The sequence below is a fragment of the Rhinoderma darwinii genome, chromosome 13, assembly GCF_050947455.1.
Source record: "Rhinoderma darwinii isolate aRhiDar2 chromosome 13, aRhiDar2.hap1, whole genome shotgun sequence".
In the NCBI taxonomy this organism is placed as follows: Eukaryota; Metazoa; Chordata; class Amphibia; order Anura; family Rhinodermatidae; genus Rhinoderma; species Rhinoderma darwinii.
In genome coordinates this window covers 9,444,885-9,584,281 of record NC_134699.1, presented here as the reverse complement: position 1 = coordinate 9,584,281, position 139,397 = coordinate 9,444,885, and the positions used below count along the sequence as shown (strand labels likewise).

The 139,397-nt window shown below is 42.1% G+C and overlaps 1 protein-coding gene across 1 annotated transcript; it reads left to right on the top strand.

Annotated features, from left to right (window-relative positions):
• The first annotated feature begins 40,935 nt into the window (after positions 1 to 40,935).
• NTSR1 (neurotensin receptor 1) lies at positions 40,936 to 131,580 on the top strand. The gene is made up of 4 exons (XM_075845441.1): positions 40,936 to 42,080; positions 98,137 to 98,338; positions 126,368 to 126,458; positions 128,390 to 131,580. Exons 1-4 carry the CDS (start codon positions 41,391 to 41,393, stop codon positions 128,640 to 128,642), a joined length of 1,236 nt encoding a protein of 411 aa, XP_075701556.1. The 5' UTR covers positions 40,936 to 41,390; the 3' UTR covers positions 128,643 to 131,580.
• The last annotated feature ends 7,817 nt before the right edge of the window (positions 131,581 to 139,397 follow it).

Here is a 139,397-nt window from a genome sequence, read left to right as displayed (position 1 = left end):
CTTATTTTCTACAACTGACGGCAGCGCTACATTAGGAGCGATCATTTTCTTCACATCCCTTAACATTGGGAGTTGATGGGATTTCTTACCTAGGATATAAGGTAATAAACAGTAGACGAGCCATCCCTATGATACACTGGATCGGCACTGAACCCGGATTCTGGACTCCGTATAATAAACTCGGAAAGAATGTCGGCAAGACGCAGATGTAGGAGACATTTTAATTTGTTCTGGGAATGGTTGGCTGAGCTGATGTTATAATTTCATTGCAACTTGTATTCTGAGATTTGCCTGTGGGCGTTAACCCTTCACGTTATATACAGTCGTAGCGAACGCTTACAAGGACAGATGGTTATTCGATGGATTTAGTGGGGCCGGAATGAAAGTAAGATCATTTGGGTTACATAATGATGAATTTATAATCCATTATGAGGGAATATGGGGGGGGATTATTATTACCGGCGCCGTCTAAAGGTTTCTTAGCTTTTACATCGACTGTTGTTGGACTATTAGGTGCTGGACTATTGGAATCCTGGATTTTTATTGAGGAGGTTTCTTGTATGCCCTCAGAAACCTCATGTATTCCTGTGGTTGTTATAAATACTGAAATTTCTGTTCTAAAGCCTCTCCACATCATCTTATAAGGAATCAAAGGGTATGTATATTTTTACCAGCAATATTTAATACTTCAATTATCTAAAATAAAAATGGAGCAACCTTACCAATAGTTCGGAAATAAAAAAAAAAAAAAAAAAAAAATGATATCTACCGTTTTGGGTACACAGCTCCTAGGCAGATCTATGTGTCTCCATGGCTACAGACTATGAACAAACCCTGTGTAGTCTGATATTGCAGTCATGTGTCACTCCACCCCCTCTTCTACGGTTTGTAGGTTATCACAAAGAAGGACCAGATGGAGTGGAGTAACACATTAATGTAGGATCAGTACTGTAGGATTTTCGACTTGTAAACCGTAGAAGTCATCTGATCTTAATAATTGGTTTAATGACTGTATCGTATGCCATGAACAGCGGCAACTACTGAGAGCAGGGGCCCCTGAGCAGGAGCAGTATTCGGGCCCCTTGATCTCATTTACCAAGAGTGAGGTGTTTTTAAGAGCTCCTTCTAATGGTACTGTAGCAGAACCCCAATCCTTGGGGAAATGTCACTTTTGTATGTCCAGTACACTCTAGGCCATAGTCCCTGATGTTCCCCAGTTTTGATCTCCAGTCCCTGATGTCCATTGGTTAAGATTTAGTCTCCAGTGTCCATTGCTTTATTTCCCCAGTCTGTTCCAGGAATATGTTACCCCATCCCCTCCTTGGTATTCAGTACTTTAGGCTGCCCATGTGACATTTCCTTTAACTTTATATCCCTGCGATCATCCCAAGATTATAAAAATAGAGCAGCTGTCGTTTCACAGCTGTTCCATTGTCTGTGAACAGAGACACCCATTTCCTACAGTGCCATTGGCAGCAGTTCTGTGTCAGCGACAGAGTCGACCCTATGCTAGGTAATGTTTAGGAATTCATCAATATAAAGAAAAGCATAAAAGAAAAAGCGGCAACTCACCATCCTGTATAAAATTCGATTTACTTCTGCTCATGAAATGTCCATAGACAAGGAGTGAGGGAGGATGATCCCAGCGGGCTTATGTTTAGGAATATAGACCCACCAGAGGATCCTTCAATGGAAAAGTCAGACACATGACTCTCAGTAAACATGGAGGTAGTGGGCCCTCATACCTACAGGGGCCCCATGCAGCTGCATAGCTTGTACACGCAATATATGAACCCCTACCACTAAGGGGGATCTTCAAGCTCATGGGCTAAAGTGTTATACCGGCCCAACCATAACCCATTAATATGACCGCACTAGACTGGATGCCTGGACAGGGGTGAAATGTGGACACCATGGAATAATGGTTAGCCTTCCAGTTGCCCAAAGTAAATCTCCTTTCTTCTGAGCCCGTATATACAGAACGTACGGTACATCAGTCAGAGACGAACAATAGAACAAATGATTCAATTAATGTAACAACCATCACGTCATTCTAATACAATAAAATTATCTAAATATCATCATCATCGTAATATGATACAATGGGTGTACTATTCTATTCCACTGTCATCAGCTTAATGCAATAGATCTGCATGTCCCAGGACTAATAAAATAATGATACAATTTTAATATAATATTCTCATCACACTCATAATATAGTCATTACATATTAATACTAGTCTTAAACAATGACATTACCACATTCACAATGTCTACACATAAAAATGTACAGCACAGTATTTCTCCTACAGCTGCACAACATGTTACAAGACCCAATTAAATGCCATATACAAGAACTGTTTCACCATCAAATAGGTACCCTAATGCTATGTACAAGAATATAACTACTATAATACTGCCCCCTATATACAGGAATATAACTACTATAATACTGCCCCTATATACAAGAATATAACTACTATAATACTGCCCCTATAAACAAGAATATAACTACTATAATACTGACCCTATATACAAGAATATAACTACTATAATACTGCCTCCTATATACAAGAATATAACTACTATAATACTGCTCCTATGTACAAGAATATAACTACTATATTACTGCCCCCTATATACAAGAATATAACTACTAGAATACTGCTCCTATGTACAAGAATATAACTACTATAATACTGCCCCCTATATACAAGAATATAACTACTATTATAATGCCCCCTATATACAAGAATATAACTACTATAATACTGCCCCTATATACAAGAATATAACTACTATAATACTGCCCCCAATGTACAAGAATATAACTACTATAATACTGCCCCCTATATACAAGAATATAACTACTATAATACTGCTCCTATATACAAGAATATAACTACTATAATACTGCTCCTATATACAAGAATATAACTACTATAATACTGCCCCCTATATACAATATAACTACTATAATACTGCCCCTATATACACGAATATAGCTACTATAATACTGCCCCCTATATACAAGAATATAACTACTATAATACTGCCCCTATATACAAGAATATAACTACTATAATACTGCTCCTATATACAAGAATATAACTACTATAATACTGCCCCCTATATACAATATAACTACTATAATACTGCCCCTATATACACGAATATAGCTACTATAATACTGCCCCCTATATACAAGAATATAACTACTATAATACTGCCCCTATATACAAGAATATAACTACTATAATACTGCCTCTATATACAAGAATATAACTACTATAATACTGCCCCTATATACAAGAATATAACTACTATAATACTGCTCCTATATACAAGAATATAACTACTATAATACTGCTCCTATATACAAGAATATAACTACTATAATACTGCTCCTATATACAAGAATATAACTACTATAATACTGCCCCCTATATACAAGAATATATCTACTATAATACTGCCCCTATATACAAGAATATAACTACTATAATACTGCCTCCTATATACAAGAATATAACTACTATAATACTGCCCCCTATATACAAGAATATAACTACTATAATACTGCCCCTATATACAAGAATATAACTACTATAATACTGCCCCTATATACAAGAATATAACTACTATAATACTGCCCCTATATACAAGAATATAACTACTATAATACTGCCCCTATATACAAGAATATAACTACTATAATACTGCCCCTATATACAAGAATATAACTACTATAATACTGCTCCTATATACAAGAATATAACTACTATAATACTGCTCCTATATACAAGAATATAACTACTATAATACTGCTCCTATATACAAGAATATAACTACTATACTACTGCTCCTATATACAAGAATATAACTGCTATACTACTGCCCCTATATACAAGAATATATCTACTATAATACTGCCCCTATATACAAGAATATAACTACTATAATACTGCCCCCTATATACAAGAATATAACTACTATAATACTGCCCCCTATATACAAGAATATAACTACTATAATACTGCTCCTATATACAAGAATATAACTACTATACTACTGCTCCTATATACAAGAATATAACTACTATAATACTGCCCCCTATATACAAGAATATATCTACTATAATACTGCCCCTATATACAAGAATATAACTACTATAATACTGCCCCCTATATACAAGAATATAACTACTATAATACTGCCCCCTATATACAAGAATATAACTACTATAATACTGCCCCTATATACAAGAATATAACTACTATAATACTGCCTCCTATATACAAGAATATAACTACTATAATACTGCCTCCTATATACAAGAATATAACTACTATAATACTGCTATAATTTGTGCAGCAGAAATTTTTCCCACTTCAAGTACCTGATTTGACTCAAATTAAGTTTCAACCCCTTCCATTACAGAAATTTTTTTTTTTAAATAAAATAATAATATTAAAAGGGACTCCCGTTACACTGCCAGATTTCTACAAAAAAAATTACCTTTTTGTTAACTCTTTTCTGGGTTTATTGTCCCTTTCCAAGTAAAATAATTGCACACCTTGGTGTGAATTACAGCAGACATGCGAGTGTGCAGTGTTTTGGGCTGAGTTTATTGGCTTTTATAAATCATTATAATCATTTCTACTCCGAGCCACCAAATAATCCGCTAAGGGAACTGTAGAAACACAATCCAAGATGCCTCCGAGCCAAGTGACAACCCGTGCCAGCCCACCGGAGCCCAGGCCATGGACAGAGCAAAAGACTAAACACTGATGGATGTTCTGCATAACCGTACACATTGTGCTCATCACGTCCCCCAATGCCAAAAACCTGTCCCCCAGGCTGGCGGCTGTTCCCTGCTCACATTCATAAGATGCAGCACATTGTGGCAGGGTGACTGGCAGGAGACAGCAGACAGACGGGCGCACTGAATGATCTCCTTCCGTATTCCTCTTCATCCTGTTTGCCACCTCCGTACAAGGCACCTGCTGCTCGCAGAGGAAATTAAACTTTCATTCAATCTTTATTGAGGGCAGGCGATGAGTTTTGTAATAAAATCCTGCCAGTCTTGGTTTTTATATAAAGTCGCACCACATTTTTGTGTAGCATCGTGCATTAACCCATTGTGATCGTACTTGAAGACCATTTCCACTTAGAATCGAAAAATCACCAGTAAATATAAACAGTAAAATTCCTATTATCTGGAAATGCCAGACTATTGGACTATTAGGTGGTCCGGCGGGTCCTCATAAATAAGACGTGTAGAATTTTAATAAACTTGAGCCAGAACTACTCAAGGCCTTATAGATTGTACAACACATTTCCATTAATCCGGCAACCGATAGTCCAGAAATCCGGTAAAGTGCGCCATAGTCTGTAGTAGTTATTTAGGACCAGTAGAGTTATGGTAAACCATATTGGAATGTTTTTGTCCCATGCCCCATTAACGTGATTTCTGGACCATTGGTTGCCGGATGAATGGAATTTTGTTGTATAATATATAAACCCTTGAGTTTTCGCTCAAGCTTATTAACGGCTTCAACGAGGAATGGGACAATTACTTGACTAATCCACAAGCACTGACTCTTTATTCTGATCTTTTTGGTCTTATTGAGAAGAGAGGTGCCCAAGAAATTATTACATGAGATCAAGTTGACTCGGACTCAGAACTTCACTTGTTAGAGCAGCATTTTGTGCTTCAGAGCTGCTCTTCCTATTGTAACTGGTACAGGTTGCAACTATTGTTAGCCATTTTTAAGGCTATGAAGAGCTGTCTTTGGTCACCCAGTCACTGACCATGCATTCAAGTGTATAGCAAAACTTTCTGCTTTCCCCCCTTGCCTCTTTTAATCTGTCAATCGGTTACATCCTACCCTAATAGACAAATCCTTGTGTCTGCCTGGATTGGCACAAGGGGAAGGAACTACATTGAGATAGGAACAGCCACTAGAGAGCGAACATGCCCCCTAGACCTTCTAAAGTTTCCATTCATTTCAATAAGAGGATTCTCAGGTATAGTGGTGCTTTCAGCCACCACTAGGGGGGGCTTACTGCATACAGTATTATTATTGAATTCAATGTATAAACAGTATTCATTATATAGCTACGCTCCCCCTAGTGGTGGCTGCAGGCAGCAAGACTTAAACATTTTACTATATATCTTTGCACAGATTTGGAGCTCTGTATCAGGAAAATAGAGTTACAAATGCGATAAAGATATATTAAGAAATTAATCAAGACAGAAAATCAAAACTGTGTTCAAAGGTGCACATTCCCTTTAAATTAAATATTTACAACTACATCAGTAGTGCCCCCAAGTCACCGCTCTACAAGAAACCTTGATTACATTGCTGGAAACACACAGTATAGCTCTGTATATAGTGGTATGATGGTGCCTTTGCTGGGTTTACTAACGGTTCTAGAAATCTACAGACTATTGTTCTAAATACCCTTTAACCATTGCAGATTGATCGACAGAACATTAGGGAGCAGTGGATGTTATTCCTAGAAGTGTTTACATCATTCGTCTTGAAAATCGTCCGTTCTTGGGTGAACTTTGTTCCCGTTACAAAGTGCTTCCAGGAACACAGTAATAGTCAAAGCTTTTGGGGATTGAAGACTGCAGTAAGACAGATCTGGCACAGAGGACCAGCCAATATGCTGCACTACAGGTGGTACTACTAGTTGAGTCCCAAGGCAAAAGAGCCTGAAATTATACATTCAGATTATCCCCCTTCAAATGCCACATACGACAAAATCCAGGGACCAACCAAATGTAGACAATGGGGTACAAGATTTAGGAGATATGTGAGGAGCTACTTTTCTAATGTAACTTCGGAGAAGATATTTCAACCATTGTCAGCCATCTTGAAGGCAATGAAGAACTGTGTTTAGTCACCCAGTCACCAACCATGTATCCAAGTATATAAAAACGATTTCTACTCTTTTTGCCCTCCTGATTGTTTTTGTCAATCTTTTATCTGTTTAATGGTCCCATCCTTGTCTACCACTAAAGAAAGATACCCCAAATTTGTGGTCGTTTTTATGGGCATGTGGCTGTCTAAAGGTCTGTTCCTAAGAATGCAGACTTTTTAGATGCAGGGTGGAGAATGGGCTGGTGTGTAAGGAGCCCCAGGGGCCTGACTTTTTGGAGCCCAGATATACCAACCTCTTTGGCACTGGTCAGATGGTTACGTATCAATGGCAGTAACAGAAATCTCTAAGCTGTGCCAAAGGGTTTTCACCACTCGATAAAGACTTTCATTCTGAAACTCAGTGGTGGCCAGAGATCACAGACGTCATTAATGTCATCTTCTCACATGTATTATACAATACTGGATGAGCACTGGTGACCACACCAATACAATAGCTATAACTGTTAAATGGGTATCAACTCCCCCTTCTTGATACACTACTTACAGACGAAGAGGGTGGAAAGGAGCCATTCAGGATCAGACTACACAGGGTTTGTTTGTAGTCTGTAACCATAGAGACACAGATCTGCTTAGGAGTTGTATACACAAAGCAATAGGAGATTTTTCAACAAGATTATTATAGTTATTTTATTTTAGATGAATTCGAGAAATACAAAAATTTGTTACAAAAGTGTGCACACCCTCTAAAGAAAGAGTGGGAAACAATCAAAGACTTATGGAAAACCAGTAAACCTATTACACCTGAGTTGAGTGAATGGAACTTTATAAAATTATATTCACTAGAATGGCAACAAAAAAACGTCACATGAACATGGCATAAGCGTGTAGTATTGTATGACACCTATGGCAGCTCACGATATACTACTGTACATCCCAACATGAAGCCTCATTGAGCACTTTCAGGCTGTCATATCTACTGGAGAGGAATGAGAGACTTTGGCCACCGCTGGGACGTGCCCTCCATGAATACTGAGAATATTAAGGAGAGGGAACGAGTTAGGAGATTAGACAAGCTGGCAGTGTATAGAGCACCTTGGGGAAACGCGTGACTGGACCTTGTCGGACCAGCGCATGGCCTGCACAGGGATAATTGAAGTATAATTTATATTTAACTGCTGTCTAGTCCTGTAAATCTTACAGCATATGTAAAGCGATCTGCGCGACAGGACAAACCGGAATACATGATTATAGCCCTGACATTGTCAAGTAGCTTCCAGGGACAGTGGCTGCTGAGCTGATGTATCTAAGCCTATCATTGGTGATACTAACGGGCGTATGAAAGACTGTCATGTGTGACTCTAACAAGTGTATGAAAGTCTAACATGTTTAATACTAACTAGTGTATCTAAACCCATCATGTGCGATACTAACCGGTGTTTCAAAGCCTATCATCAGTGTCGGATCCCCAAAGGTCCGTTATGGCCGCCTAAAGACAACATCTTAGTTCTGTCACATTTTTGCAGCGAATCGCAGCAAAAACCGCAACAAAACTAAAGACCCCTGGAATCAATTGCATCCGCGTCCTCTGGATGGCACTGAAACGGGGACGGGTAAGTGTGGCACTAACTACAGGGGCTGGCACATTCTTCAAGAGGGGGCTGCGTGTGGCGCTATCTACAGGAGAGGGCTGCGTGTGGCGCTATCTACAGGAGAGGGCTGCGTGTGGCGCTATCTACAGGAGAGGGCTGCGTGTGGCGCTATCTACAGGAGAGGGCTGCGTGTGGCGCTATCTACAGGAGGGGGCTGCGTGTGGCGCTATCTACAAGAGGGGGCTGCGTGTGGCGCTATCTACAGGAGGGGGCTGCGTGTGGCACTATCTACAGGAGGGGGATGCGTGGGGCACTATCTACAGGAGGGGGCTGCGTGGGGCACTATCTACAGGAGGGGGCTGCATGTGGCACTATCTACAGCAGGGGGCTGCGTGTGGCGCTATCTACAGGAGGGGGCTGCGTGTGGCGCTATCTACAGGAGGGGGCTGCGTGTGGCACTATCTACAGGAGGGGGCTGCGTGTGGCACTATCTACAGGAGGGGGCTGTGTGTGTGGCGCTACCTACAGGAGGGGGCTGTGTGTGTGGCGCTACCTACAGGAGGGGGCTGTGTGTGTGGCGCTATCTACAGGGGTAGTTTTGGCACTTTCTACAGGGGGCTCTGTGTGGAGCTATCTACAGGGGACACTGTGTGTGGTGCTTTACTTTAAAGTGTTTGACGCAATTATATTCAGGGGAACATTGTTTGGTACTATTTTATTCAGGGACACCGTATATAATGCGATTATATTTAGGGGCACTGTGTGGCACCATGAGAATTTTATCTTCATTTATAGATGTGGAAATGTTGGAAGAGTGAAAAGCTGAGAACATCGGAGTGTCAAATTCTGCAGAAATGGGGCATGGCCGGGAGAAGTCTTCATGAATTCTGGACCGGATGGAGAAGAAAAGTGTTGAAAGACTACTAGAATCTGAGAAGTCTTCACCTGTGAGTCACTGGATTTATAGAGGAGCCGTCACCATTCCGGACATGTTTATTATAGGAAATCCTTGTATTTCTCAAAAAGTCTTTGTGCAGTTCAGGACTGATAGACAAATGGGTCTTACCATTTCCCTTGTCAGGAGGATGTGTCCCTGCACAGTGTGATACGGTTAGCGATGGTTGGAGACTGTCAGTATGTAGGGACACAGTCCTTTGACAATGGGAATCAAAACACCAATTTGTTAATGTCAGTGCAAAAAGGTAGTGTTACTAAAAGTTACGGCGCGGTAGGGCGGTGGTGGTGAAGATGGGCCAAGTTTGAGTAACAGCCCAGGGCCTATGGTCTACTTAATCTGCGACTGCCTATCATGTCTAATACTAACCAATGTATCTAAACCTACCATGTGTGATACTAACAAGTGTATGTAATTGTAACATCCATGGTCGCTGACCACAAACTCCTTCCATCTAGTCTACGCCCTTCTCTCCAGAGATGTCTGCACATACGGCCGTCCTGTTCCACAGTGACCACCAGGGTGCGCTCGCGAGCTCAGTCCAGACTCAAGAAGGAAGAGTGTACGCATGTGGGAGATGAGATAATTGCTGCCAGAGCACCCTGGGCTATAAGAAGGTCTCAGTCCCTTCCTCCAACGCCTGAGCGTTGTTGTTGTATCCTAGATTGTATTGCAAATGGTCCCCTAGTGTTTCCTTCTCCCAGTGTTCCCTGTTCCTGTAACCTGTATCTTGATCTAGTGCCGTGTTGAGCTGTTGCCGTGCTGTGCTGTATACCACGCCTGTCCTGCTACTCCGCGCCTGACCTCTACCTACTGCCTAGTCCCAGCCAAGCCTGCCTTGCTACTGTCCGTATATAAATACAAGGAAAAAACACGGCGCCACATAGTGTGAGTAAGCCCAGAAATGACAGTCAGTACATGACAGGTGGATGTTTACCACAAGAAGGTAGATCAATCACGTTGAACAGGTGGATAGCAGTGAGTGCTGCTGCCGAAATCCCAAACGGTCAGACCTGCTGGCCACCGTGCAAAGTAATAAGCAATTAGTGAAAAACGGGAATAAGTACGGCGCTGCCACTCAATAATGATACAGTTGCTATAATTTGATGGTTTATTAATCAAGGATTAATAAACATCATCAAATTATAGCAACTTTATCATTATTGAGTAGCAGCGCCGTACTTATTCCAATTTTTCATCAATTGCTTATTGCTACTGTCCGAGCTGCCACAGGTACCCTATATGAACTATAGACTCTGACCTGCGCCCTGTTGGACAGCTGCCATACCGCCAAGGTGGTACGGCCCTGTGGGTCCACGAACCCTACGTGACAGTAATCCTATCATGGGTAATACTAACCAATGTATCAAAGCCTGTCATGTGTGATTCTAACTGGTGTATTGAAACCGATCATGTGTGATACAGTCTGCTGAGCCTGTATATCTAATCCTATCATGTGTAAGACTGTCTGCTGAGCCGTGTCTCTAAGACTGTCGTGTTATACAGTGTGTGGAGCTGTGTATCTAAGCCAATCAAGTGTGATACTGTCTGCTGAGCCGGTGTATCTAATCCTATCATGTGTGATTCTGTCTGCTGAGCCGGTATATAATCATATCATGTGTGATACGGTCTGCTGAGCAGTGTATCTAAGCCTACCATGTGTGATACTATCTGCTGAGCCTGTATCTAATACAAGCATCTGTGATACTGTCTGCTGAGCCTGTATCTAATCCTCTCATGTGTGATACGGTCTGCCGAGCATAGTTCTATATAACTAAGTTGTAGGAAGTCACATGATACCAGAGAAATTTAATTCATTCTCTAAAAACCCTGCTGCTTCTTGTTATTGACATTGTTATCTTGAAGACTCCCAGAAATATTTTTTCCACATATGGTGTGAAACGATTGGTTGGCATCGAAGACATAGACATGTGGGGATCTGTCAATTTGACATTTTAAAGATTCACAGATTTGCTAATATTTTTATATTTAAGATTCTTGCCAGATCTTCCGCACTGATAACAGTACAGGATGTCATGGCTTTTTTTTTTTTGTCTAAGCAATTCCATCTATTGCAGGCTCTCTATAGCATCCATGGGTTTCAATGAATGTTATGTAAGCCCAGTACCAGATGGCTGTAATACAGCCCTTCTTAACTTGCAACTAACCCAGATACTCAAGAAGCATCACAGATGCACTGTAACAAGCCCTGCAGTGGAACAGGATCACTCAGCGCTGGTTTTAAACAGTTATATGTAAACAATGTTTCCTTTCACAGACCGCAAGCAGAGATCTTCCAAATGGTAAGAAGTTAAAACACAAAGTATATTAGAAAGTTTTTAGAACTTTCCATGAGATATATACACACACACTCACACACACTCACACACTCACACTCTTTAACAATATTGCCTGGCCTTCCCAGAATTCCCATGCCCTTCTGTGGAATGGGGTCATGCATGTATTCTCCAAAAACAATGGGGTATATTTTCAAGATTGTGGGGGTTCCACTATCAGGAATCACACTAAGGGGGGATTCACACGAGCGTGTATTCGGTCCGTGCGGGCCGCGTGGTTTTCACGCGGCACGCATGGACCAATACAAGTCTATGGGGCAGTACACACAGTCCGTGCTTTTTGCGCAGCGTTTGTCTGCTGCGCAAAAAGCGCGACAGGTTCAATAACTCTGCGTATTTCGCGCATCACGCACCCATTGAAGTCAATGGGTGCGTGAAAATCACGCGCACCACACGGAAGCACTTCCGTGGGACGAGCGTGATTCGCGCAACAGCAGTGAAAAGGATGAATGAAAACCGAAAAGCACCACGTGCTTTTCTGTTTCCGAACATCCAAACGGAGTGTCTTTGCGATGAGCGAAGCCGGACAAGCGTACCGAACTTCACCGGGTTCGGCCAAACTCGTTTTGGCCGATCCCGGCAAAAAAATTATCGGTACGCGACGTCAGGAGATAGTCACTGTCCATGGTGCTGAAAGAGTTAAACTGTTTCAGCACCATGGACAGTGACTTGCGATCCCAAAATACATTAACCTGTAAAAAAAAAACGAAGTTCTAACTTACCGATTACTCCTGTCTCCTTCCTGCAGTCCGACCTCCCGGGATGACACTTCAGTTCAAGTGACAGCTCCAGCCAATCACAGGCCAAGCACAGGCTGCAGCCAATCACAGGCTGCAGCGGTCACTTGGACTGCTGCGTCATCCAGGGAGGTGGGGCCCGATGTCAAGAGAGGCGCGTCACCAAGGACGCGTCACCAAGGCAACGGCCGGGAAGTTCTCGGTAAGTAGGAACTTTATCTTTTTTTTTTACAGGTTTTTCGCTGTTGTGTTCGGCATTCACTGTCGAGGGTGCTGAAAGATTTAGCTCTTTCAGCACCTTGGACAGTGACGGGCATCGACAAGCCTCATCTCTATGATGCCGGCTGCGCGAAAATCACGCAGCCGCGCATCAGACACGCATGACACACGCAGCTGTCAAATGGTTTTTGCGCTCGCAAAACGCTGCGTTGTTTGCGCGCGCAAAAACGCAACGTTCGTGTGAATCTGCCCTTAAGACCTACCATTCCATACTGTCAATATACTAGTGAATAGTGGCATATCTGCCATATAGACCGGTGACGCCCATGTTATTGGGCACAGAAGGAATAGGGCCTTGTTCCAATCCTGCATTCTGGAATTGAAGCATTGTGGGGTGCTGCAGTTTGGTACCAGGCCTCTGCTCTACACCCTCATTGCAGGGGTGGTGTAACACTACAAATATTCACTGCTGTTATTGAGGGGAGATTAAGGCTTAGTTCACACAGTTTTTTGCAGGCAAAAAATTCTGGCTGGAAAAATCAGCAGCGTTTTGTTTCTTTTTTTTGCACCACCCGAGATTTTTGGCGTGTTTTTTTTTTTAAGCTTCTTTTTTAACCTTCTTCAACAGGCAAAGGAAAAACCGGCGAGTGTTTTTTCCCAAAAACCCGTCAAAAAGCGCAGCGCCATTTTTCGTCTACCATTGATTTCAATGGGGTTTTTTCCGCCTCAAGATAGGGCATGTCTGTTTTTTGCTTGCGGGAAAAAAAAAACAGCTCTGCCTCCCATTGAAGTCAATGGGAGGCATTTTCGGCAGTTTTTTTGGCGCGGTTACAGTGTAAAAAAAACGCGCCAAAAAACTCAGTGTGAACTGGGCCCAAGGGCTTATACCAGTGTCCAGGGTCATGCTCCGCCCCCTCAGGACCTGCACTAGCCCTAACACAATGTATCAGTTTTGCTCGGAGTGTTCCTTTAAGACCTCCAGGCCTTTTGGATTATGAGTCGTCTGTGTATTTTTCTCTATCTTGTCACGCAAAAATGTTACTTTCCCAATGTCTGCTCATAAATATATGGACACTTGGCGGGGTTAATAACGTCTGATATAATGCAGCACATTTGTCTAGGAATTCCAGCTCTTTGATATGAAGGGCCCCGGGAGGGGCATTAGCACGGCCCGTGCTATTAGTAGAGTCATTCTCCGAAGCTGGAAGCACAAAGCTCTCCCTGTACAGTTATTTACTTCAGTAGGAGAAGATAGCCGCCCATCACGGGGCACTAATGCCTCTAAATGAGCAACCTGGCAAGATCTCTCGGTAGAACAGAGACAATTATTAGAGGGTCACATTTACCCAGAGATGCGTTATTACATCGGAGACTGGAAAGACAGGAGCTGAAGTTACATGCGGAGCTCTGCGTGGGCTACAATCACATTGGCATTTCATTTACTAACAATGCTGGGTAACAGAGGGACTGGCGCATATGGTCGGTGTAAAGAATGGGTACTGAGATTTAACAATTGTCAAGGCTGTCGTATCAGTAAAATATATTTAAGCCTTTACACCAAAAGGTCTTTTCTTCATTTTCTATGCAATTGAAAACTATTGTTCTCTGTTATCAGCCATTTCAGGCTGGGAAAAGGCAGACTGTAGTCTTCTAGAATGGGATAAGTGACCGTAAATGCAGGAAAAAATTCTGCCCCCATAATCATATTTCCAGTGCTGAGAAACTCCAGATTTGAACCCCTATTTTGCACGAGTCTTCTTTAGCAGAAGGTCCTACATGGAATGGGCCAAGCCAAACAGAGAGAAGTATCTGGAGAAAGTTGGCTCAGATGGTCCTACATGGACTGGGTAGTACCCAAAAAAAAAAAAGAGACCCCTTTGCTTATCTTGGTTGCTTGGCTTTGAGGTTCAAGAAGGGCAGGACGTCCAAGATGGAATGGGTCAAGCTAAACAGAAAGGAAGTCATGTAGAAAGCGACTCAGAAGGTCCTACATACATGGGTCAAACCGAAAAGAAGACTCTCCCTTTTCTTCACACCTACTGCCAGACTTGATAAATAATCAGACACTGGGGCTTTCTGTATGGATTGGATCAAACCAATCAAAACTAAAGAACTGTAGGGGGTGGTTTAGAAGGTCCTATATGGACTTGGTCAAGCTATAAAGGAGACTCCCTTACGTGTGTTGGTTACTTGGCCTAAATATTTAGTAGGTCCTACATGGACTGGGTCAACCCAAACAGAAAGGAAGACTTAGAGAAGAGTGGTTCAGCTCCTATATGGACTGGTTTAAAAACAAAAAAGGAGACACTCTGACTTCTCTTGGTTACTTGACTTACAGGTTCAGTAGGTCCATCTTGGACTGGGTATAGTCAAATAGAAAGGAAGACATGGAGGAGGGTGGTTCAAAAGGTCCTACATGCACTGGGTAGAACCAAAAAGGAGGCCCCCTTCCTTCTCTTGGTTACTTGACTTACAGGTTCAATAGGTCCTACTTGGACTGGGTCAAACCAAACGAAAAGGAAGACTTGGACAAGAGTGATTCAGGAGGTCCTGCATGGACTGAGTTAAACTAAAAAGGAAAGGCCCTTCATTCTCTTGGTTACTTGCCTTTCTAGCTCCGTAGGTCCTATATAGACTGGGTCAAACAAAACAGGAGACCCGCTTTGTTACTTGACATGGGATGTTCAGTTTTCAGCTAAGGCATTTTACTTTTTGGCTGGAGGTGGACACCTGAACAATATGAAAACATGAACCGTTGTCCACGACATTGATGTTTCTACCACATCTATGAGGGAGTAGTGAATATTGAAAGGCCATCACTGTCAGGAGCTACGGGAATATTATAACACAGGGCCGGTCCACTGTGCTGTTAAACAACGGGCACATCCATCATGATAACAGGTTTGCTGAATTAAGAGGTTTTCTCCAGCTCTCACCGCTGACAGCGTTCCTAATCTCCTCTTTGAAGCCGTCCTGAATAAAATGAGGGACATTTATAAAAGCGCAGGCAGACGGCTAATCAAAACAGCAGTAAAAAATGGATAAAAAAAATACATAAAAATAGACCCCTTCTGCTGGATCATCGGTAATTTTACTGTCACCGTTGATATATTGCCGGCGGCGGTCCTGTACAGTGGGGTGGCTGCCATGGAGCTGAAGGACAAGGGGGCCCAACACGAGCTTGCCTCATTTCTTTGGGTTGTTGCTGAACTCTTCTCAAGTATCGTAAGACCAGGGATAGTAGCTATTGGGGGTCTCAGTCACACACAGGCCCTTGTGTCTTCCACATACGTAGACCCCAGTATTATAAATGGCACATGGTAGGTGGTGGCCCTATTACAGATTTTGCATTATGGCCCAGGAGCTTCAAGTTACACCTCTGCCTAAGGGCTCATCCGCACGAACGTGAATCTCGTCACACGGACACACAGATTTCAATGTGGCCGCTCACACGACCGTTGTTTCAACGGAGCGTGTGAACGGTCCGTGAGAAAATAGGACACATCCTATTTTACTGCGTGTCACGCAACCCTCCATAGACTCTAGTCTGTGGGGGATCCGTGACAACGTGTCCCACACGGGGGCACCTCGGACGGAAAAAACTGCAGTTTTCACTTCCGAGGTGGGCTACGTTCGTGTGGATGTAGCCTTACAACAGATACTTTGTTACCATGTCGGGTCAGTCTCACGTGATCTCATTGACCACTCATTGGCTTGGCCGTCCTATTGTGTCAAGTCTTTTTGGTGGACCATTCCAAGTTTTGCCTTGGGGCCTCGTTATTACTGCTCCGGAACTTAATACCATTTGCCCATTGGTCTATATTTATGGTAGACATTGCAGGAGATATTTCTGTTTGATGATAAGAAAACAGTTAGGGCATTACGGTTTCTTAAAGGGGTGTCCGGGATAAGAAAAACATGGCTGCTTTCTTCCAAAAACAGCGCCACACCTGTCCAAGGGTTCTGTCTGGTATTGCATTTCAGGTGCAAGTGAATAGTTCTGAGATGCAATACCAGACACAACCCATGTACAGGTGTGGTGCTGTTTTTGGAAGAATGCAGCCATGTTTTTCTAATCCTGGACAACCCTTTAAGTATCATATACATTGTAGGGGTGATACATCTTTGCCAGCAATACTGAATACATCCGGCTAGTACTTACCGTGATTGCACATTATACATAAAGAGAGCGGTACAAGGCGGAATGAAGAGGGGGGAAGTAGAGGAAGGGAAGAAAGGAAAAAAGTATGAAGGAGGGAGAAGATGGAATGGACAGAAGATCATGTTGAGACGCTTCGGGGGGAGGATGAAGTTCGGGAAGGAAGAGGATGAGTAGAGGGGAAACTGAGGAAAGTTTTTGTGCCATTCTAGAATGCCTCACAATTAGGACCTCTGGGACTCCCTCATGTCTAATTTGATTGGAGGTGTTAAAGGGTATCTGAACTTCAACTTCTCAATGCCTAAATCCTGCATAGCGGGACTTGCACACTCTCTTATATAACCCCATAACACTTGAAGGGTTTTTCCCATGAAGGACATTTATGACAAAGCCACAGGATCTGTCAGATAGATGCAGGTCCCACCTCTGGGACCCGCACCCATCTCCATAACGGGGCCCCCTAACACCTGTTCAGCCGCTCTTCGTTGCGGCTGAATGAGGGGTTTTCCGACCATGAAAAAAGGTTACATGGTCGCGAGTTACATAAACAGCGCAACTCGCTGAGCTACGCGGTTTCCGTAACTCCAATAGTAGTGAATGGCAGTTACAGAAGCAGCGTAGCATTATCTTTTGTGTATGGGCAGCTTAGAGCCCATGAACTAAAGATCTGCAATATTTAGGTCCAAAACACAAGAGCTGCCTAAGGCCTAACGCACAGGACCGTGTTGAATTTGCGGTCCACAAAACCACAGATCTGTGGTCTGTATTTGCGGTCGATGTGTCCGAAAAAAAAACAACTCCGTTTTGCATCATTAATTACGGATCTGCGAAAAAAAATATGGAAAGCTGGAATTGATGTCACCGGTTTGTCCCAACCCCCCTGAGTAGGTCACATGATTCCCAAATACGGACAGCAATATCACATGTCCTGGGTTTTTGCGGCCCGGACTCTCAGCCCCCACAAGGAGAATGTCAATCTGACACTTGTACTCCCAATAAAAATGACACATTAACCCTTTGGATCCCAAAGTGACACGAATACTAGACGTCCCATTACACCCGTCATTAGGGAAGGTTTCATCGGCTCGTTCCTTTTCTGGAGCTCCTCCAAGTTTTCAGTGAGTCGGGCGAATAGTCATAAAGAGGAACAATAGATTTTCTTAAAAAAAAAATACAATTAAATGAATGCAATGGAGAACAATCCCCGACAGAAGACGGAGCGCAGATTACGGTAATTTGTTTTCAATCATCTGGCAGCGCTGCCGTGTTTCAATTTGCAATGAATCCTGTTTAACAACTGTTGTTTTATTGGAGCTTAAATGAGGTCCTATTTGCCGTTTTAATGATAGAAGACGCTTCCAGGAACGCTCGCAAACGTGTCAAAATTCAGGGGGGGATGTGGCGGCTGGATGTAAAAATCGCTGGATTTACATGAATTCTTCATTAATGGAATCCTTTGACATGTTAAATCCATCTCTGCAAATGCCTAATTATTCCGCTAATCTTCACTTTCAGCCTCCGGAGTGTAAATATTTGTCATTATTTCAAATATGGAGGAATCGCCCTTAAAAGAAACATTGTGTTCCAATCTATTCTGGAATGCTTTGGCCCTGTTCACACAGAAAAAAAATCTGCCTCAGAATGAAAAACAAAATCGCTGTGAAAAATGCTCGGAAACGAGTGCCACAGGTTTTTGTTTTTTTGGGAGGTCAAAGTCAATGGGGGGGGCGATTTCTGACTTTTTTGGCACGGATTCTGACGCGGTTTCATCTTAATACTTCCAGATTTGTCTCTTTTATCGCAACATTTTCCTACCTAGTAAAGCGGATTCCGTGAACAACATAAAGCATTTATTAGCGGTACACGGTCTATGCTATTAGATATAAAGTAGTAACGCAGGACGCAAGACACAGGTGGATTGTGGGGTTCATTTAAACGTAGAATACCCTTCAAAGGGTAAAGGCAATGTCCAGAGATCCAGACCTCAGGAGGACTAAGGGTATGTGCACACACACTATTTACGTCCGTAATTGACGGACGTATTTCGGCCGCAAGTCCCGGACCGAACACAGTGCAAGGAGCCGGGCTCCTAGCATCATACTTATGTACGATGCTAGAAGTCCCTGCCTCGCTGCAGGACAACTGTCCCGTACTGTAAACATGATTACACTACGGGACAGTTGTCCTGCAGCGAGGCAGGGACTCCTAGCATCGTACATAAGTATGATGCTAGGAGCCCGGCTCCCTGCACTGTGTTCGGTCCGGGACTTGCGGCCGAAATACGTCCGTCAATTACGGACGTAAATAGTGTGTGTGCACATACCCTAACCCTACACCCGTCATGTATGGTCCAGGTCATTTGCAGTGAAAAAAAAAATAATGCTTTTCAGCAAGATGTGTTTGTGTTTTTTTATTATGTGTTATTATGGTGTTTTTTTATTGTGTTTATTATTTGTGTTTGTGCTTTTTATTGTGTTTTTTTTATTGTTGATTACATATTTTTATTATTGTTGTTTTTTTTATGGTGTTATTATTTGTTTATTATGTGGTTTTATTACATATTTTTTATTGTTTTTTATTATCTATTTTTATTATGCGTTTATTATTATTTATTATTATTATTAGTGTTTTTTGATGCATTTTTTTTATAATGTGTTTTTAATATAGGTTTTACACCTCAATAGACAGTTTGGAAAATTGTCTAAAAAAGGGGGCACGGCTTAAAATATTCTTGTAAAGTATACCAGCCAAGAGATGGAGTAAAGAGGTGAAAAGTTTCTAACAAGTCCAGCAAAACGCGCCAAATTAGTCATCGTGCACTACTGTGATCAACTTAAGTTTAAAGGAAATCTGTCACCAGGTTTATGCTGCCCTATGCGAGTGGTGCCAGAGACCCCGATTCCAACGCTGTATTACTTACTTCTCTGCGATCGGTAGCTTTTGTAAAAATCACTTTCTCATGCAGCTTGTATTTACGGGCTGCGGCTAGCCCCACCCAACGGACGCTAATTGACAGCATTCTCCCCATATCCATAGGAAGAAAGCTGTCAATCAGAGGCGGGTGGGTGCCCAAAACATCAGGAAATACATCCAATTTGTTGCCTCTTTGTATTGTACCCAGTGGTAACTCCCAGACTACGGGGACATGTGAACGCGGTCATATAATGACTGCACCCATAGGCCAATAGTCATCACTTTACCACTGCTAATTATTAGTACAGTACTAACCAATTGACAGCAGTGATCTAATAGATCCTTAAAGTGAATATTCACCATTGAACACCATTTTTTTTTTCTAAATAGGTTCCAATCTCTGTGCCGAATAATTTCATAATATCTCTTGATGGAGGTCAGAGCGCGGTTTTCCTGAGTTCCAAATCCTCTGCATAGTTACATAATACAATTCTGTCTGCCTGTAGTCAACACTAGGGGGAGCTTAGTGCATACTGTGTGATTATGGAGTTCAATGTACTGTATAACCAGTATGCTCCTCAGCTCCCCCTGGTGGTGCCTGCAGGCAACTACAATTTTATCATTTCACTATGTTTATGCAGAGGATTTGGAGCTCTGTAGCAGAAGAATGGTTAAAAAACCAAACTACCTGGTATCAAGAGCATAAAAAATCACGTAGCTCAGAAGCAATACAGGTTGGGTAAAACAAAGTATTTGCAAAGTTACTTGACCTAAAAAGTTAACCAAAGCGACTTCATTCACACAGAAATAATTTCCGGTGGTTTCGAAGGTTAAGTAACGCAATTTTCTTCACGTCGCTCCTGAATTAAACAACGGACTCCGTTCTAGAACTGTAGAAGTCCTTTATCCCAGATTTGTCCTATTACATAAGCCCCTATTCGGTATTAACAGTCCAGCAGGCGGCTATTAATGAGTTCTAAAGCCTTGCAAGGTAGTAGCCTCAGTCTATAAATATCCCTCACACTACATAATACCCGCACTACACCCAGCCGCAGGGAGGGGGAGGGGAGGCACAATACTTTATACATAAATAGAGAAGAATGCGGCTGACTATTTTCTCACTTCCGTAGCATTCCTGATTTGGGGAAAAAATAAATAAATAATAATTTACCTTCGTTGTTTGTTTAGCGTTGGATAAATGAGACGGAAGCTACGAGTAGGAACCGTGTCTGTGAGACTGACGTAAGGCTTTCTTCTCACCCGCCTGACACTGAGCGCAACATAAAAGAGGTGAAGTAAAAGTCACAACGATCCCTGTTCTCTCCTTTAAATAGCAGAGCTGAATTGCTCATTAAAAGTGGTTGTATGAGATTAGAAACAAAAAGGTCTATTTTTTTTACAGAAACAGCGCCACTCTTGTACATGGCTGTGTCTGGTATTGCAGCTCAGACTTATTTAAGGCAATGCTGCAATTATTTATTTCTGTTACTTATATTGCGCAAATATATTCCGCAGCACTGTACAGAGGTCCTCACTTACTGTTCCCATTGGGGCTCACAATCTAAATTCCATATTGGTATGTTTGTTTGTTTTTTGGGGTGTGGGAGGAAACCGGATTACCCGGAGGAAACCCACGCAAACACGGGGAGAACATACAAACTCCATGCAGATGAGGTCCTTTGATTGGATTTGAACCTAAGCGCTGCAAGGCAATAGTGCTAACCACTGAGCCACCGTGCTGTAATACCAGACACAGCCCATGGACAAGAGTGGCGCTGCTTCTGGGGAAAAAAAAAATGAGATCCCTTTTTCTAATCTTCGACCAACCCCTTTAACTCTTTGGGGGCTTCAACATTGTACATCATGAGAACTCACTGAGTAGAGATAATGCAGTCCCATGTAAAACTACAGAAAGCACACAGGATGTCGCAATGACTTGCATGAAATAACAAACACAGCTCTTCTACAACTGGCTAACTCAGAGAGTCATCATAATGTCCAAATGATGCAAGATGGATCAGAGTATCCATAATGTAGTAGGTTCATCTGAAGTGACAAACTCAGATCTGCTACATTTGACAAACTCTGCTACATTTGATAAGCTCTGCACTCTTCCATCTGCATTTGGGCATCATGAGAACTCCGGATTATCGGTTAATGACGGTCCCGTCACACACGGGCTGCACACGGATGGCCTCCGTGTGCAGCCCGTTGTTTCACGTACCAAATTCAATGCAAAAACGGGCAGGAGTAGGACCTGCACTACTTTTGACGGAACGGCCGCATGGTTCCGTTAAAACAACGGAAGCGTGCATGGCCCGATTGAAATAAATGGGTTCAGGGTGCCATCCGTGACAAAAACGGATAGCACCCTGAAGGAAAAAAGTGGGCATGAGGCCTAAATGAATCAACAAGGATAGGTTTAAAGGGGTAGTCCAGTCATAAATAGTGTCGATCGTTGGAGGTCTGACCTCCTTTATATTTTAGGATGCCTTTGTACACTCATAAATGAGTTTTATGGATTTTTCTATGATGTCCAATAATCCAGAATATTTGATAATCCAGCCGAGATATTTTTTTTTATATGTTGAACTGCAAATGATCTCGTCCTCATACACAAGGAAGCACACACTTAACACCAGGAAGCGGCCCGCACGCAGGTCGGGGAGAACTTCAATAACCTACAGATATGTGACCGGCCACACAAGGCTGATTTAGGAGGTTGAATAGAACTTAAAATAAAGGTGTACTCCGCTTTTGACAATTCAGTTTTGATAGAACGTTCCCACAATCAGGGCATGACCACACATGGCGGAATTCCTCCGCAACTGTCCGCATCCATGCCGCACAGAATCTGCGTTGCAGATTCTGCTGCGGATCTGCACAAAATGTGCAGTACATTGATGCGGACTAGCTGCTGCGGACTGCGGGAAAAGTGCTTCCCTTCTCCCTATCAGTGCAGGATAGAGAGAAGGGACAGCACTTTCCCTAGTGAAAGTAAACGACTTTCATACTTACCGGCCGTTGTCTTGGTGACGCGTCCCTCTTTCGGCATCCAGCCCGACCTCCCTGGATGACGCGCCAGTCCATGTGACCGCTGCAGCCTGTGCTTGGCCTGTGATTGGCTGCAGCCGTCACTTACACTGAATCGTCATCCTGGGAGGCCGGACTGGAGACAGACCCAGGGAGTTCTCGGTAAGTATGAACTTATATATTTTTTTACAGATACATGTATATTGAGATCGGTAGTCACTGTCCCGGGTGCAGAAACAGTTACTGCCGATCGCTTAACTCTTTCAGCACCCTGGACAGTGACTATTTACTGACGTCTCCTAGCAACGCTCCCGTCATTACGGGAGCCCCATTGACTTCCTCAGTCTGGCTGTAGACCTAGAAATACATAGGTCCAGCCAGAATGAAGAAATGTCAAGTTAAAAAAGCAAGACGCATCCGCAGCACACATGACATGTGCATGACAGCTGCGGACTTCATTGCGGAACTTTGAATCTCCATTGAAGTCAATGGAGAAATTCCGCCATGAGTCCGCCACTGCTCCGCAACAGACAGAGCATGCTGCGGACACCAAATTCCGCTCCGCAGCCTATGCTCCGCAGCGGAATTGTACGCATCGTGTAAACGAACACTGCTAAATTAAAGTGAAAGTCAATGGAGAAACGGCTCCGCTGCGGATTAACGCTGCGGAGTGTCCGCAGCGGAATTTAAGTGAAATTCCGCCATGTGTGAACCCGCCCTCATAAGCTGATCACCGGGTGTGATCACTGCAAAAACCTTGCAGCAAGTGTTTGACTTCGCTGCAGCGCCACCACAGGAGAAATGAAGCATTACACATTACTTATTGAAATCAATTGGCTATTCCTGTAATATACAGATGTGCTGGGTCCTCCAGACTGAGAGACGCTCTTTGCAGCTACCCTCCACTCTGGCTGATAGGGGGGTCATGAATAGGGACCACCCTCTATTAATTCTCTATATAAGCAACGTTCTGCCTCTGCCTAGCAAACAGAATGTATGAAAAAAAAAGTAATTAATTAGTCCAAAGACTCCCTAATGAAAATGTCCCCTTAATTACATCTTGTGAGCCAGATGAGCTCCAGGAATATATATATATAGAAATAATTATAATATTATTAGTATAGTCTGACAACTGGTAACCAGGCCATGGGGGCTGTCATGCGGCCGGCCAGCGTCCCCAATAACCTAAAATGTATCTCCAATTTCTTTTCTCATATTTAGCGTTGTTCCTCTCGCTCCCCGAGTATCCGGCTCACTAGAAATACTCAACTTTATAAGAATATTAATTTGAGGTTTCAACAATCTCATGCCTAGAAGGGAAGGGACGCAATTAACCTCAGAAGAGAAGGATGTATATAAAATGTAGAATATCTTACTGCGATTGATACAAAATGTCAAATCATTGAACGGCAAGTAATTATTGTGCTCATTGTCCCCCTGTGTTTCCCAATTCCGCACAAAGGCAAATAGCGTGATTTCATTTGTAGATGTTCCGATTAAACGGCCATGTGCTCATTTTCTTCACCTTCTGGTCTTTCATTTAACACTTCACAACATCTGTTTAAATATTCAAGAAGTCTTGATACAATCTTTACTATCCTGGAAAGAATTGTTCACAGTTGCTTTAAATTCACACATAGTGCTGCAGTGTAAAGCATGGGGGAGATAAAGTGTAGATGCTGATGAAAGAGTAGGAAGATTTACGACTACCTCAGACTCTAATAGACATTGCAGCTAAGCTGGACTCATTGATCATAGATGTGATTTCTGGAGAAGCCAAGTAGCTGCCGCTAAAGAAAGTACATGGCAGGTAAGCATTGCCCACAGATAGTGACTTACATGCCAGTCAGACTGGTTCTGCTGTAAAGCAGGCCCCGAGGGTCAGGAGGCTGGCTCAAACCAACAACATATTAAAGGGGTAGTCTGAAATTATAGAAAAAAAATAATTCTGTAGAAACAGCGCCACTCTTGTACATGGGTTGTGTCTGGTATTGAAGCACAACCCCACTTAAAGAGGAGCGGTTAGCTCTCCTGACATGTCTATATACTTTTCAGAAAACAACAAATACCAATTTGGTTGCATCTTTTCTTACAAGTTAAAGTTGTGCCATTCCTCTATTATTCCTACTGGAAATGTATTCATAATTTGATAACTTGGTGTTACCGTTTCCCCTGTTAAAGAAGGCCGACATGGTCAGCATTGATTGGATAGTGTCTGACTGTGTAGGGACACACCCCTAAATGGTAACATACAGTTAATTTATTCATAAATTTCTAGGAGGAATAACAGAGGAACGGCACATTGCAGAGTTATGAGAAAAGATGCTACAGGATCGTTACATTATCGGGAATACAATAATTGAATAAAACGAACATGTCAGGAGAGTTGACAGATCCCCTAAATTAGGCAGAGCTGCAATACCAGACATGGCCACAGAGAAAGGTGGCGCTGTTTCGGGGGAAAAAAAACAAAAACTGAATTTTTCCTAATCCTGGACAACCCCTCTAAGTAAGGTGAGCTGGAGTGGGACATTTTTGGATGCCTGAACACCTTCTCATCATGGCTGCCAGCTGCTATATCCTTGGTCAGGATACCAGTCTAGCCTTATATTGCAACTGTGATGGACTATGAGAGATGATCATGGATAACGGGTAGTAAGGCAAACCAAAAACAGCCTTAAAATATGGAGCTGTTTTCAAGTGAAAACAGCCCGAGTTTCAGCGGTTTTTTAAGCAACTTGCGTTTTTTGCAGCGTTTTTGGAGCTGTTTTTCTATTCAGTCAATGAAAAACGACTCCAAAAATGTCTCAAGAAGTGACATGCACTTTTTTTTATGAGGCGTTTCTTTACGCAGCCATTTTTTAAAACGGCCGCGTAAAAAACGCTCCGTGGGAACGGAACGCCGTTTTTCCCATTGAAATCAATAGCCAGATGTTTGGAGGCGTTCAGCCCCCGTATTTTTAGCCGTTTTTTTTTTTGGGCATTTTCGTTCTGAAAAACGGCTCAAAATAGTCTGTGTGAACATACCCTTAGAGTGGTCAAGAGTCATATACACGGTATGCTTTGTCCATCTGGCATAACGTAGTATGTAGTGGAATGAATGAAAAGTAAATGCCCCCCGACCCCCACACTTTCATAGTCAGCGGGTAGGCTCCCATAGGAAAAGTCACTCATGCTACATTCTTCCAGCAGAGGCAGAAGAGGGGGGCTATGCTGAAACTTCCCTTCACAAGTGGAAATATAGCTGCCAGTTTAGGGATCGGCAGGTGCAGGGGTGTTAATAGTTATGCAACAGCCCTCCACACCAAGGGTCCTTAAAAAACGGTGTGACTTGCTTCCATGCTGAACATGCCATCGTATCGAATAGCTTTATTGCAATCACTTGCCTCTTCAGACAGCAGAACGGCCACCCCTACAAACATATAATGGATGAGGCCGATGATGTCATCGTAGCTCATATGACAACATTCTCCTCTTTTTCATCTTTTATCTTTATGCTACTTATCCAAAGAAGTTAATTATTTTTTATTTTTTTTTGGGGGGGGGGGGGGGGGGTATTATATTTTTCATGATATCTTTAATGTCACATTTACGTGTTAGGCATTGTAGTTACACTAATCCATTTCAGGAGCCTTTGATCAAAAATGCAGGCAGATGCGCCATTCTGTACGCCGGCCTGGAAAATAATTCTCATCGTGGAAATAACGGACTTTAAATCACCAGATGATTACCAGTAAGAGCAGAGGCAAGATTTAGGAGGATGAAACGTAGCGTATACCGGGAGACAGGTGCTTCTTAAGTTTGAGCATATTGCAAGGCCCCGTGGCAAATTTTATTGGCGGATAACGATGGAGATTAGTAAAACGGTTTCTGGAGGATATTTTATATGTTTTTGAATGATTCTTAGTGGAAGCCTTTAAGTTTAAGGATCATTGATTAAGTCTTCACACCTGCAGATCTTTCCTAGTGAGCGGGATTAGCTCCTGTAAAAAGATCAGAACCATAGGAAAAAGGTCTAAGAAAAAAAAATATCCTTATTGATTGAAAGGGGTTTCACAGGATTAGAAAAAGATGGCTGCTTTCTTAAAAAACAGCGCCACACCGATCCCCAGGTTGTGCGTGGTATTGCAGCCCAGCCCCATTTAGTTTAAAGGGGTTCTCTGGTTTAGACTATCCCGACTTGTTAGAAGGGTAATCGAATCGGTGTGGAAACCTGGTAATAAGTATTTAATTTTCCTGCAGCGCCACAACAGGGGAAATTCTGAATTACACAGCGTCCATTCTTATCAATGGGTTGTCCAGGTAATGCAGGACAGTACAGGTCCTCCAGAGCGAGACGCTCTTTGTAACCGCTCTCCACCAAGAGATAAACAGAGAACCCCCTCTATGAACTCCTCTAATAGGGTGTATGAAAATTGGGTGTTACACATGCCAACCCCTTTAATAGGGCTTAACTGCAATACCAGATACAACCAGAGGACAGGAGAGGCGGTGTTGTTGGAAGAAGCCATCCACGTTTTTCTAATCCTGCACAACTCCTTTAAATTGGCTTTCCCACTTATCAGACATTTACAGAATATCCTGTGTGTCTTCCCACCCCTGAAGCCCCTACCTTTTGGGAAAACCAAGGTGCCCTGAACCCGTTTTGCCTTGTGAGGTGGGCGCAAAAGCATCCATGGAGAAGTCACTGTGCATGTGTGTCACTCTCTCCATTCAAGGTCAAGGGGTGTTACGGAAACTGCCACTCAGAGAGCTGGGCACCTCTCCATTTACTGGCCACCTCACCAGCTGGAATAAGGTCAGGAAATCCCCATTCTCCCAATAGGTAGGGGAACAAAGAGATAGAACCCCATTTAGGTCATATCCAAGCGCAAGACCGCAAGGGGCTGTCACATTGCCTATTCCCAGAGAAGAGTATCAAATGATAAAATTCTGTCTGCCTGCAATCACCACTAGGGGGAGCTTGGGAGATTACTGCAGACTGTTTATGCATTGATCTCAATAATAAACTCAGTAAGCTCATAAGCTTCCTCTAGTGGTGGCTGCAGGGAGCTAGAAGTTTATTATTTACCTTTGTGTCTATGCAGGTGATTTGGAGCTCTGTATCAGAAAAACTAAGCTTGGACCGCTATGAAGATAAATTAAAGTTGGACTTAAAACTAAAATTCTGATAAAAAGGTGCACCTTGACTTTAAAGCAGAACATCTTATAGTAACAATGAAAATCCCAAGCAGGGTCACATGACGAGGATGTCTGTATCAGTCAAAGTGTGAAGCGCCTGGCGTGTGCTCAGAGCATTCAAAAGACTGTTTGGGTTCTGCCTTTCTTCAGTTTCACTGATGAGTTGTCCGTACACTGCGCTGCCTTCTGTAAACAGCCCTCTGGGCTTTGTGATAATGTAATTGTGTATCACCATGTGTGGACGGATTTGCAGAGAAAATTCAGTCTTCATCTCCTGGGTGAAAAATCTTCATTTGGAACAGAAAGCAAGAAAGGAAAAAAATACTTACGAAATCCGCCAGAGCTGTGAAAGAGTCACATAAGACACCAGTGGATTCATGTATGGACAGACTAAGGCTATGTTCACACGGAGTATTTTGGGGGAGGAATATCTGCCTCAAAATTCCGTTTGGAACTTTGAGGCAGATATTCCTCTCCCTGCACGCCGATTTTCGCGGCAATTATCGCGCCGTTTTTCGTCCGCGGCCATTGAGCGCCGCAGGCATAAAACAGCGAGATATACGCTTTCTCCTGCCTCCCATTGAAGTCAATGGGAGGTCGGAGGCGGAAGCGCCCGAAGATAGGGCATGTCGCTTCTTTTTCCCGCGAGGCAGTTTTACTGCTCGCGGGAAAAAGACGCCGACGCCTCCCATTGAAATCAATGGGAGGCGTTCTCGGGCCGTTTCTGCCGAGTTTTGCGACGCGGTTTCCGCGTCAAAAAACTCGGCAAAAGACCCCGTGTGAACATAGCCTAAGGAGGTCATCTCTCCACATCTCACTTTAATTCAAATTACAGTAGCAAGTGAAGTTAGTCACTGCTGGCTATAAGGGGGCAGCATTATAGTAGTTATATTCTTGTATATAGGGGGCAGCATTATAGTAATCATATTCTTGTATATAGGGGGCAGCATTATAGTAATCATATTCTTGTATATAGAGGCAGTATTATAGTAGTTATATTCTTGTATATAGGAGCAGTATTATAGTAGTTATATTCTTGTATATAGGGGGCAGTAGTATAGTAGGTTCACTGAAGTGACAACTGAGTAAAATATACCTTTTAATAGTAACTCGTTTTAAAAACAGGGGTAACACACCACTGTGAAATGAGCCCCACCGTGAAAATTAAAAAACGTATTAAACAGAAAACACTGAGTCATTATGATAGATATATCTCAGTGTTTGTAACAATATTTGTCTGGAACCAGCATATATCCTGGGCACAGCAATAGTACAATCCCCAAAAGAAGCACCAGTGTCCGAAATAAATCACCGGATCTCCTAGTGCTGGGTGTAACACAATGTTACTGTCCCCTATGCAGACATTCCATATACAATAAACGACCCTACGCGTTTCAGATACTCATCCTCAGGGGTCCGTATCTTGGTAACTCTGGCCTCATCACCAGCGATAATAGTGTTCAACAGCAGATATTCTGCTGTGCGTCACGGGAAGATGCACGTATCGATGTCAACGGCATACTCCATTGCAGGCGCTGGGTTACTATAAACACCTAAACTCCACCCCTCGTATTTGGCGGCGATACATGAACTGACCAATCACAACACCCTCTCGATTCGTGACACCTGCCCATGTGACCCCCCGCCGTCAGCTGACAGCCAGGGGTCATCATCGACCGCATCATACCGAACGCGCAGGCGCAGTAGAAGCCAAGGACGTGTCGCCCGGACTGCCAAGCAAGAGGAAGGTAAGCGCAAAACGATAATTTATTTGCTAAGTATGTCTTGCGGGACAGTTACCCACCGCAAGTGGACTACCTTACAACGCAACTCTTAAGTTAATAAACACATATTTGGTGGACAAGTTTACTAAGTCCCTTCCATTTGAATAAATCTGACAAAAAGATCTCTTTATGTTAGCTGGCCAATATGGCCATATCGAACATAGTGCACTATGCAAGTGGAACCCACCCACCCACAGAGGCAACCCAAGGTGAAATTTGGCCACCTTAAGGGGAATGGTATTGCATATTAAATAAAACACGTATAATTAGTCTGCTCATTTAAACCCGCTGGTTGTATGCATGCCAGTCTATGGATCCATTGGGCTTCTTTGCGTAGAATTAAGTTGTCCCAGTCACCTCCTCTTTTTGGGGGTCTAATAAGTTCAATTGCTTGAAACTTTAAACATGCTGCATGGCCTTGATGTTTAGCATGCACATGCTTAGATATTGGGGTGTCCCTAACATGAATAATATCTCCAACATGCTCTCTTATCCGGCGTCGAAATTGTCGTGCTGTTTTGCCCACATAGTTTAGGGGGCATGGGCATGTAATTAGGTAAACCACCCCCGCTGTTTTGCAATTGACAAAATCCCGAATGTTGTATTTTTTTTTTTAGTTATATTCTTGTATATAGAGGCAGTATTATAGTAGTTATATTCTTGTACATAGGGAGCAGTATTATAGTAGTTATATTCTTGTATATAGGGGGCAGTAGTATAGTAGTTATATTCCTGTATATAGGGGGCAGCATTATAGTAGTTATATTCTTGTATATAGGGGGCAGCATTATAGTAATCATATTCTTGTATATAGGGGGCAGCATTATAGTAATCATATTCTTGTATATAGGGGCAGTATTATAGTAATCATATTCTTGTATATAGGAGCAGTATTATAGTAGTCATATTCTTGTATATAGGGAGCAGTATTATAGTAGTTATATTCTTGTATATAGGGGGCAGTATTATAGTAGTTATATTCTTCTATATAGGGGGCAGTATTATAGTAGTCATATTCTTGTATATAGGGGGCAGTATTATAGTAGTTATATTCTTGTATATAGGAGCAGTATTATAGTAGTCATATTCTTGTATATAGGGGGCAGTATTATAGTAGTTATATTCTTGTATATAGGAGCAGTATTATAGTAGTTATATTCTTGTATATAGAGGGCAGTATTATAGTAGTTCTATTCTTCTATATAGGAGCAGTATTATAGTAGTTATATTCTATATAGGAGCAGTATTATAGTAGTTCTATTCTTGTATATAGGGGCAGTATTATAGTAGTTATATTCTTGTATATAGGAACAGTATTATAGTAGTTATATTCTTGTACATAGGGGGCAGTATTATAGTAGTTATATTCTTGTATATAGGGGGCAGTATTATAGTAGTTATATTCTTGTATATAGGGGGCAGTATTATAGTAGTTATATTCTTGTATATAGGGGGCAGTATTATAGTAGTTATATTCTTGTACATAGGGGGCAGTATTATAGTAGTTATATTCCTGCATATAGGGGCAGTATTATAGTAGTTATAATGTATATGCACGAAAGCCTAGTTTCATAAGAGAAGTTTTTCTTTTCTTGGCATTAAAAATAAATGCCTCTGTCTTGGTCTCTCTGCCTTCCAAGATGATACATAATACTAATATTGGGCTTCAGAACACTGCTCCTTCCATAATTCATAGAATGCATTAACGAGATGACCTTTGACTTACCCGGGTTTATTGCCAAGTTTGTATTGGAATCAATGATTCTATTTAATTGGTAGCGATCTAGTGACCCTGAGTCACTCCCACATTCTTCATCCTAACTTGTTTCCATGACACTAACTTTCTACCTGTCATCCTCTCTAACCAGCACGGACCAGCTGTCACTTATAATATATGTCACCAGGATTACTTATATCCTCACATCAATGAACCCTTTTCCCCAAATCGGTCACCTTATCAATGGTCAAGCTTTTTTAATAACTGTGCGTTATAACAAAAATGTATCTGTCCTCCATGATCTGATACATTGTTGCAGACTCAGGACAGGAGGGGGACTATTGCTGCTGAGGTATTTAGATCACAAAGTATTGTCTAGACTGGATACAATTGTATCAAACCCTCTTCTGTACAGGGAACCGTGGGGTCTGTACAGGGTTCTCAACCTCCAGACATAAACATGTTCCCATTCACTGACAGCAAGCAGAAATCTTGAAAATGGTGAGGTATTGAAACACAAAAGCCCACATTTACTAAGACTGCAGTATTTTACATCAGTCTAAGAGGAGGAGGTAGTTCTAGTGGTAGTTTAGGGCAATACTGCTTTTTCCAGCTTGTTTTGCACGTAAAGATGTAGCAGAGCTATGGTAGATCATTTGGCACAACTCATGGTGATATATGCTGTTTTTACATAGGACTGCAGGTAAAACTGACAGTATTATCTTTTTGAAGAACGATATAAAATCACTGAAGCTGGAAGTTATGTGACAATTTCACCTCTGCTACAATTGTGCGCTATTTTGCTAATCAGTCTCCTATCCTACACCCGAAATTTACTCTGCTGACCTTCTCGGCAGCATCAGAACAGTTTTAGATTTATCCGGTGTCTTCTAGAAAGCGAGTGAATAAGATGAGGATTTCAGTGTACGAATTTGCTAATTTATTAGTGACTTTTCGCTCTTAATCACATTGTTATTCTGTATCAATGGAGAAAGCAGCACAGTTGAGCTCAGCGTCTCCTGGCCATCATCCTGATTAGTTACCTGGCACATACCCTTCTGCTTGATCTGGCGTCTGATGCCTCCTTGAATGAGTAATGATTTTTTTATTGGTTTGATTAAGTTTATAATGTCCCAACTTGCTATAACATACAGGAGTTATTGTAAATCGATAGAGTCCGGCTGCTGGGACTTCTAATAATCCTGTAATCAATATTGATGCGGACCATTAAAGTTTCGTATATCAGTAGTTTATGTTCAGAATGCTCCTCAGTCACAAAAAAAATCCATCTAGTGCACAACTAGACTGGAGAACAGGAAGGAGCTGGGAGGAGGGGGATGCAGCTGCCTTATCTCTCCCTCAGTGTGTGGATGAGACTGCATGCTGTGAGAGGGGAGGAAAAGCAGCAAAGGAGAGATATCGGATTGGTGCTGAAACACATCACATCAGTAAAAGCTGGCACTCAGTAAGCATGGAGGGAGAACATTTAATTGCAGTAAAATAGCCGCATTACAATGACTATTGTTAACCGAGAGTTAATATGGGGGGGGGGTTCCCTCATTCCAAACCTTTATAAATTAGCTAGAACATAGGGCAAGTACCTCTGGGGGACCCAGTATTGATGTTAACGGGCACTTTGTAATGCTCCATTTCCCCTGTGAGCACACTGCAGGAAAATTGCACACTTGCTGCCAGGTTCTCCTGCAGATGACAGCTGATTACGGGGGTCCCAATACTCTATTACATTGGGAAGGGAATCTACACTTAAAGCATATGTCCTACTCGGAAAACCATTTACATCTTCGATAATCTTCTACTGATCCGGACTTACATCCTGTATTGTACTCCAGAGCTGCACTCACTATTCTGCTGGTGGAGTCACTGTGTACATACATTACATTACTTATCCTGTACTGATCCTGAGTTACATCCTGTCTTATACTCCAGAGCTTCACTCACTATTCTGCTGGTGGAGTCACTGTGTACATACATTACATTACTTATCCTGTACTGATCCGGAGTTACATCCTGTATTATACTCATTTTCAGTCATTTTTTGGCGCGGTTTCCACGTCACAAAACTCAGTGTGAACCCAGCCTTATACTCCAGAGCTGCACTCACTATTCTGCTGGTGGAGTCACTGTGTACATACATTACATTGCTTATCTTGAGTTAGTCTGTACTATACTCCAGAGCTGCATTAACAATTCTGTAGACTTCAGAGCTGAAATACCAAGTATTCCCTGCTGTTTCAGTGTCTGCACACAACTTGTGCTGGTGATTTTCAAATCTGAGTAGTGCCATCATCGACTCCACTGTTTATGCAGACCATTTATAAACTGGAACCTTTAAAAGTGCCTCTTCTCCCAGTTGCAGACATAGTCCTTGCTCCACCCCCCTCATTTTGGACAAATGACAGCCCATATGCTACAAATGACAACTGAAGGGGCAATGAAGTTGAAAAGCACTAAAAAACACAGCAAAATACAGTAATTTTGAAAAAAAAAGTGCAGGAAATGTGAAAAAAAATTGAAATTTGTTTGGGCTCTAATCTTATTCTCTTCGATTAATTTCTAATAATCCATCCAGTTAGCAGAGGACACGAGAGGTTTTCCATCAGCCCATAGGCCCGCAACATACCACAGCTGTACATGCAGAATTTCTTGGCAGGCACGTGAGACGTGTTTGCCCCATCAATAACACCACTACCCATGCTATGAGCCATGTTGTCATATCTACAGAGGGGGGGGGGGGGACAAGTTGGCAGTGGGATGCCAGCTTTTTATAATTGTTTTCTCTCCTTGACCGTGTCATTCCTGTATTTACTCCACCTGACCGGAGTGGCAGGCAATTTCCCAGCAAGAGTGACCCTTCCCTACACCACACTGCAGAGCAATTCAGGATTATTGCTGCATCACTGCTCCAGCGATCATGTAGTTATAATGGAGCAAACGCACATATAACTCATCTAATGCAGATCTGATAAATATGTCTCTATCCAATATCTCTGCCATATCAATCTAATATCTAGTCCATACCTAAATCTAATATATATCTTACCTATTCCTATTTTTCCAATATATCTAACCATCTATCTATGGATTTATCTTATCTACCTCATGTATCCATCTACCTCTCCATCTATCTCTCCGTCTATCCCTTATATATATCCCTTCTTCCTATCTTTCCATGTATCGGTTAATCGATAGATCTTGTATCGAATATCTATTCATCTCTCCTCTTCCTATCTATCTATCTAATATCTATCTATCTATCTAATATCTATCTATCTATCTATCTATCTATCTATCTATCTATCTATCCCCTTCTTATCTATTCCTCTAATATCTTTCCATCGATCTATTCATTTATCCTTCTATTAAGCTCTATCCCATATCTATCTCATAGCTATTTAAGATCAATCTTCCTTATTCCTGTTTTTACATACATGCTATCTAATCTCATATATATCTACTCTAATTTAATTTATTTAATCTATTCCATTTACATCCCTTTTCTTCTTAGCTTCTTCCTTTCTTTTCATGTATCTGTTCCTCTATCGATCCATCTTGTATCAACATCTATCCACCTATCCCCCTTTTCCGGTCTATTTATCCATCTCTCCCCCTTCTTCCTTTATCCTCTAATATCTTTCCATCTATCCTTCTAATATCCATTTAGTTGGACCTACCTGTTCTTGGTCGCTCGCTCTCCACTTTGTGATACAGGATTATCATTCATGTGAACAGAATTTGATAAAAGGTTGGAGTAAAAATATAATAATAGAATGAACGTTTGACAATTTTATTTGATATTTCAATATAAATAAAAAACAATATGTGGAGTTTTGGTGTTGGATGTTTTTATCTTCTGCAATGCATTTATAGAGTCCCCACAACAACAACATTACTGGAAGGGACCTTGTACTCAGACATGTCTCTCAATCTATCTCTATGTATCCATATCTCCACATACATTGATCTATCCACTGTCTGTCTCCCATATCTATCTATCTATCTATCTATCTATCTATCTATCTATCTATCTATCTATCTATCTATCTGTCTGTCTGTCTGCCACATCTATCTATCTGTCTCCCATATCTATCCATCTATCTGTCTCCCATATCTATCCATCTATCTGTCTCCCATATCTATCTATCTGTCTCCCATATCTATCTATCTGTCTCCCATATCTATCTATCTGTCTCCCATATCTATCTATCTGTCTCCCATATCTATCCATCTATCTGTCTCCCATATCTATCTATCTGTCTCCCATATCTATCTATCTGTCTGCCATATCTATCCATCTATCTGTCTCCCATATCTATCCATCTATCTGTCTCCCATATCTATCTATCTGTCTCCCATATCTATCTATCTGTCTCCCATATCTATCCATCTATCTGTCTCCCATATCTATCCATCTATCTGTCTCCCATATCTATCCATCTATCTGTCTCCCATATCTATCCATCTATCTGTCTGCCATATCTATCTATCTGTCTCCCATATCTATCTGTCTCCCATATCTATCCATCTATCGGTCTCCCATATCTATCCATCTATCTGTCTCCCATATCTATCTATCTATCTGTCTCCCATATCTATCTATCGGTCTCCCATATCTATCCATCTATCGGTCTCCCATATCTATCCATCTATCTGTCTCCCATATCTATCTATCGGTCTCCCATATCTATCCATCTATCTGTCTCCCATATCTATCCATCTATCTGTCTCCCATATCTATCCATCTATCTGTCTCCCATATCTATCCATCTATCTGTCTCCCATATCTATCTATCTGCCTCCCATATCTATCTATCTGTCTCCCATATCTATCCATCTATCTGTCTCCCATATCTATCCATCTAGGTCTCCCATATCTATCCATCTAGGTCTCCCATATCCATCTATCTGTCTCCCATATCTATCTATCTGTCTCCCATATCTATCTATCTGTCTCCCATATCTATCTATCTGTCTCCTATATCTATCTATCTGTCTCCCATATCTATCTATCTGTCTCCCATATCTATCCATCTATCTGTCTCCCATATCTATCTATCTGTCTCCCATATCTATCTATCTATCTATCTGTCTCCCATATCTATCTATCTGTCTCCTATATCTATCTATCTGTCTCCTATATCTATCTATCTGTCTCCTATATCTATCTATCTGTCTCCTATATCCATCTATCTGTCTCCCATATCTATCCATCTATCTGTCTCCCATATCTATCCATCTAGGTCTCCCATATCCATCTATCTGTCTCCCATATCCATCTATCTGTCTCCCATATCTATCCATCTATCTGTCTCCCATATCTATCCATCTATCTGTCTCCCATATCTATCTATCTGTCTCCCATATCTATCTATCTGTCTCCCATATCTATCCATCTGTCTCCCATATCTATCCATCTGTCTCCCATATCTATCCATCTGTCTCCCATATCTATCCATCTGTCTCCCATATCTATCCATCTGTCTCCCATATCTATCCATCTGTCTCCCATATCTATCCATCTGTCTCCCATATCTATCCATCTGTCTCCCATATCTATCCATCTGTCTCCCATATCTATCCATCTATCGGTCTCCCATATCTATCCATCTATCTGTCTCCCATATCTATCCATCTATCTGTCTCCCATATCTATCTATCTGTCTCCCATATCTATCTATCTGTCTCCCATATCTATCTATCTGTCTCCCATATCTATCTGTCTCCTATATCTATCTATCTGTCTCCCATATCTATCTATCTGTCTCCCATATCTATCCATCTATCTGTCTCCCATATCTATCCATCTATCTGTCTCCCATATCTATCTGCCTCCCATATCTATCTATCTCCCATATCTATCTATCTGTCTCCCATATCTATCTATCTGTCTCCCATATCTATCTATCTGTCTCCCATATCTATCCATCTATCTGTCTCCCATATCTATCCATCTATCTGTCTCCCATATCTATCCATCTATCTGTCTCCCATATCTATCCATCTATCTGTCTCCCATATCTATCCATCTATCTGTCTCCCATATCTATCCATCTATCTGTCTCCCATATCTATCCATCTATCTGTCTCCCATATCTATCCATCTATCTGTCTCCCATATCTATCTGTCTCCCATATCTATCTGTCTCCCATATCTATCCATCTGTCTCCCATATCTATCCATCTGTCTCCCATATCTATCCATCTGTCTCCCATATCTATCCATCTGTCTCCCATATCTATCCATCTATCTGTCTCCCATATCTATCCATCTATCTGTCTCCCATATCTATCTGTCTCCCATATCTATCTGTCTCCCATATCTATCCATCTGTCTCCCATATCTATCCATCTGTCTCCCATATCTATCCATCTGTCTCCCATATCTATCCATCTGTCTCCCATATCTATCCATCTGTCTCCCATATCTATCCATCTGTCTCCCATATCTATCCATCTGTCTCCCATATCTATCCATCTGTCTCCCATATCTATCCATCTGTCTCCCATATCTATCCATCTATCGGTCTCCCATATCTATCCATCTATCTGTCTCCCATATCTATCCATCTATCTGTCTCCCATATCTATCTATCTGTCTCCCATATCTATCTATCTGTCTCCCATATCTATCTGTCTCCTATATCTATCTATCTGTCTCCCATATCTATCTATCTGTCTCCCATATCTATCCATCTATCTGTCTCCCATATCTATCCATCTATCTGTCTCCCATATCTATCTGCCTCCCATATCTATCTATCTCCCATATCTATCTATCTGTCTCCCATATCTATCTATCTGTCTCCCATATCTATCTATCTGTCTCCCATATCTATCCATCTATCTGTCTCCCATATCTATCCATCTATCTGTCTCCCATATCTATCCATCTATCTGTCTCCCATATCTATCCATCTATCTGTCTCCCATATCTATCCATCTATCTGTCTCCCATATCTATCCATCTATCTGTCTCCCATATCTATCCATCTATCTGTCTCCCATATCTATCCATCTATCTGTCTCCCATATCTATCTGTCTCCCATATCTATCTGTCTCCCATATCTATCTGCCTCCCATATCTATCTGCCTCCCATATCTATCTGCCTCCCATATCTATCTGCCTCCCATATCTATCTGCCTCCCATATCTATCTGCCTCCCATATCTATCTGCCTCCCATATCTATCTGCCTCCCATATCTATCTGCCTCCCATATCTATCTGCCTCCCATATCTATCTGCCTCCCATATCTATCTGCCTCCCATATCTATCTGCCTCCCATATCTATCTGCCTCCCATATCTATCTGCCTCCCATATCTATCTGCCTCCCATATCTATCTGCCTCCCATATCTATCTGCCTCCCATATCTATCTGCCTCCCATATCTATCTGCCTCCCATATCTATCTGCCTCCCATATCTATCTGCCTCCCATATCTATCTGCCTCCCATATCTATCTGCCTCCCATATCTATCTGCCTCCCATATCTATCTGCCTCCCATATCTATCTGCCTCCCATATCTATCTGCCTCCCATATCTATCTGCCTCCCATATCTATCTGCCTCCCATATCTATCTGCCTCCATAAATCTATCTGCCTCCCATATCTATCTGCCTCCCATATCTATCTGCCTCCCATATCTATCTATCTGCCTCCCATATCTATCTATCTGCCTCCCATATCTATCTATCTGCCTCCCATATCTATCTATCTGCCTCCCATATCTATCTATCTGCCTCCCATATCTATCTATCTGCCTCCCATATCTATCTATCTGCCTCCCATATCTATCTATCTGCCTCCCATATCTATCTATCTGCCTCCCATATCTATCTATCTGCCTCCCATATCTATCTATCTGCCTCCCATATCTATCTATCTGCCTCCCATATCTATCTATCTGCCTCCCATATCTATCTATCTGCCTCCCATATCTATCTATCTGCCTCCCATATCTATCTATCTATCTATCTATCTATCTATCTATCTATCTGCCTCCCATATCTATCTATCTATCTCCCATATCTATCTATCTATCTGCCTCCCATATCTATCTGCCTCCCATATCTATCTATCTGCCTCCCATATCTATCTATCTGCCTCCCATATCTATCTATCTGCCTCCCATATCTATCTATCTGCCTCCCATATCTATCTATCTATCTGCCTCCCATATCTATCTATCTGCCTCCCATATCTATCTATCTGCCTCCCATATCTATCTATCTGCCTCCCATATCTATCTATCTATCTGCCTCCCATATCTATCTATCTGCCTCCCATAGCTATCTATCTATCTATCTATCTGCCTCCCATATCTATCTATCTGCCTCCCATATCTATCTATCTGCCTCCCATATCTATCTATCTGCCTCCCATATCTATCTATCTGCCTCCCATATCTATCTATCTATCTGCCTCCCATATCTATCTATCTGCCTCCCATAGCTATCTATCTGCCTCCCATAGCTATCTATCTGCCTCCCATAGCTATCTATCTGCCTCCCATATCTATCTATCTATCTGCCTCCCATATCTATCTATCTATCTATCTATCTGCCTCCCATATCTATCTGCCTCCCATATCTATCTGCCTCCCATATCTATCTGCCTCCCATATCTATCTGCCTCCCATATCTATCTGCCTCCCATATCTATCTGCCTCCCATATCTATCTGCCTCCCATATCTATCTGCCTCCCATATCTATCTGCCTCCCATATCTATCTATCTATCTATCTATCTGCCTCCCATATCTATCCATCTATCTGCCTCCCATATCTATCCATCTATCTGCCTCCCATATCTATCCATCTATCTGCCTCCCATATCTATCTATCTATCTAATCTCTCTGCCTCCCATATCTATCTATCTATCTATCTATCTATCTGCCTCCCATATCTATCTGCCTCCCATATCTATCTATCTATCTGCCTCCCATATCTATCTATCTATCTGCCTCCCATATCTATCTATCTATCTGCCTCCCATATCTATCTATCTATCTGCCTCCCATATCTATCTATCTATCTGCCTCCCATAGCTATCTATCTGCCTCCCATAGCTATCTATCTGCCTCCCATAGCTATCTATCTGCCTCCCATATCTATCTATCTATCTACTCTATATCCATATCTATTTATGTAAATCTATCCAGCTAGATCTGTATTTCTATCCATCTATTGTCTATGTATCTATATCTATATGTTCGATCGTTCTAGGTCTATACACTATGTAGTAATAACTACAGGATAGTTTCCCTGCACCAGTAACATTGTATTACAATATCTTACCTGCTTTGCATTCCAGCCTTTGAGCAGAAGTACATATAGTGAATAAGAAACGGAGGAGAGAGGGAAAGAGAGAGAAGGAGGGAGAGGGAAAAGAGAGAACAGTTAGAGAAAATCACTGGAGAGAGAGAGCGGGTGGAAGAAGACGACAGTGAGGCACAGACTCTAGAGGGAAACAGACTGAGCACATCAGGAGAGAGCACAAGAAGAGACTGTTCAGTGAGGGGTGGGGAGGAATGGTGAGTGGGCTAAAAGAGGCTGGTTCTGTGAATGAAAAGATTAAGAAGACTGTTATGGAACCAGGGAGGGACAGAGGAGTAAAGGAGAAGGTGAAGAGTCAGGTTCTCCTGATACCAAGTCCTGCCTGATGATCTCCACATATTTGGAGGTGGCTGAAAACCAGTATTCCCTGCCTGCTGATGGTCAACCCTAGTGAAGGTCCCATTTCTGAGTCATCTGGATCTTCTCTCTACACTTTACCAGTCAAGGTGCAGTTGAGTTGAACTCAAGCCCAAGCCCTTGCTCCATCCTACCCTCATAATGCGCTTTAACGCAACTCTAGAGGTTACTCTGGCGGATGGAGTGCAGTCTCTTCAGGCTCAGGACTCTGTTGTGCCCACCATGTTGGTCATGAACATCACAAACATCAGCACCCAGCATATCATGGCTGAGGGTGACCTAGATGTCAACACAGACATCTACTCCAAGATCCTGGTGACCATCATTTACTTGTTCTTATTTGTGGTTGGCTGCACGGGCAACACCATCACTGCCTACACCCTAGTGAGGAAGAAGTCCTTGCAGAACCTACAGAGCACTGTCCACTACCACCTGGCCAGCCTGGCACTCTCAGACCTCCTCATACTTCTCCTCAGCATGCCCATTGAACTGTACAACTTCATCTGGGTCCACCATCCCTGGGCTTTTGGCAATGCAATGTGCAAAGGGTACTACTTCTTACGAGACGCCTGCACCTATGCCACTGCCCTCAACATCGCCAGCCTCAGTGTGGAGAGGTACATGGCCATGTGCCACCCCTTCAAAGCCAAAAGTATCATGTCCAGAAGCCGGACTAAGAAGCTCATTACTTTTATCTGGCTGGCATCTCTTCTGCTGGCCACCCCAATGATCTTCAATATGGGAGAAATCTATGGCTTAGGGGTAGAGGACCCAGACCACCTTGTCTGCACCAGGATTGTGGAAATGTCTACATTCAAGACGGTCATCCAGGTGAGTCCAGTGCTTTATGTACTCCACACTAGATGTAGACTCCTAGATTGTTCTCTGTAGTAGAGGCTGCTCCTAGTTACATCACATAAAACATCATGATGTCATAATATATGTATAATATCAAGCGGACACCTAAATGAGGATTATAAGTGGGGAGCAAATCTGACTGATTAGACCTGCCTCATAGTTATCTATCTATGGCACATCTATCTATCCATCCATCTATGGCACATCTATCTATCCATCCATCTATGGCATATCCATCCATCTATCTATGGCATATCCATCCATCTATCTATGGCATATCCATCCATCTATCTATGGCATATCTATCCATCTATCTATGGCATATCTATCCATCTATCTATGGCATATCTATCCATCTATCTATGGCATATCTATCCATCTATCTATGGCATATCTATCCATCTATCTATGGCATATCCATCCATCTAGGGGGGGGGGGGGAACAGCTAAGTGTCTCATTTTATCCATTTTTATAGTTCTAATACAGTAAACTATGAAATGCATGTTATATTATTGTGGTTTCCAGGATAAGAATTATAGTCTATGACAGAGGTCCTTAAACCTTATGATCCCACAGACCTCTTTGGCAGTCTAGACAAGCCTAAGGAGGGCTCCTCAGAATAAAGTTTCAGCATTTTGGAGAAATATTAAGTGTCATTGACATTTCAAAGTATCTGTAAGATCTGTAGCTTGTATCACTGACATTATGGACCAAATTAAAAACTGTCCACGGATCCTTTGGGGTTCTGTTTATCTCAGTTTAAAATCCCTCGATCTATGATGGTCGTATGCAACTCAGGCTCCACAGCTTTTGCAAAACTACAACTACCAGCATGCGACAGTCAGGTCATGCTGAGAGTTTTGCAACAGCCGGAGAGCCACAGGTTGGAGACCATTGAAATATCCTTTTTATCAGCCCCCTAAATAGTCCCAAATGGCTAATAAGAGTTTCTATTGAACCATATTGGCGCTTTCACTTTAATTTACATCACATTAATCTCATTCCTCTCGCAGCATCGACATCTATGACTGCAGCAGGCTGGTGATAGCAGATATTGGCGCTCTGTGCATTGTGACTTATTGATCGCCTCGGTTAGGAGGATAGATTATAATATTAATCGGACACATGACATATCTACAGTATTTCCATCCTCTGTTTGGAAATTATGTTGCAACAAATCCTGCTTATTCTGTCTACACACAACCAGGATGATTAATAGGGGTGTCTGGCAGGATGCTCGCCTGCAGATACATTGTATCAATTGTTCAACATTCATAAACGCTACAACAAATACCAAATTGGACTCATGTATCAAGATGTTGCAAATATAGCGATCTAAATGACCTATTGCGACACTTCTTACCCGGAATTCATTATTGAGATATAGACTAGATATTGCCCAGTTATTTACAACAGAACAACAACATTTGTGGGGGCCCATACCCCGTAATAGTGGCAGATCTCACCGATCTGTTGGATTTTTATTCTACTAGATTCTTTGTTTAATTGGGTGATCAGCGTCACCAGAGGTATTTGAAAGCTGCTTATCATTCTCTCCCTAAAGGCAATAAACATGTATGCTCAGTCTCCAGGTTCCTTCTTGCTGGCAGTGTCTCGCTCAGAGGCATTGGGGCTCCTGAACTCCAATGCAAACGTGTAACAGCCACCCCACTACCATGTGTCATGCTGTCCTCTTATGTAGCAGAAGCGTCTTTGGCCCCCTCAGTCATCGGGGGCCCCAGTGCGAATGCTTCCTTTCCACCCCCAACAGCTACACTCCTGGTATTGCTGCTGCAGGCGTCTAGGAAAGGCTGGAGGGAACGAGACGGTGGATGGCCCTGGGCAATTGCCCCTTTCACTGTCCCTATAATCTGGCCCTGCATATACGTAGTATCCGATTTATGAAGTGCAGATTCCATGTGTGTTGTACCAGCCGCCGACTCCCAATGGATTGCAGCAATATGTGTATTGTTAATGCAGGAGGGAGATTTATCAATAGATGCATGAATGAAGTTACGTGTAGATGAAAATAGCGCCAACTTCACCAAACGCATTAAAACGGAGAAAGTGGTATAATACATTTGGCACAACTCTATAGAAATACTAGACACACTTCTCGACACTCCTCCTTATGGGAGATATATATATATATACACACACACATATATACATATCCCGTAAGGAGGAGTGGCGAGAAGTGTGTCGTGTGTGTGTGTGTGTGTAGATATATGTATATATCGATCTATATCTCTCAATAGAAAAAAGCAGCACCCAAAGGCAAATTCCAAAATGGGTATGGATGCCCAGCAGGTAATCCCGATCCAAGGACTGTGAGATATATGCAAATAAATTTTTCACACACACACACACCAATATTTTGTGCCACAAAACGGCGTGGTGCAAGTCTGATAAATTTGCCGCATGTGGTGACTTCGTAGCCACGCCCTTTTTTGTTGCTTTTATATTTAGGAAATGTGGGTGACTTGTGGCTCTATGAATCAGATCCGCGGCGGTTACATGTAACAAGCGAATAATATGTGATAAGAAATGTTTAGTAGAGGGCACAGACATACTTTGCAATAGGAAAATTACAGCAATACCCTTTAAGGTTATTCACAATTGATCTCTAAGTGACCATCAAGCACAATGTTATGCCTGTAGCTGCAAAAGTACAACTCCTATCATAGCAGCGGGATCCCAAATTCCACAACTCCGTCAACACACTTTAGATTAGGATATGGGAGTACTCTATATGCTCGGTTATTTGAGCCCTATTGCACTAAAACTTTGGTCTATATGCATATACCCAAAAAGAGATATTAGATGAGATAGAGAGATATTAGATGAGATAGAGAGATATTAGATGAGATAGAGAGATATTAGATGAGATAGAGAGATATTAGATGAGATAGAGAGATATTAGATGAGATAGAGAGATATTAGATGAGATAGAGAGATATTAGATGAGATAGAGAGATATTAGATGAGATAGAGAGATATTAGATGAGATAGAGAGATATTAGATGAGATAGAGAGATATTAGATGAGATAGAGAGATATTAGATGAGATAGAGAGATATTAGATGAGATAGAGAGATATTAGATGAGATAGAGAGATATTAGATGAGATAGAGAGATATTAGATGAGATAGAGAGATATTAGATGAGATAGATAGATAGATAGATGAGATAGATAGATAGATAGATAGATAGATAGATAGATAGATAGATAGATAGATAGATAGATAGATAGATAGATAGATAGATAGATAGATAGATAGATAGATAGATAGATAGATAGATAGATAGATATGAGAGAGAGAGATATGAGATAGATATTAGAGAACATGTATTGAGTAGCGCCATTGTCCGTCCCTCCCGGGGTCCTCGCTCTTTTATTTCTGTTACCTTCATGTGTCTCAGATTCTTTCATATTTGTGATTATATAACTAGTTTTTCTTCCCCATGGCAACACACCACAGTGTCAGCGTGTCATTACGTTACCATATCAGCCATCACTACACATGACGAAGAGCAAGTGTCCGAATCCTACGTATGCTCCTTCCTCCAAGGGTTAATAGGACTGTACGCTCATCTACAGGGGGTCTATTACATTAGAATATGTGATTACTAGTTTTATTACCACGTGTCTGGTCATACTCGTCTAGTTGTGGAAATGGCTTTCAGAGACATTCTGGTACTGTGCGCCCCACCATATTTTCATTTATAAGTCACACCCCTTTCTGCAGGCCACGCCCCTTCACAGGCAGGCTATTCTACTTGTGAATAAGGCCTAAAGTTGAGTGACGTCACTCACATTTAGGAGCAGGACGGACGGAGCCAAGTAGTGTTATTCACGACTAGCGGTCTGAGTGAGGTCGGTGTGTGCCGGCCTGGGAGTGGACCAGTCCAGTAATCTGACCCCACGTCACGTGAGGTCAGGTGACTGGACCGGTCCACACCCGGGCCGGCACCCACTGACCTCCTCACTCAGATCGCGACGCCTGATTCACTAGTAGTGAATGACACTATTTGGCTCCGTCCGCCCTCCTCCTGCTCCTAAAATTTAGAAATTTAGCTGAGGCTTCATGTAGAGTTATAACCTAAATGCATTTGCCGCGAGCCGCGCCCTACGCAGATACGCCTCACCAGAGAAGCAGTTCCAGCCGGTACATTAGGGGGAGTTAATTCAATGTTTAACCAAATATGGCAGGCTCATTTTTAAAGTTGATAATTTTGTATGGCCCGCGAATGAGGTTATAAAAATCCAAAATGTCCCTTGGAAGAAATAAGGTACCCCACCTCTGCTATAAACCGTTCCCAGACACTTCTCTCCGTCCCTGCACTACCGGGCACCACTGTAGACAATGTACTGTGGTTAGGTTTAGCTCAAGGACGTTATTTGCAGCAGTGCCCGGGAGTGCAGGAATGGAGGTATATGAATATTTGCAGCATCCGTGAGATCTCCTTTCTTCTCCGGGAGTCCATGAGATCTCCCCTTCTTTCGCAAGTTGCCCGGATGTTTATTAAACTATTGCTGGCAGATCATTTTCAGCTGGGTACATCGATGATTTAACTTGTGGTAGACTACTTGGGTGGCGTCAAGCACTTGCAAATTCCTTTATTTAGGATTCCTTTTTCCTCCATAGAAATTACAGGGGTTTTCCAGGATTAGAAAAACATGGCTGCTTTCTTAAAGAAACAGCACCACACCTGTCGATTGGTTGTGTCTGGTATTGCAGCTCAGCTCCAATGAAGTGAATAGGGTTGAGTTGCAATGTAGGACAGATGGGGCTGTTTTTGGAAGTAAGCAGCCCTACGTTCTTTAATGCTGGAAACCCATTTAGCAAAGATGGTTGGTCAAGCCACACATTCCTGATTGTCCTTGGATCATGGCGGATCAATCTGAGGATCCCATTCATTTCATATCAACAGTTAAATCCCATATAAACCCCAAAAATGATGTATGAGTGCAGCCCTAATGAAGGTGGTAGTTCTTGTTTTGTACGGGCAGCTTCAGTTGGCGAGTGGGCACGGTTTTTGGCATGATAAAACGTAATATCTGCAGATATCTGTAATTATAATGGTAAAGCATTCACTTGGAAATAGAGTTGCGGACTGTCAGCGACTCGTCTATAAATAGCAGCGTGCATAAATAAATCTATAGACATTCAAAGGGTCCTATCTTTATGCATAAGCGTGCAGCAATCTCCTCTTCACAGATGTGATAGCTTTCGGGAGCGAGCGCACATTAGGCTTTTGACATGTAGCGTAGTCATCACCCAAAATTTCCTTCAGAAATCGCAGGAGGAGGAGACCTATGAGATCTATCAGACAGAGACAGCGGTGCATCTAATAGACGCTGCTGCAGGACACAATAGGCGACCATTAAAGGTGGAATATGTAGACCTGCAGATGCCACTTATTGGGATAAGGTTAACTTAATAGAAAGGGAGTTTTTAGTCAATTGCTAAGAATTTAGTGCCTTGTGACCAGTCCCCGATTTACATATCATAAGCCCACAGGCACAGATTTCCCGGCACCTTAGACATCACCCATCTCGTTCGCCAACTCTGTACAAAATTTAGCAGAACATTGTGACGCGCTTCTCAACATCTAGCGCCCCCTTCAGAGTTATACTTGTATAGATACGGCAGGCCATGGGGTTAAACAGACGGGATCGGAGATAACTCCATTAAAGCGGGATGTCAGGTGTGCATTACAGCCAACTCCCGCTGCATAGCTCCTGTGCCAGCGTCATCACGGCTTCATAAATTTACAGCATGGTGTGGGTAGGGGTTAAAGGGATTGTTTGAAGGAAAAAAAAAATACAAAAAAAATACATGTCTGCTTAAACAGCGCCACTCATGTCCAGGATAATACCAGACAGACCATAGACAAGAGCGGCGCTGTTTTTGAAAGGAAGCCGCCATTTTTTACTTATGTACAGCCACTTTATAGTGGTCATGAGAACTTCCACACTTATATCCAGAGATAAACAACAGTATTCCTTATGTAGTCCCAAATCAAGGACTGTAATGTGTGTTGTACTGGTATGACCAGTTTAGGGCAACAAGAAAATGAGGACCACACTTACTATTTTTAGATAGATTTTCAAAAACTGCATATGTAAAATATTACCACCATATAATGCCTAAATAATACTCCCATACATTTTCCAAATAATACTTACCATATAGTGCCCATGTAACACTGCCATACAATGCCCACACTAAACTACCATTTAGTGTCTAAATAATACTGCTGCTATACAATGCCTAAATAATACGTCCATATAGTATCTGAATAATACTATTACCATATAGTGCCCATATAACACTGCCATATGCCTAAATAGTACTCCCATACAGTATCTTAATACTACCCTATAGTGCCCATATAACACTGCCATACATGTTCAAATAAAACAAATATTTAGTGTTCAAATAATACTGCAATGCCTGAATACCACCACCTAGTATCTAAATACTACTGCCATATAGTGCCCATAGAACACTGCCATGCAATTCCAAAATAAAAACAACCATTTAGTGTCCAAATAATACAAACATACAATGTCCAAATAATACCCCTATACAGTACCCACATAATACCGCCATATAGATTATTGCAGACCAGGAGGTAAAGAACCGTATGGCTATGATTTAATATCTGCCCAGTGCTCTATTGTTGGGCACATCACTGGGTAAGCTGGCGCTCTGAAGGCTGCTGGAACTAACAGTGGAGTAGAACGATTTTCGCTTCACTCTAAGGCTATGTTCACACGCTAAAGTAAAAACGCTGTAAAATACGGAGCGGTTTTCAAGGCAAAACAGCCTTTGATTTTCAGCCGTTTTTAAAGCTCAATAAGTGACGTGCTCCTTTTTACGGGCCGTTTTTTCAAACGGCCGCGTAAAAAAATGCCCCGTCTGAACGAAATGCCGTTTTTTCCATTGAAATCAATGAGCAGATGTTTGGAGGCGTTCAGCTTCCATTTTTTCAGGTGTTTACACCCCGAAATACGCCTGAAAACTCTGCGTGTGAACATACCCCTAGTTTGCTTCTGAGAGTCCTGTTGTCAGGGGAGCTTCTAGGAAATGGGAGCCATTAGGCAATTGCCCAGTTTGCCACCCCCTAAAATCAGACCTGAATATTGAAAGGCTGCCAGGTGAGAATCTAAAATATTTGTAATGATATGAAACAGAGATGGGTCTGGTCAGTACGGAAATGCATGGTTTAGTCAGTATGGAAGTCACATGGCTCTGTATCCACAATGCACTTCAGGCGGATACGTGACGGATATGACAATCATGTATAGGGTCTCCAAGAGCCTTTGATGTGTCATTCATGTATTCAGCAGATCCCCTTCAGTTGATTTGTTATGTGCCGAGTATTTGAGAAGTACATCAGGTGCACTTAGAAAAACTTCAAGAACATGAATGTTTTTGATGTGTGTTCATTTAGTACATTGAGGGCTGTATGGCTGCTTAACAGATAGAGGGCGCACCCCTTAAAAGGCTCCAACGTGTGGTCAAATAGACAACCTTGACCCTTCTGGAATTACAAATAGTTTCGTAGTCACGTTCTTAGCTAAGTGGCCACTTGAGTCTCTGTGGGTCACAGCTTGGTGATAGAAGAGGTGGTCTTTGGGTAACTATGCTGCATCTCTGGCCTTTGTGGGCATCTCTCGCTCAGTAGTGCTGGTAGCGGTTGCCAATATGGCGGCCGAAACACACCGAGTTATGGATTTCTAGGTCAGCAAGAAGTTCTCTTACAGAGGTTTTCCCACCCTATTCAGTTATGGCATGTCTCTATTCCTTCTGGGAATCCTTTAGGAATAGGAAATGCCATTGTTTAAAAAGGAGCAGTGCCACTTCCGAAGGGGCAGAGCATGACCGTTTAAAAAAATAAAAATAAAAAACATTCCCTGTATACAATGTATACATTTTACCCAAAGTATTCCTTGAATAAATCTCTTCAAGCATGACCACAATGCACCACCCCCTCAGGTCATGAACTAGGCATAAACACAATGTATGAATTTTATCCAGAGTGTCCCTTTAATGAATCCCTTTAAGAATGATCATACAATAGGATCAAACAATAAGGGTCAGACTGGCCCACAGACTACCTGAGGATCCTCCAGCGAGCCCCGGCTCTGACACAATAACTGTCTAGCAGAAGACAACACCAAACCACTTGCCACTAGAGTCTATTTTTTATGGGGTGGTTTACAAATACCCTATCAGACCCTATTGATTATATGGCCTTGATGTTCAATGATAACCAAAAAGATTACGATGGATGGGGGACCCAAGTAGCCTTAGCCCGCACCGCATACAATCATGATGGGAGTTGTATTGCACCAAATCCAAGCATTTGAACAGTTTGGGATGGCATAAATGGGGCATTGTGCAACGGTTGGTCCTTCCATCCATCATACAACACAATGTATATACAATGAACACATAAGGGCTGGGTATTTTTACCAGGGAAGACTAAAGCAGGGTACTACTAGGCTAAAATAGACACTAGTGGGTCCAATACTTTTTAATGTATCCTGTTCAGAGGTAGGAAAGCCTGATTCTCGATGCCCTATATATGCCAATCCTATGCAATAAAATAGCCTGACGTAGCTCGTAAACTTTTGACACAGAAACTGTTAATCCCCCAATCAGACAATAACACGAGGGGAGTTGTAGTAATTCCTGCAGAACTCATCTCTAAGCTTCTACACATTGCGATGTGTAATATGGCTCAGTGGAGGGATCCTATATATCTAATAGACATATCTGTGTTAATTGCTTTCGGTTTCCTAAATCCACGATCAAAGAGACAGATTTACATCATGATTAAACGGCGACAGAAGCAATTAACTCATGAGAGGCTTCCGTATCAGACGAGGGATGGAGCTGCCACAACGGAGAGGGTTGAGTTGGGCACGTCGGCGTCTTGTGAGGGTCTTGGAGAGGAGATTTTACGATAGGCAGGACAGTGTTAAAGATGCAAGGATCCGCAAAATTCATGGGGCTAGATCAGGACGCCAGCTGTCACTTATGTGGGTGAATTACATATGTGCCCATATGATGCCTGCTTGTGCCCTCTGGCGTTACACAATTGTAGGTCACATGAAGGCAGAATTATTGGTTACTTCTAAAAGAGATGGAAATAAACTACTAGAGAAGAGAACCTTTGGAGGAGACCAGGTATAGGGGGGGTGAAGACATTGCAATCTCAATTGGGAACTGTCCAGTGCCTAAGGGGGCTCAAAGACCCCTCTATGGCATCATGCACATAGCCGAATTGGTTTTGCGGTCCGCAAATCCACAGCGGTCCATTGGACTGCAAAAAATCTTGTTGTGCATGAGTGTGTCATCCGGACTCGCGGATCCACAAAAATTCACCCGAATTGGTGAAACCAAAATAGCGCACCGTAAAATAACTGGTCCTGAATTTTCGCGGTCCGCAATTGAGGACCCCACACTTATCCGTGTAAATCATAGTCATGTGCATGGGGCCATAGAACAGAATGGGTCCGCAACTTATCCGCAAAAATGTGGATAAATTACGACCACAAAAATAGGGCTCAACAGTAGTGCGTGAAGACCCACGAGGTTTATAAGACGCCTCTGGTGGAGACTCCAAAATAGAATAGTGTACAGTAGTGCGTGAAACGTTAGCCTGCCCACAAAGGATGTTTGAGACGATCGTAGTCTTGCAATGTCTTTGTTGGCATCTTATGACGGTCATCCAAGGGAAAGACTTCTCCATGCGCCAGAGCCGAGGACCCTGTGAGGTCCCTGGATTATCGGCTGCAGAAGAAGCTTAAATGAACCACACGCCTGCAGGAAAAGCTGGCTGGCTCTTTGAACGCTCTTATCTCCGGGCCGTGTGCAGGATCCTTGTGTTCTCCGGGTCTAATCTGAGCAGATACATCCGCCCCCGCTTATCCCAGCCATGTTTGACTCTACACGGATATTAACAATCCCGCGGGATGGATCCTCTTACTTTTCAGACCAGAAAATGATTCCTCCATACATCATTTCTATCCATCTTTAAAGAGCATTTGCCCCCAAGATCAAAAAATCCCGAGTATATATAACCGGCTGTATCGAGGAAAGCTGCGCCATTATAGCCTCTAAGTGTTGTCACCCACCTTTTCCAGACTCCTGAATATCAAATCTGCATAGTTCTACAACACCTTGCCCTACTCCCATATGACTGCGTAAATAATAATGGCCTTCTCATGCCAAGGACCCCAGATATTTTCAGATCCCGAGTCTCTCCTCTGATTTGGGCCGTTTGTTCCAGGCAGTGGGCTCTGCCGATTCTTGCAGCTATTGTAATAGGAATGATATCTAGGTAGAGCCCTGCCAGGACCTTCCTTCTCAAGATCAGCAGCATAAACTGCACTTCTTTGGACAGTGTGGCGAGCACTGCTCGTTTCGCTCTCTTTCTGTATATATCCCAGGCATGCTGAGGGTTGTAGTTCCACAAAAGCTGGCATGCTATAGGTTGCTGACCAAATGGCATACAGGGTATGGTTTACAGACATGGTATTATCTGGCATGTAATAAGAGTGAAGACGCTTCCCCTCCTGAGATCACAGCCGCCCTTCTCGACACATCGTTCTACATGCTCGTAATGGGGTTCTAGGGCTGTGCCAGTGTTTTCATCGCTTCTTTGTGGCATCTGCCCAGCGTCTGCGGGGATTATTACATGAAGCCCTGGGCAGTAGCGTTTGGAAGGCATCTACTATGACTCGATGTGGTCTGTAACAAGAGGTTGAATGTTCCCGAACATGGATTTATTTCCTCTGGTACCATGATTAGTAAATCCTTCTTTGGAATGAAGATCGGTGCCAATCACTTCATGTTGGCGCAGTATTGGACGATGGAAATTAAATTTTTGTGGCGAGATTGGAAACAAACACGTGACAACGTTAAAGGGAATATTGACTTTTATATAGGAGGTTATTGGATTATAAAATGTAGTGCTGTGCGGTTCTCTGGGACAGTATCACATATTAAATACACAGCTCAGCAGGCAGTATCACACAAGATAGGCTTAGATACATGGCTCAGCAGGCAGTATCACACAAGATTGCTGAGCCATGTATCTAAGCCTGACAGTATCACGCATGATAGGCTTAGATACACAGCTCAGCAGGCAGTATCACACATGATAGGCTTAGATACATGGCTCAGCAGACCGTATCACACATGATAGGCTTAGATACACAGCTCAGCATGTAGTATCACGCAAGATAGGCTTAGATACATGGCTCGGCAGACAGTATCATGCAAGATAGGCTTAGATACATGGCTCAGCAGACAGTATTACACATAAGATTAGATACACGGCTCAGAAGAGACTAATCGGAGTTCAGCTTTAAATTTTCGATTACATGCTGAAAAATAAACCCTGACCCATCAAACTTTATCCGTGGTTACACCCTCCCATGAGAAAAGCTTTTGTGCCCCCATGTCAATACTGCCTGCTTCTGTGCTCTGGTGTCTTAGTGTTATCATAGGAACACTGGTCCTCATAACATCCAATCAGATTACTTCATTCACTTTCTGACTTACGGATTGGTAGCGCATTGTTTTGATAAAACCACAGGGCCTAAAAGCAACCAGAGTACAGGGGCAGGAAGTTTTGTCATGGGGACGCAGACACAAAAAGCTCTTCGCACAGGGGATATCATTTTAACCTCTGGTAAGTCGGCACAGGAATAAGATCTTTTAATAATTTTTGCACATTTAATAAACATTGGTTTCTTGCAACGCTCTCACTGGTTGTCAAACAGCTTTTCCAGAGTCCAGAAAGGCAAAACATAGTGGCCAATACCTATTAATGAGCCGGGGAACGTTGGGTGACCATTTGTTTTGGAGAAGCCATAAGGGTTGTCCCCCAGCTTTCAGAGAATCAGACATGGAAACCAATTTATTTTTTTTAGGGGGGCTCTTAAGAGAAGGGGGAGTTCTGTCTGAGTGAACGCGCTCCTGAGCATCCGTGTCTTCCTCGCTTCCTACGAAATGTTCATTAAGCACAAGTTAAAATAGCCGGCTTGCGTCTCCCCCGTCCTCGTATGTGAGCAGCCGGTGGTTTTGCATTTCTAATGAATATGTGCATAGAAAAATCTGCTTGAAAGCTGAAATCATCCTCTGGTAGATTTCCTCCTGCTAATTAATATTTACCGGGCTTGCTCTGAAAACCCTTCCATATGGTTTTTAGTCCGAGCTGCCTTGTTCCTGGGGACTCGGTAGCCCTGAAATGCTCAACGAATAGTGGATGATCCCATCCTTATTTTTTTGCCTCCACTATTTATTGGGCCAATCAGGTCTACTGGGTGTCCAGGTGGTGATGTCATTGAGGTGGAAGGTCCTGGCAGGGCTGTACATCGATGCAGATGACCCGCTGATAACAAACTCCCTTATCTGGAAAGTGAGGTGTGGTTTTTTTTTTACGAGGTCATGGTAGATGCACATTAAAGAGCTTCACCTCCCCCTCCAGACCTGTCAATATCTATCCATTCAAGATCAAGAAGTGTGTGGAGCTACATTCTGGTTTTCTGGTCTCCATTGTCATTCTACAGGCCTGTGTGATGTCAGCACGTGTCATGGACTCTACTTCTTCTTCCTCCTCCCTCTTCACTTCAGTCCCTGTTCGTAAATATTGCCACAGTGATACCCTTTCTGCTTCCTTTTGGGTCTGGCGAGACCAGCAAAGCACATGCTGTACGAGAATGGCCCTGTCCCCTCGCTAAAAAGTGCTGAGAAGTTCTGATGATGTCATTGTGAAGGAAGGTCCTGGCAGGACACTACCTAGATATTTCCAGTTAAAAATTCAGTTTTGGCTTTTTAGACCGACTTAAAAACAAAATTATAATTTCCATACAGACTGAGAATTGTGACGTTCAGGGTGAAGGGAATGGAGATCCTGCGCTCCAGTACACAGGGATATAGAAAATAGAATGAACGGGTGTCACAGCCGAGAGGAGCGGAGACAATCTGGTTATTAGAAGGCAGGATTTACATTTTCTGCTTCCTGCGTTGTCTCCAAAGATCACCAAATAAATCCAAATCCTGAACAGCAGCGCACCCCCCCCATCATAAAACGTCACCGAAGGCTACTGCTGGGGCAGCGTTCTGGGAGCCTGGATATCTAAGCCCATCATGTGAGATACAATCTGCGGACTTGTGTATCTAACCCTATTACAAGTGACACTGTCTGCTTTGATGATGTATCTAAGCCCATCATGTGTGATACTGTCTGCTGAGGTGATGTATCTAAGACCATCTGGGATACAGTCTACTGATCCAATGTATCGAAGACTCTTATGTGTGATGCTGTCTGCCTAACTGAGGTGTGTGATACGGTCTGCTAATCCAGGGTATCTAAGCCAAACATGTGTGATACTGTCTACTAAGCCGCTGTATCTAAGCCTATTATTTGTGAACCGGTTTGCTAAGAATCATGCGTGTGATTCTGTCAGATGATTCGGGGTATCTAAGCCAATCATGTATGATACTGTCTGCTGTCCAGGAGTATCTAAGCCTATTGTGATACTAAATAAACCCCTCTGTATCTGGTTTCCCTTCAGTAAGTGAACGGTGTATTCTTCTATCGGAGCGCGGTGTATCGCCCATCATAGATCTGCTGCTGAGCGCTGACGTCTTCACTTTGTGTTGTGCCCGGAAAGCTCAATGCTGAGCCCCCGTCCAGATACATTGCCAATGGGTGGTTAATAAACGGAATATTCTGCCATTAGTAAAACTTCAGGCAGCAGAAGCAGCGAATATCCCACTGGTTGTCACCACAGAAACTCTAATATTCGTCACTTCTAACTTATGATATGAAGACGTAAACAGAGGAGTATGAACGTGTACTAAATATTATTTACTGTTTGCAATATTGTCATATCTCATATCTATCTATAATCTCTCCCATTACTATCTAGGTCAGACATGGGCAAACTACGGCCCGCGGGCCACATACGGCCCGTTAGGCTTTTTAATCCGGCCCGCCGAACTTGTCCAAATAATAGTAAAAACCTCCTTTTTTTTCCCCTTTCCCTGCAATGCCCACGTTTTCCCAATAGATGGCGCACTCAAAACACATTGACCGTTGTTAACCCCTTAACGCCGAAGGACGGATATATCCGTCCTCAGCAGCTGCTAGTTCGCGCAGGAGGACGGATATATCCGTCCTGTGATCGCGCGGGTACTGACAGTTTACCCACGCGATCAGCGGCAGGAGCACGGCTGTTATACACAGCCTGGCTCCTGCTGCAACTGCCGGAATCGAAGCACGCGCCGATTCCGGCAGTTTAACCCATTAAATGCCGCTGTCAACAGTGACAGCGGCATTTAATGTGTTTGACAGAGGGGGGAACTCCCTCTGTCTCCCGATCGGCGCCCCCGCAAACAAATCGCGGGTCGCCGTCGGGTTTCCATGACAGCCGGGGGTCTAACAAAGACCCCCAGGTCTGTCTTCAGCATCTGTCTGTTAGGCGATGCCGGAGGCATGACCTAACAGGTTGCCTGTCAGTTTTACACTGACAGGCAATAATGCTTTGGTATACGAAGTATACCAAAGCATTATATATGCGATCGGCACATCGCATAGTGAAGTCCCCTGGTGGGACTAAAAAAAAAAAGTAAAACCGTTAAATAAAGTTTGTGAAAAAAAAAATAAAAAAAATTACAGTCAAAGTCAAATAAAACTACTTTTTTGCCCCAAAAAGTGGTTTTATTTAATAAAACGGTCAAAACAAATCACACATACTCATATATGGTATCCCCGCGATCGTAACAACTTGACCAATAAAATGAACACATTAATTAAACCGCCGGATGAACGGCGTCCAAAGAAAACGCAAAAAACAACGGCAAAATTCTCTCTTTTCTCCCATTCCCCCCATAAAAAATAAAATAAAAGTTCATCTATAAGTCCTATGTACCCCAAAATAGTACTAATGAAAACTACGCATTGTCCCGCAAAAATCAAGCCCACATACGGTCACATCGACGGAAAAATAAAAAAATGACGGCTCTTGGAACGCGGCGATGCAAAAACAAGTAATTTTTTTCTAAAAGGGTTTTTATTGTGCAAACGTAGAAAAATCATATAAAACCTCTACATATTTGGTATCCCTGTAATCGTGCCGACCCATAGAATAAAGTTAACATGTTATTTACGCTGCATAGTAAACGGCGTAAATTTATAACGTGAAAATTAATGCTGGAATAGCTGCTTATTTTCAATTCTCTCCTAAAATAAAGTTAATAAAAGTTAATCAATATGTTATAAGCATCTAAAAATGGTACAATTACAAAATACAACTCGTCCCGGAAAAAACAAGCCCTTATACGGCTATGTCGACGGAATAAAAAAAGAGTTACGACTCTTGGAATGCGACCATGAAAAAACAAAAAATAATCCTTGGTCATTAACGTGCAAAATGGCCCGGTCATTAAGGGGTTAATGTGGCGCGTATTTCTCTTTATTTCACTTTAATTTTCACTTCGTTTCACGTCACCATTAAGCCCTTCGGTTTTCAAAGAGTACAATATCAGCCGTCACTTTGCCACGAAGCATGCAAACTATGCTAGCAAGCAGTCAACACAAGAACGGGCGGCTACTGCTCAGAGGTTGGCAGCTCATTTATAGAGTCAACAGAACTTTTTTCTTGATAAATCACAGTGCGTATGTTATTTTAATCTATTTACATTTCCTCCTCCCAGTATCTGCGAAATAGTATGTAAATGCCATATCTTGCATATTCCTTGAGACAAATTTATTAACTGATAAGGGCTATTTTTCACATTTGAAAGACAGTTAATAAATTGGGTTGTAGTGTTCTTACTGTGCTATGAGGTTTGCACACACTACATTTAATGCTTTAGTATATCCGGCCCAAACACTCCCTCCAAATGCTCCTGGCCCGGCCCCTCTGTCAAATTTTAGAACCCATTGTGGCCCGCGAGTCAAAAAGTTTGCCCACCCCTGGTCTAGGTCATACCTACCTCATACCTCTCTATCCATCTCATCATCTATCTCCATCATTATCCAATATTATCCACCATTCTCCATCTCATATCCATCATTCTGCATCTCCTATTCAATATCCATCATTCTCCATCTCATATCCACCTCACATCCAATATCCATCATTCTACACCTCACATCCAATATCCATCATTCTCCATCTCATATCCATCATTCTACACCTCCTATCCAATATCCATCATTCTCCATCTCCTATTCAATATCCATCTCATATCCACCTCATATCCAATATACATCATTCTCCACCTCATATCCAATACCCATCATTCTCCACCTCATATCCAATATCCATCATTATCCATCTCCTATCCAATATCCATCATTATCCATCTCATATCCATCATTCTCCACCTCTTATCCAATATCCATCATTCTCCATCTCCTATCCAATATCCATCATTATCCATCTCATATCCAATATCCATCATTCTCCACCTCATATCCACCTCATATCCAATATCCATCATTCTCCACCTCATATCCAATATCCATCATTCTCCACCTCCTATCCAATACCCATCATTCTCCACCTCCTATCCAATATCCATCATTCTCCACCTCCTATCCAATATCCATCATTATCCATCTCATATCCAATATCCATCATTATCCATCTCATATCCAATATCCATCATTATCCATCTCATATCCAATATCCATCATTATCCATCTCATATCCAATATCCATCTGATATCCAATATCCATCATTCTCCACCTCATATACAATATCCATCATTATCCATCTCATATCCAATATCCACCTCATATCCAATATCCATCATTATCCATCTCATATCCAATATCCATCTGATATCCAATATCCATCATTCTCCACCTCCTATCCAATATCCATCATTATCCATCTCATATCCAATATCCATCATTCTCCATCTCATATCCAATATCCATCATTCTCCATCTCATATCCAATATCCATCATTCTCCATCTCATATCCAATATCAATCTTTCTCCATCTCATATCCAATATCCATCATTCTCCATCTCATATCCAATATCCATCATTATCCATCTCATATCCAATATCCATCATTATCCATCTCATATCCATTATCCATCATTCTCCATCTCATATCCAATATCCATCATTATCCATCTCATATCCAATATCCATCATTCTGCATCTCATATCCAATATCCATCATTCTCCATCTCATATCCAATATCCATCATTATCCATCTCATATCCATTATCCATCTCATATCCATTATCCATCATCATCCTCCTCCATTTTCTCATCCTCCTCCATCTTTCCATCATCATCCTCCATCTTTCCATCATCATCCTCCATCTTTCCATCATCATCCTCCATCTTTCCATCATCATCCTCCATCTTTCCATCATTATAATCATCTATCTTATATCCATCTAAAAGCTCTTAGGTCTTGTTTTTTAGAAAATCCGCTGCAGAAATCCACAGTTGACACAGATTTCTGCAGTGGATTGGTCAGCGGATCCGCACGCGGGTTAGCCCCATTATAATTATTGGAGCTAATTTGCGGCTTTTCAGCGTGAAATCCACGGCAATAATGAACGACCTTTACATTTTAAAATCCACAGCACATTCATTATTCCACGTGGATACTTTCCAGAGCGTATTAATAGGGTATAAAACAATGCCACCAAAATTTGAGCAGTTTCTGTTAGGATTAAGGCACGGAATCTGCACTTAAATCCTGACAGAATACGGAACATGTGAACATAACCTTACTGTTGCCATTATGCTTGTACTGCTGCCATCTGACCTCATGCAGAAAGCATTGCGTTTGTTCATTCTCCAGTTTCCTACATAAAGGATTTTGTATTTTTCAACAAAAAGCTAAAGGGTAACTTTATTTCCAGTGTCAGAAGTCCCCGGAGACGGGAGAAAGCTGCAATACCTGGATAACGATAAGTGTCAGGAACTCTTATGGGGTCATGTGCTTCAATATAAACCCTAACCCGCAGAGGCCGTGATTTGATGAACATAACACATTTCGATGGTTTCAAGAAATCAATATCCGTTTTCAGATACGCAGAGGTGAAATTTGTGGAAGAAAGAAAAACAAAACAAGTTTCCAGTAATGAAGCAGAGCCGAACTGAGTGAAGTAGTGTTTGCAGAAGCCAAATCTTCACTTAGGTGACAGTTATTGGGTGGTGTGAGCACTTACAGGGATAAAGTGTTCTCTAGATCACCTAGGTTTATTTAATGTCCGACAAGAGTCTTCTGAAGTCTCTCCGGGATAAGAAGAGACAAAAATGACTCAAGACTTATCCAAACTTCTAACTTTTAAATAACTTAAGACAGCGGGATATACGAGGAGGAGAAAGGAGTTTACGAGGCACAAATCCCAGTTTTAGAAATGTTTCTATTTGACACAAACTTTAGCTAGATTCAAGGAAGGCAAAATTGTCTCCCCTGCCTTTAAGGGTACGTCCAGATGTGATTTTCAGCCACAGATTTAGTTGTGATCTGCAGATTTTGCCACGGATTTCACCCCTATGTATTGCAAAGTGTGAATATCTGCTACAGTTCCACAACAGGATGGGCATGCTGGGGAATATGAAAACCTGGACTTGAGCCCCAAGAGAGCTTGTCCCACCTCTGATGCCAGGGACAGAAGTACTAAAAGTACTACACACAGACCAAAGCCTTGAAATTAGTGAGCACAGGCAGAGGCATAACTTGCAGCTCGTGGGCCAATGTAAAATCTTTAACAGGGCCCCCCAGGTACCATGCGGCATTTAAAATACTGGAGTCTTATGTGGCAGAGTGGTCTTTGGGCTCCCTCAAGCTACAAGACACAAGCGCCACTGCTAGCGCTGCATCCCTTATAGCTATGCCCCTTAACCAGCGCACACCAGGAACAGGGGCAACAACCCAGCGCACACCAGGAACAGGGGCACCAATACAGCGCACACCAGGAACAGGGGCACCAACCCAGCGCACACCAGGGACAGGGGCACCAACCCAGCGCACACCAGGGACAGGGGCACCAACCCAGCGCACACCAGGGACAGGGGCACCAAACCAGCGCACACCAGGGGCACCAACCCAGCGCACACCAGGGGCACCAACCCAGCGCACACCAGGGGCACCAACCCAGCGCACACCAGGGACAGGGGCACCAACCCAGCGCACACCAGGGGCACCAACCCAGCGCACACCAGGGACATGGGCACCAACCCAGCGTACACCAGGGACAGGGGCACTAAATAACTAGACATGGAACGGAGGCACCGGACATTTGGTAACATGCCTTGTGGTAAATATTTGAGTCCCATGTGAAGGATTGACCCGTACATGATGGTTTATGAGGGGTCCCCAGAGTCGTATGGATTATTTTGGGAACATGATCTTGTATGAACTTCTGCATTGTAATGTGTGACTGTAATTGTAAGACATTCCAGCTGATCTGGTTTGTAAAGTTGTGAACCGCGCTCGTTCCACGGGACATTGTTATTACTGTATCAAGTCGAGTAATAATGATGTTTTTTTAGCCACAAGCTGTAATTATTTCAGGTTTTTTTCTCTATCGCTGAAAAACTGCCTGCTCCATTCTTGTGTCTTTCGCAGCCTTACATAAAAGACGGTAATTACTGCACTCCCATTAACAGTCAATGCGGCAGCACATCAATATAACCACTAATTTATTTCTCCAACTAATTTGGCTAATAAATTAATACATAAAGCTACTTTTTGCCAATAGTGTATATGGATACACACACATGCGATGCAGCACTCTGTTCATTCTGATCTTCCGAGTGCATGAATAGAATGCAAGAACTGCAGTGAAGACTGGAACACATCTGTAGCACGGAAGGAGCGTCTCCATTACAAGGTTTAAATATTATTCATGGTCTGTGGAAAGATGTGTGTTAACCCCTGTATTTGAGACCAAGATAAAACCCATAGCAAAGGACGTATCACTGGACAACTGGGGTCTGGGAAAGCTGGGTTATAAAGGACATCTGGAGAAGGTGGGTAACAACCTGTAGGACCTCCGTGACAACTCCATCCGGCTACCAAGTTCTAAACAACTGTGTTTTGACAATATGGCAGCGTAGGATGTGTCAGTGCAGATTTACCGTTCAGGATTCTGGGAAAGCTGGGTGATACCTCCTGTAAGAGCTGTATGGAGGCCAAGAGGACAACTCAAGGACTTCTATATACCAGCGGAAGAGGAAAAAGCACTTTAATCAAACTGTCAGGTTGACTCAATCACTCTCCAGCACAGAGGACCAACATAAAGTAATTAACGGTGGTCCTGACAGGCCGCTCTGCCGCTCTCCATGTAATATCTTCTATTATGTTTGGTTCCCTATAGTTTTAACCTCAAGAACATCTTCAGAGTTTTCTTAATACTGAACATTCTGTAAAGATGGAGAAGAAACCAAATACCAAGTGTAGGGACGGCCGGTGAGATATCGCTTACATAGCGCGAGACGTACGATATAGGATTAGCGCTGCCTGGAGTTATTGGATATTTAATATCTTTTCTGTAACGATTGAAAATGTATTGTTCTATTAGATACATCGGATACACCCCAAGATAATTAAAAGGAACAATAAGTGGTCCTCGTCTCCAATATACAACCAATATGGCTGCCACGATAGCGCCCACAGAGGTGGTCACCCATCTTTCTCAGACTCTTTTACAGCTAATCTGACCGGCTACGCAGTAATATGAGATCAAATAATGTATCATCGCATAAGTAGACATCGGGGGTCTCTACTTGCAAGGTGCAGTATATGTTCTGTTCGCATTTGAACGTTCGTATGTCCAATGCGGAATGGGGGTCTATGGAGGCCAAAATATTGTTTGGCAGTCCCCCTTCTCTTTTGCTGGTGGCAGAGAAATGGCGCAGAAAAATATATCAAAGCTACCATACAGTGACCAAAGAACAGCGGCATACAGCGTCTTATAATAGTGCCACACAATGCTAAAAGGACAGTGCCATACTAATAGTGCCACACAATGCTAAAAAGGACAGTGCCATACTAATAGTGCCACACAATGCTAAAAGGACTGTGCCATACTAATAGTGCCACACAATGCTAAAAGGACTGTGCCATACTAATAGTGCCACACAATGCTAAAAGGAGAGTGCCATACTAATAGTGCCACACAATGCTAAAAGGAGAGTGCCATACTAATAGTGCCACACAATGCTAAAAGGACAGTGCCATACTAAATAATAGTGCCACACAATGCTAAAAGGAGAGTGCCATACTAATAGTGCCACACAACGCTAAAAGGACTGTGCCATACTAATAGTGCCACACAATGCTAAAAGGACAGTGCCATACTAATAGTGCCACACAATGCTAAAAGGAGAGTGCCATACTAATAGTGCCACACAATGCTAAAAGGACAGTGCCATACTAATAATGCCACACAATGCTAAAAGGACTGTGCCATACTAATAGTGCCACACAATGCTAAAAGGACTGTGCCATACTAATAGTACCACACAATGCTAAAAGGAGAGTGCCATGCTAATAGTGCCACACAATGCTAAAAGGACAGTGCCATGCTAATAGTGCCACACAATGCTAAAAGGACAGTGCCATACTAATAGTGCCACACAATGCTAAAAGGAGAGTGCCATACTAATAGTGCCACACAATGCTAAAAGGACTGTGCCATACTAAATAATAGTGCCACACAATGCTAAAAGGACTGTGCCATACTAATAGTGCCACACAATGCTAAAAGGACTGTGCCATACTAATAGTGCCACACAATGCTAAAAGGACTGTGCCATACTAATAGTGCCACACAATGCTAAAAGGACTGTGCCATACTAATAGTACCATACAATGCTAAAAGGAGAGTGCCATGCTAATAGTGCCACACAATGCTAAAAGGACTGTGCCATACTAATAGTGCCACACAATGCTAAAAGGACTGTGCCATACTAATAGTACCATACAATGCTAAAAGGAGAGTGCCATGCTAATAGTGCCACACAATGCTAAAAGGACAGTGCCATGCTAATAGTGCCACACAATGCTAAAAGGACAGTGCCATACTAATAGTGCCACACAATGCTAAAAGGAGAGTGCCATACTAATAGTGCCACACAATGCTAAAAGGACAGTGCCATACTAAATAATAGTGCCACACAATGCTAAAAGGACAGTGCCATACTAATAGTGCCACACAATGCTAAAAGGAGAGTGCCATACTAATAGTGCCACACAATGCTAAAAGGACAGTGCCATACTAAATAATAGTGCCACACAATGCTAAAAGGACTGTGCCATACTAAATAATAGTGCCACACAATGCTAAAAGGAGAGTGCCATACTAATAGTGCCACACAATGCTAAAAGGACTGTGCCATACTAATAGTGCCACACAATGCTAAAAGGACTGTGCCATACTAAATAATAGTGCCACACAATGCTAAAAGGACTGTGCCATACTAATAGTGCCACACAATGCTAAAAGGACTGTGCCATACTAATAATGCCACACAATGCTAAAAAGGACAGTGCCATACTAATAGTGCCACACAATGCTAAAAGGAGAGTGCCATACTAATAGTGCCACACAATGCTAAAAGGAGAGTGCCATACTAATAGTGCCACACAATGCTAAAAGGACAGTGCCATACTAATAGTGCCACACAATGCTAAAAGGAGAGTGCCATACTAATAGTGCCACACAATGCTAAAAGGACTGTGCCATACTAAATAAGTGCCACACAATGCTAAAAGGACTGTGCCATACTAATAGTGCCACACAATGCTAAAAGGAGAGTGCCATGCTAATAGTGCCACACAATGCTAAAAGGACTGTGCCATACTAATAGTGCCACACAATGCTAAAAGGACTGTGCCATACTAATAGTGCCACACAATGCTAAAAGGACTGTGCCATACTAATAGTGCCACACAATGCTAAAAAGGACAGTGCCATACTAATAGTGCCATACAATGCTAAAAGGAGAGTGCCATACTAATGGTGCCACACAATGCTAAATGGACTGTGCCATACTAATAGTGCCACACAATGCTAAAAGGACTGTGCCATACTAATAGTGCCACACAATGCTAAAAGGACTGTGCCATACTAATAGTGCCACACAATGCTAAAAGGACTGTGCCATACTAATAGTGCCACACAATGCTAAAAGGAGAGTGCCATACTAATAGTGCCACACAATGCTAAAAGGACTGTGCCATACTAATAGTGCCACACAATGCTAAAAAGGACTGTGCCATACTAATAGTGCCACACAATGCTAAAATACCACTGCCATACAATCCCAATATACCAGCACTATACTGTGTTCAAATAACAGGTGCCGAATAATCGTGCCAAAAAAACAACGTAGTCGAATAATAGAGCTATGCGGTGTGTAAATAATACCACCAAACATTGACCTGATACCAATGCAAAACAGTGTCTGGCTATACAGTAGTGCCCAGGTAATACCACAAATAAATGCCCAATTAGAATAGTGCCATGATAGACATTGGGGGTTGAGCGCTGGTGGTTGCCACAGCAGGGGCAAGCTACAAGTGTTGTCCTGGGGAGGAGGGAGCCCTAGGGTAATTGCCACATTTGCCCTCCTATAATCTCCTTCCTGACCTTGACTTTTTACCCTGCGGATTAGGTTTTATCTCGACACATTAAACATTTATAGGTTATATTTCCCGGCTGATGGCGACTGTGAATGACAACTGGGGGGATAAAATCCATTAAATCTTTCGTTGGTAGACAGGCTGCCAAAACTGATTGTGTCTTTTCATATCTAAATGTAATTTTAAATCATAGAATCCATTGATACATTCTGTGCGTCCGGGTGTAAACGCCCATGTGGAGGCGGAGGCTTCAAATATCTGACTTATAATAAAGCAATATACACTTATAACCTATGCAAATAGTGTCAAGCCAGGATGACATTTTTAAGGGGCAACACCCCCTCAACTGCACTATGTACTGTAAAGAGCAATTCCACCCAAATGTGGTTATACATGGATAGTGGATTAAAAAGAACACTGAGCAAAAACGGATACTGTGTAAAGTCTAGGAGTAGAGTAGGCGGGGCATGCCATGAAAGCGAGAAATCCTGTGTCATGCCCCGCCCCTTAGGAACTGCACTAAGCATAAAAGTATAAATTTTGCCCAAAGTGTTCCCTTTAAAAAAAAACAAAAAAACCACAGACTGCCCATGATCAGGAAGCGCTACCCTAATATATAGATGTAGTAGTGCTAAATTTGACTCTGTGGGGCTACAGTTTGATAGCTCACTGATAAATATGGAAAATTACAAAAAACAAATGAGTTATGCCCAATGATAAACCCAACATTTCCCCATCTGATAGATTCTACAGCACCTGACAGTCACCTCTGATACATCACACACAGGAAAACCCTACTACTTCTGACAAAACCCTACTGACAAACTCTGCTCTACTACACCTGACAGTCACCTCTGATACATCACACACAGAAAACCCTACTACTTCTGACAAAACCCTACTGACAAACTCTGCTCTACTACACCTGACAGTCACCTCTGATACATCACACACAGAAAACCCTACTACTTCTGACAAAACCCTACTGACAAACTCTGCTCTACTACACCTGACAGTCACCTCTGATACATCACACACAGAAAACCCTACTACTTCTGACAAAACCCTACTGACAAACTCTGCTCTACTACACCTGACTAGATCACCTCTGACTAACTCTGTCCTTATTCATTGGGCAAACTCTGTCCTATTATATCTGAAAAACTCATCACTGCTACATTTGACAAATTCAGCCTGAAACTTTGTAACAAACTCTGCTGAAAGTATTGTTTCTACGATGAATTAACATTTTTGGTTGAGTCTGTTAATAGATCAGAGTAGAACAAGGGCGGGGGTTCTCTATGCTGTCTGGTTCATGGGGAGCACCTCGACACGTACGTGACATGGCGCTATGCGTCTGAAGAAGCTTCCTAGTGTCAGGCAGACAGCGCTATTCAGTAGGAACGTCAAGTTGTCGGATCTTGCCAAATCATAGTGAAGCAACGTGTCGGCCTCCTGCGGAGATCTCATCTACTCAAAGCTGTCCACACAACATCTGCTGAAACCAACTGAACCAGACACACAGCTCGCTCTATTCACTTAAAGGGGTTGTATGGGATTAGGGAAAGATGGCTGCTTTTTTCCAAAAACAGCGCCACACCTGTCCACAGGTTGTGTGTGGTATTGCAGCTCAGCGTCAACTTCAATAGAGCTAAGCTGCAATACGAGACACAGCCCATGGACAAGTATGGCGTTTTTAAAACTATCATCTAACTCCGGTTATTATATTCATCACAATCCTATTCCATCATTTGTGTTTTGCCAGTCAAATCCATGAAAATATTGTATTAAATAATGTCTTCCACTAGGTGGCGCTTTATAGTATTGTACCACTTGCCTAATTCATAGGTCTCTTTATTCTGTGTTGCTCATGAGCAGGTTTCCTCTTAACAGCACACCATGTGGTCAGGAGCAGTATTGCAAGTAAAAAAAATATATATATTGTTTCCATCTCCCGCAATATCAGGGTTTAAAAAGTTATCATAAATTAAAGTTTAGGACAGAATCTTGATGGGTAAAATCAGCAAAATAGCCAACCCTTATAGCCCACCATGTGCTGTCCATTTTCGCAGCTATTTAACATGGAAGCCAGTTTATTTGGGTGAAGGGGGTGACACGGTATGTTGACCTTTGTGGTCAATGTTCTGGGGCTTGGTCTATTCTGTAGGGTTATATAGCAGATCTAACCTCATATGGGAGGTTGTCATGTGAATTCCCATTGACAGATTCTTTTTAACCCATTCCTGTCGTTCCCATATAAATTATGAGGCTATTGGCTCTTAATTGGCCCCAGGCCACTGTTTGGTTCAGATTTAAAAAAGGTAACATTCACCTTTTAACAAAAATTGTAGGTCCACAATTCTCTGCCGATTCACTTCTATATTTTTTTATAGTAGCCAGAGCACGGTTTTTATGATACAGAGCTCCAAATCCCCTCCATAAAAAGAGTTAAAAGGATAGAACTCTGGATGCTGAAGCCACCACTAGGGGAGCATACTGCTGACTTGGAGTTCAATGTATACTCAGTCTGCAGTGAGCTCCTAAGCTCCCTCTAGTGGTGATGGCAGACAGAATTTTTTCACGTAACTATGTCTATGCAGAGAATTTGGTGCTTTGTATCAGAAAAGCTCTGGACCGCTATAAAAGATATATTAGGTCATTAATTAGAACACAAGTTGGTACTATTTAGATTAAAAAAACAACCATGGTCGTTCAAGGGTGGACTTTCACTTTAAGGGGTGATTTAAAGGGGAAGTGCTGCTTAAATATGACGTCTATCTGATTTTGCGAAGTAAAGCTTGGAACCGTATCATCTTTAGCCTTAGATGAAGAAAAAGGATAGTCATTAGTTTGTGGATTGCTGCTGCCTATTACTGACCGTGTCTCTAATAGATCTTTACAGGTTTAATAAAGGAAGGTCTGGTTGATAGCTTGCCCCCTCATGCGTAATGCGGCTTACGCTTTAAATAAGGCTGTAAAGAAATGAAAGCTCACCGAGTTACCTATCGACTTCCACTTTTATTGGGTCATGCAGAGAATAGAAGAGACAAATCTCATCATTCACCGGCACCCGCTATTACCTGTGTGATGCAAGGACATGCTGACAACCTCAGATCAATACTGTGCTGAACTAGTCAGAGGTCATGATTCTCGCCTATAGAAGCCCTTCTATTAGTTCCATCACTCAACATCACTGCCATTTAACAATGTGGAACCATAGACTTCTAGATAGTAATCATGCTGGTATAACCTGGGTATCTTCTGTATATAATTATATATGTACAGCTGGTATAAGTTATACATCTTCTTGTATATAGTGATATGGAGCATGCTGGTATAACCTGGGTATCTTCTGTATATATTATATATGTACAGCTGGTATAAGTTATACATCTTCCTGTATATAGTGATATGGAGCATGCTGGTATAACCTGGGTATCTTCTGTATATAATTATATATGTACAGCTGGTATAACTGGGTATCTTCTGTATATAATTATATATGTACAGCTGGTATAAGTTATACATCTTCTTGTATATAGGGATATGGGGCATGCTGGTATAACCTGTGTATCTTCTGTATATAATTATGTATGTACAGCTGGTATAAGTTATACATCTTCTTGTATATAGTGATATGGAGCATGCTGGTATAACCTGGGTATCTTCTGTATATAATTATATATGTACAGCTGGTACAAGTTATACATCTTCTTGTATATAGTGATATGGAGCATGCTGGTATAACCTGGGTATCTTCTGTATATAATTATATATGTACAGCTGGTATAAGTTATATATCTTCTTGTATATAGTGATATGGAGCATGCTGGTATAACCTGGGTATCTTCAGTATATAATTATATATGTACACCTGGTATAAGTTATACATCTTCTTGTATATAGTGATATGGAACATGCTGCTATAACCTGGGTATCTTCTGTATATAATTATATATGTACAGCTGGTATAAGTTATACATCTTCTTGTATATAGTGATATGGAGCATGCTGGTATAACCTGGGTATCTTCTGTATATAATTATATATGTACAGCTGGTATAAGTTCTATATCTTCTTGTATATAGTGATATGGAGCATGCTGGTATAACCTGGGTATCTTCTGTATATAATTATATATGTACAGCTGGTATAAGTTATACATCCTCTTGTATACAGTGATATGGAGCATGCTGGTATAACCTGCGTATCTTCTGTATATAATTATATATGTACAGCTGGTATAAGTTCTACATCTTCTTGTATACAGTGATATGGAGCATGCTGGTATAACCCGGGTATCTTCTGTATATAATGATATATGTACAGCTGGTATAACAGCTATTACAGGGAGCGGACTGTGGTAAGTACTCAGCAGACAGATGTAACACGTCTTGAAGGTGTTATCCTCCCTCCGCACTCTCCCATCATTTATATTCATGATACATCTTTATTTTTGGTGTGTAGTAAAAAGCCAAAAGAAAACAAGTTCAGGGAAAGGACGGTGAACATTAAAGGCTGAAAAAGTGGTTTTACTACTGCGTCCAGATTCTTCTTCTTCCTAAAACTCCGGCAGCTGGCACCCCAAACAATATCAAGAACAAGGGGGGCCCATCCTGTTTCCAGCACAGGGGTGGGTCACGCATGCACCACTCATCTTCACTGACATGAATGGACACTTAGGCCCCATGCACACAAACGTGCTTTTGCGGCCGCAATTCCCCCAAAAATCCACGTGAGAATTGCGGCCCCATTCATTCCTATGGGGCCATGCACACAACTGTGGTTTCCACGGTCCGTGCATGACCCCGGAGCCCGGACCGCAGAAAAAACGGACATGCCTTATTACGGCCACGTTCTGAGGTCCGGGCTCATTGAAAATAATGGCCGCGGCCATGTGCACAGCCCGCGATTTGCGGGCGGCTCGCGGTAGTCACTCCGTGGCCGGCCGACCCGGAAATCACAGCCGTGCACATGGCTACGGTAGTGTGCATGAGGCCTTAGTATTCTGCTCCTTGTTTTCAGCGGGGGTCCCAGATCACAAGCTGCCACCAATTGTTTTGAAACCCTATTCAAAGAGAATTTTCTAGAAAAATTAGGTACTATGGCCGCCATTACAAATCCCACTATATTTGTCACCCAGCTTTCCTGGACAACTGAATGGCAAATACATCCAACCTGTTCACATTTCTGCATAACTGGGCAGATCTGCCCATTCAGGAGTCCTTCACAATAGGCATGATTTGGGGGCCATATGGGACCCTATGTCTACATCCCAGCCACCCCCTTCATTAAAAGACTTTGTTAGAATCTGTTACAAGAGTATTTAAAAAAACAAAACAAACTTGCACCATATTAAGTATCAGCCCCTTTTACTACCCTTAAGGGGCCACTAAACTATATAAAATGTATAAGACTTAGTGGCCCCAAAGTTTAATGAAGGTGTAGCTATTAAAATATTACCTTTTCCTTAGCCTGAAAGTGGCTGATAACAGGGAACAATATTGATATTCATTCAATAGCGACACAAATGAAGAGAAGTTAGATTTTAGGTGGAGTGCCCCTTTAATAGCCCTGTGTTGTACACTATGCAGGCAGTTTGCACTTGACACCATAATATATAAACTCTCACACCGTTTTACATCCATTTCATCATCCTAAATGGAGCGAGACAAATCCGGAGGTTATAAATATAGGCCAGTAATGTAGATTTATCTTTAGTGTATACAAGAGATGCACGTTCCATAACTACCGGCTTTGAGAGAAGTTATTTTATTTGTTTTTATCACTGGATACTAAAATTACGCAGCGCGTATCTACATTTCTACTAATGGCTAAATATTTGCTCACACTCTCATAGAATTGTAGTGATCTCACACCCAGGTGGAGTGTTGTAGGTGACTCAGACCCTGGCTTGGTTCTGGTTTTATTTCCCAAACCAGCGCCACTATTGTCCATGGGCCGAGTTTGGTATTGCAGCACAGCCCCATTCAAGTGAATGGGGCTGAGCTGCAGTACCAGAGTCAGCCTAAGAGTGGCACTGTTTAAGGGGAAAAAAAAAAGCAAACCCTTTTTCTAATCTTAGATAACCCCTTTAAGAAAAACAACACGGCTGGAAACAGCGCCACACATGTCCATAAGTGGTGACTGGTACTGCCGCTCAGCTCTATTGAAGTGAATGAAGCGGAGCAGCAATGCCATAAACAACCCGTGGACAGGTGTGGTGCGGTTTTGAAAGAAAGTAACCATGTTGAACTAATTCTGGACAACCCCTTTAAGACTCATTCAGGCTTCTTTGGAGGAAGTGAAGGTATTGGAGGTTAACATTAGTGATCGAATCCTAAATTTAGGATTTAAAGGGTAACTCCATCAAGTCTGAAAATTCACCTGGTCAAGCACTCACCCATATTATATATACCTGGGGTCCTGAATTCAGAAAGTGGGTGGAAGAAAATGATTGAGGGGCAACACCACTGCAATATTTTTCAAAAGAGGTTTCAAAGCAGCAGAAAGAGAAATAGAGTAGTCACCCAGCCGTCCTTAAAGGGACAAATATTTTATTTTTATTTGTTTTTGACTTTTAGTAGGATTTGGATGCTACTGACCCCCAGAAGTATTCTTGAAGTTCCTAAATTTACCCAGAACTACTTGAAACAAGACTATGAATATTTGCCATTTAAAGAGGAATTCTGGCAAGTTATTGTTACAAGCTCATTGGTGCAATATGGAGCCACCACAAACCCTCATTTACCGTTCCTAGCACTGCCGTCCATTGAACCCTATCAGAACTAGGGCCTAGTTTTGTCTGACCTCAGCACACCCTATGGCTACTCTACACTTACACAGTTTACCCCAAAACACTACAGGAAAAGTAGTCCCTGTGCAGTTTAATAATTCTGCATGGATCTATTGAGCCTTGACTCTTACCTACATTGACCTTGTCCTATGCTACTGTGACTATGATTGATTTCGGACCTTGTATATTAGTGATATTTTCCGTGTCACATGAGTGATTTTATATCAGGACCGGGATCAATATCTGTAGTGTGGAACATGATCGGACGTGTCGAAGACGTAAATTCAGTCCTGACATTTATGCCGGGGGTAGCAGAGTGGCCTATCGTCCTAGTTCATGGCTTTGTCTACCATAGAGGGTGTTTAAACACCAGATTCTCTGTACAACCCCTTTAAATAACCCTTAAAGGGTATGTTAAGCAGCTGGAGGGGTTCCCCGAATCCAGGCCCAGCCCTATAAGCCAGAACTGAGAGCTACGCTAGTGGACTGCGGTGTCCATTTAGAACAATCATGGTATGTACCGTGCTTCTGCTACATTATGTCATGGTATGACATCACTAGATTCTAATAGATTGGGTGAATGGTAGCCCCGCCTACAAAATGTCTTCCTCCATGCTATGTGATAGGTCCATTTCAAAAGGGGATTGTACAGGTTTAGAAAAACATGGCTGCCATTAGATCCACTAAGTTCCCATACTGCCATGCAAATTAGGGAAAACAAAAGGCTCGCCCTGCAGACTCCTTGGAAATGGGGATTATCCTGCACGGAGAAGGGCCACAGTATGGTGGGGCATAGATGACAAGTTATTTTCCAGCCCATAATTGGCACTTTAATGCTGGCTATGATTTTAGATAAACATGGCTGCTTCCTTACAGAAACAGCGCCACTCTTGTCCATAGGCTGTGTCTGGTATTGCAGTGTTCAAGTGAAAAGTGCTGAGCTGCAATACGAGGCACAGCCCATAAACAAGAGCGGCGATGTTTCTTGACGGAAGCAGCCATGTTTTTGAAATTTCATACAACCCCTTTAAGGGGTGTCCGTTCGGTGCACTAATAACAGGACAGGTCCTGGTGGCAGGTTCCCTTTAAGGGATGTATTTTTTCAGCGTCTTCATCAGGTTCCAGATTTGCTTTAGGAGTTTTTAGAGTCTTAAGTGGATAAAACGTCTTAATTTCGTGAACACTTCTGATATTTTGCTCGCTTAGGGAAATTTCTAGAACGGCCATGGTAAATAATCCGGACCAATCACCAAAGGGCTGATGCTTCTGGCCTTAAACGGATTTTCCACCCCGTAAAAGTATTTACACATAGACGAGATCTGCCTCTGTATAGAGATACGGGATTAAAAATCAATTATTAAAGCGCACCTGCCATAACAAAACCATTTCTAAGAAATCATCAGCCCTGTGTGAATTGAAGTGTTTTCCTAATATATTTGATCAGGCTACGGGGCTCGGCTTCTGTAATACAAAGCAACGTTCTTCTGTTCCTCTTATATAAAGCTCAACTTCTTGTTGCCACTAGGGGGCGATCTATATAAAGTAGCTTTTTAGGTCAATAAGAGTTATACACAGCACTGTATTCCTCAATATCGCAAAAATCTTACATACTATGTTGCGTTACTCGCGACGATATATATCTCCGTTCTGTGAAATAAAAAAAATGGCGCAATTTAATATGGCGCGAATTAGAAAAGGTGAAGTCTGATTCTTCTTGCAAATAGACTGTACTAAGCACAGGGTATCCTGCAGCTGGGACCTACAGTGATCAGCTGTGGGAGAATCTGCCAGTAAGCGTTCAACTTCCCTGCAGCGCCACCACAGGTGAAGTGAAGCATTGCACAGTTCTTAATTAAATCAGTGGGCTCCCTGTGTAATACATGGACATGCCGGGTCCTCCAGAGAGACGCGCTCTATGGCCGCTCTCCCCCGGAATGATAGATGTGGGTTCCGAACATCAGAGCCCCTCTCTAACACCACATTTTCTAATAGGGCTTATTTTTTGGAAACCAGACCACCTATAAAAATATTTTACATTATTTCCAGCATGGCGATACATTGATGCAAATACTCTTACATTATCTATCTCTTTATGTGTAATCCTCTCGTAATTACAATAGAAACACGTCTGACGTGACTTTCCAGAGCCATCTGAGGTCGGTGGCCCCTGACTTGTCTATTTACATGGAGAACAAAAATGTTTTCATGGATTTGTTAGCCCTAATTTGATCAGTCGCGCAAAGATTTTCCTTTAAACAAAACAAACACGGGGGAAAGCTGTTAATGGAAGTGGATAGGTAGAGAACGTGCTGTAAAAGCCTCTCTTGCCGTAGCACGCTCGTTACTTACATGGCTACATTTTTTTCCAAAAATAGATTTATTTTTTTTAGGCCATTATCTGGATTACTCGCGGTGTTTCCTTCAATAAACCATTTTTTCTTGGGTTCAACTAACTTCCCTTAACCTATTCCTCAATATCATCTCATCTTACATAGTCCTGATCTACCATATAAGCGCTCTATAATGGGCAGTCGAATATTCTTAAAGCATGCCCGTAAAATTTCCAGATCATGACCCTCCAATTTCTCCCCTTTGAATTATCCCTCATTGGTGCCCATGTAGGACTCCATGGTTAACTAGTAGGACAGTCTCAATTTCCTGGTGACCCTATACAAAAGGTCTCCACTACCTGGTGATCCCCCGAGTATAGTGTCTTTTTAAGTCAAACAATGGGATATCTTCTCTCTTTTGCCCTAGTGGGATTGGGTCTATTCCCTAGTGATCCATGATGGTCTTGGATCCACTCCCTGTTCACCTACTAAAACTGCATCTGTCTGTTAGTACCATGTCCTAGTAAGTATCCAAGGACCAAGGGTTAACTATTGCCACAGTGAAATGGAGTCCATTCTCCGAACAACGTCAATGTTCACTGCCTGAGAAAATGATAGGACAGTGTTCACCTTTGCTGAACTAGTAGGACAGTGTCCACTCTTGATACCCTACGTGGACACCATCCATTCTTGCTGATTTGCTAAGACAGTATCCACTTTTAGGGACCTACTGGGGCATTATTCGATTGCGGTTAGGAAGTGGATGATGATCTGGTAGGTCATCAAGAGTAATAATGCCCTAGAAGGTCAACTGGGAGTGGGTCTTCGTGACCTAGTAGGACAGCTTTCACTCTTGGTGACCTACCAGAGAATCATCCAAATGCTGTTCTAGAAGGTCAATAAGAGCAGACGATAGCCTAGAAGATCAACAAAAAAATGTGTCAATGACCTACTAGAACAACCTCTGCTCTTGGTTACCTACTAGAGTGGTATTCCCCAACCAAGCTTCCCAGGAACCTTGGGACTCCTGAGAACAGGGGTCCCCATAAGACCACAGCATGTGCCCACACTTTTTTAGTGGAGATGGCAAAATTATTTCAGCCTGTCTAAAGATGCTTGGCATGGGGAGTAGGCAAAGCCATCAAAAATCGTGGACAGTATATAGAATATTGAATGCTTTACCCACCTCTCCAAGTATCTTTGAGGAGAGAATGGGAATAGGGATTCCCGGTGAGTTGAAAAAAACATATATATAGGGTTTCCATCCAAGAGGGGATCCTGCCCTAGAAGGTCAACGACTATTAGGTTTGATGACCTACTAGAACAGCATCCTAGTTGGTCACTCTCTAATGACCCTGAGTGGGATTGTGCCCACCTTTGATGACCTAATAGATTGCACTCTGAAAATAAGTGGTCGTGTTGGATTCTTGTATTCCATTCACTACATATAATTTTCCTCCTTTAACTCACCGCCAAACCCAATCCCATAATACAGCCGTATTTCTAATCGTACGTTAGGTCAACCTTTGACCCATAGACGTTTCCGCCACCATGTAATTCATTAGAAGACCCTGTCTAGGTACACAATGGGGTCATCCTCGTTGACTGACACACAATTCCTGAAGAGAATCACCACCAGCTAATTGTGCCGCGAGTTTAGTAATTACCCTCCGTGTAATAATTACATCCTCTCTCAAAGGTCAGATGTTGCAGACACGCAGCATTATTTGTGAATTATTGTTTGTCGCGGGCACTGATTACATTAATTATGATAATTGAGACTCCGTTTGACTCCTTGCAATTATCAGCGAGAGAAAGGGCGAGGTCTGACTGCTAAAACGTGTGGCAATATGTAGAAAATTGTGGAGACATAACCCCCTCCCGGGTGTCAGTTGTTTTATGTAAATGAAGCTTAATCGCTGTAAAATTAAAAGTTCTGCAACTTTCTAATATACTTTGTGTTTCAATTAAACACCATTTTCAAGATTTCTGCTTGCAGCCAGTGAATGGCAACAATCTTGTTTACCTCCAGAGGCTTAAAACCTGCACAGACCTAATACTTCTCACAGCTAAGGGTTTGTTACAGTGGTTTCCAGTCTAGACAATCCAATGTGAGGTAAATACATCAGCAGCACAAAATCTCTGTCCTGTCCTGATAGTTTGCTACAATGTACCAACGAAACTAAAATGTATCAGGCTGGAGTCCTGGCTGTTTAGCTCATTGAGGATTGCCTACACTGGATACAATTGTAGCAAACCCTCAGCTGGGAGAAGTATTAGGTCTCTACGGGTTTATTACTTTTTTAAAGGATTTCTGTAATACCGACCCATTGTGTACACCTACATTGATCATTTGTTCTCCCTCTTGACTTTATCTTCACCCAAAACTCTCCTTATTCTTGAAACAAACACTATGACAACGGTCTCCTCACAGTACAACTTTGTAGTTTGGTTAAGTGTCGGTCAATAAATATGACATCACTGGGTAGTGATGTCATGTCCACTGAGATTTCAGGCCACATGACCATAGTAGTAATCTAGTATGGCACTGCGATGTTGCGCACATGAACGTGCCATGATTGGCTGCCATAGATTTTGGGAAGCCCCCTTTAAAGTAGTGTTGGGTACCCTTGCCTTCGGGGCCCCTAATTGCACATGTTATCTCTACCCCTGTCTCTGGCAGCCCCTTATCTTTCAGGGGAATAAAGGGTTGGGCAGATTGAAATCCAACACGCCTAATACATCTATGCCTTGAGGTCTGCTATCAGGGGACCGTTGAGCGGTCCCCAAAACACAACAGCTTGTGGCACAACCACATATATCACTACAGACATGGGCGCGATGCACAAGGACCATACACATGAATGATACCAAAGATCTCCCAGCACAGTGGTCTCCAACCTTAGACCCTTCGTCTTGGTGGAGTTTTCCCAGTTTGCTTAGGGGGTTTATTAAATCTTTGTATAAACTGGTCTATTAATTAAACTTCCATTGTTAATTTGTTCTCCTTAATTCATGTATCCATTCTTAAAGTTTCTGGATCTGTCCGGGTGTGACATGTATATGTATACAGGTGCAGCTTTATAAATACAGTGTTCCCCTTCTGAGTATCATATCTGTAAATACTGGTTTCCTATGGGTAAGATAGATTTACTCTTGAAAAAACGTGAAAATGGTGCTTTGATTGACGTGTATTTTCTTCTAACCCTCGCTCTCGGGGTGTAGAGAACATTTAACACTGAACCGCTGAACTTCAGAGACTTGTTTATGGTGCCACCACAGGGCTCGAGCGGTTACTGATCTGTTAAGGAACGCTGCGTGCTCGTATGAAAAATTGATTTGTTTTCCAAATAAAACCCCGGAGATCTTAGGACTATTGATTCCTACACATTCAGCCTGGTAACGTTTCCCAGGCTACGAGTCCTTAATGCACAAGTTATTTCTTAAAAATCACTGAAAGTATTTGGGGGGGCCGAGAACTTTGTATTTACTCAATCCAGGACGTAGATTTCTAGAGCATTGACTCGCGATAGTTGAAGATCATCCTCAAACGCAACACTTTGGGCAGTACTAAAGAGCTTCGGCTATTGCGGAGATGGTCAATAGATGTGGCACACATAGAAGGTAGCAGAGGTTGTGTAGGTGGACCTAAACCTCAGAGCTGTGGTCTCCAACCTTTGGCTGTTGTAAAATTTGAACTTCTATGGCATTGGTTTGTGTGGCAGAGTATGGTTAGAGACCACTGATGTGGCCAAATGGTCCAAAGGTTGGAGACCTCTGCCGGAGAGCCAAAAAGGTTGGAGACCACTGCCGGAGAGCCAAAAAGGTTGGAGACCACTGCCGGAGAGCCAAAAAGGTTGGAGACCACTGATGGAGAGCCAAAAAGGTTGGAGACCACTGCCGGAGAGCCAAAAAGGTTGGAGACCACTGCTTTGCAGAATATATTAAACTAGAAAATACATTAAAATGTACCACCCTCCATGGGGCATCAAATTCTGGCATTGACTACATAAAGACAAATCAGATGCTTTTCTCAAGCTTGGACCCTTACTAATAGGATGTAAGAAGTCAATGCCACTTAGTCTCTTAATTCTTAAGCTGCCCATACACTCAATAGCTGCAGCTGAACGCTCATTCAGTTTACAGCTATTCCTCCTGATACCATTACACATGCACACTCTGCCGAGTCATGTGTGTTCTTTCTGGGGAGAACACCTGCGGGAACAAAGGATTGGGCATATTGTAATCCAACATGCCCAATCCTTCTTTCTCCTAACATCTGCTATTGAGGAAGGGTCAGAACACCTACATACACATTAGATAGTTGGCTGGTTCCACCAAAACCTGTGGGTTCAGCTAATTTCATTTAACGTATATAGACCTCTTTAGACATCCACATTTCTTAAGATCTCCAAACGAATGTTGAAGAGGTGCCCATTGATAATTAGATGCACTACAATCCCATTAAATGTCAACGGCGCCTTTATGAGCTTTTGAAGTCGCCACCAATGGAGAGACCGGTTAGTTTCCAAAACCAAGCTTTGGGTGACTGTCACCATCATTCAAGCCTAGTTCCTCTTCATACTGGTTTCTCCAACTTTGGCGTGCTCTTTGCACCATAGGCTCAACTGTAGATGGTCCAGCTCTACTCTTAAAGACTTTGAACACCTAGGAACACGCATGTTCCAGGGAGACCATTTTCATAGGGTGTGTAAACTTTAGCATCCTGGTACATATGCATTGGTAATTTCAGAAGTCACTAGAGAGAGTTACCGTATCCAATCTATGTTGGACGATCCCGATATTATAAAACCTAATGTAACGATTCTTCCTAGATATTCAGCCCTTCTAAATAGTCTATCTGCCTAGAGGGACTCAAGCAATGCTATATATATTGACTTGCCATTGATGTATTGTAGGATGACAGCACAGATGTAATCTCTTAGATGAATTACGGGCACGCTTCACACAGTTGGAGATAATTTAGGACCTCCTGCCAGTGCTGGACCTTCATAAAATCTAATAAAAGGCTGTAGTTCGAAGGTGGGGGTAGGATGGGAGCAATAAGATGTAGGGTTGTCATACTCTTACTAAGATTATAATGTGACTACCATTAAGAACATTTTATGGGATTGGATTTATTAAAGGCGGTGATTTTGGTGACTTTGCATCAGGGCTGAGGATTCCTATTGCCAATTGCGTTCAACCATCTGATGATAAAACCTATGGCTAGTCGACCTTTCTGCTTCATAGTCCTAGCAAAGATTGGTTATACTAGGCTAGTATAAACCAGTTAGAAGTATCCAGTGGTCTTATACTGGCCATACACCTTAGACTAAGGCTTTATTAACAAGGACCTATATAATTCAACGTGGCAGTTCAAATGGCCGTTGTTTCAAAGGAGCGTGTGAAGGATCCGTGAGAAAATAGGACATGTCCTATTTTTTCACGTTTCACACATCCCTCCATAGACTCTAGTCTATGGGGGACGCGTGGTATCGCATCCCGCAGAGCACGGATGCGCCGCGGATGAGAAAAACTGCAGTTTTTCACGTCCGAGATGCGCAACGCCCGAGTTAGTCTAGCCTAAAGCTGGGCAAAGTTAAATTGCTTTTTTTTTGGGGGGGGGGGGGGGGTAATTGGACCACGATCTATAGTGTATGGCTGGACAGCCCAATGGCAGACATCAAGGCGTAGAAGGATTGGGCATGTTAGATTTCAACATGCCCAACCCTCTGTTCCTCTGGGAGATAAGGGGCTGCCAGAGGCAGGGGTAGATACACCATATTGCAACCAGGGGCCCTGTAAGCAAGTGTTCTCGCCACCATTTTAAAAGTGGTTTTCCAAGATCTACGGCAGACAATCACGGCACTGCGGAGGAGACGGCATCAGATGGCTTCTATGGTCATGTGACCAGAAATCTCAGTGGACATGACATCACTACCCAGCAGATCAGCAGGCACTGGTCTGCAGCCGTGTATTCTATTTTTTCAGGACGAAGTATATTTAAAATATATTTATATTCCTTTGTCCAACACAGTCATAAGGCTCTCCAAAATTCACCCTGATCTCGGAATACCCCCTTTTGAGCAATAAGGGGTTCACATACTTTTCTAGCACAGAGGCTCTTTTCCATGAATGTGTTTAACCCTTCACTACTAATAGGCACCATTACATCCCAAAAAACTGGCACTGCCCCCAAATTCATAAGGAATCTATTTCTTCGGAATCAGGGACAAAAGGGACTGCGATACATTTTTGCCACAAAGTTGCATGGGTTAACGGACACAGTTGAACCCACCAATTCTGCGTAACATAAAAGGGGCTTCTAGTGTATCGGTGCCAGGTTTTCTTTAAGGACATTATTTGTGTATTTAATTTACTTTTTCCATCCCCAAATATAGAACCCTCTGTACCGCCCCCTCGTTCTTTCCCCTCTGGTCGCCGCTACCTTCTCCCTAATCACTCGCCATTGTGCCGTTTCAGATCTACCTATTATATGTGCGCTACCTGCAAATCGTTCCCTTGAATCTAATAAAAAAGGATAAATTGTAGCAATGAGCAAAGTGAATTGGGCGATTAATCCTGTAGGGTGGAGGAGAATGGGGGCGAGGGGGGCTGTGAAAGGAGCAGTAAAATGTATCAAACAGAATCAGCGGGATTTATTGTCTTGATAGAGAAAATTAAAAAGAACTCGACTTTTCCCCCAGCGCGGGTTGTACAGAGACAGTCAATAAAGGCACGCGGAATTCTGTGCAAATAGCGACCTTGTAAATGTTCAGAGAACTGAATGTCTGCTGAGAACATAAAGCCATTAAATCACACAAGTGGACGGAAGAGCGGAACAATATCCTACGTGCAGGTCATGCACAGGTTAAAATCGCTGGAAGAACAGGAAACCTGCAAATAAAGTATACACAGGATTTCCACCCCAGGATTACTTATTATTAGATACGACGTAACTCGCAGCAACCAAACAAAGATTTCCCGTCCTTCATATACACAAGACTGCAATATTAACAAAACTTGCATGTCTGAGCAGTTTGCATTCCTAGCTCCCTGGGTGCATGTGGGCTGTCATGTGGATGGGCTTACTTGAGTGGATGAGTGACTCCCACTTGTGTACTAATCCAAGCCAGCACAGAAGGCCTAGGGATGCAAATATGGGAGTAACATACACAAGATTGGACCTTCAAGAAGAGAGGGAGGACTGGATTTGTGTATATTTGTAGATGAGTGACTGGGTGACCAAAGACAGTCCTCCATAGCTTCCAAAATGGCTGACTATGCTGCAATTTCCTGTCTCCGGTTACAAAGAAGAGAAGAGTAACTCTGAAGCACAATCTACAGTTAGATCAAATAAAATACTGTGCAGCATATCAGAAACATTCGGAGAGGTGTCTAGTTCTGCTAGTTCAAATTTTGACCATAGCCCAAAAATTTGCATCTAAAATGCTGGGATACAACTAATTTTCATAATAGGGTCGTCGTATATGTATGCTTGTATGTAGGTGGATGACCAAAGACAGCCCTCCACAGCCTCCAAAACGGCTGACTCTAGTTAGAGAGAGAAGAGCAGCTCCGGAATACAATACTGATGTACTATCAAGTTAAATACGGTACAGACTAAGAACAGGAACCTTCAAGAAAACGTGGCTAGTTTGTTATCACTGTAGCCAAAAAATGGCATTTGCAGTGATAAAACCAATTTCCCTATAGTGACATCACCATACCTCCCAACCGTCCCAGATTCAGCGGGACAGTACCGGATTCTGGGCTATGTCCTGCTGTCAATTGTATATGCGTGAGGACGCAATTCTGAAGCAGAGAACCGTCAGCTCCATGCTTCGGAATTAGTTCAGAGCGTAGGAGCAGAGGGAACTCCTCCGCTCGTCGAGGACTCCCTGGTCACAGCACTACTTTAAGCGCTGTGCTCAGGAAAGCCCTTGATGTCACTGTCCATATATGGACAGTGCGTCAGTGGCTACTCCTTGAGCGGAATCCCCGGCCAGAGTCGGCAAGAGGGATTCCGCTCAAGGAGTAGCCACTGTCACAGTCCATATATGGACAGTGACATCAGGGCTTCTTCTAGGAGCGAAATCCCCGGCCTATGCTCTGGCTGGGGATTTCGCTCGTAGAGGGAGTCCCAATGGCGCTATCTACGGGGGGGGGGGGGGTTTATCTTCAAGGGGGATGTGGCACTATCTACATGGACACTGCGGCACTACGTAAGAGCACTATCTACAGGGGACACTGTGGCGCTATGTACATGGGCACTGTGTTACTATCTACAAGGGCACTGACACTGAGGGCATTATACTGTATGGGGCAGCTATGGGGGCATTATACTATGTTGGGGCATCTATTTGGTATTATACTGTGTAAGAGGCACTAAAGGAGCATGATATTGTGTGGGCTAAACCGGGTGTGTATGGGCGAGGATTGGGTGGGATAAGAGCCGTGGTTTAAAAAAATAAAATAATAATAATAATGCCGTGTGGGCGCGCCTCGCTCTTCCCTCTTTGTGATACTTGAAAGCTGGGAGGTATGCATCACATTTGTGTACTCTCATATGCAGGTGGGTGACTGGGTGACCAAAGACAGTCATCCATAGCCTGCAAAATGGCCAACAATGTTTTCCTTATGCCCCGCTAATATGTATAGGATACACCCACAGCCTACAGCATTTGAACAACAAATTATACATATGAACCCCCTCAGCGCACCCCTTAATGAATACAGACCACACATCAGACCCCCTATATATGGATATATACCCCAGCCATTTATATAGACCCCAGACCAGAACCCCCTATATAAAAGACCCCAGACCAGACTTCCCCATTATTTACTGACCCCAAACTACCCCTTTACAATCCAGGTGTTCAGCTAGTTACTTCTCCCCATTCCTGCACTTCCCTACGATACTGGGAGCCGCAGACAACATCCAGATGCTGCTCAGTACCCGGGAGGTTTGCTGGTTTTAATGAGGATCGGGGGATCTCCCTTTTTTCAGGAGCCTCCCAGACCTTCCCGGTGAGTTGGCAAGTAGGATTACTAGAATTTATCAAGCTACTCGTATGTATGATCAGTGTCTGCTTTAGGGTATGTTCACACGCAGTAGCAAAATACGTCTGAAAAGACGGAGCTGTTTTCGCCTGAAAACAGCTCCTGATTTTCAGACGTTTAACAACTCGCGTTTTTCGCGGCGTATTTTACGGACGTTATTGGAGTCAATGAAAAACCGCTCCAAAAACGTCCCAAGAAGTGACATGCACTTTGACGCGGGTGTATTTTTACGCGCCGTCTCTTGACAGCGACGTGTAAAATGACACTTCGTGGGAACAGAACATCGTAAAACCCATTGAAACCAAATGGTCAGATGTTTGTAGGCGTATTAGGGGCGTTTTTTCAGGCGTAATTCGAGGCGTAAAACTCCCGAATTACGTCTGAAACCACTGCGTGTGAACATACCCTTATTGTACAGGTACATGAAGCCGTGCTCACTTTAGCGCCCCCTGTTGACTTGCATAACGATGCGCAGAGAAAATTTTGGAAAGATTCAGCTTTAATTGTTCTGTGTCGTAAATAATCTGATCAGTAATTGGAGATGGTTTTAGTGGAAACTTCAATGTCAGAGGAATTTACTACCAGCTTCTGGTGCGGACACATAAATCCCCGATGTCTCCCGTAGTGCAGATTACAGCTCAAATTATTTTATGGGGGTAAATATAAAAAACATAAAAGCAATTTAGTGTCGGACAAGTAATGGGAAGAGGTTACAGCAGAGAAAAGGAGCCGTCTCTGCCTATTTTGATAATAGAGGTGATCACCCAGCTTTTCACAGAGCCAGACTGGCATATAAATCTGCATTGAGCTACATCCCCTAATCCTGTTGTTCTGCCTGTGTGTCAGTCTTCACTGTCATTCTGGAATTATATTCTTGAACCGGAAAGCTGAGAATGAACAGTGTTTTGGGATTTGGGGGCAGACAAAAATATTTATCAACTAATTAAATAATTTACTTTTAAAAAACAAAACAAAAAAAAACAAACAAACTTCTGCAGAGACTCATGTAATAGCCCTTTAAAAGAAAACGGAAAACAACAAGTCCCTAGGATTCTGTATAGGAGACCCCATGCCGGCTCCTAATTGTGGATCATGATGACTGTGCATCGGTCTAGGGTGCTATAATGCATGGAGATCAGTATATTTTATGGCATATCTTACGCTGTATGGAGTGAATAGTAATATCCTAATTACATCTCGCTGCTGTCATATAAGCTTCCGGCTCATTTACCATTAAAAAAAATTTCCTCTGCGTCTAATATCCAGTCTGCTACTCCAATCCCAGTTATAAGCTGCCGTGTTCTTCAGGAACGATCGATCATCATCATTAAGACGATCAGAATATAATAAGACTGGGGGCTTATGAGGCGGGACCACCACTGATGCCCAGAATGAAGGAGCGGGGCCGGTTTAAAATATAGGGATACATAGGGGATACCACCACTTACCCTACTGCCCATTTGCCGATCCTATCCAACCGTGAAGAGGTACATGTGGCCCGCTCTATTGCAGTATAAGGCCTCATTTACACGCTGATCCCGTGTTGGAATCCGCATAAATTTACACCTCTTATTGTTGTCGTGGTTTGAAAATCTGCATCACGGAAAAACGGAAGTAACATGGCACTTGATGTGGAATCCGCGGCAGAAATCCGAGGGTCAGCCTCGTCCAAATTTGTGATGGAAAAAGGAGGAGTTGTCTGAACAGACCCCTAGGGAGATTTTCACACGGCGCAAAAAATAAACGACGTGTCAAATATGCCGGCGTTTTTTGTGAAGCACATTTTAAAATACAGGCGTTTGACAGGTTTTTGTATGCGCTTTGTGTGCGCTTTTTGGCGCGTAATTAGGACTCCCATTAACTGCGGGAACATTTGACGTGTTTTAAAGAATTAACCTGATGCTTTTTTTTTTTTTTTTTTACACGCTTGCGTAAAACCGCATTGTATGTACTAACTGCGCACTTTACCATTGATTTTTAACGGGAAGTTTAATCAAGCGTTATTAGACATATTTTGGGGCGTAAAATGTGCCCAAATACACACCGTGTGAACAAGGCCTTAGAGAGCCGCTGGCTCGACTGTCTTCCTAGACTTGCCGCGGAGTCGCCTCCCCTATGTGTGGTTGAAAATAGGGGTCAGGTGGAGTCCGGGTCTGAGGCGTGATGTGAGCCCCCACCAAACGTATTGCCTAGGACCTTAATCCGGCCCTGTTAAGTGATATGGCACGCATTCATTTTAATGGAGTGTCAATAGAGCTACACGACCCATAGGGCTGAATTAACTTCTTGCTTCAGTGCCATATGGTACCTGGCACCAGGGGCACGTTCCATGGGTCTTTTGCCCATTGCGATCACTACATGTCATTGTACTGGTGTCCTCCACCTTTAGTGCCCTAAATATCTTCAGAGACTACAAGCACCCATGTACAGAAATATCCTAATAGTGCCAAAGGGCCATTGGTGTATGGAGAATTATGGGTTCATTATTCTTGGGTTTCCACCCATCTTTCCAAAATATCTCAGGAATTTAGATTGAAACCAAGAATCTATCACAGCATAACTAGGTATCAGGGGTGGACTGACCATTTGGGCATTAGGGCAACGTCAATGCCCAGACAGAGCCCACTGCCCCTAAATCAAGGCCTACTATGACTATTGTGGTAGGACTACTGTTTGGTGTCTTTGGATGTGGCAGAGAGACCTTTAGCTCCTTCAGGCACCGGGGTCTGGGTACAACGGATACCTGTGCACCTCCTGTAGCTACACCCCTCGCCCAGATCACTCAGTCTGCCCTTGCTCGATGACTAGCTGTGCTCTGTGGAAACGGGCTACGACTCCCAGCTGTAATGGCAACTTTGAGGGGTGTCACTCAGCTTTCCTAAAAACAGATAACCCGAAGAACTTAACAAAAGACGACGTCTCAAGGATTTTTAAATGACGGTCTCTAAGAATGAAAGTCAAGGTCCGTTCACATCTTAAGACACGGAGGCTGAAAAGAAATGTCACAACGGCATCCAGACATCAGCGGAGATGGGGAGAGAATGCAGGGGACGCGACTGTGGGGGCCCCGGCCATGTCCAGAAAACGTAGAAGAATCTTTTATAATACATTAGGAGACGGACTATGAAATCTTTGTCACACAGGACGACTCAGGAGACAGTCGTTTTATGTACTGCAGACCCAATGAGGGGTCTCTTACCCGGCGAGAATGGCATCACTTGTAATAAGCCGCAGTCCAGGGGGAGGTCTAATTAGCTGTGTGAGTGGCACGATAATATTGAATACAGAGAGATACGCAGTAATGGGTTTAACCCCTGTAGGGTTATCAGCCACAAAATGCACAGGCTAGATGCAAAATCTACAGACCTATTACAGCTGAGGGTTTGTTACAATTGTGTCCAGTCAAAAAAAAGTCCTTTGTGAGCAAAAGACATCATTCACACAAATCTCTCTCCTGTCTTGATATGTTACAATGTATCAGTGCAGGAAAAATGTATTTGTCTGGAGTCCGGACAGTTTTGCTCAGAGGATTGCCCAGACTGGATACAATTGTAGCAAACTCTCAGCTGTGAGAAATAGTCGGTCAGGATTGATTTTCAGCGATTAGAGCTAAACTGCAATACCAGACACAGCCCACAGACAGATGGAAAAAGATCAGACCTTTTGTTCTAGTCCTGAAAACCCATTCAGTGACAGCAAGCAGCAATCTTGAAAATGGTTTGGAATTGAAACAAAAAAAGTTTGTTTTTTTTGTTTGTCGCAGAAAGATTATACAGCTATTAGGTTTCATTTAAATTTCTGACATGAGATGGGTCCCCCATTGACCCACCAGAACAAAGACTTGTAAAGTAGAGCACAACCGATCGCTTTGTTTTGGTGATCAGTGGGCATATCAGAATATAGTTAAAGCGGTGGTCTGGTTTTCAAACATCCTGAGTTAATGCAGAGGGGTCCCCCATTCAAGACCCTCATATTAGTGGAGAGCAGAGTGTCTCTGGAGGACTTGTCCTGTCCTGCATCATACACAGCCCATTGATTTAAATGGACTCTGTGTAATTGTTAATTTCCCCTGTGGTGGTGCTGCAGGGAAAAGTAACACTTGTTGACGGGTTCCTACACAGATTACAGCGGATTACTGGGGGTCTAGTTTCTCAGAGGGATAGAACATTTCAAGTTGGTTTGGGAGTAGAGACTAAATGTTTGTGGGGTCGTCTGTCCGCCCCCCCACCCATCCACGAATTTGCGACTTTTCAGGGTTCGCCTCACTGCCCGGGGTCCATGTTCTTGGTGAGGAGCTCCGTATGCGCGAATATTATTCTATTTCCTCGCTGTCCACTCAATACGATCGCTTCTGCAGAACTCGCATTACTACATGTCACTGTGCAGGGGCACGTGTCCCTCTCGGCAGAATAATTTTTGCTCATTTCATTAAACATTTCAAGGAGATTAATTTGAAGTTAAGCTGCGATTATAAATTGTGCTCACACTCGAAACTGACTCAAAGCTCAAGAAAAGCAACGGCATCTCAAGTGAAGTGAACTATTCCTTGAAGTAATTAACAGAGAGCACAACATAAGAAATGGCAATTAAGCTAAATACAACCCGAGGATCGGCTGATCGACTTGGGTCCAGCTTTACATTTTCCCTGCAGCGGCCACTACAGGGGAAATGTAGTATTGCACGCAAACCATTTAAATAAATGATAGACCATGTAATACATGGACAGGCCAGGACTGCCGCCGCCGTGCTTTATAATCAGCTCTCCACTCTGACTCACAAAGCAGGGAACCCCCGCCCTCTATGACGACCATGTGCCCGAATAGCGAAAAGAGAGCATATTCCCAAATTTTTTGTAAAAAGTACGGTATATCCATTTATAGGAAAACCGGATGACTACCAATATGGATGCCATTATAACTCCTTAAAGTGGTTGTCCCCCAGCTTTTGCCAAATAGTCAATCAGCTTTCGCCAAGCCCTGAATGGCAAATTGGTCAAGGCACGTAGTGATATATCTCATGCTTTGTCTTGCGGTCAATTTGTAGCATCATATCAATAGATGCTGGCAAGCATACAGATGTGACCCTCCAGATCAAGTCTGCCCCGTCTTAAGAGGAGTTGTCGGTCGAACACTCGCACACCATTCCTCCCGGCTCCCCCATTACCACGCACGATCGCCTTGGCAGAGCGTATATGTTTATTTCAATAGGGATAGGGGAATCCGTTCCTGCCAGACCCCTCTGGCAGCAGTTTATCTTCCGTGGGAACAAAGGATCGGTCAGGTTGAAGCTCTGGAGGTGCAGATAACTTCCATGTAATGCTGTGTGTAACTCCTGATACATTGTAACGTCATCAGTCTAGTGCTGTGTGATAGAAGCCGTTTTCTAGATGCCTGCAGTGACAAGAATATCCTTCAATTTTTAGAAACCGTGACCGACAAGCGGCAGGAGGGCTCCGGGAGCGTCACATTACTGGAAGACAGACATTTGGTTAAAATGCTATAGTAATGAAGCCACATTAATAAATCCCCCAGAACATCTACTCATTGAAATATCAGGACGCCGCCGCTGGCTTGTAGAAATTGTCCTCATAACCCTTCTGCCCTATGCAGTCGGTACGCCACGTACTTGAGTCGGAGCTAGACGTCCTTTACTTCTTTGATGTGGCGACAAGGATTTGGATAATACGTTCTTAACTACAATGTCTATAAAATCAGCATTAAAATTCATGTGGCGTGAGGTGTACGATGAGGAGATTTACATTGTGTAATCTGGAGGTTATCAGCCAAGGGCGGCCACAGATATTAGGTGAACATTAAAAAGTAAGAAATAAGATTTTTTTTCCTTTATTTTAGTTTCTAAAATCAAAATACCTGGAATAAATGTTGGCAAAGTTGGATCGTTCATTAATTAGGATTTATTGTTGTTGGTGTTGTGGAGAACGAACGGTTGTGGAGACAAGAATGAGCGATTTTTGAACGCTGGGATTAATGTTTAAGTCGGCTAATGTTTTTTTAGTTAAATCCTCTATTGTACTCCAGAGCTGTATTCACAATTCTGCTTGATATTATTAGAAACAAACTTGTCAGATACACCGTATTGTTTTTCCTAAATCACATTCTTGAACAGAGTCTGGTGTTAAAATGTGCAGATGCTGAAAAAGCAGGGGATCCTGGGAGATTATAGCTCTGAAGCTGCAGGATTGTGAGAACAGCTCTGGAGTATAATACAGGGTTTAACTCAGGATCAGTATAAGATAAGTAACGTAATGTATGTACACAGCAGAATAGTAAGTACAGCTCTGGAGTATAATACAGGATGTAACTCAGGATCAGTACAGGATAAGTAATGTATGTACACAGTGACACCACCAGCAGAACAGTGAGTGCAGCTCTGGAGTATAATACAGAATGTAACTTTGTACATAGGATCAGTACAGGATAAGTAATGTATGTACAACGTTACATTCTATATTATACTCCAGAGCTGTACTCGCTATTCTGCTGGTGGAGTCACTGTGTACATACAATACTTATCCTGTACTGATCCTGAGTTACATTCTATATTATACTCCAGAGCTGTACTCGCTATTCTGCTGGTGGAGTCACTGTGTACATACATTACTTATCCTGTACAGATCCTGAGTTATATACTGTATTATACTCCAGAGCTGCACTCACTATTCTGCTGGTGGAGTCACTGTGTACATACATTACTTATCCTGTACTGATCCTGAGTTACATTCTATATTATACTCCAGAGCTGTACTCGCTATTCTGCTGGTGGAGTCACTGTGTACATACATTACTTATCCTGTACAGATCCTGAGTTATATACTGTATTATACTCCAGAGCTGCACTCACTATTCTACTGGTGGAGTCACGGTGTACATACATGACACGAGTTCAGTGCTGGAGTTTAATACAGAATGTAAAAACATTACTGATCCTAAGTTACATTCTGTATTATACTCCAGAGCTGAACTTACTATTCTGCTGGTGGACTCACAGTGTATATACATTACATTACTTATCCTGTACTGATCCTGAGTTACAAAGTGACATCACTGTCTATGTAGATTAATTCTATATATAAACAGGTCCCTTTGCAAGCAGCTTTCTGACACTATCCACTAATGGAACACTAGTCGTTACCAGAATACAAAGCTGTATGCAATAATGGGAGTGGTTGTCCATATGGAAAGTCGTTTCCACCAGTCAGAATCAATCACTGTAGACCGAACCACAATTTATGGACTAATTGTTAATAATTATCATTAGGTCTCTTGCCATCCATAATAATCAATCCATTCCTATCCAAAATGGTGGTGAAAAAATTCCAGTTTCATTTGGTTTCCTCTTGTTGACCATAGATAGACCCCCCCCCCCCGAGTTTGCCCTCTAATGATGTGTATGATGAATGTAGTGAATATAAAGTGCTGTACATATGGTGATGGGTCTATAAATAAGCCAAAACATCTGCACAAAGACACGGAGAAGCAAGCGGAGAAAGAAAAGACTGCATTAAGCTGATAGTCTCCTGTCTCCCCTCCTAATAAATGTGTATGTTTAGCAGCAAGACCCTGTCCTGTTCATCAGATAAATTCTCTGCGCATTCAGCACAGGCCGCGAAGAAAATCTGCTGTTTATTAATAGTCACAAACAAGCAATATAGAAATGTATAGGTTTATTGTTAACGTGAGTCCATAAATCCCAGCAGCAGGGGTTTAGATATAGAGGGTGCAGAGGTAGCAGTCGCACCCGGGCCCTGGAACCAAAACCCTCCGCCACATAAGAAAACATCCGTAATATAAAATGGCACAAGGTAGGGGAGCCCCCCCGACAGGTGGCACCACTTATTCCGAACTTTCTTATGCAGATCCAGTGGTGTCAGAGGACAGAGCAGAAGGGCTGGTGCTTTGTATTAATTTGTGTCGCCAGCTCTGTCAAGTACAGAGGGGAAGGAAATGAGGAGCTGGTGTACGGGTTCTGGGATTATAAAAGTTTTGGATAGGTAGAAAGTCTTTAAGCCCCACCGAGGCTCATCACAGGAACACCCCTGAACTGCCAGAAATACCCTTTTAATGGTTAATTTGCATTAACCCCGTCTATTTGTTATCTAAATCTGTGTGGAATATGTTGGGTCAAATACATGATGGACTTGGAAAAAACAACAAAGTTTGTTCTGGTGATAAAAAAAATTATTGTATACCATGTAGTAAAGGTGAATCACAACAATTACACATGAACACGAGTCATTCATCACCAAAACCACAAATATTTATATAAAAAAGCCCAGCTAAAGTAATCTTGGCTGAAACAATCCAAATATCTCATATCGTTTACAAAGCAGATTTATTAATGTGATGTCAGAGCAAAAACGATCACACGACTGATACATATACAGCACTACAGTACCCAGAATATAAATCCTATAATACTGCCCCTATGTACAAGAATATAACTACTATAATACTGCCCCCTATATACAAGAATATAACTACTATAATACTGCCCCCTATATACAGGAATATAACTACTATAATACTGCCCCTATATACAAGAATATAACTACTATAATACTGCCCCTATATACAAGAATATAACTACTATAATACTGCCCCCTATATACAAGAATATAACTACTATAATACTGCTCCTATATACAAGAATATAACTACTATAATACTGCCGCTATATACAAGAATATAACTACTATAATACTGCTCCTATATACAAGAATATAACTACTATAATACTGCTCCCTATATACAAGAATATAACTACTATAATACTGCTCCTATATACAAGAATATAACTAATATAATACTGCTCCTATATACAAGAATATAACTACTATAATACTGCCCCCTATATACAGGAATATAACTACTATAATACTGCCCCTATATACAAGAATATAACTACTATAATACTGCCCCTATATACAAGAATATAACTACTATAATACTGCCCCCTATATACAAGAATATAACTACTATAATACTGCACCCTATATACAAGAATATAACTACTATAATACTGCCCCTATATACAAGAATATAACTACTATAATACTGCCCCTATATACAAGAATATAACTATTATACTGCCCCCTATATACAAGAATATAACTACTATAATACTGCCCCTATATACAGTAATATAACTACTATAATACTGCCCCCTATATACAGTAATATAACTACTATAATACTGCCCCTATATACAAGAATATAACTACTATAATACTGCTCCTATATACAAGAATATAACCACTATAATACTGCCCCTATATACAAGAATATAACTACTATAATACTGCCCCTATATACAAGAATATAACTACTATAATACTGCTCCTATATACAAGAATATAACCACTATAATACTGCCCCGATATACAAGAATATAACTACTATAATACTGCCCCCTATATACAAGAATATAACTACTATAATACTGCCCCTATGTACAAGAATATAACTACTATAATACTGCCCCTATGTACAAGAATATAACTACTATAATACTGCCCCTATATACAAGAATATAACTACTATAATACTGCCCCTATATACAAGAATATAACTACTATAATACTGCTCCTATATACAATAATATAACTACTATAATACTGCTCCTTATATACAAGAATATAACTACTATAATACTGCCTCCTATATACAAGAATATAACTACTATAATACTGCCCCTATATACAAGACTATAACTACTATAATACTGCCTCCTATATACAAGAATATAACTACTATAATACTGCCCCTATATACAAGAATATAACTACTATAATACTGCCCCTATATACAAGAATATAACTACTATAATACTGCCCCTATATACAAGAATATAACTACTATAATACTGCTCCTATATACAAGAATATAACTACTATAACACTGCCCTTATATACAAGAATATAACTACTATAATACTGCTCCTATATACAAGAATATAACTGCTATAATACTGCCCCTATATACAAGAATATAACTACTATAATACTGCCCCTATATACAAGAATATAACTACTATAATACTGCTCCTATATACAAGAATATAACTACTATAACACTGCCCTTATATACAAGAATATAACTACTATAATACTGCTCCTATATACAAGAATATAACTACTATAACACTGCCCTTATATACAAGAATATAACTACTATAATACTGCTCCTATATACAAGAATATAACTACTATAATACTGCCCCTATATACAAGAATATAACTACTATAATACTGCCCCCTATATACAAGAATATAACTACTATAATACTGCTCCTATATACAAGAATATAACTACTATAATACTGCCCCTATATACAAGAATATAACTACTATAATACTGCCCCTGTGTATAAGAATTTCACAGTGTCATCTGCGGTTTTACATAGGACTTCCCTTACAGCTTAATTCTATGTGATTGGATCATTTGTTAAGTAGAGATGTAGCAGAGCTGAATGGGTTATCCATCTTTCCATTATCTGGATTTAATTCCTTAAAAAGCAGTAGTGTCACCCAGTGGATACAGAAATCCCTCCCAAACATCATGAGCTGGGAATCTTTCATCTGATCCTCTGAAGAGAACAAAACAGGTTATTATAACCTAGGCAGTACATAGAAGGGATCCTGCAGGGAAAACTCCTTTCTTCTCCAAACACACGCTGAACGCTCACAGTACCACCTCCAACCAACACTATTGATCTGAGCGAGTCTGGCTGTTTGTTTAGGCTCTCGAACTAAATCAAAATGTTCTAAGAAAACAGGATTTCATTACGGATAAGGAAAGCTGGAGGTTTGAAATCTAAGCAAAAGCACAGAATGGGGGGCATGTAATGGGAGGGGGGCTCCTGATAAGTGACTGAAGGGAGTTGGGACTTAGTTTACAATGTTTGAGAATTGTACAAATAGAAATTCCTTTCCCAAAAAAATAATAAAAGATTGTTTTATGACAGCCTGTGCTTGTTGCTCCATAGACAGACTACAGGCTGCCATAAATGGAAGCCTACAATCTGCTGATGGATTCTCAGTGGTTATGTGAATTCCCGTGAGCTTATTATAGCAACGCTCATGTCGGTTTAAGGAGTTATTCCTAAAAAAAAAATATAAGTATACATTAGGGAACTACTATTTATGCAATTCTCTAATGTGTAAGTGATGATCACCAATGGTTAACCTACACATTACATTACAAACAGAGATTATAAGGTTAGGGTCATAAAACTGGTAACATCGCTGCTTTTGGGCCAGGTTCACACCCTGCGTAAATGAGGAGCCGAAAAATCGCTCCGAAATTTATCTGCGGCGCGTTTTTTTAATCCACAGCATGTCAATTGTATTTGCGTAATCGCTGCCTTTTAGTTGCGGGTTTTCCCCATTGAATTCAATTGGGAGGTAAAACCTGCAACAAATAGAAGATTTTGCGATTTTTATCTTCTACTTACCCAGAATTCTATACTTCTTCGTCCACTCCGGCCTCCAGGGATGACTTTTTATTTGATGTAACCGCTGCAGCCAATCACAGGCTTCAGCGGTCACTTGGGATGAAACGTCATACCAGGGCTTCAGAACATCAGAGGGACGCGTCACCATCGTAAGTATCCATTTTTTTTTTTCCATTGGAGGATTTCCGCAGCGGACGTTCTGGCAGAAAAACTGTACAACAATTTAGAGCGGTTTTTCGGCCAGAATTCCCTGCGGCCGCCAGGGCGGATATGCCGTGTACTTTTACGCAATGTATCCCTGTGTGAACATTCTCTAGCGCTCCAGAAATACTAGAAGGCACCTCATCGTATTAAACCCTTCGCGCACCCGGACACGCTAATATGTCCGGGTGCGGGGGGCAAGGTTTGGAGCGTGCGGGTGTCGGCTGTATTTTAAAGCGAACACCTGGGACTAACAGCCGGGAGCTGCGATGGCGTTGTTCCTGGCTGTTTAATCCCTCAAATGCTGCGGTCAATCGCGACAGCAACATCTGAGCCGTTGAAAAGAGGGGGGCTGCCCCCTCTGACATCTCATCCCCCCCGCAGTGAGATCGGGGGGTGACGACGGTTGTTATGGCAACCCAGGGCTGCCTTCACTGTCTCTGCTAAGCCCTGCTTGACGCCTGTAAAAATGACAATATACTGCGATACGTTAAATGTAAAAAATAAAAAGTTAACAAAATTGTCATCCGTAAAAGTCTGAACTAATACAATATAGCATTATTTAATGCACACGGTGAACGATGTAAAAAGTAAAAACGCCAAAGTTGCTGTTTTTTTGGTCAAATTATGTCTAAAAAAGAAAAAAAGAAAAAAAAGAAGAAAAGATCAAAAAAGGTTCTACGTGCCGAAAAAACGGTACCAATAAAAACTACAGCTCGTCCCGCAAAAAATAAGTTATGGCTCTCAAAATGCGGCAAAACAAACTTTTTGTTAAAAAAAAAAAAAAAGAAGTTTTATCATCAAATAAGGTAGTAAAATATAAAAAAAACCTATATACATTTGGTATCACCATATTCGTATTGAGCCACGCAATAAAGATAAGTTGTCATTTTTATCGCACGGTGAAAGCCGTAAAATCAAAACCCATAAAACAATTGAGGAATTGCAGTTTTTTTTCAACTTCAGCCCGCAAAGAATTAGCAATAGGGGATGAGGAGGCCAAATGGGTTGTGGAGGTTACCCCTCAAGAGGAGAGGAATGGTACAGATTTTGCATCAATGTCAGTCTGGTGCTAGAGAAAGGCTCTACTATTTTAGTTATTTTTTGATTTTGCATCAGGAGCTTTAGGCTGGGTTCACACGACCACATTAACGTCCGTAATGGACGGACGTATTTCGGCCGGAAGTCCCGGACCGAACACAGTGCAGGGAGCCGGGCTCCTAGCATCATACTTATGTACGATGCTAGGAGTCCCTGCCTCGCTGCCGGACAACTGTCCCGTACTGTAATCATGTTTTCAGTACGGGACAGTAGTTCCACGGAGAGGCAGGGACTCCTAGCGTCGTACATAACTATGATGCTAGGAGCCCGGCTCCCTGCACGGAGTTCGGTCCGGGACTTCCGGCCGAAATACGTCCGTCCATTACGGACGTTAATGTGCTCGTGTGAACCCAGCCTGAAGCTACACCTTCCGGGTCACCTATTTAGTTTTGAGTGAAATTGCAATGACTGCCACTGACCCCTCTCTCCCCCACTCAGGGATTTCTTCATATTGTCTGCAAAAACGAACCAAATTTCCATCATATTTAATTAACATTTCTATAAACCAATTAACCCGGCAGCAATTACCAGTGAAGTGAGGTCTCTCTTGAAGTAGTCGCGCACAAGTCTGGCCTACTAATAATCCGAGAGGCATAAACCAACCGGCGTCCCGTGATGGATCGTCCACTATTTTTCTATTTAATTAACCAAATACCGGCCATTTGTCTCCATTAACTTGTGACATTAATTTCACATGATCATCTGTCCCCATCTGGCCGCTGGATTAATACACTAAGTTTATAATATCAGCTTGGGTTGCTATAATGAAAGATTTGGTACGTGTATTGTGTCGTGGGGAAGGCAGGGTCATCTGCCACTAGGTGGCCCCGTAAAAATAATCAACTGTACAGGGCCTAAGTAGTAGTGCCATACATGACTTAATACCACCATAGAGTGGCCGAATAACAGCTCCAAACATAATATCAATTGTACATCCGTTTTATAGCACTATTAGATTATTTTAAGATTCATGGTGGTCACAGGCCTCGAGTGCCAGTCATTCAGTGGCGCCCCCTTCAGCAGGGGTGGCAGAAATACACGGTGCAACCGCACGCACCAAAGGATGACCACGTCGGAGCTTCCATAAGGGTAGATTGAAAGTGACAACCATTTTTCTAAAGCAGAAATGTGCTCAAAACCATTGTCGCTTTCCTTCCCCCACTCGGCAGCTCCTACAAAAAATATTAGTCAGCAGGGGGCGATAATGAGCACAGGAAAGGCGGCGCCCGCCAGAGTAGAGAAAATAGGAAACCTGTGCTCCATCCTGAGGCATGATGGGAGGGAGGGATGATGAGGCATTTAACATGGTGGGGTGATTCCATTGTGGATTGGTTCCTGAACATCTTCTGACCACTAGTCTTACTACTTCCTGTCTTCTTTCTTCTAGGTTAACACCTTCCTTTCCTTCGTGTTTCCTATGGTTGTTATTTCCGTCCTAAACACCATCATAGCCAACCAGCTAATCATCATGGTAAAGCAGGCGCATCAGGAAAACCAAGTGTGCACCATCGGTGGCCAGCAGACCGTCCTCAGCATGTCCATGGAACCGAGCCGCATACAGTCCCTGAAGCATGGCGTCCGAGTCCTGCGTATGTACTTTATATTCTTTTACCTTAAAATATTTTCGTTTCTATGCCCACTGATTGATTAATAAGAAAGTGCACCCCTAGAATTATGGGAGAAGGTTGGGTCAACATGGAGACCTTAAGCCAAGGATATCTAATGTCACAGCACTACTGATGTGGAACCCACCATAGATCCGTTCATTATGTGACAACCATCAGTTTATCCGCATTCATTGCAAAACATACTTGGTGTCTCGATTTCTCGCAATTTTCAAGATCTCTACTTGCGGTCATTGAATGGTAAAGCCTGTCCTGATCATGTCACATAATGTATCGGAGCATAAAGACAGGACAGAGTTTTAGCCTCCTAAATTATTCCCATATCAGGCATTTATGGCATATCCGGTGCATATACCATAAATGCCCGATAGGTGGGGATCTGTATCGGGTGAAGAGCCAGTAGATGCTTTTCTCCATTGAATTCAGTGAATTGTACCATGTAATACCAGGAAAGAGAACCCGAAGAAGTGGTGCAGCCATTGCTACTTGTAAAAAGAGCGCCACCAAATTGTTTTAGGTTCAGGATTAACTGGTTTGGAGAGAATTCGAACATTGTTCCAACACTGGTCCATGATACCATGGATCATGTCTGTCCGCACCAATGGTAAAGGTCGTATATAAGGTTTCATTCATCCTAGTCAAGGACTCTAGTAGTAGTAATAGTTAGAATCAACTGGATTTGTTTTCTCAAAATCTTGAAGGTCTTACCTCATTCCCATACAAGTAAACCCTACGGGTAGTCTCATTCCCATACAAGTAGACCCCACGGGTAGTCTGACCCTGCAGTTATGCGTTATTCTAACCCCCTTCATCGTGAGGGAGGAGCAGGATCAATACTGATGGCACAATCAGACTACACAGTTTTTGGTTGTAGTCTGTAACCATGGAGACACATAGGTCTACATAGAAGCTGTATACACAAAACTATGCAAGAATTTTTGTAATCAAGCCTTTTTGCAAATTGCTTAAAAAACAAATTAGGGTATGTTCACACATAGTGGTTTCAGACGTAATTTGGGCATTTTAAACGCCTCGAATTACGCCTGAAAAAACGGCTCCATTACGCCTACAAACATCTGCCCATTGCTTTCAATAGGAATTATGATGTTCTGTTCCCACGAGCCTTTATTTTACACGTCGCTGTCAAAATACGGCGCGTAAAATGACGGCTCATCAAAAGAAGTGCAGCACACTTCTTGAGACGTTTTTGGAGCCGTTTTTCATAGACTATTGAAAACAGCTCCAAAAACGTCCGTGAAAAAAGCAGCGAAAACGAAGTGAAAAACGCGAGTGAACATACCCTTAGGTTGAAGAGTGTGTAGACTTTTGCAACGGTCAGTATGTTTACATGGTATAAAAAAAACAGAGTAAGCATAGGCTGATAATACAAATTCTATTCGACTAGTTGGATTCATACCCGATGGTGTGATGATCTGAGCCGGGCAAAAATTCTCATCTAATTCTATGAATAAAAAAACGAAAAATGAGAAAACATAAAATTCATAAACAAAAATTTAAAATTTAAAGCCGAGGAGGAATCTCAAGGGTAGAATTAAATAAACTCAATAATTTCGTCTTCCTTTGAAAATAAAAGGGAAAGATAAACAGCCGCAGTCTGGAATTATCTGCAGTGAAACAATGTAGCAAAATTAATTCTATCTAAACTGTAAGAAATTTGTACAAACAAAACAGAACGCAAAGACATTTGTCATCCGCCAGCGAGTACCCCAGGCCCGACTCTCATTAATTCTGCATTGTGGCGCACGGGAGACTTCAGCTTTGTTCTCTTCAAGGACTACAAATGCAGTTGCGTTAACTGGTTCCACAAAAGTCTGCTCCAACAGAGCGGATTACTGGAGGGAGTGAAGTCCTTCTGCAAATGTAACAAATGGTTTTCATTCCTTTAAATTGACAAGTAACTGAGAATCGTGGTCACCGACCAGCTCCAACGTAATATAGAAGACGCAGATAATGCATTGATAGAATGAGGTTTCCCATGAGCCATCGCAAAAAGTTTTATATAAAAAGGTCACAGGTTGTTGGTGATATGCGAGCTCGATATGGACCAGACTGGGGTATTGATGGTCAGGAGGGGAGAATTTCATAACAGCGATGATAATGAATGGGGCAGAGCTGATAAGATTTCCAGGAGTGTAGCCAAGGGGGGTTTGCGGGGCACATAAGGGTGCAAGAGAGGGTGCCAACGACCTATTTAGACACAGGGCAAGGGACGAGAAATAAAACCTTACTGGGGTGAAGAAAATCCTCATGAACAGGAGAGGGGTTGTCAAAATGAATACCTAGAATCTAGTTACTTACAACTCTGTAACTCAAGCGTCAAAATAAATTAATGTTCGAGAACCCAAGCGTCGGCGCGCCCTTGTCCGGCCACACCAAATGGCGAAGTGTCATTGTCCAATGAGATGTCAGTTTTCTAAAGTAAAGCAGTGGCATCAAATATTTGTAACCCATTGAGTTTTACATGCAAGTGTCATTGCTGTACCTTAAGTGTCAGTGTGCCAAATGTTAGGGTGTCACGGTTGTGTCACCTAAAGTATCAGTGTGTCATTGTCCTAGAATTCCATTTGTGTTCAAAAGTAAAAATGTCTTACATGGTATGTGACGTCGGAGGTATGGGCTGCCTTTCAGTGTAGGACGTCCGTACAGGAGACGCTAATACAGTACGACCGCCGCAGTTAATATATTACAGCGAAGTCTGGGATTCACTCCTGAAATGTTTCATATCTGATAACTGCGATTTCTGCGCTGACAGCCCAGAACTACAGCCGGGTCAGGAGCGCATATATAAAAGAGTAGGAGGATAGCGTGTATACACATAAAACATTCAGTATTTCTGTAAAATTACTAAAATATGTATGAACTTTAAATAGTGAAAGGCTGAGGGGAAACAATTCATGTTAGAACAATGTACAATGCACTTATTCTTATATTAACTATTCAGTTCTACCATATGCTTCATTCCAACACGAGTCCAGTTCACTAAAAGTGAAATGTTAAATCGTAGAAGTAAACCAAAATTCCAAACCATTTATTTTAAACACTCACTACTGCCCCCTATGTACAAGAAAATAACTACTATAATACTGCCTCCTATATACAATATAAATACTATAATACTGCCCCCTATGTACAAGAATATAACTACTATAATACTGCCCCTATATACAAGAATATAACTACTGTAATACTGCCCCCTATATACAAGAATATAACTACTATAATACTGCCCCCTATGTACTAGAATATAACTACTATAATGCTGCCTCCTATATACAAGAATATAACTACTATAATACTGCCCCTATATACAAGAATATAACTACTATAATACTGCCCCTATATACAAGAATATAACTACTATAATACTGCCCCCTATATACAAGAATATTACTACTATAATACTGCCTCCTATATACAAGAATATAACTACTATAATACTGCCCCCTATATACAAGAATATAACTATTATAATACTGCCCCTATATACAAGAATATAACTACTATAATACTGCCCCCTATATACAAGAATATAACTACTATAATACTGCCCCTATATACAAGAATATAACTACTATAATACTGCCCCTATATACAAGAATATAACTACTATAATACTGCCCCCTATATACAAGAATATAACTACTATAATACTGCCCCCTATGTACAAGAATATAACTACTATATTAATGCTCTTATATACAAGAATATAACTACTATAATACTGCCCCCTATATACAAGAATATAACTACTATAATACTGCCCCTATATACAAGAATATAACTACTATAATACTGCCCCTATATACAAGAATATAACTACTATAATACTGCCGCCTATATACAAGAATATAACTACTATAATACTGCCCCTATATACAAGAATATAACAACTATAATACTGCCCCCTATATACAATATAAATACTATAATACTGCTCCTATATACAAGAATAGAACTACTATAATACTGCCCCCTATATACAAGAATATAACTACTATAATACTGCCCCCTATATACAAGAATATAACTACTATAATACTGCCCCTATATACAAGAATATAACTACTATAATACTGCCCCCATTATACAATATAACTACCATAATACTGCCCCTATATACAAGAATATAACTACTATAATACTGCCCCCTATATACAATATAAATACTAAAACACTGCCCCCTATATACAAGAATATAACTGCCATAATACTGCCCCCTATATACAAGAATATAACTGCCATAATACTGCCCCCTATATACAAGAATATAACTGCTATAATACTGCCCCTAAATACAAGAATATAACTACTATAATACTGCCCCCTATATATAAGAATATAACTACTATAATACTGCCCCCTATATACAATATAAATACTATAATACTGCCCCCTATATACAAGAATATAACTGCCATAATACTGCCCCCTATATACAAGAATATAACTACTAGAATACTGCCCCTATATACAAGAATATAACTACTAGAATACTGCTCCTATATACAAGAATATAACAACTATAATACTGCCCCTATATACAAGAATATAACTACTATAATACTGCCCCCTATATACAAGAATATAACTACTATAATACTGCTCCTATATACAAGAATATAACTACTATAATACTGCTCCTATATACAAGAATATAACTACTGTAATACTGCCCCCTATATACAAGAATATAACTACTATAATACTGCCCCCCATGTACAAGTATATATCTACTATAATACTGCCTCCTATATACAAGAATATAACTACTATAATACTGCTCCTATATACAAGAATATAACTATTATAATACTGCCCCTATATACAAGAATATAACTACTATAATACTGCCCCCTATATACAAGAATATAACTACTATAATACTGCCCCCTATATACAAGAATATAACTACTACAATACTACACCTATATACAAGAATATAACTACTATAATACTGCCCCCTATATACAAGAATATAGCTACTACAATACTTCCCCCTATGAACAAGAATATAACTACTACAACACTTCCCCCTATGAACAAGAATATAACTACTACAATACTGCCCCCCATGTACAAGTATATATCTACTATGACACCGCCCTCTATGGGCACAATCTGTTTTGGGTCAATTATTGGCATTCCTTGCAGAAGCTCCTGAATCCGGACTGTATAATATGAAGGGGGGGGGGGGCATTACTCAGCACTGGGGCTCGGACACGTTGAGTACTGTTACATCTGATAAGTGATGTCACTTGTTTGAGCCTTCGATCTCGGTCATGCTGTGTAAATGTTGCAGCCTGATGGGCTGCCCTTATGTTTGCACCGGATAAGTCTCTGGTGTTTTCCTTCATCCATTCTTGGCATTTGATTTGAATTAAACGGGAGAGACGACAGAGAGATGAGAAGTCTTCTCGATCCTACAGTGAAGTTCAGGCTTCTGTAAACAGTGGTGTATCATAAGCTAACTGTTTATACAACGCTGTGATCGACCTTCACCAAAAGGTTTAAAATGACTAATCCGAGAGATCAGCCAGAAGACGCAATGTACCATCCGTTCTGCGTCGCGCACCTTCAAGGGTTTAGAATAAAAGTCCGTATTCGTGCCCAGACAGATTATCTACGGATATTACAATGTATCTATACAATGCAAGCAGTTATTCAGGAATACTAGTAAAGAAGTGAAGTGGTAACATTTATGGTCAGGCAGCTGCTGCAAGAGCCCATGCAATAATGTTATGTAGAGCAGATAGACAATATAAGGGTGTAAAATCCATCAAATGACGAAGCTTAACTTTAGGTATTGGATAAAATTGTGGGTGTTTATCTTAAAGATATTCACCCTGTTTTCCCTTAAGAGGTATAAAGACTACTGCAAACAATATTCCATTGCTCCAATACAGCCAGAAAAATAAAATGAAATAGCATTGCAAAGAAAAAAAAAAGCGTGTCCTACTTTTTAAATGCACACAGCTGCTATGCGGACCGGTGTGTCTTCAAAGTAACTGAATGAGCAGACTTTTTTTGCAGTCACCCCTTCCGCCCCCTCCCCTTGATAACCTGCAGACGGAAAGGAGTAACAACTGCAGAATCAGGACTACACAGGGATATTAAGAAAAAAAACAACCCCCCCCGCCCCTTAAAAAACAACATTGCTGTCACTTTTGTCTATGGCCGTGCCTGGTATTGCAGCTCAACCCCGTTCCCCTGAATATGGCAATAGCAGACGGCACATTAACTAAAGTAGCATCATTTATGTAAAAGTAGCAGTCGTATTGTTTTTATCTCAAACTCTTGTAAAGACTGTACCCTACTGCCTAAGGCCCTGTTCACACGGAGTTGACACTTTGACGCGGAAACAACGTCGGAAAAAGCGCCACAAAACTTCCGAAAACGCCTCCTATTGGTTTCAATGGGAGGCGTTTTTTCCCCGCGAGACTGTTTTAAGAAAAAGAAGAGACATACCCCTATCTTCGGGTGTTTACGTCCCTGACCTTCGATTGATGTCAATGGGAGGTAAAGAAAGAGTTTTTCGCAAAAAACTTGGCAAACGGCGTGCAGGCAAAACATAATCTGCCTCAAAATTCCAGACGGAATTTTGAGGAATTTTCAGCCTACAAAAAACTGTGTGAACATACCCTTAAAGAGAACCTTTCACAAGTCCATGTGCAGCTGAGTGCCCAATGTAATAGGTACTGCTGCACAAACCGTGGGTCACTTTAAACTATGTTTCTAGCCTCCTCCGATATTTAGAGAGCGGTGCGGTTATACTTGGCACCAGATATGTAAATAACCCCCTGCACTGTCAATGGGGTGTTTCTTCCATTGTAAAGGGAAGGGGGGCGTGTTACTTATCGCTATGATACTGTCCAATCAGCTACAGACAGTGTCAGAGTGGTTTGTGCTGCGTGATCTCTCTCGCGAGATAAAACGGTCTTCTCGTCCTTGTCTGCCGAGAGCTGAAGAGAGAATGAGAGCTATGTATTCTTGTACATAGGGGGCAGTATTATAGTAGTTATATTCTTGTATATAGGGAGCAGTATTATAGTAGTTATATTCTTGTATGTAGGGAGCAGTATTATAGTAGTTATATTCTTGTATATAGGAGGCAGTATTATAGTAGTTATATTCTTGTATATAGGGAGCAGTATTATAGTAGTTATATTCTTGTATATAGGGAGCAGTATTATAGTAGTTATATTCTTGTATATAGGGAGCAGTATTATAGTAGTTATATTCTTGTATGTAGGGAGCAGTATTATAGTAGTTATATTCTTGTATATAGGAGGCAGTATTATAGTAGTTATATTCTTGTATATAGGGAGCAGTATTATAGTAGTTATATTCTTGTATATAGGGAGCAGTATTATAGTAGTTATATTCTTGTATGTAGGGAGCAGTATTATAGTAGTTATATTCTTGTATATAGGAGGCAGTATTATAGTAGTTATATTCTTGTATATAGGGGGCAGTATTATAGTAGTTATATTCTTGGATATAGGGGCAGTATTATAGTCGTTATATTCTTGTATATAAGAGCATTATTATAGTAGTTATATTCTTGTATATAGGGGGCAGTATTATAGTAGTTATATTCTTGTATATAGGAGGCAGTATTATAGTAGTTATATTCTTGTATATAGGAGCTGTATTATAGTAGTTATATTCTTGTATATAGGGGCAGTATCATAGTAGTTATATTCTTGTACATAGGGGGCAGTATTATATTAGGTATATTCTTGTATATAGGAGCAGTATTATAGTAGTTATATTCTTGTATATAGGAGCAGTATTATAGTAGTTATATTCTTGTATATAGGGGGCAGTATTATAGTAGTTATATTCTTGTATATAGGGGGCAGTATTATGGTAGTTATATTCTTGTATATAGGAGGCAGTATTATAGTAGTTATATTCTTGTATATAGGAGGCGGTATTATAGTAGTTATATTCTTGTATATAGGGGCAGTATTATAGTAGTTATATTCTTGTATATAGGAGCAGTATTATAGTAGTTATATTCTTGTATATAGGAGCAGTATTATAGTAGTTATATTCTTGTATATAGGGGGCAGTATTATAGTAGTTATAGTCTTGCATATAGGGAGCAGTATTATAGTAGCTATATTCTTGTATATAGGGGGCAGTATTATAGTAGTTATATTCTTGTATATAGGAGCAGTATTATAGTAGTTATATTCTTGTATATAGGAGGCAGTATTATAGTAGTTATATTCTTGTATATAGGAGGCAGTATTGTAGTTATATTCTTGTATATAGGAGGCAGTATTATAGTCGTTATATTCTTGTATATAAGAGCATTATTATAGTAGTTATATTCTTGTATATAGGGGGCAGTATTATAGTAGTTATATTCTTGTATATAGGAGGCAGTATTATAGTAGTTATATTCTTGTATATAGGGGCAGTATTATAGTAGTTATATTCTTGTATATAGGGGCTGTATTATAGTAGTTATATTCTTGTATATAGGGGGCAGTATTGGGGTATGTTCACACGCACTATTTACGGACTTAATTCGGGCGTATTAGCCCCGAATTACGTCCGAAAATGCGTCTCGATAGCGTCGGCAAACATCTGCCCATTCATTAGAATGGGTCTTACAATGTTTTGTTCAGATGGACATTTTTTTTACTCCCCGCTGTCAAAAGGCGGGGCGTAAAAAAGACGCCCGCGTCAAAGAAGTGCATGTCACTTCTTCAGACGTAATTGGAGCCGTTTTCCATTGACTCCATGGAAAAACAGCACCAATTACGTCCGTAATTGACGCAGCAAAAAGCGCCTCAACATGCCATTACGGCTGAAATTACGGAGCGGTTTTCTCCTGAAAACAGCCCCGTAATTTCAGCCGTTACGGACGCTGCCGTGTGAACATACCCTTTTAGTAATTATATTCCTGTATATAGAGGTAGTATTATAGTAGTTATTTTCTTGTATATAGGAGCAGTATTATAGTAGTTATATTCTTGTATATAAGAGCAGTATTAGGGTATGTTCACACGGCCAAATTTCAGACGTATACGAGGCGTATTATGCCTCGTTTTACGTCTGAACATAGTGCTACAATACGTCGGCAAACATCTGCCCATTCATTTGAATGGGTTTGCCGACGTACTGTGCAGACGACCTGTTATTTACGCGTCGTCGTTTGACAGCTGTCAAACGACGACGCGTAAAAATACAGCCTCGTCAAAAGAAGTGCAGGACACTTCTTTGGACGTTTTTGAAGCTGTATTCTCATAGACTCCAATGAAAACAGCTCCAAAAACTGACATAAAAAACGCTGCGAAAACGGCGTGAAAACGCAGCGAAAAATGCGAGTTGGTAAAAAAACGTCTGAAAAGCAGGGTCTGTTTTCCCTTGAAAACAGCTCTGGATTTTCAGACGTTTTTGTTGACTACGTGTGAACATACCCTTATAGTAGTTATATTCTTGTATATAGGGGAGCAGTATTATAGTAGTTATATTCTTGTATATAGGGGAGCAGTATTATAGTAGTTATATTCTTGTATATAGGAGTAGTATTATAGTAGTTATATTCTTGTATATAGGAGGCAGTATTATAGTAGTTATATTCTTGTATATAGGAGCAGTATTATAGTAGTTATATTCTTGTATATAGGAGCAGTATTATAGTAGTTATATTCTTGTATATAGGAGCAGTATTATAGTAGTTATATTCTTGTATATAGGGGGCAGTATTATAGTAGTTATAGTCTTGTATATAGGGGGCAGTATTATAGTAGTTATATTCTTGTATATAGGGGGCAGTATTATAGTAGTTATATTCTTGTATATAGGGGCAGTATTATAGTAGTTATATTCTTGTATATAGGGGAGCAGTATTATAGTAGTTATATTCTTGTATATAGGAGCAGTATTATAGTTGTTATATTCTTGTATATAGGGGCAGTATTATAGTAGTTATAGTCTTGTATATAGGGGGCAGTATTATAGTAGTTATATTCTTGTATATAGGAGGCAGTATTATAGTAGTTATATTCTTGTATATAGGAGCAGTATTATAGTAGTTATATTCTGGTGTATATAGGGGTAGTATTAAAGTAGCAATATTCTTGTACATAGGGGGCAGTATATAGTAGGAATATTTTTGTCCATTTTTATTTGTACAATTTATTTTTTTAATAAAATCGCAGCCATGTACAGAGGAAGCAAACTCGACATTTAATGACATGTGATATGTTAATTGTCATGTTAAAGTTTGCTGTATCTGTAACTTAGGGATGTAGGCAGTGAAACCGTTAAATTCCGTACAGCGCCCTCAGGAAAGGTCACTTGAACGATCAAATCGGTATTTTCTAATTCTGAGAATTCCAATTAAAGCAACGCAGTGCCGGTTCCATCCCATCCATTCTAAAGCAATGCTTCCCACTCTTGGTTAAGGACACAGTGGGCACCTAGTCTTTCCTTAGTCTGACAATATAATTTATTCTTTTTCATTTTATTTATAGTCTGTCTCACAGAATACAATTTATGAATAACTCTGCTCTAGACACAGTTTCTATACTTCCACTACAAGAGAAATATCTGCAGAGGGGGTTCAATCATCTTCCCTCCGATCTCTTGTGGGCACTTGTAAAGTCATGCCTTGCAGGAGGCAGGGTCTGTATTGCCGGCAGTGTAAATATAAGAACAGAAGAATTTTGGTGTAAAAAAAAATTTTGCCCTGGCACCTAGGGTAGAACTTCAAGAACCATGCTTAAAGCAGATGGCCTTATCAGGAACCGTACCCAAAATAACCCACTAGCCTGAGTGTCCCATAGAAAAATCAAAATGCCCCCTCCCCCCTCTGTTCTATTATTGCTGATTCATTCCACCTCACATTTCTATTGTGGACTATTAGGGTACAAGACTGGATCAAACCACTTTCTGTCCCTTGTAGGGGACGAGCCATATGATCTATGATCCTAATTGGGGATACAGAAAACAAGCTTCTTACTTGGCAGAAGAGGTGAGAAGGAATCCGAAACGAGTCACAAAAGTACCTTTATTATTAGGTTATGCTTTATTGTGAGTGTTGGCTTCAAGCTTTACCCCCAGTGACTATATCCTTGTAGGAGAATAGGGCAGCATCGCCCCTGCTTAAAGTGGCTGTGAAGAAATGGAGCTTTGCAAAGATAAGTCTAATTTAAGGGGATACCCCCACCCCTTAGACTTCACAATAAATGGATCACAAGTGATCCCCAGCGATCAGATCTAATCTGTGGGGGGAAACTGCAGTAAGTGCTGAATTTTCCTGCAGTGCCACCACAGGTGAATTGAAGCATTACAAAGTTTTTATTGAAAATCAATGGGCTGTGCATGTAATGCATGGACATGCTGGGTCCTCCAGAGCGAGAGAGATGCTGCTTACAGGGTAACTTTATTCACGTTATGCTGACCTCATCCCATATAGAAGCACGAGAAGCTCTTGAGATCAGTTTTGTCTACATCTGTTATTTCAAGAGATGCAAGGACAGTCTCAATGGATTTGATTCTTTATTTTTACTGTTCGGCCCCATGCACACGAACGTGCTTTTGTGGCTGCAATTCCCCCGAAAATTCACGGGAGAATTGCGGCCCCATTCATTCTTATTGGGCCATGCACACGACCAGGATCATTGAAAATCATGGCGGTGACCATGTGCACAGCCCGCGATCTGCGGGCAGCTCGCGGCTGCCACTCCGTGGCCGGCCGACCCGCAAATCACGGCCGTGCACATGGCTACGGTCGTGTGCATGAGGCCTTAGATGTAATGAAAGTTGAGAAATCTCCAGATGAACATTTAGCAGAAATGACTCCCCAGGGAACACTTAGGACGAAGGTCTGGAAAATTACTATAACAAATAACATGAGGTCATTGAAATCACAGACTAGTAATCCGCGGAGCTATACAAGAAATCAATGCTTCAATTTATGAGCAGCAATGAGGTGCAGAAAGTCTCCGTACGAATTCTAGAACGTAGCATAATTTTATTAGGGTATGTGCACACACACTAATTACGTCCGTAATTGACGGACGTATTTCGGCCCCAAGTTCCGGACCGAACACAGTGCAGGGAGCCGGGCTCCTAGCATCATACTTATGTACGATGCTAGGAGTCCCTGCCTCTCTGCAGGACAACTGTCCCGTACTGTAATCATGTTTTCAGTACGGGACAGTTGTCCTGCAGCGAGGCAGGGACTCCTAGCATCGTACATAACTATGATGCTAGGAGCCCGGCTACCTGCACTGTGTTCGGTCCGGTACTTGCGGCCGAAATACGTCCGTCAATTACGGACGTAATTAGTGTGTGCGCACATACCCTAATTCTTCCGGTGGGGTGCCGAGCAAGGGGGTCTGCGGAAATCATAGGGTCGCAAAACACTCCCCACTGAGAGCTCCATCACATGTTTTTAGGATTAATTCCATTATATATATATTTGTATAGGGGAGATTTGATAAAATAGTAGAATTCTGGCTACCTGCAGCCACCACTAGGGGGAGCTCACAATATATGGTTTTAGATAGTTTGTATTAAACTCAATGGGAATGGTATAAATCTGCATGCAGTGAGGTCCCACTGGTGGTGGCTGCAGGTAGTTCAGTGCAAGAACCCCTTACTGGCCCCATAGCAATCATGTATGGTAGGTACACCACTATCGCAGAAGTCGCAGTCATACGCAAACTCTTGTAGGAACATGAGTCGGTGTCAGGACGAGGCGAGGCTGATACTTTTAAAGATAGTTTTGGGGCTTTCCTCAACAGAACAGGACATTATTCCATCAAACCTCCCTAGTAGGAAATATTTAAAAACTGTATACATAGTACCCCTAAATCCTGTTTTTCTGTGTCCTTCCACAAAACCATGCATTGCATCGGCTTACTATCTGCATTACATTTATAGGATTATTCCGCCAGAGGTTCCATATTCATGAATAGAATGCAAGTGCTACAGTAAAGACTGACACAGTCCTAGAAATATGAGTGGGGGATCAGGAGGGGATGTAACTACATAACCATGAAGATATATGTGCCAATCAGTGTATGCGGAAAGCTGGCTGCCAACCCCTGCTCTGTAATATCTGGCACCACAGCCTCACTGAATTCTGAAGACTGATTAGATTCATTGCCCAATAAACTCAGCCACTTTGATACAACATTTTGGAGATGAAACTGTTAATTTGCTGATGAAAGACGGAAGATCGCGGTGAGCCTGGATGCCTAGATCGGGGCTCAGTGCCACGCTACCCAGCACCCTGGCCATTAGGATTACATTCCTCCTATCTGGTACGGTGTTTGCAGTAATTAAGCTTTGTCGTCTCCTATTTTCTAATTTCGTTTAATCTCATCCCAGGGTTCTTGAGACAGGATTTCCTATATTTTAAGACAAACCACTTATAGGAGTGAAACCGGGATAAAGCGAATCCGCAAACCCCTCTATTCTGCGCACAATGGAGACGGAGCCCTCACCCCCGGCAGCGAGTGCCCTTCTCATTTCTTCAGATTTACTTAGGACTGGAGATTTTTTTAGGAAGCAGCTTTAAGAACCGCTCTACAGCTTTATTGATTTAGTAGGTCAAGCCGGATTTACGAATCTTTCACGCTGCGCCGGTTGGCGGTTTTATCTCATCCTATAATAAATGGATCCCTACACCTCATCATTATCAGGCTATTAGATGCCTCGTACCGCAGGATATCCAGCGACATGACATTATGCAACAATTTATATGGGGCCTTGGGTTGCTTTGTTCTGTTTAATACGCTACAGATGTAGCAGAGCTGATTTTCTCATCTGCCAATTTTCTTTGTTCTCGTCCTGGGGGGGGGGGGGGAGCCTAGCTACAAATCTGGCTCTGCTACATCTGTATAGAGTTGCTGCGGCCAACATAGAAAAACAAGATTTAGGGGTAAGAGCTTTGTAGTTTTAAAATGCAAAGTGTAGCTCTGCTACATCTGCACTTGGATGTAAGAACTCATAGCGATCAATTGGTATTCAAGCTTTGTACAAGTCTATTTAATCAAGTAGATGGTCTGTTCACGGTAGTCAAAGACCATGAAGCAGAGCTGAAATAGTCATTTGGCACACCTTGAAATGTCACAATGTGCTGTTTTTGGGAAATAGTAGGTAAAACGGCTGCATAATCTAAGGCCCGGTCTACACGGTTGAGTTTTGGTGCAGTTTTTGCATGCGGTCCTGCAGCCACCACTAGAGGGAGCTCACTACATACAGTATTATTGAATTTAATGTTAAAAAAAAGGAGTATGCAGTAAGCTCTTATCCTCCCCCTAGTGGTGGTCTTCAGGTAGTTAGAATTTTATCTGTCTGTGCAGCGGATTTGGATCTCTGTATCATAAAAATTTAGCAATGAGATTTATAAAAATATATTAAAGAAATTAATCAGCACCAAATGTTGGATCTAAAAGGACATGGATGGAGTTTCCCTTTAGAGGGGTTGTACAGGATTAGAAAAATTTTGTTGCTTTCTTCCAAAAACAGTGCCATATTTGTCCACAGGTTGTGTGTGGTATTACAGCTGAGCGCCATTGACTTGGAGTTGAACTGCAATACCAAATGCAACCCATGGACAGGTGTGGCGCTGTTTTTTGGCGGTGAGCTGCCATGTTTTTCTAATTCTGGACAACCCCTTGTAGTGATTGGTGCTAGCAGATCACATTACACTATAAAATCGGCCCAGTTTAGGGTTACTGGCCCTTTAAATTTAGCTCATTCTACACAATACACTTTTTAGTAGTATTATTGTGTTTTGTGCTTTAGTTAGGAAAATAAAATCTGGAAAGTTTGTGGTTTATGGATCACCAAGTGCTCACCGGGAAAGAGATGTTAACAATTTAATTGAATTTGCAGCATGTAATTACTAATTGAATGACATTCTGCGATCTTGTAGAGAGGGAATTGCAGACTGTTCAAGTCGAAAATTAAAGGGCTTGCAAGAAATGTAAAAAAAATAAAAATAAAAATGGCTGCTTTCTTTTAGAGATAGCGAAACACCTGTCCATGGGTTGTATTTGGTATTGCAGTTCCACTCCATTAAAGTGAATGGGGCAGAGCTGCAATACCAGGCACAGCCTATGGACAAGAGTGGCGCTGTTTGTTAGAAAGCAGTCATGTTTTCCTAATCTCATACAATCCCTTTAAACTGCCTGTAGATGTGGTTGCTCCATGCTTTATTCTTGGGTAAAATGTTCCTTATCACTGCCCGCAGTTGCAGCATTCCTTACTGTAGAATAAAGGGGGTAATAAAAATACCACTTAGTAAAAATCTAAATGGATCCACTCCTCCCAGGCGGGTTCCCAGGAACCACATCATAGGCCAGGAGGCCCCTTCATATCATGACAACTTTTCCACCCCCAACTTCTTAATGGGAATTTTTCAGTTATTGCAGACACACTTTCCAATCAGGTGCGGAGATGCACCTTAAAGGAACACTACTGGCAAAACTAATACATGTGTTATGCCGAGTGCAAGGCCTGAGAGGGCAGAGCATGACAGTGATTCATTGAATCAGGGTTCTCCTTTAATGCCTGCTATGAGACATGGCATCACAGTGGCATGCTCTTTGCCCAAATCACAGCCATAGCCCTCCACCATACAGCTACAAAACCACAGACTACTTATCCCTAGGGGACCCCGATTAATTGTAGTGTATGTGTGTATATATATATATATATATATATATATATACTGCCCTGTCATACTCCTAAGGCAGAACAGAAGTAACATCATCTTGTCAATGCCAGCAGCTGGACACCTGGGGCACACGCCAACGTCCATTATAGTGTACAGATGTTTGCTTTCCTCTAGATTCGCATAATTATAGAAGATCATGTACTAACATCAATCTGTGTCAGGATGAGGAGAGCTATATTACGGAAAAACATCCCCCCCTCCCATATTACGGTCTAACTACATCTGCCATTCAGGGATCTGGAAAAGTTGGGTGACAAACACTGTGGTAAGGCCCATGTTGGTAAACTTATCGATGACCCAAGTCAGGAGGGTACAGCATAGAATAGTGATTTCCAACCTGTGGCTCTCCAGATGTTGTGAAACTACAACTCCCAGCCTGCGGGGCTGTCAGGGCATGCTGGAAGTTGTCATTTTGCAACAGTTATTGAGGGAGGGTTCCTTATCAAAATCACTCTAGTCCACAGACAGGATGCCTTTTACAACACCTCCTGCCACCCAGACCCTAGCTTCTTCACTTGGTGCCCTGAATGCATTAAATCACCCCAATCACCACCCCAAGTGCTGTGGGCTGTAAAGTGTCTCACCACCAAGGCAGGGGTGGCACTGACTCCAGGACTTCTCTAATGGGTTCATAATATTCTTCACAGTACTGCAAATAATTGGACATTTCTCCTTTAAGGGAATATTGAAATTTTATATTCACAAGTTGATACAATGTTGCAAGACACAAAGTTTATGAGACAGGAAGAGATCCATTGGATAGAGCAGCACTGGCAGCTAATGGCATCAGGGAAGAGGAGGAAGGATGTAGCAGAGCCCAAAGGATCAAGGATATACTCCGGGTGATCTCATAGGACGTCTGGCTGCCCGTCCAAATAATACAGGAGCAAGGTCAGAGCAGCGGGCATCTCTGGAGTCTCCTTTCTTATGCCAAATCTGATTTTTTTCCAGACTGGCGGCTTCGACATGATGTGCGCTAGAAGCCTGGAGAGGCGAGGGCCCTTCTGAAAATGTTTGGATGCAGCTAAGTAATCCTTGTGGGTTGCTGTTCAATTAACAGGAGTTACATTAGCATAACTGGAAAAATTATATTTAGTCATTTCTCTTAGATATAACTTCTTCTAGATTCTGGTTATGGGAAATTGTCAATTTTACACCCATCACCAAGTTTTCCCAGGATCCTGAATAGCAGCAATATGGGCAGGGGTTATGTACCACTGTAGAGATAAAACATGTACATAGTGACTTCACCAGCAGAATAGGGAGTGCAGCTCTGGAGTATAATACATGATGTAACTGTAAAGGATCTGCCAGGCACAGCTTCTGTGTCGACGCCTGTGGGTAATCAGTCTGCACCTGCTCCTATGTCTGTGAGACGGACTCCATCTTCCACCACTCAGGCTGGCAGGCTTAGGAGTGGGAGAACCTATCACAGCCTGGCCAGACGGAGCTAGCTCCCGCCCTCTGTCTATTTATACCTGCCTTTCCTGTTCCTCCTTTGCTTGTGATTCTTCTCTGCTGGTTTCCTGGCCCTGCTGCAGCTTCTTGAACTACTGACCGTTATTAGGTGGACCTGGTTTATTGGGGAAACGAAGGTGGAACCTCCTGACCAATACCCCAGCGTGAACATCCCGGGCGGGTACCCAAGTCCTCTCCTCAGGCCCGTACGTAGTAGACTACGCTTTTCAGGACATGGGAAAAAAAAAAAAAAGGATACAAGCACAAACTACACCATTAGGCCTTATTCACACAAACGTGTCAGTTTTTCTTGCGTTGCAGTTCCGTGTGACATCCATGTACAGTGCGTGTGCATTTTTTATGCGCGAATGTCACGCGTTTTTTACGTCAGCAAAATAAACTGAAGGAGGTGTTTTTTTTCCCCTCATCATTTCTTTAGCAAATGTTCCGTGAAAAACGCATGGCACACGGATGTGCGTCCGTGTGATGTCCGTGATTATCACACACCCATTGACTTCAATGGGTTTTCTGATGCGCAAAAAAACACACAAGTACAGGACATGCAGTGGACACACGCTGCGTGAAAAACAAACAATGTCTGAATGGCCCCATTGAATTGCATAGGTCCGTGTGACGTGCGTTATTTTAACGCGCATAACACGGACGTAAGTTACGCTCGTGTGAATAAAGGATTCAGGGCGTCCGTCCTGACCATAGAAATCAATGTGCACATCAGACGTACAGTAAAAACGAGATGTGAACTTAGCCTAAGGCCTTATTCACACGAATGTGTCCGTTTTGCGCGCGCAAAAGTTAATTGTGGCATTTGTATATGGTGCGTGGCTGCGTAGTTTTCGCGCAGCCGGAATCATTAGGACACTGTTTTTATGTTTACAAACATAAAAGAAGGAGGTGCTTTGCTGTTTTCATTCATTTTTTTTTTACTACTATAGCGCGAATCACGCGTAGCACCCGGAAGTGCGTCCGTGTGCTGAGCACGATTTGCACGCACCCATTGACTTCAAAGGGTGCGTGCTGCGCGAAACACGGGCAAGTATAGGACATGTCGTGAGTTTTACGCAGCGGACTCACGCTGCGTGAAAATCACGACTTGTCAGAACGGCCCCATTCACTAACATAGGTCCGTGCGACGCGTGTGATTTCCACGCGCGCAGCAAGGACGTAATACACGTTTGTGTGAATAAGGCCTAAGAGTTACATGAGAAACGGAGCTCTGTTACAATTGTATCATTAAGTCATTATACAAATTTGTAAATGCAGGGGGCAAGTAGATGCAGCAATAAAAGTGGAGGTGTGGAACGCGACGTAGTTGAGCTAAATAGGTCACCTAGTATTACACAAGTCCATGGGTAAGGTCTGCAGGTATACATACTGTTAAAAAACACATGAGAAACTGAGCTCTGCTGCATCTATACGTATGATAATTGGAAATTACGCCCGTTGCCCTCTTTGTTATATATAAATCAGTCGATAAAAGTCAGCCTGGTACCCGGAGGTACAAACATGGTCAGATTTGTATATTTCGTTCCAGCCAAGGCAGGGAGGGTGTATAAAATATTAGATTAGATTTTTTTTTTAAAGCTCCCTTGCTAATTTCATGTGATATTCTCAAGAGGTCAGTTAAAAGGGATAATCCTTCTATTTTTCCAAAACGTAGATATAATGTAGAGCTACATTTGCAGTTTACAGCGGGAGGTCTTCCATTATTGTGACACGCATTTGTCCAAAATTACCGCACTGAGAAGACATTTTTTTCTATAAAACTCCAAGCATGGGGGCGCTGTTGCATTGCGGTCTAAGAAAAATATTTGCAATCTGCAGTGGTGAGAAGTGGTACTGCAAGAATACATGAAAATTCCGATAACAGCATCACCACTCCAGCAGTGTCCGACACTCAACTTTCCTAGAATCCTGACTGGCAAATCTGCTTAGTTGGGCAGTAAAATGGGAGTGAGGGGCTGTGCAGATTTGATATTCAGGAGCCTGGGAAAAGCTGGTTGACTGCCCCAGCTCCATGGCCTGGGTTTACCTGCCACCTCTATAGTTACGCCCTCGTTGGCAACCATATTGGAAACTTAATCATGACTTACGAATTCATTCCTATGGGTACGAGTGTCACCCAGCCTGGGCCAGCATGGCATCTTGTAGTCATCGTTCATGGTCAGCGCCCGGCTTAAATCATTGCGAAGCGATTCATCCGCATTAAAGCCGCTCACGCGTCAGCCGACGGCGAAATACAAATCTGACATTTATACAGCAGCCGCCGGCAAACGATCATACGAGACCCATCCATCTGCATTGTGCTGGTCGTGTCGCTGGCACTTCCATCTTGTGTTATGCCATCCTGCCTGCCCATCAGCTGTCGGTCTTGTTAGATGCCCAGTGGCACGGTGTGGCTGTGGTTAGAATTAGAACTACAACAAGAGATGTTTCGATTTAAAGTCCGAACATTTTAATCCCTAATTTCAGGACATTTAAGCCACAATCCGGGAAGGTCTCCAAAATTTAATCCTTTCGAAAGGCAAGTTGGCATAATGTCCGCCCTTTCGTGGCCAGGTTTACAGGACAGTCCAGTGAAGAATCGACAAGTAACGTCCTCCACTAAAGTTTTTCACAAAACTCTCCTCATATCCAAGTTATAATATCCATTTCTGGGTAAGCTGGGTGACCAATATGACTACGACTACAGCTCCCATAGAGCTCGTGGCGGGTTGGAGGGGTTTTTTCTTCACCCATCTCTACATTGCAATGACCCAAGCAAACAGCACCTTATATCTCAGTTGTGTGAAGAGTTCTATTAGATTTTGTATTTCCATTCCTCACCGTTCTCAAGATCACCGATTGCTGTAAGTGAATGGAAACATTTTTAGACATCCAACCCACCCTGACCTACCCCTGCTTTCGCACAGCCGCTATAGGTTACAATGTATCAGTGTCGCCAATACCCTGAGAGCTAAACACAGCGACTTCTTACCTACCCTGATACAGTGGCACATCAGCTATTAAAGCAAGAGCAGATCCGAACAGTTTTCGTTCACTGACAGTAAGCAGACATTTTGAAATCGGTGAGAAATTGAAATGCAAAGTATATTACAAAGTAGCAGAACGTATTAATTATACCGGGATTAGGATTTCTGTATATACAAGACTGGAGAACCCTTTTAAAAAGGTGGAATTTCCCCTTTATTAAAAGTAGTCGTCTAGGATTAGAAAAACGTGGCAGCTTTCTTCCAAAAACAGCGCCACACTTGTCCATGGGCTGCGTCTGGTATTGCAGCTCTGCTTTATTAAGGGGAATAGAGCGGAGATGCAATACCACACAAAACCTGTAGATAGTTGTGGCACTGTTTTGGGAAGAAAGCCGCCATGTTTTTTTAATCCTGTACAATCCTTTAACCTTCTGCCTCTGTATGAAACTAAAATTCTGCATTCTTATTTTTTTATCCACTAGGGGGCACTATTCCCTTGCCACTTGTATGATTAACGGATTATACTAAAGGCCATGAAGACCTTTAATATAATTTTTTATGTAGTGTATGTATTTTTGCATACTAAACATTTTTTCTAATAGTTTTTATAAAAAATGTTTATCGTTTTAGTGCTGCAGCTTCTATGTATCTATTTTACATATCTGCAAGTCGAATCCATCAGTGAGCTGGACGGACAGCTCGGCTGACCGCTGCTCCTGTGTATCTGACAGCTTATCGAACCTCAATTTAGAGATTTACTAAGTTTTAGGGTTAGACCCCGATTTGGGCCGTGAAAACTAGCGCCGATCGACAAGACAGCTTGTCGATCGGCGCTCGTTTGCTCCTTTCACATGGAGCAATGATCGGTTATGTATGGGGACGAGTGATCATTACTACGATCGTCAGTCCCCATACATTTTACACAGTGAGATGTGCTGCCAACTAGCCACCATTTTATCGGCCGCTTAAGGTCTAGTTTACATGGAGTATTACTGCGTCGGAAACCGGGCCAAAAGATGCCCAAAATCGCCTCCCATTGATTTCAAATTGGAGACGGAGGAGTTTTTTTACCGCTGGCGGGAAAAAGAAGCGACATGCCCTTTCTTCAAGTGTTTCCATCTGACCACCCATTGACATGAATGGGAGGCAGAGATCACGTTCTTTGCGGAGGTTTTTGCCTGCAGCGCTTAATGGCCGCGGGCAAAAAAACGCAGCGAAAAACACAGCAAGTGCTCTGCCGGCTGGTCAAAATCTTTTCCTGCCTGAAAAATACTCTGTGTGAACAGTCGTGTACATGGGGCCTTAAAGGTCCCTTAGGCCCTATGCACACAACCAGAGTATTAATATGTAATTACAGATTATCTGCGGACCCATTCATTTCTATAGGCCACGGACACCTTTCCGTATATTTACGGATTGGTGTCCCGGCAGTAGAAATAAGTCGCAAAATATAAAATGTTTCCTATTCTGCTCCCCAGTTGCGGCACAGACTCCCCCATAGAAGTCAATAGGCGCGTGCAAAATTGTGGCAGACTACGGTTGTCCGTAAATCGATGCCGTGCGACGGCAAGAAATACCCCAAGAAAACGGGGCCTGATTGATCATGTGACTTTTTCAAGGGGTTGGGATATGTTGATGACATTTGTAGCCTCCTTTTTATAAGTGCGGATCCGTAAATACGGATGCGGACTGTATTTGCAGACAGCGTGCTAGATATGCGGATGACTTGCGGATCCGTGTTTGCGGTCAGTAAAAAAACCAAACAAAAGTGCACGAGGCTTTAGATTGTGAGCCAGAGGCACACAGGAGCCGCCGTCAGCGGAGCCGTCAGTCCAGCTCACTGATGGATTCAGCTTAAAGCGGCACAAGAAGCTTCTATGTAAAGTGGATACATAGAGGCTGCAGCGCTAAAACCGTAGAACATTTTCAATAAAACTATATTAGAAAAATTTGTAGGCCCCATGCACACATCCAAGCAGTATTTACGGTCAGTAAATACTGAATAAACGGGCCGCGGAATGTTATCCGCATTTGCAGACCGTCCTCACAGTAATAAGTATAGGAGCACGGTCCGTAAATGCTAAAAACCGGATATGTCAGATTATTTGCGGCTCATTTCCATGGCCCGGACACACATACCCATAAATGTACAGGAAGGCGTCCGTGGCAGATAGAAATCAATGTTCCCAGGTTACCGATTCAGGAGACGGTGGATTAGTGGTTTGGTTTAGGGTTTGTAGGGACGGTGAGGACTCTTTCCCGTTTGCAGGTTTCGTCAGCAGCTGCTGGTTGAGTCTGTCCCCGGAGATCCATCACTATCCATCGCTTGTTACTGCAGAGGCATCTTTGTTGCAGCAACAACTGTGATGTGGTTTACTCTCAGCGCCACCTGGAAATCCAATACTAAAAGCAGATGCAACTAAAACACCACCATCTGTTCTGCAGATCACGGTTTCAACCTGGGCGCACTGTGATTCTCATCCCACGACAATAAAAACAGGAGCTTTGTAGCTTTCTGTGAACATCGAGAGAAGTCCAAGGTCAATCAATAACGTATATGCAGGTATGCAGCTGTAGGGGGAGCAACTGAGCACTGGCTGCTGAATGGTCCCCCTGTCATAGAAAATGACAGCAATACGGTTGGTGGGGGGGGATATAGATTTCACATTGAAGATTTAAGCTACACTTTTTAGAGGATTGCATTATGGACACAGACAACAGAGGGGCACTGTGCATGTGGCCCAATTGCCAGCCATAGGTTCATCATGGGGCACCTCCATCATGGTTTCTTAGCAGAACGCACGGTTGTACTAATTTTTGGTTGGTGCTATATATAGTCCGTCGTGTCGTGGTTGAGGGACGCTAGCCCGTGGTGACCCAGTGGTTGAGGGACGCTAGCCCGTGGTGACCCAGTGGTGGAGGGACGCTAGCCCGTGGTGACCCAGTGGTGGAGGGACGCTAGCCCGTGGTGACCCAGTGGTGGAGGGACGCTAGCCCGTGGTGGCCCAGTGGTGGAGGGACGCTAGCCCGTGGTGGCCCAGTGGTGGAGGGACGCTAGCCCGTGGTGGCCCAGTGGTTGAGGGACGCTAGCCCGTGGTGGCCCAGTGGTTGAGGGACGCTAGCCCGTGGTGGCCCAGTGGTTGAGGGACGCTAGCCCGTGGTGGCCCAGTGGTGGAGGGACGCTAGCCCGTGGTGACCCAGTGGTTGAGGGACGCTAGTCCGTGGTGACCCAGTGGTTGAGGGACGCTAGCCCGTGGTGACCAATAATATGTTATCCCAGTCTTTTCCCCAGTATCCAAAACTTTAGGATACTCACATGAACTTTTCTTCAACTTTAGCTCTACACTCAGAGAAAAAAAACCAACAAAAGCTGTCATTTGACGGCCCCTCTGATCTCCATCCAGAGCACATCTGGTACCTGATGGCCTGGTAACCATAAGTTTGTATCAATAAAACTTCATCACCTTACATCATTTGTACGTTCATTGAGAAGCAGCGCCGCATTTATTCCCGTTTTTCCTACTTTATATATTGTCTTCATTGCGGTGGCCAATTGGCCTGATTTCGGCAGCAGCACTCACTCCGATCAGCTATTTCAACGCGATTATTCTACTGTCCTGTGGTGAGCATTCACTTGTATTGTACTGACTGCTACTCCTGGGCTCACTCACACTATGTGGCGCCGTGCTTTTTCTCTTTATTTCTCTGGTAACCATAAGGGCCCAATGCACAGTGCTGCCACCTGCTGGTAACCAGTGACCACATGCTGCTGCAGGGGGAAAATCATATGCAGTAATCATTTGTCCTGCAGACCCAAAGCTGATGTCGGAGTTCTACAGCAGTTCTACAGCAGATACAAGACACCGCAGACATGACTAAATACTTATCTAGACTTGTACTAAACTTGCTAATAAGTCGCTGGGATCCCCCACTGGGAGAACCATTCATCTCAACCTCATTTAATAAACAGCTTTTTACTTCAAAACGCAAAGCTCTCTGGTAACAAAACTCCCCGGCGTTTCCTCCGACATCCTTTGTGCATAGCGCAGGCCTTTTAGTCCACGTAATGAATTCTCATTTAAACAATCTATTCATTCAATCCGCTCTTTCAAAACCAATTTGTCCTTTTTTTTTTTTTTTTTATAAAGTTGGTGATGGATACATTATTTTCAATTTAAAGCAATTAACTCAAGGAGGATAAGAACAGCCCTGTCAATGGGGCATGGAAGGAAGAGAAGAGCTAGACAGTGTCAGGCAGCTGCTGCAAAGGCAAAGAAGATTATGTCATGCATCAAAAGAGGCATAAATGCACATGATGAGCTACCAGTCAGACCACACATGGAACTGAGCACCAGTGTACAAGAAAGACACCGCAGAGCTGGCGCAGGTTCAGAGGCAAACAACCAAAGTGATAAATGGTATGGGTCGAGCACAAAACCCAGAAAGCTTATTAGCCAAAAAGACATCCCCCCCCACCCCAAGATGAGGAATATGGTCTTCTGCCTTATGGGGGTTGTTTTGCCTTCCTCTGGAATATGGGACAGAACTGGGTCACAGGGAATTTGTTAATTTTCTATGTTATTGCCCCTTTAATGGAACAAATTCCGATGTAAAGGGATGAAGATCGCGTTTCCTGTATGATAAAGGGAATTATTTCCTAATCTCGGTCATCCAGCCAGGTCCTGTATTCCCCTGTGATCTCTTTCCATCTCCGCAGTCCTCCGGCCGGTGAGTCTGTGACTTGTAGATATAGAGCAGTCCCCAGCTGGACCCCGGCTAATAGAAGGAGATGGAGAGATGTGAGAAGTCAGAACTCCCAGATGCATCTTCACTCTTCATCTCAATAATTTTTAGGATTTCTTCTACAGCCAAGAGGAACTAAAAATTCAATTTTCTCATGATCCAGTCTCCCGGCAAATCCCAGGTTGCAATAATTTGATTTAAATCCGGCATAAACTGATGAAACCACTGCCTTGCCTCCTTGACATTCATTTTTATATAGTCGTAATTTATTTATTTTTTCTCAGATTTATAATATGACTTGAAGTATAAAGTGGTGCGGCGGGCGACATCTAGTAGAGGAAGCGATGCTATATGCAAGCAATTGTTCTTTACACACTTGGGGTAGGTTCACACGTTGCGTTAATACTGCAGATTTTCCACCACTGATTTAGTTTCGGATAATCCGTAGCATAATACAGTAGCGGCAGAGTGGATGAGATTTGAAAAACTCTCCTCCACGCGCTGCATAAACGATAAGCGGTAAAACCCGCAACAAAATAGCAGATGTTGCGATTTTTGTGGCGGAGAGGTTGCTATTTTTGCAGTGGAATCGCAACTCAGGAAAAAAACAAAAACACATCTTATACTTACCCAGAATTCTGCGCTTCGTCATCCAGGCCAATCTCCTGGGATGACGTTTCATCCCACGTGATCGCTGCAGCCAATCACAGGCTGCAGCAGTTACATGGGATGAATCATCATCCCAGGAGGCCGGGCTGCCGAGGGACGTGTCGCCATGGCTACGTAAGTACGAATTTTTTTTTTTTTTTATACATGCAGTTTTCCCGCAGCGGACATTCCGGCCGAAAAACTGCACCACAATTTGGTGAGGTTTTTCAGTTGGAATTCCCTGTGGCCACCAGATTGTGAACATAGCCTTGAAGTTCCAAAATTTGGTGCGGAGCACTTTCTTAACATATCTTTATAGGGTGCAGAGCTCTATTTTATTGATACAGTGCTCCAAATCTTCTACATAGATTTACATGACAAAAAAAATCTGTCTCTCTGCAGCCACCACTAGGGGGAGCTTATGAGCTTACTGCAAACTGTACATAGAACGCAATAATAAAATAGTGTGCAGTAAGCTCTAGTCATAAAAAGGTGGACATTCACCTTAAAGGGGAGCTCTACCTTAGAGCAATTTTAAGGTATATATTAGAGAATTGCATAAATAGCAACCCCTTGTGCAATACTCTTGGAATTGCGCTCTTTAGCCGGTGGGAGCCTTATGAGAATAACAGACGAAATTCAAGTGCTGAGCTGCAATACCAGGCGTAGCCTATTAGTGGTGCTATTCTGGAAAATAATTAGACCCTTATTTTTAACCCGGGACAAACCACAAGGCAATCGACATTTATAAGGCTACCATTGGTGACGATTTAGGGGTGACCAATGTAGATCCTATATGAAGCATGGTTTATGTGGTGGGCCCCAAGACCTTTAATCTCAGCCGGGCACCCTAATAGGAGGGAGAAAGGTAATATATACAATGACATTTCGAATAACTATAAACATAATAGATATGGAGTCCATATAGGTGAAATATTTTCCTATATATATTTTTATTTTTTACTTTCGACCAGCTCATTTATTGCAGCCATGTAACAAGAAGCCTTTGTCATTAACATAATAAGGATGTCGGATGTTGCGGCTATGGATTTCCTGGACGTGGTCCCAGATCAGTAAAAAGGCAGATATTTATAATAGCAGTTCAAAGAGAAGATGAACGCCAGACTCCATGACATCACTGCGCCTTATGTGCTGCTGGGCAAAAAAAACAAAAAACCCCCGATAAGTATTTACCCATATAGAGGGTCGGTTATTGGGAGGGTTTTATAGGCCCCCCACCTAAGAACTGGACCCATTGGAATGACATGAGTCAGAACGTAAATCTTTACTGCCCTAGACCACTGGGGTCTTTACCATTAACCCGTTCACTATTTGGGCATTGTATGGCGGTATTATTTGTACATTGAATAGTAGTTTTTTTGGGAATGGAATAGAGTTGTGTGTGGAAATTATAAGTCAGGGCTACGTGGGCACTATATGATCGTTTTATTTGTACACTATATAGTTATTATCTGGGCGTCGTACATTGGTATTATTTGGGCAGTAGAGTGTGGGCATTGTATGGAAATAATATGGTATCATATGGCCCTATTTGGATATAAAAAGTACATATCTATTTTGTGAGAGCAAATGGCATGGGGGAGCTCTACTTTACATGGGGCACAAGGATGGATTTGATATAAAACCGGCACGCAGAATGCTAATTCAGGTTGCCTTGCGACCACTTGTCTTTGTTTGGTTGACCACTATTTATTACATGCGCTGAAATGGTCACATGAGAATTCTATCTGCAATACATGAGACTGCTTCTCAATGCTATACAGACTTGTTTCACATCTGGAAACAGCATGAAATGAGAATGTATGTAATGGAGGTTCAAGATCAAATAATCCAAGTCAAGAAAAAGGGGAAAAAGCAATGTAATTTAGAGAAGTAGTCTCCAATCTGTGGCCAAACTACAACTCCCAGTATGCCCTGACAGTACTGGGTGTTGTAAGGAGAGTCAGGGTATGTTCACGCGGTCTATTTTCAGCCGTAAATGCCCCGAAAAACGGCTAAAAATGCAGGGGCTGAACGTCTACAGATATCTGAACATTGATTTCAATGGGAAAAACCAGCGTTCCGTTCCCACAGGGTTTTTTTTTACATGACTTTTGTGTTTTTTTTTAAAACGGCTTGTAAAAAGAAGTGTATGTCACTTCTTGGGCCATTTTCGGTGCCGTTTTTAATTGACTGAATAGAAAAAAAAAGCTCCAAGAACGGCTGTAAAAAACACCACAAAAAACGGTTGAAATTCAGAGGCTGTTGTATTATAAGCCGTTTTCGGTTAAGCGTGTGAACATACCCTCACCGGGTTGGAGACTGCAGGTTTAGGATATGAAGAAACAAAGCTTGACAGTATTTGGAGGATTCATGTGATATAGGAAGTTTCATTCTGCCCTTCTCTTTGTTCTCCAGGTGTGGTAGTCATTGCCTTTGTGGTCTGCTGGCTTCCATATCATGTGAGGCGGCTCATGTTCTGCTACGTACCGGAGGAACTTTGGACAGAGTAAGTAAAGCTATAGCAATGCTCCACATAGAAGTCACTAGTATAATCAGGTCCACAGTAGAAGCCTCACCAAACCTCAAGATCTGCAACGACCTCAATGTGTCCCAATCGGGAAGTTCCACCTGCAAAATCAAAGCTCAGTCTTCACCCGTCTCATCGGCGGCAGGAGTGCAAGAACTGGGGTCTTCAGACTTCAATGGGCTTCTTGTCCAAAACAGGAGAGGTTCCTTCTCCATGTAGACTTTGGTGTAATCTAGTGGACATTTCTTGGTTCCTGATAGAACAATCAGGATCCAGTGGAGATTATAAGAGCTATGTTGACTTTTCTAGATTCCCATAGACCCAGTTTTCTCCAATCTGTGGTGATACTACAACTCCCAGCATAACCTAACAGACCCATCCACAGCTGGAGAGCCAGAGGTTAGATACCACTACCATAGACCAGGTTGTACTCTGCAGAGTCTGAACAAAAGCCCCCATCATTTTTTTAATTTATATATATATATATATATATATATATATATATATATATATATATATATATATATATATACACACACACACACACAATTCTTGCACTATATTCCCATTTTTTGGTGGAAATCTCCATCTCTCTAGAACTTTAATTCAATCTTCTCACAGCTCCGCTCCCTCCCCAATGCACCAGCTGCCAGCTGAATAATTGAATATATACGCGGCGCCTGTGTTAACAGCCCGCTGAGTCTCTCAAAATAATACAGGCATAGAAAACGCTCCTATGGCCCCTTTAGTATCTTACTGCTGAGCCCCCTTCCTTCTTCTGTGGATCATGCCCATTACCATTTGCCAAGACCAGATGATAGGTCAAATATTGGAAACTATGGGGTGACACCCAAACACATGGACACCTGCCAATGCCAGACTGTCTGCCTCATTTTGTGCCCTGCTTAAAAGCACAACGCATTACTGGGACTCAATATTAACTGGCATAAGTATAGGCCCAATTCCCATTCAACAGATTACCCACTTTACACTTATTGCCGGGTAATTAGCATTGATGACGGGCGAGCGATGACACTGTGATCATCATCATACGGATAGAATCCCACTGAATGCATTCCAAATTTTCACCTTAAGCTTTTAAATTCCTTAAATGAATACGAAGATGGAATTTCTTAATATTTCTACCCAGTTATAGCTGAAAGATGACTAACATGACCAGGAGCTGTGTAGCACTAGGGCTCATAGGATTGGAAGAAAAACAACAATATGGTCTCAACAAAGTAACAACATAAAATAGTCCTTTAGGCTAAAATACGGACACATTTTAAGGTTCTGTTAAGTCCGCAACATCTTTGGATCTACTAACTTTATTCAAACCATGGGGGTACAAGTATACGGACAGTTAAAAAGGGGTACAACAGGCCCCCTATCTTTAGACTAATGTAGTGAATACAAATGAGGGACGGTAAATGAACTTGGGAACGGTTTATCCCACCTCTGGGACACAAAACCCAACTGACCCCCAATAGGTGAGGTGGGCACGCTTGTGCTTTGCTCTACCCATTAAAGTCACTGAAGATTAGAGAGAGATAGCAAACGACTCCCGCAGACTTCAAAAAGAGAGACCCACATGCATGTATCTCCACTTCTTGGCTAGATAGGATTGCCAAATGACCATCATGGAATCCCCAGTTTCCAAAAGGGGGAGCAGTGTAGGTATTGATGGCTCCCAGGGTCAACAAGGTGGTGAAGGCCCCAGGGCACATGCCCCATGTGCAAATACAACCTATTTAATCTAGGCTTGCCTAATAGAAGACCTTAAGCAAGGGTCCGCCAGCCCCTATAGACATAAGATTGTTGGTGGATCCCTCCACAATCAATAGACTTCACCAACAAATCTACTAGTAGTAGAATATACCATAACTTGCTTTTGTTTTTGTGATCCACAGTGAACTCAACGACTTCTACCACTACTTCTACATGTTGACCAACGTCCTCTTCTATGTGAGCTCCACAGTCAACCCAATACTCTACAACTTGGTATCCGCAAACTTTCGACAGATATTTGTCTCCACCCTCAGTTTTTTATGCCCACCATGGAGAAGGCAGAAAAAGCACCCAGGTTTTACCAGGAAATCCAACAGTATCTCTAGTACCAACCACACGTTCTCTACCCAAATCACAAGGGAGACTCCGTACTGAAGACAAAGGAAAGACGTCATTCAGAACTTCCATAACTTGGCCTTACGTGGTCGTCTTCAAGTCTGTGGTTCTCATTGATCGAAAGGGTCTAGCACATATTTTGCCACTATATTATGCACTCTAGACATCATCCTTCAGAAGATCAACTCCTTCCTCTCCAAATATATACTTGTAATCCTTTTATGTGCAAAAAACTAACCAGCAGAACCCATGTCGCCTCGAAAGTCCTCCATAGACGCATGGTTGCATGAATTCTGAACATATCAACGCATACAATCTGTTTTTATACGTGGAAGGATCTTCACCTGACAAATGATGGACTGGTCCTTTTGAAGATGATGGATGTTCATATCTTGATGTTCTCATTCTCATCCTATTTTTGTTTACATTGAGTTGGGGTCATCATGAATAGGACTTATGTTCCAAATGAAAAGATCTCCCTTAGTGAGGCACAAGACAGACTCTCCTACTGGTGGTGTGTCTGTCCACTTTAGAAGCATTCAAGGAGGTTGACACTAAGGTTATCCCAATAAGGCAACCCATTTTTGGATTGAAGCCGGCGATCAGCTGCTAGTCGTGGATCAGTCATCAGAAAACACTCAGTGAAGAGCTCGGAGGAAAGTTTAGTATTACAGGCTGGCCAATCGAATGAATAGCCTACCATGTAATACAGGGACCAAAAGCCAAGGACTCCAATTAAAAATCTGTAGTAGGGACCCTAACTATAACATGTTATTTATAGCACTGGTCTTCTCATATGGGACAGAAGGCTCTTTGGGCACCCCTAATGGTTGGGCAAGGTTCGCCACTCTTGGTTAACGGCTCTTAACTCTGGTTACAGAGGAGGGTCTTGAATGGGGGACCCCCTCTCCCCACTTTAGGATGTCCATTGTCCAATAGGGGTTGGCTTTATGAGATATTCCCTTTTAACGAGGCATAATCACAGCTCTACAATGCTTTGTTGACCACCCTCATGAGGCTGGATTAGAGGCCATATTGGTTCCCCATGAAGTTGACCTCCGAGGACGACGCAATGGATTAGATTTACTGGAGATTCTTTTTGCTTTTCCGGTAGACTTGCCTATTTTATTGTACACGAAAAAAGGTATTTTAACACTAAGTCAATGTAACACTTAGCCTAGTCCATCCACGATACGGTGGAAATCGGAGAACTTTTTGGAAAGGTGTCATACTGACCCATGGATTGGTGGTGGTGGGGGGGGGGATTAATTTATTGTATATTATTTATAAAGATTTTATGTTGCAGTCGATGCTGTGAAGTAAACCAAAAAGGACTGTGTCTTGAAACCAGAGGAATAAGAAAGAACCCGCAGGCAAAGATGTTCTGTGAGTAACACACGGACAGATGGTGAAAGGGATCTGTTGTATCTGGCTTACCAAATCATCCATTACTGTGAATGTCAGGACTCAGTAAATAACAGCTGACGGAGTAAGACCGGGACCGCTGATCCGCACCCTCCTGCATCAGCTCTGCAAATACTAAGGGTATGTTCACACGTAGTCAACAAAAACGTCTGAAAATCCAGAGCTGTTTTCAAGGGAAAACAGACCCTGCTTTTCAGACGTTTTTTTACCAACTCGCATTTTTCGCTGCGTTTTTCACGTCTGTTTTTGGAGCCGTTTTCATTGGAGTCTATGAGAAACAGCTCCAAAAACGTCCAAAGAAGTGTCCTGCACTTCTTTTGACGAGGCTGTATTTTTACGCGTCGTCGTTTGACAGCTGTCAAACGACGACGCGTAAATAACAGGTCGTCTGCACAGTACGTCGGCAAACCCATTCAAATGAATGGGCAGATGTTTGCCGACGTATTGGAGCCGTATTTTCAGACGTAAAACGAGGCATAATACGCCTCGTATACGTCTGAAATTTGGCCGTGTGAACATACCCTAAGGAAACAATTTTTGGTACAGCAAACATACGGGCGGGAGCAGAGGAGCACAAATAGTGTATGGAGAAGAGGGAGCGGGTGAAGAACGATGGCAAATATCACAGTATTATGTACATTCCATTATTCGATATTGTGAGTGGAGATGTGATGCTAATCTCAATCTTTATAGCAGTGGTTCCAACCTGTGGATCTTCCGCTGTTATAAAACTACAACCCCCAGCATGCTCTGACATGTTTGGAGTTGTCATTTTTGCAACAGCTAGAGTGCCACAGGTTAAAGAGGAGAGAACTGCTTTATACTATGCCTACCTTCCTCCTGCCATGACCAGCATGTAGCATTCTTTTGTTATATATTTTTTCAAAAGATTTACCTTTTTTGAGAAAGCAACTGGTTTAAAATAGGACAACAATATCCTATACCAGTAACAATTGTGAAAAATAATCTTAGAATGCAATTCCAGTCAAAGAAAAATTAAACTCCAGGTATACAGTAGGTCCACAGTCTTGTATATAGGGGGCAGTATTATAGTAATGTTCTTGTATATAGGGGGCAGTATTATAGTAGTTATATTCTTGTATATAGGGGGCAGTATTATAGTAGTTATATTCTTGTATATAGGGGCAGTATTATAGTAGTTATATTCTTGTATATAGGGTCAGTATTATAGTATTTATATTCTTGTATATAGGGTCAGTATTATAGTATTTATATTCTTGTATATAGGGGCAGTATTATAGTAGTTATATTCTTGTATATAGGGAGCAGTATTATAGTAGTTATATTCTTGCATATAGGAGCAGTATTATAGTAGTTATATTCTTGTATATAGGGGCAGTATTATAGTAGTTATATTATTGTATATAAGAGCATTATTATAGTAGTTATATTCTTGTATATAGGAGGCAGTATTATAGTAGTTATATTATTGTATATAAGAGCATTATTATAGTAGTTATATTATTGTATATAGGGGCAGTATTAGGGCATGACCACACATGGCGGAATTCCTCCGCAACTGTCCGCATCAATGCCGCACAGAATCTGCGTTGCAGATTCTGCAGCGGATCTGCACAAAATGTGCAGAAAATTGATGCGGACTGGCCGCTGCGGACTGCAGGAAAAGTGCTTCTCTTCTCCCTATTCAGTGCAGGATAGAGAGAAGGGACAGCACTTTCCCTAGTGAAAGTCAAAGAAATTCATACTTACCGCCCGTTGTCTTGGTGACGCGTCCCTCTTTCGGCATCCGGCCCGACCTCCCTGGATGACGCTCCAGTCCATGTGACCGCTGCAGCTTGTGCTTGGCCTGTGATTGGCTGCAGCCGTCACTTACACTGAAACGTCATCCTGGGAGGCCGGACTGGAGACAGACGCAAGGAGTTCTCGGTAAGTATGAACTTATATTTTTTTTTACAGATACATGTATATTGAGATCGGTAGTCACTGTCCCGGGTGCAGAAACAGTTACTGCCGATCGCGTAACTCTTTCAGCACCCTGGACAGTGACTATTTACAGACGTCTCCTAGCAACGCTCCCGTCATTACGGGAGCCCCATTGACTTCCTCAGTCTGGCTGTAGACCTAGAAATACATAGGTCCAGCCAGAATGAAGAAATGTCATGGTAGTAAAAACAATACGCTCCGCAGCACACATAAGATCTGCGGACTTCATTGCGGAATTTTGACTCTCCATTGAAGTCAATGGAGAAATTCCGCCATGAGTCCGCAACCAGTCCGCCACTGCTCCGCAACAGACAGAGCATGCTGCGGACACCAAATTCCGCTCCGCAGCCTATGCTCCGCAGCGGAATTGTACGCATCGTGTAAACGAACACTGCTAAATTAAAGTGAAAGTCAATGGAGAAACGGCTCCGCTGCGGATTAACGCTGCGGAGTGTCCGCAGCGGAATTTAAGTGAAATTCCGCCATGTGTGAACCCGCCCTTATAGTAGTTATATTCTTGTATATAGGGGCAGTATTATAGTAGTTATATTCATGTATATAGGGGCAGTATTATAGTAGTTATATTCTTGTATATAGGGGGCAGTATTATAGTAGTTATATTCTTGTATATAGGGGCAGTATTATAGTAGTTATATTCTTGTATATAGGGGGCAGTATTATAGTAGTTATATTCTTGTATATAGGGGGCAGTATTATAGTAGTTATATTCTTGTATATAGGGGCAGTATTATAGTAGTAATATTCTTGTATATAGGGACAATATTATAGTAGTTATATTCTTGTATATAGGGAGCAGTATTATAGCAGTTATATTCTTGTATATAGGAGCAGTATTATAGTAGTTATATTCTTGTATATAGGGGCAGTATTATAGTAGTTATATTCTTGTATATAGTGGCAGTATTATAGTAGTTATATTCTTGTATATAGGGGGCAGTATTATAGTAGTTATATTATTGTATATAGGGGCAGTATTATAGTAGTTATATTCTTGTATATAGGGGGCAGTATTATAGCAGTTATATTCTTGTATATAGGAGCAGTATTATAGTAGTTATATTCTTGTATATAGGAGTATTATAGTAGTTATATTCTCTTATTATAGTCGTTATATTCTTGTATATAAGGGGCAGTATTATAGTAGTTATATTCTTGTATATATGGGGCAGTATTATAGTAGTTATATTCTGTATATAGGGGGCAGTATTATAGTAGTTATATTCTTGTATATAGGGGGCAGTATTATAGTAGTTATATTCTTGTTCATAAGGGGCAGTATTATAGTAGTTATATTCTTGTATATAGGGGGCAGTATTATAGTAGTTATATTCTTGTATATTGGAGCAGTATTATAGTAGTTATATTCTTGTTCATAGGGGGCAGTATTATAGTAGTCATATTCTTGTATATAGGGGGGCAGTATTATAATAGTTCTATTCTTGTTCATAGGGGGCAGTATTATAGTAGTTATATTCTTGTATATAGGGGGGCAGTATTATAATAGTTCTATTCTTGTACATAGGGGGCAGTATTATAGTAGTTCTATTCTTGTACATAGGGGGCAGTATTATAGTAGTTCTATTCTTGTTCATAGGGGGCAGTATTATAGTAGTTCTATTTGTTGCAAGTTTTCAAATAAAAAAGATAATTATAGTAGTTCTATTCTTGTTCATAGGGGGCAGTATTATAGTAGTTATATTCTTGTTCATAGGGGGCAGTATTATAGTAGTTATATTCTTGTTCATAGGGGCAGTATTATAGTAGTCATATTCTTGTACATAGGGGGCAGTATTATAGTAGTTCTATTCTTGTACATAGGGGGCAGTATTATAGTAGTTATATTCTTGTATATAGGGGGCAGTATTATAGTAGTTATATTCTTGTATATAGGGAGCAGTATTATAGAAGTTATATTCTTGTATATAGGGGGCAGTATTATAGTAGTTATATTCTTGTATATAGAGGGCAGTATTATAGTAGTTATATTCTTGTATATAGGGGGCAGTATTATAGTAGTTATATTCTTGTATATAGGGGCAGTATTATAGTAGTTATATTCTTGTATATAGGGGCAGTATTATAGTAGTTATATTCTTGTATATAGGGGGCAGTATTATAGTAGTTATATTCTTGTATATAGGGGCAGTATTATAGTAGTTATATTCTTGTATATAGGGGCAGTATTATAGTAGTTATATTCTTGTATATAGGGAGCAGTATTATTAGTTATATTCTTGTATATAGGGAGCAGTATTATAGTAGTTATATTCTTGTATATAGGAGTAATATTATAGTAGATATATTCTAGTGTATAGGGGGCAGTATTATAGTGGTTTTAATCTGGTCCATAGGGGGCAGTATTATAATTGTCCAACAGCAGCAGTTAGTTACCTGAAAGGGGTAAAGACAGCGACAGTGATACGGAGAATAAACATTAGGTTTGTATGTAGCAAAACCTATTTTACAAATTGGTAGTCCCTGGAAGTAACTGGAATTGCACTTTAGGCATTGACACTACACAGATAAAATAATGTATTTTATGTTTTGATACTGCGCAATAGGGATATTTTGTTCTCCTATCATGTTGGGTTATTATTATTAGTTTTTACCCAGCATGACTAGTTGCTTTTTTTCTTTTTTTTTTTCTTCTTTGGCTGTGGGGGAGGTTTGCATTGGGTATGGATGTAGCAGAGCCCAGATATTCCGTTGTGTTGTCTGATAAACATATCCTCACAAGCAGCGAGTGAGATTACCAATACAGACCTGTTTTGACTACTGATAGTGGACTGCTAGGTGGCGCTCTGTTATGCCTCCACTGTACAGAACTGAATACTTTGATGTAAATACTTGTGATCCTTCGTGTTCTGTTGTCTGTGACTTTTGCTTGCATTTTGATACTTGCACTTTATTTCTTTTTTTCCTCCGTCATCTTATTCATGTCAGAACAGAGGAGTCTTGATGTTAATAAACATGTCTGTACAGTGTCCCGTCTAATAAATGTTAGAGAATTTATAAAGTAACTGACTTGGTGGAGAGAATTCCCATGAAGATGAAACCATTTGTTTATTCAACTAAAATTTCCAGCAGAGAAGACGTGATGTTCAGATGGCAGCTGTGAATTCCAGACATACGTTTCTTCTACGTGGAGACGCAACTTTCCCCCCATTCTATGAGCTTACAACTCCAATGGTGTCGATGTGTGAAAGACTTTAAAAATAATGCTGGTGATTATACACATTCTATATAGAACACTACAACCCCCAACATGACCCGACCACTGAACATGACCATTATACTCTATACGTAGAACACTACAACCCCCAACATGACCCGACCACTGGACATAACCATTATACAATTCTATTATACGTAGAAGACTACAACCCCCAACATGACCCGATCACTGGACATAAGCAGTGTGAACATACCCCAATGGTTATTTTCAGCCATTTTTCGGGCCGTAAACTCCCCGAAAAATGTCTGGGAAAAAAAACGGAAGCTGAACACCTCCAAACATCTGCCTATTGTTTTCAATAGGAAAAAAAAATGTCGTTTAGTTCCGACAGGGGCATTTTTTTTTATGCGGCGGTTGAAAAAAAACGGCATGTAAACAAACGCCCCGTAAAAAGTAGTGCATGTCACATCGTGAGCAGTTTTTCATTGACTCAGAGAAACGGCTCCAAGAACGTCTGTATCAAAAAACGCTTGATGCTTTAAAAACGGCTGAAAATCAGAGGTGGTTTTCCCTTGAAAGCAGCTCCGTATTTTACAGCCTTGTTTAGTGTGTGAATATAGTCTTATACAAATCTATTATACGCTATACAAAACCACCACACCCCTCCTCCATTATGATCCGGCTAGCATAAATTTGTAATTATTTTTGGCCACTTGAAATAATATACAACTATTGCTACTCTCTGAAGACCATTGACCTCCATATATATCCAGAAACGGAGTCTCATTTATTTTTCTCCATTCTCTCGAGATCGTTGGCCAAAACCGACCAATAAAATTGGAGCTGGTAAATCACGGACGCATTGATCGGATTGAGGGTATATAATAAGTAATGGCAGCTTGATCTGTGTTGAATCCCATGTTATTAGCGTGGTGTCCGTGTCTCCTCAGGGAGCTGAAGTCAGGATGGAGAACATCTCCAGCAGACACACGGAGAACAAGACGGGAGGAGAAGGCTGTAAGACAAGAGTCATGTCGAGAATATCTGCCAGGCTTCCTTCATACCCACTTATATTCCTCTTCAGCGGTGAGATACATGGGACCTTACCGAGATGTGTCCACCTCATTATTGTGGTCTCCATAATACACTACTTGAGTTGTAAAAAATATAAAAATATTCATCATATATTCTGGACCCTTGGCTTCATGGTTCACAAAAAAAACTTTTTGAATTTGGATGGCATGATGCTCTGCCCATTGGGTATATCCTAGACTCCTTTGCTCCAGTTCAAGTTGGGAGGACACACAAAAGGGCACCAGGGTCATAGCTATGGGTGGTGCAAAGGGATGTTGCCTCCGAGTGCTCGTGCCTGAGGGAGCCCAAGGGCTTCTCTGCCACGTAGGAAGATACCAGGATTATAAATGGCACATAGTAGGTGGGGGCCCTGTTACAGATTTGCATTGGGGCCCAGAAGCTTCAAGATACACCTCTGGGGGAGGGGGGGGGGGTTATATAGTTACATTTAGAAGCTGCTGCCCATACCCCCAAGGGGTTGCTTGGCCCCTCTTGCCACCAGGGCTCATTTAGTTGATTCAATTGTACCAGTTTAGGGGTCTGTTTGAAGGTAGAGACCCTTAAATGGCGGTACCCCCACTGCATGTGCCCCTTTCCTTTCTGGATTGATCCTATTTAAAAGGAACCTTGTTTATCCAAGGCCCATGAGAAGAGGAGGTCCAGCTTAATGGACTTTGCGAATCATTAAAGAAGTCCCCCTTCCCCACAATTTCAGTCATGTTACCCCAGAGGATAATGCTGCTCTCTATCCTACAAAGGGATGGCAATGGGGTGGTGAGGGGCAACAAGCACTGGGTCCTTAAGGCCCAGGATGGAGGGCAGTCAGGACATCAACCAGTACCAGCAGGGGCCCCATTGTTGTATATGGACCTCCATTAGCATCATCACAGTTTTATGTAATCAAAAAGAGAATAAATCTGGAAGAATACTACCCGAGGTGGGAAGAGTTAAGGAAGACGAAAGACTTCACATTGTAAGGTCGGTCTCCTGGGCGACTGAAGATACGTTCCTATTGTGTAAGACGTGGGATGCCGGCTCGCATGTATATGTAGTTACTCCTACTACGCAGCGCCGGAGCGGTACAATGAATGGTTGTCACTGACAACCGGCTGTCACAAAGAAAATTCCCATGATACCCTGCTCAATGGTCTGACCATGGAAGTATTACAATGTGATATGTACACTGAGGTTTTGGATAAATGATAACGACCTGTTGCTATTTGCAAGAATGGAAATGAATGAACCAGACAAAGCCGGGTCTGGAAAATGAACAAATGATTACTGCTAATTAACTGCATACATCCTAAAAATGTCTCATAATAGAAGGCGGAAAAAGCCACGCAATAGAACGCGGAGGAGTCTCTGGTGTCACCAACAGGGAATCTTCAAGAATTAGAAACACCTCTTCTAAAAACAGCGCCACACCTGTCCACAGGTTGTAAGTGGAATTGCAACTCATTTCAATTTTAAGTCAATGGAGAGGAGCTGCATTTCCACATACAACCTGTGGACAGGTGTGGCGCTGTTTTTGGAATTAAGAAAATTGTAGACAACTTCTTGCAATGATTGGGGTTAGCAGTGGACATTGCACTATAAAATTGGCCCAGTTTAGGGTTACTGGTCCTTTAAGTTGAGCTCATTCTACACAATACAGTCTTTAGTTTTACCACTACGTTCGGTGTATGCAACAAACATATCCAAAATGCCCCTTTGACTCAGCATATGCCGGCTGTAGGGAATAGCATAGTAGAATACACTCTCTCATGCATAGGCAAACCGTAAAAAGAAAACATCCTATGTGGTATACGTTTTTATAATGGGGTCCTATGGGCGCTGTATGCTTATATAGTGGCACACACCCTGGAGCCGTCTGAGGTATACGTGGGCAAAACGCCCAAAGTACACCCAACCTATATCTCTGACTCAATACAATGTGAACAGTACCTAAGCGCCCCCTTACACAATGCCCTTTGAATGTCCTGGGGCCCAATAGACCTGCATGACCTAATTCCCTGGGTGAAGCAGGGCATTTACACCACATCTTTCATGCCATACATTGCTTTTCAGTCTTGCCAGGCAAAACAGTACATGCCATCAAGGAGGATCGCCTGGCGCGATCACACTCCATTGTCTCAGTAAGGGGCAGCAACATGTTCAGGCCCATGATGCCATCAACATTGTATATAGCCCTGGTCTGAACCTCATTCTCCTATAGGAACTTATCTCAACAGTCTGCTCCCCGTCTGAGCGATCTCCCTTATAAGAAATTTTCTACCCCTCTAGTAAATGAAACCGTCTTACCGGGTGATCTTGGCCATTTGCTGTCCTCCAGGTTAGAAGGTCCAGGCGACACCTAGTGGGAGTAGATCTAGACCCTTTGACCAGGTTGACAATCTGTTCTGCATCTGGGATCTCCTTGATGGACCCAACATTGGGCAAACCTGGGTCCTGGTGCCCAAAGGCCCCTCTGCCGCATAAGACACCAGGATTCTAAATTGCACATGGCAGACGGGGGATCCTGTTATAGATTTTACATTATGGCGCAGGAGCTTCATGATACGCTTCGGTGTACAAGGCTTTCTATACTGCGGCTCATGAAATTGGAAGCGACACTTGTGGCCTTTGCACACCATCCGCCAAAGATCCGCATTTATTCATACAACAGACCATTTATTTGCCGCTGTTCCTTTAAGACCAGTCTGTTGGCGTCAATCAGTAGTGTATTGGCTTCGGCCTGTGCATGCACGGCCTTCTCGTGCACCCTTCATTGGCTGGATAGAGATCATTTGTATTCGTTTGGAAGAGTCGAAGCATTTGCCTGAGCAAACGACATTACCGGAGGTGGGCACAGAACAGGTAGAGACAGTGACACCATGTATAAGAGTCCAAAAACAAGAGAAGAAAGTTGTCATTTCTCACGGGCGACAGGCACACTGTGATGTGGTAATGCCCGATCTGTTACTCACTGGTTTAGGGCGACACATCCTGAGCTTCGACCGTGCACCTTCCCATATAGGCTGCAGGGGCAGGTGATGAATTAGCAGACTCCTCCTAATACCTGAGATGGGCCAAGGATGGAGGAACTCACCCAACTCTTCTCCAACCCAGCTCCAGGTCCTTTATCCAGGTTTTCC

Excerpts from the sequence above, each read along its gene's own strand:
- NTSR1 (XM_075845441.1), top strand. The coding sequence starts at position 41,391 with ATGCGCTTTAACGCAACTCTAGAGGTTACTCTGGCGGATGGAGTGCAG. Across the intron at positions 42,081-98,136 it reads CATTCAAGACGGTCATCCAG|GTTAACACCTTCCTTTCCTT; the intron begins GTGAGTCCAGTG and ends TCTTTCTTCTAG. Across the intron at positions 98,339-126,367 it reads GCATGGCGTCCGAGTCCTGC|GTGTGGTAGTCATTGCCTTT; the intron begins GTATGTACTTTA and ends TTTGTTCTCCAG.